This window comes from Gymnoscopelus microlampas (assembly GCF_963454915.1).
Source record: "Gymnoscopelus microlampas genome assembly, chromosome: 11".
Classification (NCBI taxonomy): Eukaryota; Metazoa; Chordata; class Actinopteri; order Myctophiformes; family Myctophidae; genus Gymnoscopelus; species Gymnoscopelus microlampas.
Window position 1 is genome coordinate 49,202,073 of NC_139948.1, and position 144,179 is coordinate 49,346,251.

The 144,179-nt window shown below is 42.7% G+C and overlaps 6 protein-coding genes across 8 annotated transcripts; 2 read left to right on the plus strand and 4 right to left on the minus strand.

Moving 5' to 3' along the window:
• Window positions 1–1,526: 1,526 nt before the first annotated feature.
• On the minus strand, window positions 1,527–25,134 carry e4f1 (E4F transcription factor 1). Its single transcript, XM_084071255.1, has 14 exons — window positions 25,012–25,134; window positions 22,143–22,429; window positions 20,040–20,118; window positions 18,769–18,974; window positions 17,810–17,930; window positions 15,820–15,972; window positions 14,463–14,680; window positions 12,645–12,962; window positions 10,807–10,933; window positions 9,089–9,306; window positions 8,235–8,433; window positions 6,687–6,877; window positions 5,315–5,377; window positions 1,527–3,858 (listed from the first exon to the last, which is right to left on the minus strand). The coding sequence occupies exons 1-14, from the start codon at window positions 25,100–25,102 to the stop codon at window positions 3,412–3,414; spliced, it is 2,718 nt and encodes a 905-aa protein (XP_083927381.1). The 5' UTR covers window positions 25,103–25,134; the 3' UTR covers window positions 1,527–3,411.
• Window positions 25,135–26,185: 1,051 nt separating this feature from the next.
• LOC311055297 (uncharacterized protein) lies at window positions 26,186–30,268 on the plus strand. The gene is made up of 4 exons (XM_084071429.1): window positions 26,186–26,467; window positions 27,341–27,745; window positions 28,490–28,723; window positions 29,424–30,268. Exons 1-4 carry the CDS (start codon window positions 26,291–26,293, stop codon window positions 29,730–29,732), a joined length of 1,125 nt encoding a protein of 374 aa, XP_083927555.1. The 5' UTR covers window positions 26,186–26,290; the 3' UTR covers window positions 29,733–30,268.
• A 1,658-nt stretch (window positions 30,269–31,926) lies between these two features.
• On the minus strand, window positions 31,927–48,013 carry narfl (nuclear prelamin A recognition factor-like). 2 transcript variants are annotated; one of them, XR_014601753.1, is made up of 12 exons: window positions 47,947–48,013; window positions 45,651–45,743; window positions 41,530–41,673; window positions 40,761–40,893; window positions 40,047–40,181; window positions 39,734–39,852; window positions 38,366–38,495; window positions 37,630–37,702; window positions 37,354–37,491; window positions 36,206–36,363; window positions 33,722–35,292; window positions 31,927–33,289 (listed from the first exon to the last, which is right to left on the minus strand). XR_014601753.1 is itself a non-coding variant. In XM_084071179.1 (11 exons), the coding sequence occupies exons 1-11, from the start codon at window positions 48,010–48,012 to the stop codon at window positions 35,051–35,053; spliced, it is 1,449 nt and encodes a 482-aa protein (XP_083927305.1). In that variant the 5' UTR covers window position 48,013; the 3' UTR covers window positions 33,487–35,050. The 2 variants fall into 2 exon arrangements, 1 of the variants encoding a protein (XP_083927305.1); XM_084071179.1 differs by lacking the exon at window positions 31,927–33,289 and having other exon boundaries at window positions 33,487–35,292; window positions 40,761–40,911.
• Window positions 48,014–49,695: 1,682 nt separating this feature from the next.
• Window positions 49,696–59,956, minus strand: hagh (hydroxyacylglutathione hydrolase). Its single transcript, XM_084071197.1, has 9 exons — window positions 59,830–59,956; window positions 57,376–57,563; window positions 56,708–56,772; window positions 56,466–56,583; window positions 54,541–54,649; window positions 53,083–53,186; window positions 51,874–51,975; window positions 51,709–51,788; window positions 49,696–50,733 (listed from the first exon to the last, which is right to left on the minus strand). Exons 1-9 carry the CDS (start codon window positions 59,903–59,905, stop codon window positions 50,634–50,636), a joined length of 942 nt encoding a protein of 313 aa, XP_083927323.1. The 5' UTR covers window positions 59,906–59,956; the 3' UTR covers window positions 49,696–50,633.
• Window positions 59,957–61,326: 1,370 nt separating this feature from the next.
• fahd1 (fumarylacetoacetate hydrolase domain containing 1) lies at window positions 61,327–65,552 on the plus strand. Its single transcript, XM_084071210.1, has 3 exons — window positions 61,327–61,661; window positions 62,732–62,797; window positions 64,115–65,552. The coding sequence occupies exons 1-3, from the start codon at window positions 61,413–61,415 to the stop codon at window positions 64,457–64,459; spliced, it is 660 nt and encodes a 219-aa protein (XP_083927336.1). The 5' UTR covers window positions 61,327–61,412; the 3' UTR covers window positions 64,460–65,552.
• A 34,601-nt stretch (window positions 65,553–100,153) lies between these two features.
• Window positions 100,154–137,342, minus strand: LOC311055088 (heparan sulfate glucosamine 3-O-sulfotransferase 6-like). Of its 2 annotated transcripts, XR_014601754.1 has the most exons (4): window positions 136,449–137,342; window positions 133,910–134,226; window positions 100,359–101,353; window positions 100,154–100,310 (listed from the first exon to the last, which is right to left on the minus strand). XR_014601754.1 is itself a non-coding variant. In XM_084071184.1 (3 exons), exons 1-3 carry the CDS (start codon window positions 136,812–136,814, stop codon window positions 100,717–100,719), a joined length of 1,320 nt encoding a protein of 439 aa, XP_083927310.1. In that variant the 5' UTR covers window positions 136,815–137,342; the 3' UTR covers window positions 100,154–100,716. The 2 variants fall into 2 exon arrangements, 1 of the variants encoding a protein (XP_083927310.1); XM_084071184.1 differs by having other exon boundaries at window positions 100,154–101,353.
• Window positions 137,343–144,179: the final 6,837 nt, after the last annotated feature.

Consider the following 144,179-nt stretch of genomic DNA (forward strand, 5'->3'; position numbering starts at 1 on the left):
AATTACAGAGATGCGTTCCCCGGGATTGAATGGGTTAAAAATGAAAACGGCGGTTCAAGACTTTGAAGATAATCTACAGCTCATCCATCTTCACAGTTCATCAGCTCAGTCTCCACGGTGCACGTTTTGTCGTTAAAAGTCATTCCTCATCCTGTGGAGGTATAGGACTGGGCGATAAATCCATACGATTATCGATATCGTGATTAGACCAGATATCGTGTGGGTTTTTGGGGGTAATGGTAATTAGGGACGAGACGACGTGAACATTTCATGTCACGATTATTGTGACCAAAAATAACAGCGATTTACGATATTATCGCGATAATCAAAATATGCTTAAAACTCTTAACACATTGACTACCAGCATCAAAACATCATTTTCCATCCCCATGCCGGCGGGGTTTTTTTTACCTTATATTGGCGATCCACGGTGACCCACGGGTGCCACGGTGTGTACGCAGATCTAAACAAACGGTGTCTGTGGGGTAGGGCTGGTAAATTAATATTCAAATTCCGAATATTCCTTGAATATGGGGGAAATATGTATATTAGAATTTTAAAATTAATATTAGAATTTAAAAAAAAAAATGTTTTTTTCCTTTTTTTTCATATTTATTTGACAGGAACAATACAAAAAACAATGTATTATTGGATCCGAGCACTTGATACATTGTTCCTGTCAAATAAACATAATAATAATAATATTAATAATAATGTTTTTTTAAATAATAATAATCGAATATATTCGAATATCTGCCAATTTTTAAGACCAATATTCGAATATCATCATTTCTGAGGAAAGTTACCAGAAAGTTGTGGGGTGGGGGAGGGTCTCCTCTATCCACCAGAACAAAAATGTTGTAATCGCGATCGGCCATGTTGTTGCTACCGGCCGTTGAATAAGGCTTGTTTTCACCCCCCCCCGCCCAAAAAAAGAAATCCGAGCTACATTACGTTTTCCTACAACTGATAACATAGGAGTGGACGGAAGTGTCATTTTTTTAGAGATGACGTCACATCCGTCTCCATTCCTTCTCTCAAGAGTCAAGGGATCATTCCTAAGTTGTGTTACAGTGCCCTCTTGTGGAAAGGACGTCCTTGGCAGGCAACGTGTTCAAATGACGCTTTTGTTTAAACCACTTTCTTGAACCCCAGCATCCATATGTCTGGAGTGGAACGTTTGCCAAAAGAAAATAGCAGATCTACAAACTCGCGACGCGTTGTGAGCCTGTAGATCGGCTATTTTCGGGAAAGAGATTTAGAGAGTGAAAAAAAAGACTGTATCAAGTACGTTCTTTACAAGTACGTTTTACCAATTCTATAGGGTTTAAGTGGTACCGGATTATGCAGCTCGGCTAAAGGTGAATTGATCCCAGTGTATGACGGAGGACAAATACATTTAACCCATTGAGGCCTAAGGTTCCGATTCTGCAAAATGTCTTCTAAACGGCTTTCTGAAAAACGTATGTTTCTATATCAGTGGTTTTCAAACCTTTTCATGTCAAGGACATCTCAAGTTGTCGAGCGGATGCTAGGTCTCTCCGTCCGATGATAGATTACTATTGGAATCTACTTTCATTTCGTCGTCTTTTGTCTGAGCATTGTGTCAGTTCAACCCAGTGAGTCTGTATCTGGGTAAGAGTCTGTTGGACCCAGAAGAACCCATGCTGCGTTCTGAGCCTCCACCAATCACATCGCAGCACCCAGCCACACTAAAGGAGTTGCAGACAGACACAGGGGCGTTGGATGACATGCCAGCCCTGGAGTTCATCGACGTCTCCAAGGTGAACTGTCACAACAACCAGTTCGCTAGCCGGGAGCTAACCAAACCCACATCTTCGGCAAACACCACTAGTACTATTACCGACACCACTACTGCCACCGATACCATTATTGGACAAGAAGCATCACTACTGCTGTGGACCCATCCTACAGAACCACCATCATCTGGACCCATCCTACAGAACCACCATCATCTCCACCTGATCTAACGCCGACTAAACTCACAGGCCCAGTCTCTGGGCCTTGGTGGTAAGTTTCGCTCTCATCTGGATCTCCCTTGTGTTCCGGTTCTGCTACTAAGGCCTACTCTCCGCTGTGGGCACCCGTTGGTGCCCTCGCGTGTACGTATTGTCCTGAGGGGCTGCAAGGCTCCTGACTGGCACCAGAAGGTGGGACCACATCACCCCCATTTTGGCGTCCCTCCACAAATATAGAGTAGATTTTAAAATTCTATTATTCGCCTATAAAGCCCACCATGGATTGGCTCCTCCCTACATTTGCAAGATGCTTCCTCCCCCCGACAACACTAGGACACTAAGATCAGCGGATCAAGGGCTCCTCAAAGTCCCACACACCCGCCTGAGATCAAAAGGGGGCCGTGCCTTTTCGGCTGCTGCCCCAAAATTATGGAACAATCTACCACCATCCATTAGGGCTGCACCCTCTTTGGACATTTTTTAAAACAGACTAAAAACGCACCTGTTCTCCCAGGCCTTTTAAATAGTAAATTAGTAAATAGTAGAAATTGTTGGACACCTGTCCACGTGCTCCCACTTTTTCTCTTTTATGCTACTTGCCTTTTTGCTATGATTTTTGTATTATTGCTTTTTTGTATATCTTGTTGTTCTTCCTGTTTTGATTTTGTCTTGTGTATTTTTTGCTTGCAGTTGCTTGTGTATGTATTTGATGCTTTTTTGTACAGCACTTTGGTCAGCCTTTGGTTGTTTTTAAATGTGCTTTATAAATAAAATTGACTTGACTTGACTTGAAGGACCCCCCAAAATGATATGAATTTGGCCGCGGACCCCCATCTCAAAATATATTGTTCCAGGGACCCCAAGAAGCAAAGATTTGAGTTAATGTTTGCTTTAAAAGAATATATATATATTCAAAGATTTGCACACATTTTCACGATTTAAAAAAAATAGCAGATCTACAAGCTCGTAGCGCAGCTTGTAGATCTGCTATTTTTGAATAGCCAAAGTGTAAAATAATGCTTTTTATCTCAAATGAAAAAGTGACACAGATGTGTACCAGGTCTTAATGGGTTAAATCTCTGCGATACGATTATTGTGAGCGTTTTTTTGAAATCGCGATAAACGATAATAACGATCATCGTCCCATCCCTAATGGTAACATTGTGATATTAACACATTCACTGCCTGAATTATTTCAGATTTTTTGCAGTTTTATGCCAGAGATTTTTCATAAAAAAAAAAAAAAAAGGAGCCGAGATACAGAATTTTTAAGTTTTAAGTTAACAAGGAAGTGGATAGGAGTCTAGAGATCTTCGAAAAATCATACCTCCTTGGTCTTTGGGTCAAAAAAAAAGAAAAAAGAAAAGTGATGGATTCTAAAAACGAGTTAACTCATTCTAGGCAATCAATGTGTTAAGTGTCGCCCCTCCTTTCATACGACCACGGTGTGAATCTCCACCTCGTCAGGCATCACCACGTACTCCTCCTCCTGATGCTGCTCCTGCTGCACCTCCTCCTCCACTACTACCGACTCCTCCTCCTCGGTAACCACGGTAACCACCCCGCCCTCCATGGTCTCCAGGGTGGTGGTGGTGGTGGCGCCCCCGGTGGTGGCGAGCAGCGTGCCGTCACTGATGGCGGAGGCCAGCGTCAGGGCCACCTGCTCCGTCAGGCTCTCAGGCGTGGCGATGGTGATGGTGTCGCCCATGTCCGAGATGGAGGCCGACGCCCCCGAGTCCTCGTCCGCCGACATGTTGCGCACGATGATCTGAGGGGCGCCCAGCCCCCCGGCGCCGCCCCGCTGCCCCCGCCCACCGGCCCCGCCCCGCCGGGACTGGCTGACGATCTGCTGGACCACCTTCATGATGTGGTTACCCATCTGAAAGAGACACGGGGAGGGGAACGTGCTTGACAGTGTTCATTTTGTCAACTAAAACTATGACGAAAAATGCTTGTTTCACCGACGTCAATCTGGGAACCCATCACCAACTGAAAAGGAAAAACAGCGCCCTCTGCTGTTTGTTACTATCTCAGTTGGCTCTGGGAGGAAGAAGACGTAGCACCCGTGCGCAAGGAAACCGGGGTTTTGGTCCGCCTTCAGCGCATCACTTCCGGTGGTGCGACTATGTTTTCATTCCCACTGACAATATTTCTACACGGAACACTAACACCACTTCTCCCAGAGAACATGGGTCGTTTTGGTTATAAGCCCACTTGTTTCTATGATGAAAGAGTAAGTTAAAATGTGAATATCTTTCTGTGGGTTTGTCTGCTCCGAGGACGCTATTGTTAAATGAGTTTCGGTTTGTTTCGAGTGGGGAAGCATCGGCAGACACGTAAATCCCGGCCACTACATTTGATTGGGTAAAGCGCGGCCTGCTTCCTGATCTGAAGTCACGCCCACTTGTAGGCCAGTGCGTACGCGATATGACGAACCTCCCCGACAGATTCAAACGCAGAGCAGAATCTGTTCTTGAGAGATTACACCGACATAAACTACATAAAAGTAAAACTAGACGAGACTTGACGAAGATCTCCGTCAATGGCAGTTAAGTGTTGGATTTGAAACTAGAAAAAGTGCTCCTCGGGTCTCCGCCAGGTCAAGTTATTATATCACGTTATTGTGGCCTCCTGGTGGCACTGTGAAAAGGGAAAAAACCTGCGTGTTGATCACATGACTATAGAAATACTGTGTACCGATTTGCATGACGTTTGGATAAAATCTGTAGGAGTAAATGGGTTTTGCCAGGCCCGTGTGAAAAATGTGGGGCAGAGGTTCAGAATTGGCATCCAGGGAGTGTGTGTGTGCACAGTTTCACTGCGATCAGGCCAACGGTGCCGGAGATTAGCTGTTCACAGACAGAAGGACGGACGGACGGACGGACGGACAGGGTGCAAAACATACTCTCTCGCCATGCCTTTCGGCCTGGCGGAGACATCTCCATCAATGGCAGGGTGTGTGTTAACAGCCATCACTATCTGATCAGCTGGGTGTAGATGAGACTGAACATGGTTTTATTTTAAACCATTCAAGTGGAGTACAAAGTGAAGAGTAAAAACTTCCAGCGCTGCACACCGTCATCATCATCGCTCATGGAATGACTCCCTGACTCGACCGGAACCAACCAACTGTTGCATAACATTTGCATAACGATCAGACATCTCATGGGGATTTGCAACACAACGCAGCGCTAATGGACTTAAGACTAAAAAGCTCTCGACCTCAATGGTCTTACAGTAGATTTATGTTCTTATTTCATTCCTGTGCGTGTGTGTGTGTGTGTGTGTGTGTGTGTGTGTGTGTGTGTGTGTGTGTGTGTGTGTGTAGCACTGACCTGATTCTGACTGTCTTGGATGAGTGTAACCTCTCCTCCCTCCACAGTCTCCTGTGCTGTAGTCTGGAGGAGACAGAATCAGAACAAAGACAAACATGTTGTTACAATAACTGTAACAGGTGTGTTACTGTTACTGCTCCACCAGCTCTGACTACCAACTAGCCAACACCCACTTTATATTTGAACCCAGATAAGTTAAAGGATCTACACCATGAATTTAAAATAATAATAATAATAATGATAATAATAATATCATACTGTTTATGTCCCTCAAACGTTTTTCAAAAGGTTTGAGCCTAAATCAAGCCTCAGATATACTCATTCCAACTAAGTTCTCTCTGGCTTATAAAGCACTTTCACCTGCAACATTGTCCTGATTTGCATGTGGCGCTATTGAGCCAGTTTGTATACATGTTATCTCCTGGTTCTGAGTGGAAAAAGTAAAAAAAAAAGAGAAGAAAGTTGGAACTGAAAAACGGGAGGGATTGTACCGCTAGTGACGTCACTTTCGGGGCCAAATCAGTTTAGTTTGGTCTGTTTTGAGACCAATTTACATAAAACCCCAGATATGCTGTGAAAGCCTGAGTGCTCAAACTGGAGTAATTTTTGGGATAGAAGAGAGGTAGGGGAGACCAAAAAAGTTAAAATTCATGGTGTAGTCCCTTTAAAGACTTATATATATACACACACACAGTACATGTTGACTTTTCCCTGGTTTCTTTACTACAGTAACGTAATTGTCTGAACTTGCCTGACAGTTCTAGCTGTTCTTATATTTGTGATCACCTACTTGGTAATCTCTCAAGACAGATTCTGCAAACAGCAGAACCTCTGCGGATTCTAATGTATTCCAATAATAATAATATAATATCAGTGGTTCTCAAACTTTTTCCATGTCAAGGACAACCCGAAATGTTATGTATTTGGCCGCGTACCTCCACCTAAAAAAAAAGAACATTTCAACTTTTTTTTTTCAATAAATAGCAGATCTACAAGCTCATGAGCATGTAGATCTGCTATTTTTGAAAAGCCAAAGACATCTAAAGTGACACAGATGCGTTCGCGTATTGAATGGGGTTATGATAACAAAACAGTTTTTGAGTGGTGCCAACCACTCCTATATCTGACTTTGTCCGTGTGTCCGTCCTTATGTATGTATGTATGTATGTACTGTATGTATGTCCAATAAACAAACATTGATGACAACATCAATACGGGGCTCATCAAAGGCACCACTCTCTTCACACAGGGTGTGATTTTTTTTAACCCATTAAGACCTGAGGCGATTCTTTAAAAAAATCTAAAGTGACACAGATGCGTTCCAGGTCTTAATGGGTTATTTAAGCATGAAACAAAGCTTCTACTCTCTCACCCCGATGATGTACTCCTGTGTGTCTGCGACCACGGAGGAGAACTCCACCAGGACGGCGTGGGGGTCCTCGGAGATGATGGTGGCCGTGGCCAGACTGTCCACTGACGTCTGCTCCTCCGTCACCTCCTCTGTCACCTCCACCACCGCCACCTCTGGCTGCTGCTCCACACCGTCGTCCTTATGGCAGCCCCCTGACGCACACACACAAACACACATTTTAACCATTTATTTATGTCCACATAAAGGATAACACATACAGGGACACAAATATTAAAGGTGACGTTAAGGTTACATTCACAAAATCATGGCATACGTTTTCATGATACAATAAGCATGTCACTGGCGACTGCCAATCATAGCAGAGACAGAACTACTTTGCCAGCCTTTTTGCCTCCTTTTTGGGCATCCCAAGTTGTTGAAACCCCCTAACAACCAGTCTGTGGGTATGTCCTAGGCTGCCAAATATAAAAACAAATAGTCTGCACCTATAGCCCAGCTCTAAGATGGTATGAGATGGTATTAATGACCATGGTCATAAAGGCCTCCTCTAGGCTAAGGTCAAAGGTGCATGCTATCTCCAATAAAGACACTTCTCTGTACTCTTCATCAATCACAACATCTGGTGTATTAGCTGTCAAAGATGTAAATATGTCTGGGTTATCACAGAGATGAAACATTAAATGACACGGGAATGTTTGTACATTCTCACTGTAGATGCATGATATTTTGTTATGTCCTTTGCTATGAGTTCCACTATTCTCTTGTGACGTGACGTGCTATGTACATCCCTTTGTGTGCATAGCATCTATTCAAGATGTGTGACAGTGTTTCAGTGATCTGTTCTGTGGTGTGGTGCAAGCAATGAGGAACACACACACAAACACAACCTCATTTACTTCTTGTTTATTTCCTGCAGTGAAATGGCTTTATCTCTGCTAGATATCCGTTCCACCTGCTCTACGGAAAATAAGCCTGATTGAAACGGCCATAGCTCTTGAATGGAGGATCGCGACCAGGCATTTTTTTCCCCTCTACTACAACAACCCTGTGCGTGTAATGAGCCGATCTCCATGAGGACGGCGGTCACAGAGAATATTCCATGATTTATTTATCTTTTCAAAGGCTGTTTTTGCTGGCAGCAGTGGCACACTATTACACTCACTTACTTACTCTGGCAGTCAAAGAGTTAAGACCTGAGATACGATTCTACAAATGTCTTTCTAAATCCTAACAGTTTTCTGAAAAACGAATGTTGCTATATATCAGTGGTGCTCAAACTGTTTGTGTGTCAAGGACCCCCAAAATAAAATGTATTTGGACCCCGATCTCAAAATATTTTGTTCCAGGGACCCCCCAGAAGCAAATATTTGAGATACAAATGTTTGCTTTAAAAAGAAGTTTGTTTGCCTTCTGCAGCGATGCTAGAGGAAACAAAAAATCTACTGGGCCTAAAATATGAGCACCTGATCCATCCCTTTAATATGAAGGTAAAAAAAAATAAAAAAAATAAGCCGTCTATTTTTTTTATATATTTGCAGAAAATCTGACCTTTGGCACGTAAATGGCGGTTGAGGGTGCCGTGCTCGGCGAAGCCGCGGTCACACTTGGGACACTTGAAGGGCTTCTCCCCGGTGTGGTGGCGGATGTGGCGGACCAGCGAGCCCTTCTCCCTGAAGCCTCGGTTGCAGAACTGACACACGTAGGGCTTGTCCTGGCCGTGGGTCCGCTGGTGCACCTGCAAGGCATTCTGGGTAGGGAGGGAGGGGGGGGGGGGTAGAAGAGGCACTCAGTGACAACACCATGACACTTACAGATCGGTGGTTATTTTTCATTTATTCAGCGCGGTGCAGAGTGCCGCACTACGAGCTTGTAGATCTGCAATTTCTTTTAAAAATCGTTCAAATCTTTGGAAAAAATAAATAAAATAAATAATAATAATAATAAATATACAATATTTTTTGTAACTCAAATCTTTGCTTCTGGGGATTCTACAAATATCTTCTAAATCCTAACAGTTATTTTTCTTAAACGTATGTTGCTATAATAATATCAGTGGTTCTCAAACCTTTTTTTTCCCCCTATTATTTTTATCCCTCGATTTTGTAACCCTTTTTTTCACCCAGTGCCAATTTTCTAAGTGATCCTGGGCACTACACTCCCCCTACCAGGTTCTCAAACCTTTTAATGTCAAGGTCAGGACCCCCAAAATGTATTATATAATATTCAAAGATTTGCACAAATTTTCACGATTTGTCAACAAATGACATCTGTTATCAGTTGTTTTTGAATAGCCAAAGTATAAAATAATGGTTAAAGTGGTTACACAGATGCGTTCCCGGTTTGAATGGGTTCAATTGAACACATTTTTTTTTAAAGCCAGCCAGTGGCAGCAGGAAGGTCACCTTGGTCTTGTAAGCCCTGTTGCAGTGGGCACAGTGGTAGGGTCTCTCGTCGGAGTGGGCCCTCATGTGCTCCCGCACGTGGCCGATGGTCTTGTAGAGCTTGCCGCACTCGCCGCACTTGTAGCGCCTCTCGCTGACGTGGATCTCCATGTGCTTCTTCAGCAGGTAGCCCGTTATGAACTCCTTGTGGCACAGCGTGCACTTGAAGGGCTTGTAGCCTGCGTAGAAAAAAAGGCCAGAACACACCAGTGTTGATTTTTAACAGCAAATTTTGATTTAGTTTTAGTCATAGTCTTTTGAATAAAATTCCATATAGTTTTAGTCATATTTTAGTCATCTGAAATGTTTTAGGTTTTGTCTAGTGTTAGTCGACTAAATATCATACGATTTTAGTTGACTAAATCTACAGTTCATTTAGTCGACTAAAATGTATGTTGGAGGTGCCTTGATGGCGTCATAATGGCTGATTTTACACTTGGTTGCATGCTGAAAATAGCAGATCTACAAGCTCACAACGCGTCGCAGTGTGAGCTTGTAGATCTGCTATTTTCAGAGCGCAACACCCGAGCGCAACCAAACATAAAACGATCTCTTCTCCACTAGTCATTTTAGTCTAGTTTTTATTTGTTTCACGAAATTGTCAGTATATTTAGTCTCAGTTTTAGTCATCGTAGCTTCGTTTTATTTCGTTTTTATTTATTTTTCGTCAGTGAAAAAAGGTAGTCGACCAACATTTTTCGTCATTGTTTTTCAAGGTGTGCCCAATCATTCCAGACCCATTTCCTGCGTTTAATTGGAGTTTCAATAGAGTACAGAAGTCCTGACGTCACTCGCTCATACTGGGTCGTAAAGTAATTTCTCTATGGAGAATAACATTGGCTCATCTTAGAATCGTCTCATATAAGAATTGTGTTCCAAAACTAAACTCTCTGCGATATTGTCAGGGAGGTGAGGTGGCTCTGTATCGTTTATGATAGTCAGTCACTCATATTTGATACGTAAAAAAAAAAACGTTTTTGGCAGGCAGAGAGTTAACACATTGAGTGCCAAAAACGGCCCGGACCGTTTTTCATAATGCTAACAAGGTGTGCCAAAAACGGTTATGGCCGTTTTTGGGAAAAAATGTGATTTTTTTTTTTTTTTTTTTTTTTTTTTTCTTCACAGCACCAGGAGATATGATTTTACGAAGATTTAGACTCCAATCCACTTCCTTGTTAAGTTATGACTTCAAAGGCCTATATCTCGGCTCCTGTGTACTTTTTGTTTTTACGATGTATTTTTGACTATTTTCAACTGGCTGCAACTATGGAACGGATTACCGAATGTTTTTAATCTTTTTCCCCGGATTGTACGAGACCTCTATGTGTGTAATGAGGGTATCACCGTGAGGACGGTGATCGCTGAAAATGTTTTGTGACTACTTGAAAAAGGTCCAAAAATGGTTAAAAATCCAGGCACTGGAGGTACCCTGTTTTGAAAAACCCCTGGCACTCAATGTGTTAAAGACGTCTATGGGAATTCAGAATGGGGGGTGGAAAACCGCGACCCAGGTAGGATGCGTAAATTACGTTAGACTTCGGTGCTCTATTGGTTCTTGTTTCTTCATTTGTGATGGTATTAGGGACAGTAAACGGCTTTAACTCTATCCAATGTTCCACTTTTCAGACAGTGGGTGTAATAATAATAATAATAATAATGATCCAGAGATATGACCTCACCCAGGTGGCCTTTGACGTGGAAGCGCAGGTAGTTGAGGGCCTTAAAGGAGCGGTTACAGTGAGGACATTTATGTAGCTTTGGAGACGGAGGGGGATCTTCCTGTCCATCAGATCCAGTGTCCTCCTCCTAGAGAAGAGAAGACAGACGCTACTGAGCCACATGGAAAACAAACTATATCCTATATATCAGGGGTCTTCAACAGGGGGTCCGGGACCCCTAGGGGGTCCTCAGAGTTACTACAAGGGGTCCGCGAAAATCTTTGTTTGATATATATATTTTTTTCCATTAACCACTTGAACCGTAGCATCCCTATTCTGAAGAGAACTTTAGCCAAAAATAGCAGATCTACAAGCTCACAACGCCTCGCGCTGCGAGGCGTTGTGAGCTTGTAGATCTGCTATTTTTGGCAAAGTGGTATAGGTGTGGGATGAGGGAAAAAAGACCAGACCAAGTAAACAAAAAAAAGTGTATTCTGAATCACAATTTCATACAATATAGAGGGGGTCCCTGCTTCATCTCTCTCTCAGCTAGGGGGTCCTTTGGCTGAAAACGTTAAAGACCCCTGCAATATATAATAATCCTTAACAGAATGTCAGTGTGTCTGAAGTGCTTGGTTCTCCTCAGTAGCTGAAGTAATGTCTCAGCACTTACACATAGCCATTGATCATTAGCAAACGCCCACCATGAGGAATCCTGTTTTTCACTTTACCCAAATTACAGCTGTTTATTAGCCTTTTAATGAAACACCGTCTAACTCTACATGCTCCCCCCAGGCTATGGGATTGGGATAAGTGTTGCCACATTTTGCGCCGTTACTGCGTTACTGCCTGCCTGTTGTCATGGTCCCCCAGGCTATGGAATTGGGGGATCAGTGTTGCCACATTTTGCCAGAGGAATAAGTAAGCAGGTCTATGAAAATGATGCTCATATCCCCAAGAGGTATAGACTAGTGATAATGATTTTAATAATAATGACACCTGTTTAGTTAGGTGGTGGATTATTTATCACCGCACATTGGCACATATGTGGATTGGCAGATATTGTATACAAGCTCATAGCGAGGCACCGAGTGCCGCGCTATGAGCTTGTAGAGCTGTTATTTTTGGAAAGAAGCGTTTAAATCTTTGAATATATATATATTTTTTAAAGCGAACATTTTTAACTCAAATCTTTGCTTCTGGGGGATTCTACAAAATGTCTTCTAAATCCTAAGTGTTTTTTGAAAAAACTTATGTTTCTATATCAGTGGTCCTCAAACTTTTTCATGTCAAGGACCCCCAAAATGATATGCATTTGGCCGCGGACCCCCCCCCCCATCTCAAAATATGCTGCTCAAGGGACACCCCAGAAGCAAAGATTGGAGTTAAAAACAATGTTGCTTTAAACAATATATACACATTCAAAGATTTTCTACAAGCTCATAGATGATCTTGTAGCTCATAGATCAGTGGTTTTCAACCTTTTTCATGCCAAGGACCCCTGAATTGATATACATTTGGCCACGGACCACCATTTGAAAATATTTTGTGCCAGGGACCCCCCCAGAAGCAAAGATATCAGTTAATTTTCGCTTTAAAAAATATAAATATTCAAAGATATGCACACTTTTTCAAAAATAGCAGATCTACAAGCTCATAGCGCGGCACTCGGTGCCGCGCTATGAGCTTGTATATCTGCTATTTTTTGAATAGCCAAAGCTAAGTGGTTAAAATGATTGTGACGCCATGTTAACTCATTTTGCTAAGGACCCCCTGGTACCCCCCCAAGGACCACTGATGGTCCCCGGACCACTGTTTGAAAACCACTGTCATAGATGATCAGTCCTGTCGTTTCTCACCTCGGCCTCCATCTCCACGCACTCCTCCGTCACCTGGATCTCCGTCACCCTGCCCTCTGCGTCGGAACACTCGAACACAACCTTGCGGATCTCCTCCGCAGCCTGGGTGCTTTCCTCCTCCTCCTCCTGCTCCTCCTCCACCACCTCCACCACTAGGGGCGCTGTGGGCGCCGTGGCCTCCTCCTCCTCCTCCTCGTGGTGCTGCTGTGTGGTGGTCTTCAGGGCGATGCCAGAGTTGATGATGGCCTGGCAGATGACGCTGTCGCCCGCTGCCGCCGCCGCCGCCAGGGCCTCCACCTGAGACTGCTCTACCATCACCTAGGTTGGCCACAGGGGGGAGCTAGAGTTTAGAACAGCGGTGGGCGACATTGATGCTGGAGAGGGCTAGCCGCGTGATAGTGATATGCAGCGACATTCTGCCAAGACCCGCCCCAGACCCGGAAAAGTCGCGCTGTGATTGGCCAGTGGTCACTTTGAGTGACAGTTGGGGCAAACGCAGTCCCCACAACATCATTTACTATTCTGTGCCTATCGGTACATAACTCGGACGAGGCTGAGTAGGCTCAAAGCGAACTTCGCAACGTTCGGCACGGCAACTCGCGCGCTTTAGCGCGCACGGTGGTGCCTCTCGTGGCTCAAGTTCGCTTGAGACAGCGCCCCTCCGTCGCGGTCCGGTCCAGAACTATACTTTACTTTATTAGCCAAAAAAAAAGTTGTCTGCGGTTGTCGGAAAAAGAGTGCCTCCAGCGGGATTCGATCTCGAGCCTCAGGGTCCGCAGTCTGTCGCCTAGTGAGGCACGCCACGAGACCAGATGGAGTACTAGGGTTTTGGTCTGTATTAGACTGTAAATGCCCCCACCGTCCTTTTCTCGTTTTTGTATTCAGCCAATTGCAGGGCGGCAGGGCGGGGTTTGGTCAATTGTCGCTGTACAACAATATTACGCGGGCTAGCCTGGTTCCAGACCATAGACCCCGCCCACTCTCTGAGTGGACTGCTCCTCTTGGTCTGGTGTCATAATGTGAGCCTATTGGCTTTTCACGGTCGAAGAAAAACCTGTCAAATCAGAGTCGGAGGTGGGAGTGGTCTAACGACAAGCCAATCAGCGAATATCTGCTAAAACAAGCTGCGCGATGACGTCAGATGCAGGCGGATCCGTGGATCTCTTGTGATTGGTTTAGGGAAATTTTAATCCCCTCCCCCTGGTAATCGCGGACACTGCAGCCAATGTCAGACTGAAGCTTCACGCAGCTTCAGGCTGATAATCAGGCTAGGAGAGGGCCACTATATTTCCACACCAGTGTTGATTTTGACAGCAAATTTTGATTCAGTTTTAGTCATAGTCTTTTAAATCAAATTCCATTTAGTTTTAGTCATATTTTAGTCATCTGAAATGTTTTAGTTTTTGTCTAGTTTTAGTCGACTAAATATCATAAGATTATAGTCGACTAAATCTACAGTTGATTTAGTCTGATTAATGGCTGATTTTACCCTTGGTTGTATGCTGAAAATAGCCGATCTACAAGCTCACACGACGCGTTGTGAGCTTGTAGATCTGCTATTTTCAGAGCGCAACCAAACATAAAATGACTCGTCTTTTAGTTCTACTGGATCTCTTCTCCACTAGTCCCTCACTAACATTTTAGTCTAGTTTTTATTTGTTGACGAAATTGTCAATATATTTAGTCTTAGTTTTAGTCATCGTAGCTTAGTTTTTATTTAGTTTTTATTTACTTTTGGTCAGTGAATAAAGGTAGTCGACCAACATTTTTCGCCATAGTTTTTTAGTCGACGAAATCAATACTGCTCCTCCTCCTGACCTGTTGCTCCTGCAGCGTTCCATCCACCTCCATGGTGAAGTGGACCTGATGGATGACCTCCTGGCCCCCCACCGCCTCCACCACGCTGATGACCCCGCCCTCAGACTGCTCCACCTCCACCTCCATGTGATGGTGCTGCTGCCGATGCTCCACCAGCGCCTCCTGGTGCTCCGTCAGTGGAGCTACAGCTGCTGCTGCTGCTGCAGCTGTGTCTACTCCTGCAACAAACACAACAGTGGTGTTAAGTAACTAAGTACTTTTCACTTTACTGGAGTATTTCCGTTTTTCAGTACTTTTACTTCTACTATAATATAGTACTTTTACTCCACTACAATTATTTGAAAACTTTAGGTACTAGTTACATTGCAAGTATAAATTATTATATTATAAAACATACATTAACCCCTTCAGCCCAATTTTATACATACCTGTAGGCTATTTGAAAATAGCCGGTCTACAAGCTCACAACTTGTAGACCGGCTACAAGCGTATTGCATATTTTGATAGCTTTTTTTTTTGGTGAGATCTGACGTTCATAGTGACAGAACACTATGCAACGTGATTGTCTTGAATGCGCCCCACCGGAAGTCTCACTAGACGAGATTTCAATCTCGTCTAGTGAGACTTCCGGTGGGCCGCATTCAAGACAATCAAATCTCACAAAAGAAAAAAAAGCTATCAAAATATGTGATCTAGCACAAGGCCTATTGGCGTGTGTTTTTAGCTGTGGTGGACCCGGGATGGAGTTATGGATTAAAGCAACATTAAATCTCACGACTGAAAATGTCCTAATGTGCGATTTGTGAAACAGTGTGAAAAACACACACTAGCGCCGATTCCTAAACAATGAATACAATATGTAAAATTAGGATGCTTTAGTAATATTTTCCTGCTGTTCTACATACTGCCAACCATGTGAAGAAATCACAGATTCAGGCTTTAACCTTTGCTTTTATATGAAATATCCGAGACGAATAAGATATTATGGAAGATGCTTCTGAACATATTGCTAGTTTGACCACTTCAAATGCTCTAATGTTAAAATAACCGAAAATAGCCTTTCTACAAGCTCTCAATGCGTCGCAGACGCATTGAGAGCTTGTAGATCGGCTATTTTTGCTGCGCAACATGCTTCCATAGGAGACATGCTGGCTTCCATGGAATCCAAATGACTGAAATCAGTCTTGGTGACTGAGAACTTTAATCCATGTGGAGTTATGACATTTTTCTACTGTACCATTCATCCTAGGATATCATAACATCATAGAAAAGGTCAGGAAACCGTGGGGCAAAATTCCCCTTTAAGCTTTTATGTGTATGTATATCCTGTGGGAATGTAGTCAAAAACAACGCTGACCTTTCTGCAGCCCCTCCCTGCTGACCAGGATCTCCTTGTAGGAGTTGAAGCGGATCTTCTCGGTGCAGGGAGTGATGGACTTCAGGTGTCTGGTCAGAGCTCCTGACTCCCTGAAGGAGAGGCCGCACAGCGTGCAGCGGTACGGGCGCTCATCTGGGGGGAGGGAGGGAGGGGGGGCACGCATCGTTACTACAGCCACACCCATACATCAGGTTGGCAGGATGTATTGGGACGTTAACCCATTGAGACCTGAAGCCGATTCTACATGTCTCCTTAATCCCAACAGTTTTCTGAAAAACGTATGTTTCTAAACCGCTCACAAAATGTAAGGAAACTTGAATTTGGGCCATTATATCTCCCCTTTACTAATACCAATCAGTAAAGTGTTATATATCATTTTGATCGTTGATTAGTCTCCTTTACAACGAGGTACAGCTTGTAAGCATCGGGCATTCATGGAATGAGCAACACAAGCAAACGTGTGGGTAACGCCGAGCAAAAATGTGCCAAAATGGCCTGTTAAGACTTTTCTGCTGACATTCAATGTTGTGACATTCATGACATTCAATGGTGTGACATTCATGACATTCAATGGGCTTCAGGTGTGTGCCAGTCACAGGTGTGTGACTGTCTCACAGTTGAGTGACTGGCACCTGAACATGGGTTCTGCAACTTTGTTGAGTTTGTGTATGCTCCAAGCAGCAACACTGCCCCCATGGAAAGATGCCACTTTTGTCAGGATAAGGCCCGTGCAACAGGGCAAGTGAAGCTGGTGTTCCGTTATGCAGAGTGACAGCATTATTTGGTGTTAGCCCTGGTACCATTTCCAAATTTAGGACTAAGTTCTGTGAGACTGGTGAAGTCAACAAGGAAGACAACAACCCAGACCCCTTGCTTCACTGAGGAACCATAGATTTACAGGCAAGATTTGCACAACGGTACCAAAGACAGATGTCAAAGTTGCAGGGCCCATGCTCAGGTGCCAGACACACACCTTTGACTGGCACACACCGGCCTGCAAATGGTACCAGGGCTGACATCAAATAATGCGTAATCTGCGTAACGGAACACCAGCTTCACTTGCCCTACTGCACGGGCCTTATCCTGAAGGGACAAACGTGGCATCTTTCCATGGGGGCAGTGTTGCTGCTTGGAGCATACACAAACTCAACAAAGTTGCAGAACCCATGTTGCAGAACGCAAAGTTGCAGAACCCACCTCTCAGCAGGTGTGTGCTGGCAGGTCGCTCAAAACAAGAGCAATTACCAGCAAAAGCATATTGGGTGATTTTGGCACATTTTTGCTCGGCGCTACCCACACGTTTGCCTGTGTTGCTCATTCCATGAATGCCCGTTGCTTACAAGCTGTACCTTGTTGTAAAGGAAACCAATCAACGATAAAAATGATATATAACACTTTACTGATTGGTATTAGTAAAGGGGAGATATAATGGCCCAAATTCAAGTTTCCTTACATTTTGTGAGCGGTTTATATCAGTGGTGCTCAATCTTTTTAATGTCAAGGACCCCCAAAATGTTATGTATTTGGCCGCGGACCCCCATCAAAATATTTTGTTCCAGGGACCCCCAGAAGCAAAGATTTGAGTTAAAAATGTTCGCTTTAAAAATATATATATATATTCAAAGATTTGCACACATTTTCAAGATTTTTCAAAAATAGCAGATCTACAAGCTCGTAGCGCGGCACTTGGTGCCGCGCTATGAGCTTGTAGATCTGCTATTTTTGAATAGCCCAAAGTGTAAAATAATGTTTTTTTTAGCTCAAATCTAAAAATGACACAGCTCAGGTCTTATAGGGTTAAGAGCATCTGCTAAATGCCTAAACTGTAACTAACATTGGTTATCCGCAATTATACACCATTATCACAATGTTTAACCTTTAAAAGAAAGAATTCAGAAATAGCACTTACAAGCACACAATGTGCTTTGTAGATCTGCTAATTTTTCTTTTAGCAATTTATAACCGTTACCCGTGTGACGACGGCTGTGGCGAATCAGGGAGCCTTTGGTCCGGAAGGAGGTTCCACACAGCTCACAGGAGTACTTCTTCTGTTCACTGTGGGTGTGCATGTGGGTTCTCAGGATGTTAGTCTGGAAGAGAAAATGATACGTGTTAAAAACGTTTTAGTTTAGTGCACAATATATATGGAGAATAGGTAGGCACTGTTAGCCTGGTAAACCCTCCCTCCGGAAATCTCATTTCCATTTGATTCCAGGAGTGAGTCTGGCATGAAGGCTTGTATGGGCGTTTCTAGCGCATTACCAAATAACTGAGCCTATCAGCGTCGTCGCTCATCGTTCTGTGATTGACAGCGACAGTTGGCCAATCAGGTGGCGAGTTCGAGTGAGCCCGAATGGGACCGAGTGGAAATGGAACGATCCGCCATTGTTTTCTGCGGCCAGTTACACTTTTTAATTTCGGTTTTAAAACGCTCTCAAACTTCTTTTTTGAGGCACGGAATTTCCTTTTAAGATATCGTTTGGATAGAATTTAGTTGCTTCATATATGTGGTCAATTAATCATGACAGAGCCTATTTTTAAAAAATAATTTAGAGGAACCGGCAGGGGCGGGTAGTGACACGCATGTATCCGAATAAGGCAACCTATTTTGGGCATGGCCGTCGCCCGTCTCAAAAGTCCCGTTGCGTCACATAGTCTGGAGGTGGTAAAAATGAACTGCTGATTGGCTGAAGGGGAACAACGATCATTGGCTGAAGGGGTTGTCAGTCAACGGTATTACTCCCGCCCAACTCCAGCCCACAGCCAATATTGCAGAATGGGCGATCATGCCAGACTCACTCCTGGAATCAAATGGAAATGAGATTTCCGGAGGGAGGGTTTACCAGGCTAAGGCACTGTCACAATTATTACATAAATCGTCCAATCGCAATTATTTGGGTGACAAAACCAAAATCACGTGAAACTCACAGTTTTGAAAGTCTTTTTGCACGTCAGGCACAAGTAGCGGCCATCTTTGACTTCGTAGTCTCTGTGTTTCTTCGCGTCAACGAGTGCCTCTGTGGGGGGGTCGTCGTCGGACGCCTCCCCCTCCTCCTCCTCGCGCGGGGGGGCCACCCTCACCGAAGCTGCTCTCTTCCTGCGACCTCGGCCCAGCCCCAGCACCCCGGCCTCGTCTGGGGGACAGCACGACATGATGACAAATCAGTGGTGGAAAAAATACTCAAAGTTTTTACTTAACACCCAGTGCCAGGGGTGTTTTAAAACAGGGTACAGTCAGTGCCTGGATTTTTAACCATTTTTTAACCTTTTTCAAGTAGTCACAAAATATTTTCAGTGATCACCGTCCTCACGGTGATCCCCTCATTACACACATAGAGGTCTCGTACAATCGGGGGGGGGGGGGGAATTAAAAACATTCGATAATCCGTTCCATAGTTGCAGCCAGTTGAAAATACGGTAGTCAAAAATAGTAAAAAATACATAGTAAAAAAAAAAAGTACACAGGAGCCGAGATGCAGGCTTTTGAAGTCATACGTTAACCAGGAAGTGGATTGAAGTCTAAATCTTCGAAAAATGATATCTCCTGGTGCTGTGTTTTTTGTTTGTTTTTTCCAAAAAACACCTCGTTTGGATTATGAAAAACGGCCTGGACCGTTTTTGGCACTCAATGTGTTAAGTAGAAGTATCAATACTCCAATGTACTCCGTTACAAGTAAAAGTCCAGATTTCAAAATGTACTTAAAATACCAAAAGTAAAAGTACTCATTATGCTGTCCCATTTCAAGTTTTCAAATGTATGAAGATCTTTTGAAAATAGCAGATCTACAAGCTCACAATGCGTCGCAGCGTGAGCTTGTAGATCTGCTATTTTCAAATGGCCTAAATGTATATTAGGCCCTACATATACTGTAGGGTTGAAGTGCGCAAGGTCATGCAACAAACGCACGACTTTTTAACAACTTACACCGCGTGTACTTTGTTGAGCGGGGTTCCCCAGGGTTCTAAACATGGTCCCCTACTTGTTTTTGTCCTCTACACCAAATCTCTTCGCTGAAAAGTAGCCGATCTACAAGCTCATAACGCGCTACTGTACGTTGCGGCGCATTGTAAGCTTGCAGATCGGCGTCAAGAGTTGTCGGGCCAAACTGGTTGGTCATGTGAACCAAACTAAGCGCTCTCTCCACACGTCAACTGGCTTGGGAAATGGCTTCATTTACTGGAGTGAAATAGAGACTCACCGTTAGTGACAGCTTTCTTCGACTCGTCCGGCAGCAATGCCTCATCTTTCTTCACAGAGTTTCCACTGGCGGCAGAAACCTGTTAAAAAGGTGCAAACATTTGCAGCTGACACACTGTTGTAATACTGTATGTATGCACCAGGCTTGACCCACATCCCAGTATCTGTACATAATGTCACGTGTAAGTGATAGTGTTATTAATATTATTATTATTATTATTACAGCTCTACATTCTGATAGCAATCATTGCTATAGTGTTTGTTCGGTCACAGGGGTCTCCTCCCCATCTCTACAGCTCTTTAGAAAACAGAAAAGAACACTTTTTGTTTTGCTTCTAAATTTTTATCCCACGATTTTGTAACCCTATTTTTTACACCCAGTGCCAATTGTCTATGTAATCCTGGGCACTACCTTCCCTCTTCCAACCTAGGGAGGCCAGGGCCGAGCTCATATCTCCTTCAATGCATGAGAGCCAGCTGACCTTCTTGTCACCTGACGGGGGAGTTTCCCTGGTTGGACGTAGCGCGTGGAAGGAACACGTTATTCCAACCAGTTCCTTTCCCCTCCATCAGGCGGCCCGGCTGGCCAGGGGGAGGCAGTATAGTGACCAGGATTACTGCATGTTTTTGTGAGGGTACCTACCCTAGGAGACACGGGGAGAACATGCAAACTCCACACAGAAAGGCCCTTTCGCCAACCCCACCTAGGGTATGGGCACCTAGGGTATGGGCACTGATGACGCGGAGGAGAGAACACACCCCCAGTGCCCACAGCGTCCCCTGCGGGAATCGAACCCAGGACCTTCTAGCTGTGAGGCGACAGCACTACCGACTGTGCCACCATGCCCCCAGAAAAATAACACATTTTTGACAAAAGAAGAATCACCCATAATGACATCCCAGGTTGCGAGTGGTAGAGCTACACTATACGCGTTACTTTAAGATATGAATAGCACAAGACGAGACGTGCCTTAAGTACGGCAATCCATCTCCCAGGGGACCGATATATCGGTCATTATTCAACTTTATTGAGGCCATGGGGATCAGCAGTTATGCAGCTGATGTGTCCTGATTTCTAACGGCTTTCAATCTTTCCATCCCTGTATTTTTGGCCATTCTTGGTGGAATTATTCAAAAGTTATTTTTTTTATAGCAGATTTATAAGGTAGATCGGCTATTTTTTTTTAAATACATTTTGGAATATATAGAATATAAATTCTAGTTAAATGTTGTTCACATTTAGTCAAATCAAGGTTTTTCGAATGTATTAAAACAAAATACATATTGCACTTTTTCACCAACATATTTTTTAAAGCAAACATTTTTAACTAAAATCTTTGCATCAGGCGGGGTCCCTGGAACAAAGCATTTTCAGATGGGGGTCGGTGGCCAAATACATACAATTGATGCAGGTCCTTGACATGAAAAGGTTTGAGAACCACTGATATAGATACATACGTTTTTCAGAAAACTGTTAGGATTTAGAAGACATTTGTAGAATCTTCCAGAAGCAAAGATTTTAATTAAAAATGTTTGCTTTAAAAATATATACATATTCAAAGATTTGCACAAATCTTCCACGATTTTTCAAAAAATAGCAGATCTACAAGCTCGTAGCGTGGCTCGTATGAGCTTGTACATCTGCTATTTTTGAATAGCCAAAGAAATCTAAAATGACACAGACAGATGCGTTTCCGAATTGAACAGGTGTTAAATTGCTTTAAATTCTGATAGTACTCATTGCTATAGAGCACCGAAGTCTGACGTCACTGCAGCTACAGGGGGCTGTCCCCCTGGGTTGTGGCTTTATTTTTTGTGTTGAAACCCCCATAGGGGAATCTTAGATCACATCATATAAGAACTGTGTTCCAAACATAAACACACCACCCCGGCGATTCTGTCAGTGGGGTGGCTCTGCATCGTTTATGATATTCTTTCATATTTGATACAGCCTGTTTCTAGAGAGAATTGAATGAATTCTGCCTTAAAAGTCTTACAAACTACACTTCCGGAGTCTGAAATCACTGTCCCTACAGCAGCCGCGTTCATGGGAAATGTAGTCTTTGGGTCGATTGACTCCAGCTCTTGATTAAACGGTACTCACAAACTCAACGCTGATACTTGTGGGTGCCTGGGTGATGCCACCATGATCCTCCTGGATGATGATGGTGGCAGTGGCATCTTCTTCTGGTCTGGTGGTGGCACCCTGCTGTGGCGGCGGCGGGGGCCCCCCTCCCGAAACCTCCACGTCGGGCCCCTTGCCGCGGGGGGGCGGTGGGGGTGGTCTGGGTGGTCTGCCGCCGGTGGTGCAGCTCTGCAGCTTGTGTTGGATGAAGCTGTCCAGGGTGAAGAACTCGGCCTGGCAGCGGCCACACTTATGCACGTCCTCATCTGCATCACAACAATGTCCATTAAATCACAACGTTAATAATGAGCACTTATGCACGTCCTCATCTGCATTATAACAATGTTCATTAAATCACAACGTTAATAATAAAGAGCACTTATGCACGTCCTCATCTGCATCACAACAATGTCCATTAAATCACAACGTTAATAATAAAGAGCACTTATGCACGTCCTCATCTGCATCACAACAATGTCCATTAAATCACAACGTTAATAATAAAGAGCACTTATGCACGTCCTCATCTGCATCACAACAATGTTCATTAAATCACAACGTTAATAAAGAGCACTTATGCACGTCCTCATCTGCATTACAACAATGTTCATTAAATCACAACGTTAATAATGAGCACTTATGCACGTCCTCATCTGCATTACAACAATGTTCATTAAATCACAACGTTAATAATAAAGAGCACTTATGCACGTCCTCATCTGCATTACAACAATGTTCATTAAATCACAGTGTTAATAATTAGCACTTATGCATCTTTGCTTCTGGCCAAGTTCTGGGGATTCTACAAATGTCTTCTAAATCTTAACAGGTTTTTGAAAAAGCTTGTGTTTGATTGATTGATTGAATTTTTTATTAGGCAAAAGAATGTAAAACAACACAGTTACATTTATAATACTTTTGTCTAAAAGGTCCGGCCAAAAAACTCCTTGCGGACTTGTTTCCGTTGGGGTCCTCATTAATTTCATAGACATATATAGTAGCAACCAAACAGTTCAAAAACAACAAAAAAATACAGGAGAAAAAAATAATATATATATAAATATATATATATATGTGTATATATATATATATATATATATATATATATATATATATATATATATATATATATACACACACATACATACATACATACACACACCACTATGTACAACAAAAAAAAGCATGACAAAATAAAAAATATATAGCCTACAAAAAAAAAGGGGGAGGGGGGTCGTCTGTCTACAGGGAAACTGGTACTAGCTCCTCTTTTGGCCTCCAGAAAGATGAGTTTTTAGGGCTGTTTTGAATGAGCCCAGCGAACTGCATTTTTTGAGGGATGGGGTTAGACTATTCCATTAAAAAAACAAATAAGGCACATCCTCCGTTCTTTTGGTGCTGAGCTTTAACTGTAAAAACAGTAACAATGAGAAAAAGATGAGGCTCGCAACTCACTTTTGTGCTCCAGGTTTTATTCAAACAAAACAGCTCATGATACGACGTTTCGACCCTTTCGGTCTTTTTCAAGTATGACATACTTACGTACATACTTGAAAAAGACCGAAAGGGTCGAAACGTCGTATCATGAGCTGTTTTGTTTGAATAAAACCTGGAGCACAAAAGTGAGTTGCGAGCCTCATCTTTTTCTCGTTAGGCTATTCCATACCTTGGTGGCTGTGCTGTAGAAGGAGAATTTGCCCAAGTTTGTTTTATGGGTGGGTGGTACCAGATTGTTGTTTACGCTTCATCTAGTTTTGTGACTGTGGGTGTCACTAACCTTTTCAAGGTATTTATACAGATATGCGGGTATAGGGTATAGTGTTGCTATAATATCAGTGGTTCTCAAACTTTTTTCATGTCAAGGACCCCCAAAATGATATGTATTTGGCCACGGACCCCCATACAACAAGCTCAGACATGGAGCTGGAACCAAAGGACTACAAATTAGACTACATGAAAAGCAGTGGTGTAAAGTAACTAAGTACATTTACTCAAGTACTGCACTTAAGTGCAATTTTGAGGTACTTTTACTTTACTGGAGAATTTCCAATACTTTCAATTTTCAATTCTTTCACTTCTACTCCACTACATCTCAGAGGCAAACATTTTACTTTTACTCCACTACAATTATTTGAAAACTTGAGTTACTAATTACTTTGCAGAAATAAATTATTACATTATAAAACATACATTAACCACCTCAGCCCTATTTTATACCTAAGTGTAACATAGTGGTTCACTATCTCAGCCTGATGGCCTGAAAGTCTAATATCTCCCCCAGGCAATGGGGATATCCCTGGCGTTACATAGGCTATTTGAAAATAGCAGATCTATAAGCTCACAACAGATCGGCTATTTTAAAACATCCTAGTAATTTCACTTTTGGTATATTTTGAAGCCAATACCTTTGTACTTTCACTCAAGTAACATTTTGAACACAGGCCTTTTACTTAAAAGAGTAATAAAGTGTTTATACAGTGTGGTGGGGCTACTTTTACTTAAGGACTACAAATTAGATCAGGAACTGGAACTAAAGGACTACAACTACTTACCACTAACTAGAACTGGAACTAAAGGACTACAACTACTAACTACTACCTAGAACTGGGACTAAAGGACTACAACTAACTGCTAACCAGAACTGGAACTAAAGGACTACAAATTAGGCTTCGTTAAAAAAGTCACTTGGTTATAGCAGCTATAGTGGCTAAGATGTTAGCCAGCACAGTGGCTAAAACGTTAGCCCACACACACACATGATGGAGGTTATAGGCCCCGAAAACACAGCAAAGCTCAACATAAACACTGTGAAACGTGAATGTTTTGGAGGCTGAACATTCGGCCAGACCTTCGTCTCCCAGCGTGGTGTGGATGCTGCTGATGGTGATGTTGCTGCTGCCGTGAGTTTCTGCCGTATGATGATTATTCTCTACATTCATTGTCGTTTAGAGTTCTCCGTCTCTGTCGCAACGACGCCGCGAAACCAACACACACGCACACACACACACAGGACAGCGGAGAGAGGAAAACATGGCGGATTTACGACCGGGTCGTCATGACAACCAAAGAGGCGTGCTGCTGTAGCCCTGAAAAATGACTGTCTGTCATATCATGACAGTCATGGCGCTACTTGTTCCTGTTTTTTAAAATGTTTACATTTACAACCCGTACATCTACATAAACGTTCGGATTTCAAATATAAAGTACTTTCCCTACGGCCACGGATGTAACAAGTTAAAACTCTTGGGTCTAAGTACCTGTATACTCGGTATTATTCAATAAAAAGCATTTTAATCCAATTGGTGGCCATTTTCTTTGAATTGTCTCCATATGCTTTCAACTACGCGCCCCTATCGGTTAGGGGGTGTATTGCACTCTGATACATTATACAAAACAAAACAAAAAGACCGCCAATCGGATTAAAATGCTTTTCATTGAACAATATGGAAGATACGGGTACTTAGACCCAGGCGATTTACTGTGTTACATCTGTGGCCGTAGGGTAAGTACTTTATTGCAGGATTAACCTCATTATTATGAACCCCAACAACACATGTGGAAAGAAAGCGTAATGTAGGAGCTAAATGGGGTTTCATATGTGTGCAGTGGACTGGGTCAGATGGCTAATATTGGCTGATCGATGTATTGAGGGTTCACTATCGGGTCCGCTCTAGAGCCCGCCTACCGTATCCGGTAATTTCCACCTATCCACACATGCACACAATTCAATTGTGTGCATGTGTGCATCAATTGTGTGCACGGCCTGTTTCCGTATCCGTTCTAGACCGGATATGAGAACTGCAAAGTGAATCTTTGAGGAGCAAAGAGACGTGAGGAGGCGGGGCTTTCCTAGACTGCGGTCGACCAACCAACCACCCCAGTCTGGGAAAGCCCGCCTCCTCAAAGAGCTCCATGGATGCCATTGGCTCACAGGCTACAGGACTTCAGTTCAGTCCAATAAGAATAAAGAGGAACAGTCTCTCTTCCCTTCAGCCAATCACTATTTAGCAACTCGCCTCGGCTCGGAGCTGATGTTTTGTTTTCAAGTCAAACAAAAACACTGAAGTTATTTCTTCTTGTTCAGCCTAGAGAAAAGCCATTATTATAGCCAAACTATAGGTTTACCGATGAATCTTCACCTGAAAGCCCCGGAGAGGCTGAGCCTGACGGGGGGGGACGTGGAGAGCCACTGGCGGAGCTTCAAGCAGCGGTTCCTGCTCTACCTGCAGGCCGTGGGGGGGCACGACGCGGCCCACAACGACCACTGGAAGGTTTGGAAGCTGCTGAAGATAGCAGGACCACAGGTACAAACATATGAATTATTACTGCTAGCTGTAGAATACAACTCTCGTAGACGTATTTACGATTCTGACGTTTTCAATCTACGAGAGTTGTAGGGTTCACCCCTCATGGACACAGGGACTTTTAGCACTATACCCCGTAGACACTCCAAACATGTACAAATTGAAAATAAAGGTGGTTACCCCCGCCAACACTTGTTAACTCTCACTACGCGGTAGTAGTTTAATGTAATAATCCATATCTTTCAATCAATAAGTGTTTTAATGCCGTCTGTGGCCGAACGACATTTTTTCACCCTCGTTTACTTCCTGTTTACATTGAGTGTAATTCCGGGTTTCACCAGACGGGGCGCGTCACTACCGCCCATTGGGAACTTCGGACAGAATCGGCCACAGACGGCATTAAAACACTTCTTTATTGAAAGATATGGATTATTACATTAAACTACTACCCCGTAGCGGTAGCGATAGTTAACATTTTGGACATATGAGGTTTCCACCCAATGGATTGATTGAATATTTTATTAGGCAAAAAATGTAAACAGCACAATTACATTTATAATACTATAATGTCTAAAAGGTCCGTCCAAAAAAGTCCTTGCAGTCTTGTTTCTATTGGGGTCCTTGGTATTCAATTCATAGACATATATATATATATTATATATATAGTAGCAACCAAACAGTTCAAATATCAACACAAAATATCAGAGACGATATCTGCCCTGTGCAATTTGTTTTTACCAAGCCTAAAAGGCAAAAGAAAATGCTTTTGTTTTGTATTGGTATATTCCAGTGTTCTATGCCATAAACACAATCAGATCATTCATCGCAACTTGTATTTCTAACACATTCGGTGCCCCCCCCCCCCCCATGCAGGCCAAGGTGGTGTACGACACCTTCACGTTCGATCGCCCAGACGACAGGAAGTCGATTGACGTGGTCCTGGACAAGTTCGACTTCCACTGCTCCCAGCGGGGGAACGAGGCGTACTGGAGGTACGTGTTCCGCTCTCGTAGGCAGGGGCCGGGCGAGGCCTTCGACAGCTTCCTGGCCGACCTGCGGCACAAGGCGCAGACGTGCAACTACCCCGACGGCGCCGGCGTGAGGGACTCCATGGTGCGGGACCAGGTGGTGTTCGGCGTGGCCGACCAGGACGTCAGAGAGACGCTGCTGAGGGCGGAGGGGCTGACGCTGGAAGGAGCCGTGAGGATCTGTCGCCAGGAGGAGGAGGAGGAGGAGGAGTGGCGGCGGTGGCAGCAGCAGCAGTCGGCCCCAACGCAGGTGAACACTGGGGGGGTGGATTTCATGGATTAACTCATTCACTGCCAGAGTAAATACATAAATAAATCACCCACTGCCAGGAACAATATTACTAAAACATCGTAATGTTACATATTGTGTGAATTGTTTAGGAATCAGCGCTAGTGTGTGGGGGTGGGGGGGTCCTTTCTACACTGTTTTTACAAATCGCACATTAGGACCCGGCTAGAGTCTTGGAATTAGAGCGTTGCGTCACCTCGGGGGCAGAAAACAGCGGCGGTGTTTCATGTAAAACTCGAAATAGTGACAAACGCTCATAGACTCCAGTTTTACACTTTGGCTATTCAAAAATAGCAGATCTACAAGCTCATAGCGCGGCACCGAGTGCCGCGCTATGAGCTTGTAGATCTGCTATTTTTGAAAACTTGTGAAAATGTGTGCAAATCTTTGAATATATATTCCTTTAAAGCGAACATTTTTAACTCAAATCTTTGCTTCTGGGGGGGGGGGTCCCTGGAACAAAATGTTTTGAGATGGGGGTCCGCGGTCAAATTCATATCGTTTTGGGGGTCCTTGACATGAAAAGGTTTGAGCACCACTGACATAAAAACATACGTTTTTCAGAATACTGTTGGGATTTAGAAGACATTTGTAGAATCGGCTTCAAGGTCTTAAAGGGTTAAATGGCTCTGGCTGGACCTGGCGGCCATACAAACATTTTTTTTCAGACATACGATTTGTTTTTGTTTTTTAACCCATGTGAAGGCGGAGGAGGATCAAACCCTGCAGGAGGTGAACCCGACTAAAAGAGAGAAAGCGGTGGCCAAGTTGAAAAGAAGAAAGCTGCGTAGGTGCCAGAACAAGGCGGCGCAGCGGGCGGCGAATGGCGCCTGCGACTCCGCCGATGGCGACTCGCTACGCCGATGTCCCGCCTCCAACGAGCACGAGCTGTGCGCGGAATGCAACGACTACCACCACCCCGCCACACTCTGCTCCTCGGTAAGGCCCGTCAACATTATTACATCATCGCCTTGTTTGGGATAATCACAATCATTGTTGCATAATCGCCATAACCGTTTACCACGTTGAGAAATGTTCATACCTTTTCAACAATAGTGGAAACAGCCGATCTACAAGCTCAGCAACACGACTCATTGGGAGCTTGTACCTGTGGTGGAAAAAGTGCTCAAATATATATATATTTTTAAAGATTTAAGTATCAATACTGCGATACTGTAACAAGTAAACGTTCGGAATGCAACATTTTCTAGAGTAAAAGTACAAAAGTATTGGTATCAAAATGCACTTAAAGTACCAAAAGTAAAAGTACTCATTATGCAGAATGTCCCATCTCACAAGTTTTCAAATGTATAAAAATGTATAAATATCTTTTGATTATAGCAGATCTACAAGCTCACAATGTGTCGCATCACGAAATGTATACATCGGCTATGTCCACTATTAATGTTTTTTTTAAAGTATTAAGTTATTACATATGTCAGTCATTTCTTTGTATATTTAGGTCATTTGTCATATAATCTGCCCTGTGGAACTTCAAAGCGCAAACGGCAAACAGAAATGTATTTTTTATTCACATGTTCCAGCGTTGTTCAAACGACAGGAAACACAATGAAATCGTCGATCGCAAATTTATTTGTGTGACAATTAATCGTCATGTAAACTTTCATAATCGTGACAGCCCTGCTCCAAGAGACGGAGGATGCAGGGATCTGTGGACGTGAAGGAGGAGGAGGAGGACGCCGACCACGATGAGAGTGATGACAGAAGAACGGCGGTGGCCCGCGATGGTGCAACAACAACGCCGTGTCACGACGTCCCTCCTCGTCGCCTACCCGGGTGGAACGGCCGAAACCATCAGGGCGAGAACGTCGCACGTGACGACGAACACAGAGAAACCTGGTACATGGACACCATGCCAGATAACTTATGTCACACCACTCTTCCAGCACCGTTAACGTTTAGACGTCACCCCAAAAGTGCCTATTGATTCCTCCCCACACACTAGGGCTGTCAACTTTCCTCAGAGATGATATTCGAATATTGGTCTTAAAAATGTGCAGATATAGAAAAAAAAATATATATATATTTGTTTTTTACAGAAACAGTACAAAAAACAATGTATCGAGTGCCAATAAAACATATATTTTGTTTGTTTTTATAACTTCATACATTGTTTTTTGTATTGTCCCTGTCAAAAAAAGAAAATTAACTTTTTTTTCTAATTCGAAAATTATTTTTTATATTCGAATATACATATTTTCCCAATATTCTAATAATATTCGAATATCGAATATTCGTTTGACAGCCCTAGTGTTGTCTCTGCTGTTGTATCCTGCACTGTACCGGCTCACCTGACAGTGAGGAGCCCCCACCAGGAGGACGTTGACTAGAGCCTTCGACCTACTCCTTCCTCCCACCCAACACTCCCCAAATGATATGTATTTGGCCCATGTTCCAGGGACCCCCCAGAAACGAAGATTTGAGTCACAAATGTTCGCTTTAGAAAATATACATATTCAAAGATTTGCCCACATTTTCAAGATTTTTCAAAAATAGCAGATCTACAAGCTCGTGGCGCGGCACTCGGTGCGGTGCCACGAGCTTGTATATCTGCTATTTTTGAATAGCCCAAAGAAATCTAAAAATGACACAGATGCGTTCCCGGTCTTAAAGGGTTAATGGTACCAGTGTTGCCGATCGGTATAAATGGCCGATCTACGTGCTCACAACGTGTTGTGCTGAGACCCGTTGTGAGCTTGTAGATCGGTTATTTTGGGAGCACGACACCCATAATAAAAATGACTTGTCTTTTAGTTCTGCTGGTTTCTCTTCTCCACTAGATCCCTCCCTAAGATGTTCTTCAAATTTTTATTTGTCGACAAAATTGACAATATATTTAGTCATCGTTTTGATCATCGTAGCTTAGTTTTTTTTTGTTTGTTTTAGTCGGTGAAAAAAAGTAGTTGACAAACATTTTCCTCAGTTTTGATATTCAGGTTTCTGACAGACATGGGTTGAGGTTAATGTATTTTTTTATTTTTATAAAACGTTTATGCGGACTACTGTGATACTGAATTATACTTTCAAAAGAGAGAGAGACTGAAATAGTTGCGCTTACGTGGCACCTATGATTTGTTTACCTAACTTTACAGTATTTGTCTCAAAGAAGGGGAGATAATGATAGATGGTATTATTACCTCTGGCCACAAGGTGGCAGCTGCATCTTTAAAGACGAGCAACATGATGAGAAGGAACTGCTAAGGTGTGAATCGTGGTTAATAAAGAAAACCTGGATTTGAAGAGCACTGTTTATCGTCATTCTTTTAGGGAACAGAACTGGCCTGGGGGGCCGTGTATCATCAAGAAATGTATAAATTAGCCAAATGTGTCAATAGTTCATTGCCAAGGTTATTGATCAAGTTCATCTGTGCAATTATCTGTATAACTTAAAGCAGGGGTCTTCAACGTTTTCAGGCCAAGGACCCCCCTAGCTGAGGGAGAGATGAAGCAGGGACCCCCTCAAACTTGTGTTTCAGATTAAAACATTTTTTTTTTACTTGGTCTGCTCTTTTTTCCCTCTACACTTACTGTATATCTCTTTGCCAAAAATAGCAGATCTACAAGCTCTCAACGCCTCGCAGTGCGAGACGTTGAGAGCTTGTAGATCGGCTATTTTTTGGCTAAAGTTCTCCTCAGAAAAAGGATGCTAGGGTTCAAGTGGTTAAGGTAAAAAAAAAAAATCACACACAGATTTGGCGGACCCCCTGTTGAAGACCCCTGACTTAAAGGTTAGCCTGTTGGTATTTGAATGCCATAACATTTTCATTAAACATGTTTGTTGGCTGTTAAGCTATGCCATCATGTTTATATGTATATTTATGCTGGTCTGTACTTTGCGAAAATAGCAGAACAAGCCCACAATGTGTTGCGAGATTGTAGATCTGCTATTTGGCAAAGAGATTTGGTGTGTCGCGACGCATTGTGTGAGCTTGTAGATCGGCTATTTTCAAATAGCCAAAATGTATGTAGGGTTGAAGTGGTTAATGTATGTTTTGTAATAATAATCAGAATCAACAAAGTAACTAAAGTTTTCAAATAGATGTAGTGGAGTAAAAGTACAAATACCTAAGTACAATTAGGTAACAAAGTAATATTCAACAATAAAACAAGTCTTGCTCCATATCAAACCCTCACAGGACATCACAAGGTTGATTTCACCGAAAACTGTCCACAACGAAGTGACATGAAAATACATGTAATAATTTATTTCATAAATAACACTGGAATGATCATATCTCTTATGTTAAAAAATGTCCATGTGAAACGCCGTACACATGGATTCTATTAACATTTCAGTGCATTTTTCATAAACTTGCTACTGCACTCTATTCATAACTGACAAGCACAGTGAGCATTGTAATCACAACCATAGGTCAGTATGGTTTACATTGTGCGTATAGAAGCATGTAAAACTGATATAAATGATAAAGAATATTGCATTTCTTTTGGCAACTTGTGTTCCACTTGATTGGACAAGGTCCGTCCGTGGAAAAGGCTGCTGACACACAAGGTCTCTCAGGACAGACCGTCTCTCTCCACAATCTGTGAATGAATGAATGCTACAGAGTCTGTAATACAGGGGTGATGCAACTTTGATGATGGAGAGGGCCACTATATTTCCACACTCACTCCAGAGGGCCACATTGCATATACTGTCGGGCAGACACCTCTTATCTCTGTATTTTAACTTTTTTTTCGTAAATGAATGCGGTACTTCACCATTCTGTCACACAAAAGTAGCAAAAATAGGCAATCTACAAGCTCAAAACGCGTCGCAGCGCGATGCGTTTTGAGCTTGTAGATCGGCTACTTTTGCTTTTTTTGAATTGGAATCCTGAAATCCCGATGTCCAAATACATTGGACATAAAAAAGACAATAGAATTGTAATTCTAGTCATTAAGCTACTAATATAGAGTGAAGTAATTAAAGCCGGTCATGTTTGCATGTTTGGAATTGTAACAGCTGAAATCAATGATATATCAGTATTCTGATATTAACCTGCGGGCCGCATTAAGTGAAGGTAGGGGGCCGCATGTGGCCCCCGGGCCGCCAGTTGCCCATGTATGCTGTAATATACATCACCCTGGAAAAACATCCGTCTCTTCAGACAGGAGTATTCCACCTATCTGTGTTCATGAAACTTTGATTTTTAACATATATAAATATTTATTTTGAATTTCCATTTCTGCTAGCTAGCCAGACTTAGACTAAGTTGATTTTCTAGTAGGAACTATTTCCGAAATGAAAGTAAGGAAATGATGTGGGGGCATCCTCTTTTATTTTCTACTCTTTTCAGAGCGTCCAAAGTATACAGACCGTTAGGCGAAAGCATTTGAATGTTGTGGGAGCCAACAGTCTGTCTTGAGAGACTAATATATCACACAATTGGAAATCTGTGACCTAACGAGGTACTCAACCCGATCTCATACAACACGGTGAAATAGCACGGATTGACATTCCGTACATAGACTAGAACATTGGTTCTCAAAGTGGGGTCCGGGGACCCCCAGGGGTACTTGAGGGGGTTCCAGAGGGTCCCCAGCTAAATGATGGATAGAAACCGAATGGACCCTTATGGGTCTGTAACTCTGAGAGTGTACAAATGGAACCAAATGGACCCTAACGGGTCCATTTGGTTCCATTTGGACACTCTCAGAGTTAAATTAACATTGATTTTACAATATGAATTGGGGTCCCAGAGATATAAATGCCATTAAATGGGGGTCTGTAGCCTAATGCATGTCAAACTGGGGGTCCTGGAAATTAAAATGGTTGAGAATCACTGCTAGAGCCGTAAAAATCGTCTCTTATGGGGGTCCCTGGCATATCTTTTCAAATGGGGGTCAGCGGGCTAATAAGTGTCAATTTGGGGGTCCTTGACATGAAAAAGTTTGAGAAGCACTGGACTAGAAAACCCGAAAAGCCGGCGAATCCCCTCCATTGACTTGTTACGTTTTGGACCCTGACGGAGGCGCGCAGTCTCAAGCGAACAGGAGCCACGAGAGGGACACCAAGCGAGTTGCTTGCAACGTTCGCTTGAGCCTACTCTCAGCGATGTCCGAGTTATGTACCGATGGGCACAGAATGGTAAATCATGTTGTGGGGGATCACTCTGCTTCCGGGTTGCAACCCGTGTTATGTCACCGTGGGATTCACGGCTCCTATGCACACATTTTCGGGTTTTCTAGTCGTATATTTACGGAATTGTCAATCCGTGCTATTTCGCCGCGTTCTGCGAGATCCAGGCTGAGGTACTAAACAGACGTTCTCAGTTCTCACCTCTGAAAAGAAACAACTCTCTCTCACGTTCTCTCAAACCATCTCGTCAGAGAGAAATCATTTGGACGGTTTTGTAGTCAAACAAAAAAATATATATAAATATAAATCTACGGTATATACTGTATATTTTCTTCAGTGTTTTGAACATGAACGCTCCATGTTGAATAAAGCAGTGGCTCTCAAAGTGGGCTCCGGGGGTCCATGGGAGGGGGTGTTTTGATTCACTACTGAAATCAAATACAAATGAGGTTTCCAGAGGGGGGGGTTTACTAGCCTGGTAAACCCTCCCTCCGGAAATCTAATTTCCATTTGATTTCAGGAGTGAGTCTGGCCTGATCGCCCATTCTGCAATATTGGCTGTGGGCTGGAGTTGGGCGGGAGTAATACCGTTGACTGACAACCCCTTCAGCCAATGATCGTTTTTCCCCTTCAGCCAATCAGCAGTTCACCAGACTAATGTGACGCAACGGGACTTTTGAGACGGCCATGCCCAAAATAGGTTGCCTTATTCGGATGCATGCGTGTCACTGCCCGCCCCGGCCGGTTCTCTGAATTTTTATTTTTAAATAGGCTCTGTCATGATTAATTGACCACATATATGAAGTTAAACAACTAAATTCTATCCAAACGATATCTTATAAGTAAATTCCGTGCCTCAAAATAGAAGTTTGAGAGCTTTTTGAAGTAAAAAAATAGCGGACAGAAAAGATGGCTGCCGTTCGTGTTTTGTCGGCTGCATTCAGGCTGCACTCGGTGCCATTCGGGCTCACTCGAACTCGCCACCTGATTGGCCAACTGTCGCTGTCAATCACAGCGACGACGCTGATAGGCTCGTCCGTTTGGTGTACACAGCCAATATCGCAGAATGGGCGATCAGGCCAGACTCACTCCTGAAATCAAATGGAAATGAGATTTCCGGAGGGAGGGTTTACCAGGCTAGGGGTTTACCAGGCTACTCCTCTTCTCTACCACTTGGCGGTGAGCCCGTTGGTCATCTTCTCCACGGCGTGGTAGCGCGTGTGCAGCAGAGCTCTGGCCTTCTCCTCGCCCACGCCGTGGAGCCACGAGTCGTACAGCTCGGCCACGCGCGCGTCCGCCTCGGGCGCCAGGGGGCGCTCCGCCCGGTACAGACGCTCCACTTCCTGGGTCAGGTCCTTGCTGTTCTGATTGGCCGACGGCTTCACCTGTCCGCCGCCGTTCACCATGCCTGATAAAAAGACGTGTAGATTATAGGAGCGTAACGATACATGTTAACAGCGATACGATACGCATCACGAATCACGATACATAGTTGACGATACGATGCATGGGCGATATTGGTTAATTCATGGAGATACGATACGATACGATTCAATGATTTAAAATTCGATACAGTAACTATTTAGCAAAAAAATGTTATCTGTGTGAAACGTGTGGAGAGTGCAGGTTTTTTAAGGGAAACATTTATTATTATGGATATGAATAAGTAAACACAGTGATTCTCTGGCAAATACATGGACATTGTATTTGAACACATGTGGACAAATCCACACCTTGACATGAACACAGAGAATACACACATTTATCAATAATCCAAGTGTAGCGATATGGAATGGAAAAGTAATTAAACCCCTCTTTCTCTTTTTTCTTCTTAATGTGCCATTGACGTGTTTCACGTGTTTTACCGCTATGGCGCAACGTGCCAATGACGTGTTTGACGTGTTTTTGAAAAAATTGTAAAAAATAAAAATCCCCTCCTTGTTTAACTTATAACTGAAAAAGGCTGTATCTCGCTTCCTAAGCACTTTTTTTTTACTTTGAAAAAATCTCTGGCACTGGGACAACATGTATATAGGGCTGAAGTGGTTAATGTATGTTTTGTAATGATAATCAAAATCTACAAAGTAACTAGTAACTAACGTTTTCAAATAATTTTGTGGATTAAAAGAACAATATTTGACCCTGAGATGTAGTGGAATAGACAATTGGAAATACTCCAGTAAAGTAAAAATACCTCAAAATTGTACTTAAGTACAGTACTTGAGTAGTTACTTTCCACCACTGTGATTGACCAATCAGAATCAAGCAGAATCAAGCATTCAACCAATCCGTGTAATAAGCCCATGCTTCGTTCTCCTCACCTGAGGGACAGGCCATGACCTCTACAAAGTGGTAGGGCGACTTGCCCCTCTTCAGCTTGAGCACCAGGTTCTGGATGTTACGGAAGCCGTACGCCGCCGCAAAGCGCAGCACCACTTCTCCGTCTCGCTCCAGAGTCACCTCCTGGAAGTCTTTGTTCCTGTGGGACGAGGGAAATGAGGCAATGTCTCCATTACTCGTATACATGTACATAGCACATTCATGGCTTAAACAACCACTAGCGTCCCTGTTTTTTATTCTGCGAAAATAGCCGATCTACAAGCTCAATGTGGGGCGACCAAGGGCCCAGCATTGGCCTTTGAAATTGAGTCTATATAGGAAGTGAGTTCAAGTGACAGTTCATATGAATAGCCTGTAGTTTAGCTGTTTTACCCCTGCTGGTGTCGGAAAGAATTTCTCCCAATGCAAGCGGATGGGTTTTTGACGAACTTTAGACTTGATTTTCTTACCTTTTATAAACATTGTCATAAAGTCGCTAGTTTAAAGTCTTCTTTCAATCATCATGATATGTGTTTTAGTTAATGATGGTCCCATTTATTCTAAAATTGGCGATAAAGTAGGTTATGCTCCAGGAGGGGCGGGATGATTTGATTGATAAGCTACACAACCAATAGCATTCATTCCCCACCCCCGCTCTTGATTGACCCAACCAATATCGGTCTGGTTGCATTGCGCAGGATATGACGCGATATGGAAAGACGGCGGATTTGAAATTCCTGAACAATCGGCTTCATTTACGGTCTGTAGAAACCAATAGCTTTCTACAACCAAAATGTAGAACCCTATTATAGGATAATTCCTTTTAACAGGTCGTTCATGAAAGTCCTTGCGGTCTTGTTTCCAATGAGAACCTGTGAGCAATTAGGGGTTAAGAGTCTTGCTCAGGGACAAATTTCATTTCATCGACATATGCTTCCCTGGCCTGGAATCGAACCTGGGGCAACCAGGGCCTCTGGCTCCCTAGGCGGGCTCACTAACCACTCAGCTATGGCCGCCCCCTTTATTTTTAACTCTATGCTACTTTTGCCTAAGATTTGATGTAGAGGGAAAAGGGGCGGGGCTAATCTAGACCCCTGGGTGACCCTCATCAACTAAGAATGGTCAGTTGGTGTGTGTGGACAGGACTTACTTGATGGTCTTGTAGGTGAGCTCTGTGACCTCCACTCCAAACAGCTCCTTGGCGGCGTGGGTGAAGACGTGGTGGAGGTAGCCCCCCGAACTGCTGCCCGCGTGGCTCAGCAGCTCATCACCACACATGTTACTGAAGCTGGAGGAACAGGAGGACAGCAATGGTTACATGTTAGCCCCCCCCCCCCGTACCCACCCAAGATATTGGCAGGCCGTCTGATTACTGTAATAATAATTGTAATAATAATAATAATAAAAAGTGTATCACATCACTTACATCTCATCAAGCGGCGCTGGCTCCACGTCTATAAGAGACATTTTCTTCTCCTCCAGTAACGTTACAACCTCACCTATGAGAGGACACAGGAAGATTGGGGGGGGGGGGGGGGGGACAGTGGTTGGATTTTGAACGTCCAATAGTTTGGGTTGAAATCAGATATATTTTTTTTTTTTTTTTCTAAATTTTTTATCCTACGATTTTGTAACCCTATTTTTTACACCCAGTGCCAATTGTCTATGTAATCCTGGGCACTACCTTCCCTCTGCCAACCTAGGGAGGCCAGGGCCGAGCTCATGCCTCCTTCAATGCATGAGAGCCAACTGACCTTCTTGTCACCTGACAGGGGGGAGTTTCCCTGGTTGGACGTAGCGCGTGGAAGGAACACGTTATTCCAACCAGTTCCTTTCCCCTCCATCAGGCGCCCCGGCTGACCAGGGGGAGGCAGTATAGTGACCAGGATTACTGCATGTTTTTGTGAGGGTACCTACCCTAGGAGACACGGGGAGAAAATGCAAACTCCACACAGAAAGGCCCTTTCGCCAACCTAGGGTATGGGCACTGATGACGCGGAGGAGAGAACACGCCCCCAGCACCCACAGCGTCCCCTGTGGGAATCGAACCCAGGACCTTCTAGCTGTGAGGCGACAGCGCTACCGACTGTGCCACCGTGCCCCAGGTCATTTTTTTAGGGTCTCTGCTTGATACAACGCCGATTGCCCTCCTCTTGTCTTACCTGAGGTGATGACACAGTCCACCTCACGCGTCTCCTCTTCCTCCAGGGAGAAGTCCGGCCTGGAGGCTTCCAGCTTCTTGTCGTAGCAGGGCATCACTGTCACATGGTAGATCTGATCCGGATTCAACCCCTGGGACAACAAACACAAGGTAAAAAGCTCCTCCTCTCATCCTAGAGTGACTTGTACTAGCTGCCTGGTCGCAGCTACAAAATAAAATACCATATATTCTCTGATGGAATACTCTTTCGAATATGCAGTAGTAGTACTCTGTACCACTTGTATACGAGTCACACTTTAGACATTCTAACTCATATGCAAACTACGTCAATATGGGTCCCGACTAGGGATGGGTATCGCTAGGATTTTTACGAGTCCGGTTCCGGTTCCGGTTCTGCTTATCGGATCCGGTTCCTATCGGTTCCATATTTCAGTTCCAAAATGGTAAAAAAATAAGAGGTCAAATGTGTATTTAATAGAGATGCACCGAATGGAAAATTCTTGGCCGAAACCGAATACCGAATACAGGAAACACTTGGCCGAAAACCGAATAGCCAGAAATTATTAATTTAAAAAATATATATATACATTTTCTTTAAAGTTTATTTGTACCATTGCTGCCATGGCTGTGCCTCTGTTGTAGAGCTATGATTATGGCAAAACGTATCATAACTATAATGGGTCCATATTGAGATCAGTTATTTAAAACATATTTATTTATTGTGTAGAATTATTGATTTACTATTGTGTAGTAATAAAATACAATATGCCTCAAAACATTACCCTGCCACACACACACACACACACACAATCAAACAGAAGCGTTCACAGCTGGTGTTAATTATTTTTCCCTGCGCGAGTTCTTAACTAGCGCTGGTTTTCCAACTAATGTTACACCCTCTGACATGTGGATTCTAGTATTCAAGATGACAACAGCAAATCTTGGTTACAAAGTTTGCAGGGCAGGCTGTTCCTTCCCTTACTACTTCAGTTCAGACAGTGGTGAGTGAGGGGAGAGGGCGAGGGGCGGTGCGGGGAGGAATGAGGCTGGGCTGAGTGCGCTCGGAGAGAAGCAACAGCTGTACTCCTCCATACGGAGAGACGCTACTGATGTATACTTCTCCATACAGCGGTGTTTTACCGGATTTGTGATTTTTGCTCAGATTGTGCTGTTTGTCTAGGACTTCTAAACGCCTTTGTTTGAACGGCTTTTAGCGCATCTAGGAACCGATATGCAGAACCGAAATTACATATTTTTTATGGGTACCCGGTACCGACCATTTCTTTATCGGTTCCTACTTGGAACCGTATTTCGGTACCCAACCCTAGTCCCGACATCTCAAATCAACATCTTTCACGTGGTTTCCTACCTGCTGTTTAGCGAAATAGTCTTTAACCAGAGAGCCCATCATCTGCTGTGGGGAGCGGGTGGAGCTGATGTACGGAAGGATGAAGTCACCGTGGGTCTTCTCAGCATAGCAGATCCATCCTGAACACACACACACACACACACACACACACACAGTTTCCATTTTACATTCTTCTTTGAACAAGTTTCAACAACACATGCTCTACAGTTGTTTGTTATATAAAAGTCTGGCCACTGATAAAGTGATAATGTCCTTTATCTGTGAGAACTGACTAGTTTAACAAGGATGACATATGAGCGTCCATGTGGAGTACCTGGGCAGGCAGAGGTCAACATGGGCAGGGCCTTCTTGTCCTGCTCCTTGCTGTGGAAGCGCTGGATGAACTCCCTCTGGCTCTCCAGCAGGCTGAACGTGCGGCTGAACCCTGTGTCAAACACGTGGTGAACCCCTGGAACAGGAGCGTCCCGTTAAACTGGTGTACTTACTTATCTCCTTACAACAAAGCATCCAAAGCATTTCCAGTATGTGACGTTCACTAGTTCAAAACCATTTGAAAACGCTTTTTTTTTTGACAGAGAAATGTTTTCTCTAAGCAAAATGTTGTACTAGTTGGGTTAAGGGGGTACTTGGCTTGTATTCATAAATGATGGAAAATGGGGTACTGAAACAAACAATGTTGAGAACTACTGCTGTATTATACATTATAGACCATACCCGTCGGGGGATATGAGCATGGTCCGCTTGTTTCACGGATGTGGCAACACCGGCGCTTGTTTCACCCGCATGATTTGGCAACCCGGGAGCCAGCGGACACAAACAAAACGCTAATAAGCAGCTGACATTTGGGGAAAGCGACGGGAAAAACGGGCTTCGGTGTTCCGTGCACATGGCAATGGTCAATGGCTGTGTGCAAATACAGTTCAATTGCTCAAGCCACTGAGGAGAACCGGGCAGAAGAGATTTTGGGCTCACACAGACGCACAGACAGAGCTTTGTAGAATTAAAGGATGATGATATTTGCACTCACCCAGGCCTTTGAGGCAGGAAGCCAGCCTCCTGCCCGTCTCACTGCTGCTCAGGCCGTAGTGCGCGGCCAGGGAGGCTCTGGACTGTGGAGACAGAGACACTACCACCACCTTCTGGTCGGAGGCCTCGGCCAGCTGCTCGGCCAATGCTTGCTTGTAACGACATGCATGAAATAGGGACACAAGGTTTAAAGGTAGGATAAGTGATTTCCAAAATGAAGCTGATAAATGGTTACTCTCTCCTTATTGGCTGACATTTCTAAACCCACCCTGAACATATATTTTCTGTTTATTTAAGAGCTGGAGAGATGGGTGGACCCGTTACTGAACAAACACTCCATAGCAATGATTACCATCAGAATATAGAGCTTTAACCTTTTAACAAAATACTTACCACAATATCACTTACCCTGCCTTTAACCCATTTAGACCTGAGGCCAATTCTAAAAGCGCCTTCTAAATCCTGACCTAAGGTTTCTGAAAAACTTCAAATATTATATATATTATATATGTTGCTATATACTGTACATAGCAACAACAACAACTCCAAAAAGAGGTTCCCGTCCTGAAAGGTATAGTTACAAATAGGGGTTCCCGCCCAAAATGGGTTAAAGTGATAAAAGAAAGCATAACTGCTGATACAGTCAACTACTGTATCTACGCTAGAGCACATACCTGTGGAGGCGCATGTTGACAATGTTTACATGTTGTGTAGTATATCTACCTTGTTGTTGAGCAGCTCAATGTTTACATGTTGTGTAGTATATCTACCTTGTTGTTGAGCAGCACTTTGAGGATTTCCTCGTGGCTCTGCTGGGCGATGAGCACGCTCTCAGCGGAGGTCACACAGCCGCTGCAGGCCAGGCAGTCGTTCAGGGTGATCTTTGCTTTCTCCAGCTTCTGCTTGGTGCCGTCCTACACACAGCAACATGAGTCACACTTACTGGAGCTTCAATCCACATGGATGTTACTTACTGCCAATGGAATTACATGTCCCACTGTGTACCACCACCAGGGGGCAGTTCGCCAAAACATATATAACGGTGTTTCACTATGGAATGCCCATTTCCATCTAGTAGCTACCAGCTACCACATCCTCTAGGGCTGTCAAAAAAAATCGATTCATGAATAAATCGCGATTCTTAATGCCACGATTTTAAAAATCGAATCAAACTAGACGCGTCGCAATTCCGGGGAAATTGCAGAGTGTGGTTGCGCCGACGCGGGTCGCGGGTCGCGGCCGCCGGGACTCGAGGAATACGCCGGGAGGAATAACGTCGGAGGCTGCGCCAATTACATCGTGTCGTCACTCCTGAGATCGCTTGCGTTTCATTTTGAGAGGATTGATCCCCCCAAAAATCATGTTTTTGCATCGAACGGTTACATTTTGCGCATTTGTGGCTCCCCCTATGGGTCAAAGTGGAAATGCTTTTGGGGATTTGTTGAGTAAACCACCCTCGACATGCGATTGAAATCTGGGATCGATTGGACGTTTCGTTCGTGATTTTTGGCATTCTTTGTGAAACGGGCCCCTCCCGCTAACTTTGGAAGCCAATTACGGACGAACGGTAAGGACTATCAAAATGACGTTTGGATACCTTTATCGCATGGGTCCATAGATCACGTGTACCGATTTTTGTGAGATTTGGAAAATAATTGTAGGAAAAGGAGCAAAAAGTGTGTTTTGAAGAAAATTCAAAATGGCGGAAAATCTATCCTGACGCAAATGGGCGTGGCCTATATGGGGAGATGCGTTGTGACCCAAGGAATCCAGGTGAAAAGAAATTTTGATTTTAGGACCTATGGTTCAAGAGTTACAGGCCAAAACGTAAAGGGGGCTGTTATAGCGCCACCATGAGGCCGAATGGTGTGATATTTTTTTAAATAATTTCGGAGAAAATTATGAACCTCCCCTCCAAATGTGGTAACTGTAGCTCTTACGGTTTCTGAGAAAAAAATACTTGAATTTGATTTTTTTCACTTTTCCATTAAAGCGGATGGGGGAAATTTAATGCACTAATAAATTAATATCAATTAAACTATTTAACCAATCTCTTAGCCCTATACACACGATTCCCGATTTAGACGGTCATTTTGACATATGGCACGAGTGGGTGCTGGCAAAACTGTGGGAGGAGTTAAGGTCTAAAGTTTAACATTGATCAGGAACAATGTTAACACTAGACGCGTCGCAATTCCGGGGAAATTGCAAAGTGTGGTTGCGCCGACGCCGGTCGGACTATCATAATGTCGTTCGGACAGGTTTATCGCAGGGGTCCATAGATCACGTGTACCGATTTGTGTGAGATTTGGAGAGAAATTGTAGGAAAAGGAGCAAAAAGTGTGTTTTGAAGAAAATTCAAAATGGCGGAAAATCTATCCTGACGCAAATGGGCGTGGCCTATATGGGGAGCTGCGTAATGACCCAAGGAATCTAGGGAAAAATAAATTTTGATTTTACGACCTACGGTTCAAGAGTTATAGGCCAAAAGGTAAAGTGGGCTGTTATAGCGCCACCATGTGGCCGACTGGTGTGATTCTTTTCATAATAATTTCGCAAAAAACTATTAACCTCCCCTCCAAATCTTGTAACTGTAGCCCTTACGGTTTCCGAGAAAAAAATACTTGAATGGGAGTTTTTGCAATTCCCATTAAAGTGGATGGGGAAATTTAATGCAGAAATAAATCAATATCAAAAAATCTATCCTGACGCAAATGGGCGTGGCCTATATGGGGAGATGCGTAGTGACCCAAGGAATCCAGGTGAAAAGAAATTTTGATTTTCGGACCTACGGTTCAAGAGTTACGGGCCAAAACGTAAAGGGGGCTGTTATAGCGCCACCATGAGGCCGAATGGTGTGATATTTTTTTCAATAATTTCGGACAATATTATGAATTATCCCTCCAAATCTGATAACTCTAGCTCTTACGGTTTCTGAGAAAAAAATACTTGCATTTGAGTTTTTTCACTTTTACATTAAAGTGGATGGGGACATTTAATGCACTAATAAATCAATATCAATTAAACTATTTAACCAATCTCTTAGCAAAATACAAGCGCACGATTCCCGATTTAGACGGTCATTTTGATATATGGCACAACATTAGGGGATAAAAACTGTGGGAGGAGATGCGGTTCGAAATATTGTTTATCTTGAAGTGGAAGAAAGCTATAGAGTACTATAGTCTGGTTGCCCTGTTGGGCAACCACACTAAATATTAAAATCGATTTTTTTAATTTTTTTTTTATTTTTTTTTATTTTTTTTTTTTTTTTTTTTTTTTTTTTATAAAATCGCAATAAATCGCAGAATCGAATATCAATTAATCGCAGAATCGCAATTTTAATCGAATCGGCACCCTAGAAAATCGCAATAAATCGCAGAATCGCAATTTTAATCGAATCGGCACCCTAGAAAATCGCAATAAATCGCAGAATCGAATCGAATATCAATTAATCGCAGAATCGCAATTTTAATCGAATCGGCACCCTAGGAATCGATTTTGAATCGAATCGTGAGGTAAGTGAATCGTGACACCCCTAACATCCTCCCTATCTACCTACAGAAGAAGCCTAATATGTCAATTGAATACCCGAGTGGGTAACTAGATGATAGGCATCCACAATATTTGTCACGTATGGATTTTCTAAATTTCCTCAGTTTCATTTTTTACTTCTTATTTCACATGACTATCTATATCCCATTGAGACCTGAAGCCGATTCTACATGTCTCCTAAATCTCAACAGTATTCTGAAAAACGTATGTTTCTATAGCAGTGGTGCTCAATCTTTTTCATGTCCAGGACCCCCAAAATTGTATGTATTTGGCTGCGGACCCCCATCAAAATATTTTGTTCCAGGGACCCCCCAGAAGCAAAGATTTGAGTTAAAAATGTTTGCTTTAAAAATATATATATTCAAAGATTTGCACACATTTTCACGGTTTTTCAAAAATAGCAGATATACAAGCTCATAGCGCGGCACCGAGTGCCGCGCTACGAGCTTGTAGATCTGCTATTTTTGAATAGCCCAAAGTGTAAAATAATGCTTTTTAGCTCAAATCAAAAAATGACACAGTTCCAGGTCTTAATGGGATATAGTAGCATCATGTCTTTGCTTTGCCCAAAACATTTGTTTTTGTCTTTTCTGCTCAGTATGTACTTTTATATTATTTCCTTTGTCCTACTTTCTTTATCATATGTTTTTATGTCTTTTTTTGTTTTTTGTTCATTTTTTGTTTTAAATATTAAATCATTCTAATTGTACGTAATGTCAAACGGTGAGGTTCTCGCATGAGCCCCCCCTAGGGTTTCTTACCTCACCGGCACAATTAACTGTCAACTTTCCCAGGGAAAGAACTAACATATCATGCATATGTATATATAAAATGTTGTGCAAATCAAATAGAGCAAATGATTTATTTTTGTCGAGTGACTCAACACAGTCTATGGAAGCCAGTGAGTAAAAATAACTACTCCTCGCAATTGTGTCTTTATATCGCATAATTCAGAAGGTCTTTTTTCTTTAAACTGTGACTTTTTTTCTACACAATTCCCTAAGTCACAATTGTAAGAAACTTCTAAAGTAAGGTATAAAGAATTGAATTGCAATAATTCAATTTAAGCCTTTTCATTTCTACTCTGTGGTGGAAATGATCATCCACAGAACATACATTAGGTTCAACTACTTATTCTATTCTAAGTTTACGCTATTCGAAAATAGCCGATTTACGAGCTCACAATGCCCTTTGCAAGCTTGTAGAACAGCTATTGCAAAAAATATATTGAACAATGTTTGAAACATTGTTAAAATAAGATAATTTTCCTTAGTGAAATCAATGATTCTTAGGTAGCTCAAATAAACACGTTAAAGACCTCGGCTCACACACTCACCTGTTCGACTTGGAAGTAGTTTCCATCTTCTATCTGAATCTTGGCCACAGATTTTCCAGCTTTCTTCTCTAGTTTAACGGGTTTAACGCATTCCTACAAGGAAGACACAGAGAGCACAAACTTCAATGGCATTTAAGGTTTGGCCATAGATTCATGGTTTTACAGATGTTTCACTGATCATGACCTAAGGCCTAACGTTATCACCATAGATTCATGGTTTTACAGATGTTTCACTGATCAGTACATTACAGTCATTTAGCAGACGCTTTTATCCAAAGCGACTTACAATAAGTGCATTCAACATAGGTAGGGAACAAAACTACTAATCACCAGAAGTCCTAAGTGCATTTTCTGCAAAAACAAGCAACTAAGAGTATACCTAGTGCTAAGGTAAAAGTGCAATATATCAGCTACCTACTTTCTTAAACAGATGAGACATAATAGCTAAATCAAATGAGCAAGAGCTAAAACAAATAAGTGTACACAAGATCCAAACAAGACACTTAACTAATCAAGATCATCACCTCCTAAGGCCTAACGTTATCACCATAGATTCATGGTTTTACAGATGTTTCACTGATCATGACCTAAGGCTATCTTTATGTCTTTGGCTATGTCTTTGGCTATTCAAAAATAGCAGATCTGCAAGCTCATAGTGCGGCACTCGGTGCCGCGCTATGAGCTTGTATATCTGCTATTTTTGAACGGCCAAAGAAATCTTAAAATGACACAGATACTTTCCTGGTCTAAATGGGTTAAATAAGTGCAATGAAATCACAAGGTTACATCAGTTCAAGCCAAGGATTCAGGATAGACACAACAAAGTCCTATAACTTATTTCCTTTGTGGTTCCTCTCACAAGCAACAATGAATAAGTTAAAAACACTTTACAAGACAACATTATCAATAAAAGGGGTTCTTGGGATGGGTCCCCCGTCCCCTGCCAAATGAGGAACGGTTCATATTTGTTTCGGCTATTTTCGAAAAATATAGACAAATCTTCTCTTATGGGGGTCCCACCCTGGCACGGATAACATCTTTACAAAATAGACGATCTACAAGCTCACAATGTGAGCTTGTAGATCTGCTATTTTCAAATGGCAGAAATGTGTATAGGGCTGAAGTGAATAAATAATAATAATAATTATTATTATTATTTGTAATCAAAATCTACAAAGTAACTAGTAACTAAAGTTTTCAAATAATTGTAGTGGAGTAAAAAGTACAATATTTGCCTCTGAGATGTAGTGGAGTAGAAGTAAAAGTATTTTACTTTCAAAATTCAAATTGGAAATACTCCAATAAAGTAAAACATACCTAAACATTGTACTTAAAGGTTAAAGTACTATATTGTGATAGTAATCATTGCTACAGAGCGTTTGTTGGGTCACAGGGGTCTCTCCAGCTCTTTACTAAACACAATATAGTACATTTTCAGGTAGGTGACAATATTTAAGCCAATCAGGAGAGGGCACTGAAAATGCATTTTCTGTTTAATAAAGAGCTGGAGAGACCTGGAGACTCCTTTTACATAACAAACACTCTATAGCAGGGGTCTTCAACAGGGGGTCCGGGACCCCTAGGGGGTCCGCCAAATCTTTGTGTGATAGGATTTTTTTTTACCTTAACCACTTGAACCCTAGCATCCCTTTTTCTGAGGAGCACTTTAGCCAAAAATAGCAGATCTACAAGCTCACAGCCTCGTGCTGCGAGGTGTTGTGAGCTTGTAGATCTGCTATTTTTGGCAAAGAGGTATAGGTGGAAAAAAGAGCAGACCAAGTAAACAAAAAAAAAGTTTAATTCTGAAACACAATTTTATACAATATAGAGGGGGTCCCTCCCCTCGGCTAGGGTTAGGGTTAGGGTTAGGGGGTCCTTGGCCTGAAAAGGTTGAAGACCCCTGCTCTATAGCAATGAGTACAATATATAGAGCTATTTAACACTGTTCTCATGTCTTACTAAATAAAGTACATCAATCAATCAATCAATTTATTTTAACCAAAGTAAATCACTTACCCTACTTAAGTACAGCACGTGCTTGAGTAACGTACTTAATTACTTTACACCACTGGTCCTTAACAATAACATGTACTACAGCACTAATAAATAATATATAACTGCGACATTTAAATGTTACTCAACGGTCAAGCTGACGGCAGCTAGAAGAGAAGTTAGATAGATCTGTAACCTTACTGAAAAGAGATGAATTGAGATGCTAATGTCTCTGAGAGAAGACTGATGTGTTAATAAACGTGATAAAACGCATAAAGAGTTATTATTAGATGTAATCTATTACCTGAGAGGGGGTGATGAAATCATCCAGGTCGGTCAGTTGTAACACACTGCTGAAATGCGACGCCATGTTCAGCAGCACTGCCGTAAAGTGTCGTGTAATTGTTTTGTTTACACTTGTGTCGTGAAACCATAGAGCTGCTGCTGCAAATGTGTGCCGCAAAGTTAAGAGCCAAACCATGACAGTCACTGAGACAGTCATGGATGAACTTCAACATAGTGTTTGCATTTTCTTTTTGATCCGTACATCTACAATAAAGTTCAAATGTTACATATAAAGTGCTGACCCCATGGCCACGGATGTAACAATTGTGCACGGGTCCTCATAAGTACCCGGGTATTCTGTATTGTTCAATAAAAAGCATTCTAATCAGATTGGTGGCTATTTTCTCCACGCTTTCAGCTAAGGGACCCTACTGGTTGGGGAGGTGTACTGCACTCTGATACAATACACATCTACGAGAAAATGGCCACCGATCGGATTAAAATGCTTTTTTATTGAACAATACGGAAGATACGGGCACTTCTGAGGGCCCGAACATAATTTTAATACTTTTAACAAGAAATAATAAAATAAATGTTTGAAGTTGTAAATCCTTGTCTTTAGACAAGGGTGTTTTCAGAGTGCAAGTTTAGATGTAAAAACAAAAAGGAAACCAGGGGAAAACATTGTATAATGTAATTAATATATATATAAATCCTTTAAGAATATATTTTCACCAAACTTTTATTTATTTTTATTTGTGTGTTAACAAACAATAATTTGAAATGTTTTGGTAGAAATGGTTTGTCCCAATTCTCAAGAATGGGTATAAAAGCGAACATAACTAGGATCTTTGCTTCTGGAGGTCCCTGGAAAGAAATATTTTGAGATGGGGGTCCACAGCCAAAGACATAATTTTGGGGGTCCTTGACATGAACCAGTTTGAGAACCACTGATGAACATACGTTTTTCAGAAAACTGTTAGGATTTAGAAAGACATTTTTAGAATCGGCCTCAGGTCTTAATGGGTTAATATCATCCAAATTGAACCCATTAAAACCAGGGTAGCGTCTCAAAAATAGCAGATCTACAAGCTCACTCAATGCCTCTCAATGTGAGCCCACCTCCAAATACAAATCAATTTGTGGGTCCTTGGCATGAAAATGTTTGATTACCACCAATAGTAAACAGAGCGTGCCAAAAATATATCCATACAGGCTACTACGGTTAAAATGGATTATAATAATGCTGAGTAATGTTTAAAGGTTGGTATCAATTGCAAAATTGTGCAGTTATGACATAATGTGCCATTATGCTACTGATCCAAAAGGTATGCTATCACATTTTCATCAATGAAAAAGACTGGCATGAAAAACATCCCTAATGAGTGCAAAAGAGCATCCAAGACATCCAGTAAAGGGCTGTTAGAAAACCCATCATAATCCTTATCTAGTTTTAGCTATTTCCTGTAAATTAAATCTACTCGTCTTTAAGACAAACATTTAAAACAAAAAAGATTCAGACATACACAGTGTTTCGGCAGTAAATTGTGCTTACATTTGTAGAGCCCCTTTCAGGACACTAAAGGATGCTTTACATGGCTTTATATTATGTTAAAATAGACTAAATTGATGAATCTTAGATTAACCACTTAAGCTGTATTTTACATACTTTTGTCACGCAAGTGTCACACACACAGCTAATGTACAAGCTCACAATGCATTGCCATTGTGAGCTTGTAGATCAGACAAACACAGACAATGTAATTACCCACACTGAATAACTTTATTTGACACACTTGTTTTATTGTTTCTTGAAGAGCATCATGTAAGATCAACTGTAAGAACTACGTTTCACAACATAAGATACTGAACCAAAGTTATAACGTAAAATGTCTGCTTTACTCAGAATGTGATTGCCTTAAAGTTATTCCAAGTCGCTCTGGATAAGAGTCTTCAAAAAAGCCTGAATTGTAAATTGCAGAATGCTTTTGAATAATAAGTGAACTGAGCACTGAATGAAATGCACTGCGAATTACTCAACAGGTGCTGAATTGTAATAATTGCGACTGCAATCAAAAAGCTTCAAAACAGCCAAGAAATGCAACGTTAATGTTTCACGTCAAAATTAAACATTTTCATAGGAAAGCTTTGTTAACTAGACACAACAGAAAATAGGATTATATTATATTTTTTTACAGAAATGATACTACTATATTATGTTTTACGAAAAGGGTCTTCCTGCCGTGTTCGTCTCCAACACGTTTCACAAAATGTCAACCTTGATTTAAATATTTTGTACAACAATATATTACATGTTATGAACACTCACCTGGGCTTCACTCTAGATCTGCAAGCTATGATCTGCAAGCTATGAGCAGATCTGCAAGCTATGAGCTTGTAGATCTGCTATTTTTGAATAGCCAAAGTATAAGATAATGGTTAAAGTGGTTACAATCTAAAATGACACAGATGCGTTCCAGGTCTTAATGGGTTAAGCCTGGAGTCGCTATTTTGGGCATGTAATTATAGGCAAATATTTTCAAGATGAAAAAATAAAATAAAAAAATCTGTCAACATTTTCGAATAGCCAAAGTATTAAAATGGGGCTCAAGGGTCCATTTGTACACCATCAAGAGTTAGATTAAAACTCAGGATTGGACTGTGTAGGATAGCATTTAGTGCATTGGCTGGGTGGGTGGTGTGATGTCACTCTTTGGGGACCTTGAAACTGTCCTTCTCTTTCCGGAGGCTTCTCATGGTTTCAACAGGGCTGGTCTGTTTCACGTGGTCCTGCACCGTCTTCTCTCTGAAAGTCAACAGAAAAATCAATCACAAACTATTTTTAATACATTAAGACCGGTAACGCATCAGTGTCATTTTTAAAGATTTCTTTGGCTATTCAAAAATAGCAGATATACAAGCAGTACGAGCTTGTAGATCAGCAATTTTCTTTTTTATCTTGAAAATTCGTGCAAATCTTTGAATATATATTTATTAAAGTGAACATTTGTAACTCAAATATTTGCTTTTGGGGGTCCCTGGAACTAAATATTTTACAAATGTGTCAAAAAATATATTTTTTTCACACATTTTCACGATAAAAATAAAAAAAAGCAGATCTACAAGCTCATAGTGCGGCACTCTGAAATGAGCATTACTAACAAAACCACATTACAAGCACTATAACTAACTATATTTCCATCAAATTGCAAAAAGCCAGGTCAGTCCCTTGGTCTTGGTCCAACTTTATTTATGCCATGTGTGGCGCTAGAATGCACACAATACCTATGTCTCTATCGCCACCTACTGGTGGATTACCATACACTATTCTCACCTGACCAACCTAGGCAAAGAGAGCCAGGTTGGATGTTAAGCCATGTTTTTTTTTAATGTATCGGTTTTTATGCTGCTACCCTATTTTTTACTACTTATTCGGTACCTGTTCTCAACCCTTATTAATGTTTTACCCTTACTGCCAGGGACCCCCAGAAGAGAAGATTTGTGTAAAAAATAAATAAAAAAACGATTGAACATTTTCAAACACAAGATGTTTCTAAAATGTTCAAAAATAGCAGATGTACAAGCTACGCAGGTGTGCGGCACGGAATGACGCACTGTGAGCTTGTAGATCTGCTATTTCTTTTGAATAGCCAACGCTAAAATCTAAAATGACTTGGATACTTTCCCGGTTTACCATTACAGTTTGTGACAAAGACGTCTTTGAACAAGATAGATACTATGCTGTTGAAATAATAACATCATCAACATGTACTGTACGTACTTTACTCTCATGAAAGGGTTAAATGCGAACTCATCTGCCAGCGTGGAGGGGATGGTAGGTTCTTCATTGTCGACTTTCTCCTGCAGGATCAATAAATCAGTGTTCACATGGGAATTCTATAAAGCCAACGATAGCTTGCATTAACATGATGTGTTAAATGAATACCTTTGCCCATGCCAGTTTCTTCTGAACCACCTCGTTGTCAGGTTCAACGTGACGTGCAAACTTCAGGTTGCTGACCGTGTATTCGTGACCACAGAAGACACGCTAAAACAAAAAAAAAACACCATTGTTCATTAACATAAACAAGTCAGTGCATATTGGCATAATGTATTAGCCTGGGATTTTTTTTCTCACTTTGCTTATCAGTCTGGCCAGCCTCCTATTTAGGTTCTACACAAACCTAAATAATTGCGCAGCATGCCAGTCGCGTAGTTCTACGCGAAGTGGTCTTTTTTTTTTCCTCGCAGGTTCACATTTCATTGTAGGCCTCCCTCGCAGTGACACATTTCATTGTAGGCCTCTCTCGCAGTGACACATTTCATTGTAGGCCTCTCTCGCAGTGACACATTTCACTGTAGGCCTCTCTCGCAGTGCCACATTTCATTGTAGGCCTCTCTCGCAGTGACACATTTCATTGTAGGCCTCTCTCGCAGTGACACATTTCACTGTAGGCCTCTCTCGCAGTGCCACATTTCATTGTAGGCCTCTCTCGCAGTGCCACATTTCATTGTAGGCCTCTCTCGCAGTGCCACATTTCATTGTAGGCCTCTCTCGCAGTGACACATTTCACTGTAGGCCTCTCTCGCAGTGACACATTTCATTGTAGGCCTCTCTCGCAGTGCCACATTTCATTGTAGGCCTCTCTCGCAGTGCCACATTTCATTGTAGGCCTCTCTCGCAGTGCCACATTTCATTGTAGGCCTCTCTCGCAGTGACACATTTCACTGTAGGCCTCTCTCGCAGTGACACATTTCACTGTAGCACACCTGGATATGGAAATATCCGTATCCGGAGATTTTCGTTCCCATCCGCCGTCGCTCTAAATCTTCCCCTAATCCGTCATTATCTCGGAGTTGTTTTTCTCTTCACTGAACGCTGTTTAACAAAAAAACGCGACTACTGCAAAATGGAATGTCGCCGATTGAAACGGTCTTCTCTGGGCCACTCACACAGCTACCCTGTGTGTCTACAAACAGTTTAACGCACGAACTTAAGGTATTTAGCGAGGTCTGTGGCGACGTGAAAAAAACAAAAAAACAACAATAAATCGCTGGCACTGGTGAGTACATTATGATATTAAACTCTGGCGTGGAATGTGTTAATGATGTAGGAAAGTCAGGAAGTGACTTGAGTTTTACGTTGTGTATTTACCGTTTCGGGGGGCAGAGATCCCAGGATGTCGATCAAGGCTCTGTACATCTGCTCCGCTGTTCCCTCAAAGAATTTCCCACAACCCGCCACAAACAGCGTGTCTCCTGCACAGAGATGTGAAAGAACAACATCAACCATCTGGTCACAATCTACATGTTAGTTCTGTATAGTTGCACTGTCATAAATGATACAAGATGATGCCTTCCCATAGCAATTATTCCTATAGAGTGTTTGTTCAGTAACAGGGGTCTCCCTGTCTCTCCAGCTCTTTTAGTAAACAGAAAATGCATTTTCAGGTTGGGGATACCAATTTTTATCCAATCAGGAGACAGAACTAATTCATTAGCTTCTATTTTTAGTGTTCCAGTTCCAATTTTGTTTCATCACCAGCATTATGAGTTCTCTAGCGCATTGGTTCTCAAAGTGGGGTCCGGGGACCCCCAGGGGTACTTGAGGGGATACCAGGGGGTCCCCAGCTAAATGATTTATAGGAACCAAATGGACCCTTATGGGTCTGTAACTCTGAGAGTGTACAAATGGAACCAAATGGACCTGTTAGGGTCCATTTGGTTCCATTTGTACACTCTCAGAGTTACATAACATTGATTTTACAATATGAATTGAGGTCCCAGAGATAGAAATGCCATTAAATGGGGGTCCGTAGCCCTAATGCATGTCAAACTGGGGGTCCTTAAATTACAATGATTGAGAATCACTGCCAGAGCCGTAAAAAGTCTTCTCTTATCGGGGGGTCCCTGGCTTATCTTTTCAAATGGGGGTCCGCGGGCTAATAAGTGTCAATTTGGGGGTCCCTGACATGAAAAAGTTTGAGAACCACTGCTCTAGCACAACTGAGCGGTGCCAGACCAAATCAGCCGAGGGCAATACGTTTTTTTACGTTCAATGGCAGATTTGTCTGGTTTCCAGGCTATGAGTTCTCTCTCTCCCGATTGGATATAATTGGTATCCCTACCTGAAAATCTATTTTCTGTTTACCGAAGAGGCAGAGACATGAGGAGACCCCTGTCACTGGACAAACACTCTAATTTAAAGCGAACATTTTTTTTTAACTCAAATCTTTGCTTCTGGGGGGTCCCTGGAACAAAATATTTTTAGATGGGGTGTCGGTGGCCAAATACATATCATTTTGGGGGGTCCTTGACATGAAAAAAGAGAGAACCACTGATTAAAGCAACATACGTTTTCTTTTTCTTTTTTCAACTGTTAGGATTTAGAAGACATTTGTAGAATCCCCAGAAGCAAATATTTAGTAAAAAAGTTTTTAAAAAAGCGCTTTAAAAAAGAATATTCATATGTAGATCTGCTATTTTTGAATAGCCTGAAGAAATCTAAAAAATGACACAGATGCATTCCCTGCCTTAATGGATTAAAACACGCATTTAAAAAGGAATAGAAACACAGGTCAGTACACATTCAGCCAACCTGATTAGAGGGTACCTGTGAAGACAGCCGGGGGCTCCGTGCTCTTGTCTTTGGTCACATAGTAGCAGATGTGACCCGTGGTGTGACACGGAGTGAACAGACATTTGACGTTGAGTGAGCCGATCTACGCCAGAAAAACAAACACCGTACCAGTGAGTTCACACTATCAGCCAAATCCCAACTGTCCTGCAGAAACCACTCATCTCCATACTATAACTTTTTGTGTGTTTTTGTAAATTAACCCCCTACTTCAGGGGTCTTCAACAGGGGGTCCGGGACCCCTAGGGGGTCCTCAGAGTTACTACAGGGGGTCTGCCAAATCTTCGTGTTATGATTTTTTTTACCTTAACACTTGAACCCTAATATCCTTTTTCTGAGGAGAACTTTAGCCAAAAATAGCAGATCTACAAGATCTACAAGCTTGTAGATCTGCTATTTTTGGCAAAGAGGCGAAGAGGGGAAAAAGAGCAGACCAAGAGAACAAAAAAAAGTTTAATCTGAAACACAATTGTATACAATATAGAGGGGGTCCCTGCTTCATCTCTCTCTCAGCTAGGGGGTCCTTGGCCTGAAAACGTTGAAGACCCCTGCCCTACTTGATCATACTACAGCTGCGATCAAGGTTTTTGCGATCCGATCGGATTCCGATCAGGCAGCATCAAAACAGATCAGATTCCGATTCATTCTGATCCGATACGGCACATAATAGTCTCTATAATACTATATATATAATACTGGGGCTCCGCACACCGCTCAGAAAAAAAGGGGAAAAAAGTATTTTGCTGCGTGTCTGAAATCTCTGAATCACTTTCTCTTTTATCCCAAATGCGTCACCCATCAGTGTAAAGAGCCTCGATGGACAGCTAGGCCTACTATGTTGCAAAAGACACCATCTAAGTTCCCCTTTTATGTAGGCATTGTCTTTTTTTAATAAGACGGACAATAATAAATCCGGTGGGTTAATGATTAATCACCAGGTTCGAGAGAGCAGTGGTGGAAAATAATAGCAGATCTACAAGCTCACAAGCATTGTGAGCTTGTAGGTCTGCCATTTTCAAATGGATGAAATGTATATAGGGCTGCAGTGGTTACTGTATGTACTTTACACCACTGCGAGAGAGAGGCTCGCGTCGCGTCGCGTCGCAAAAGCGAGTGTTGATATTCAGACAAAATCTGTCACTTCTGTGTTCCAAATGGTATTGTTTGATCGGCTGGTGATATAACTTAACAGTCACAAGGCATTTATAAACATACTTGTGTGGATGACGGTGACGGAGGATTGTAATGAAGTCTTTCAGGACGCGCCACGCACTTCTGTGTTGCTTGCACGGACAATGTGTCAGTCAGCCCGTACAACATGTGGCGCGCGGCCGCGACCGCGGTCCACGCTCCGCGCTTTTTATCTTTACTTTTTATTACTGATGTTATGTTAAAACTAAATGTTAAAAAATGATAGATCATGTGATATTACTCAAACAGAGAACATAAACTCTCCAGAATCTTTGTCAACAAAGTTTCACAGTGTGCTGGGTAGAACTGCTGGAGTGGAGTACTGGAATGGAGTGTTTTGATCGGAGCGTCTGATCGGTCATTTTCGCTGCGATCCGATTCGATCCAATCTCCATTTTTAGCTGATATCGGGCCGATATTCGATCTGTTAATCGGATCGCGGCATCTCTAACTACAGCGTCACACAAAAGCATCAAAAGTAGCAGAAGCGAAGCGACACGTTTTGAGCTTGTGGATCTGCTTGTAGATCTGCTCTAAGTAGCTTGAGAAAAGGGGCCGCCGTCTTGCAGCGGTTGGGCTACAGAGGTCCCAGATGGAAGTAGGTTGTGAAACAAAATGTGTGAAGCAAGCTTCTTCCATCTGGCGGAGGGAGTCGGGTTACCATAAGTTAACGGCAACACTCAATGACATCAACGAGCACAGTAACACACTTTGAACGTGTTGGAGTGGGTGACTTTCTTGGTGAGGGCGTCCACTCTGTCGTCTCCTCCAATGACCTTCAGCCCCGGCATCAACCTCAACATCTTCTCATTCCCACCGGCATGATCCCTGCACGCACACGCACACACACACACACACACACACACACACACAGTGTTTCTCATGAACAACTGAGTCAGAAATGATATACAGCGAACATTGAAATGCAAGTTTAATGATGATAAAGTCGTACCAGTGATGGTGGGTGGTGAGGACTGTTGTGAGTCTTACACCGTGTTTTCTGACTGCCTCCAAAACCTGTGAATGAAGAGCACAACCAACTAGTTTAATAAAATAAAAATGGAAAATGGCGGTAGGGTAAGTGATATTCCTTTGTTAAAAGAAGTGTTACATAGCTCTATATTCTGATAGTAATAATTGCTATAGAGTGTTCGTTCAGTAACAGGGATCTGTCTCCCTGTCTCATGTTTTTATCCAATCAGGAGAAATAACTCATACAGGATAAGCAGCATGGAGCGTTGGACTTTGGGAGCGCTCGTTGTAAATCACTCAACGGTCCTGCGTACCACCTGTTTCTAAATGTCACTTAATGCAGGAGGCAGCAGGACTTTGAGTTATTGAAAACGAAAAATAATCACCTGCACGGAATTTATTGACATTTCTATGGTGGATTTTTATGAAACAAAAACGTTGCAGATAGAAAGAGAATAATTCCAGCTTTGAGTACAGCTGCCATGTTGGTGAGTTTAACATTGTTAATACAATCAGATAGGACTTTTCTGTTTGGATGTATGGGCTGTGAAGGCCAGAAAGTAGTTTTTTGCCACTCAGTAGGCGTTCCTGCATAACTTCCGGGTACGATGATGTCACACGCATAGCCTCTATAAGAAAAAGACACACCTTCACTGGCTCCACGGGGTCGACCACGGCTGCCTCCTTGGAGTCCACGTCGATCAGGAGGTACATGTAGTTGTCGCTGAGCGCCGGCAGGAGTTCTATCTTCATGTCTGCTTGTTCCACCAGCAAACTCTTCCTCAGCGGCGGGGTGTGGAGGAGGGCGGCCGATGCTGCTTGGAGTCTTGCAGGCGCTACGCGGAAAATAAATAACACAACATTTGACACGGATAGTATATACACACAACTGTATTAGTGAAACTATGACTCCACCTATGTACAGTAGCCGGACAAGATCTAACAGCAACACGGAAATGAAGGAAATATTTGTCAACCGTATTAGTCACACTAATGACTCACTCCACCTGTGAGGCAACTAATGCCATGTCTGCTTATTATAAGCGACTTTGCTTTTCTCTAAAGTTGCTTGTAAATATTGGTACCGTAGTTTGCGGTTGCTGATTATTGTTTAAACCACGACCAAATGAATATGTACAGTATTTGTCTGCAGACCTCCATCTGAAATTATTTTGTACCAGGGACCCCCTTTACCAGATTTGTACCACATTTTGGATTTTTTTCCCCCCAAGAAAATAGCAGATCTACAAGCTCAAAACTGCGACGCGTTGTGAGCTTGTAGATCGTCTATTTTCAAAAACACTGCATGAACTGTAGCCCTGTAGGCTACTTCCTGTATTTGAAGGATCCTCCTAGTCCTGGAATGGAGATAAAACTGTGAACTAGGTTATGAGTTACCAGATAATGTTAGTTACGTACAGTATCTCAGCAAAGACTGCGTTATAGTTTTAGCCTTCAGTATAAGGATAGAATGCAGGACTATGCAGCATAGTTTTGAGTGCAGTTTGCCCATCATCACGTCAGAGTATTCTCAATCTCTATCCATTTATTCAATTATTGTATTCAAGCACTCAATAGCATGTCCTCAACAACATTACCAACTCTATAGGCTCTGGAATAGCCTGCCCTTCACCATTAGAACTAAGTGCCCTGCCTATTGAGGCTTTTAAATCTCTTCTCCTTCTTTTCAATGGCCTTTGATCATACCGGAGGTTATTGTATTTATTTCATTTTAAATGTGTTTTTTTTATGCTATGTGGGTGCACATGCATGATGTTTATTTATGTACAGCACTTTGGTCAATTTCGATTATTTAAATATTATTTTTATTTATTTTAGCTAATGTGCTTTATAAATAAAGCTTGATTTGATTTGATGGAGCTGTCTAATTGGTAGTTTTACCAAGTAAACTTGTAGTGCTACTTATTTTTGAAAGAATGATTTTAGTGTAGCTCAGTTAGTTTAGCAACTCCGTTGTTGCTAAAGTAACTTATAACTATAGCAGATATAGCTACCTTTTTTAAAGTAGATTATTTTCTAGCTCCAATCGGAACCTCACCCTCTGCTGTATAGCTCTGAGCTACATAGCGGAGGGAGAGGTACTAAATGGGGCTAATTATTGTCCAAAACTATTGAGTCAAATTCTGAGTTTAACCAGATAAAGATAACATAAAAGAAGATTGGGTTAGTAGTAATGTTATGGTCAGCATAGCCTTACTTAGTTAGATCAACACTCTCGTATGTATTTGATCGATTTTGACATTTTTATATCTTCGAGTCTTAGCGGCCACCCCCACAGTTTGCCCTGAAATGTCGGGTCCAAAGCCCACACTTCTCCGAACATGTACAAATGAAAGATATACGGTGCTTACCCGCTTGCCCCAAATGTTAACTAGGTGTCCGGAGTATTTTTGCAATGTATTAGTCCATATTTTTCAATAGAGAAGTGTTTTAATCCAGTCTGTGGCCGAATGCCATTTCCCCCCTCGTTTACTTCCTGTTTACATTGTGTGTAATTCCGGCTTTCACCTGATGCGCTCCATCACTACCGTCCATTGGGAACTTGAACAGAATCGTCCACAGACGGGATTAAAACACTTTTTTATTGACAAATATGGCCTAATACATTACACAAACACGCCGGACACCGAGTTAACATTTGGGGCAAGCGGGTAAGCACCTCATATTTTGCATGTGTACATGTTTACTGAAAAATGGAAATACTCCAGTAAAGTAAAAAATACCTAAAAGATTGTACTTAAGTACAGTACTTCAGCACTTTACAACATGCACTGAAGATTACATAAAAGAAGAGTGCGTTACAGTAACGTTATGGTCAGCATGGCCTTGATGAAGACTGTCATATCATCATTAATATGACCGTCTTCATCCAAGGCTATGGTCAGCAGGGAGATGATGCAACATTATGCACGATTGTCATCATCATCATCATCATGTGTTTATTGTTCACTTGACAGCTGTTTCAGCAACACGTTTATTACAGATAAAACCATGCTAAAACTAATCCCACACTATATAGGTATGTAGGCATATCAAATGCAATACATATATACCTCATTATAATGTAACGTTTATACATACCTAGTTTATAAGTGGCTGCGGTTCCCAGAACCCCCAGAGCGCACGCACCCGCCAACAGAGCCCTGTGGAACACCATCTGATGTGCTATGTTGTTGTTTGTTGTTGAACCAGCTTTAGTTCCAGTTCCTTCCGCCCTGCTCTCGACCTTTGACGTCACCCACCGCTCTCAGCCAATCACATGCGGGGGCGGGGCTGAAACGTACAGTAGGGCCGACTGGTTCTCAACCTGTGGGTAGGCGACCCCCAGGGGAGCCCCCGCAGGATATTTTTGGGGGTCCCCTCCACTGATGACAGTAAAAGTACAATTTAAGGACTTTTAAAGACCTTTTTAATACCAAAAATAAAGAAAAAAAGGGGAACATTACTGCACCAATAGTAATAAACAAACTATACAATAAAAACTGGTCAAACATTGGCCAAATTGTCAAATAATATAAGGAGACAAAAAATCTGATCTACACAATATTTATCCATTGACAGCATCATTTATTGTTTTTATTATAGCTGTTGATCACAATAACATATCATATGTTTTATGTTTGTCATACATTAATGCAGTTGTTGTGTGTTTGTTGCAAATTTGGCTACTTGTTCATTGTATTTTTTTTACAATCAAAATGACACTATAATGGTAAATGTATAATCGGTTAAGAACTTTCAAAAATATATAGCCTAATTGATTATATTATACAAAAAAATGTACATTCATTTAAGATAAATTAGTATTATTATTATCAACAAATCAACAACAAATGAATAGTTTAATGTTATTAAACTATTCCAGAATAGCATGTGTAATAATAACATCATCGCCCTAATTTCATTAGTATTTTGATGACTGATTTTAAACATTAATCATTGACTCTTTTGATTTATACAGGCATTATTATGGTGTAACAACTCTGCTATGAGTATATTTCGCCTGTAGATGGCAAAAGAAAAACGTTAAAACCCAGCAATATGTTCTCCATTTATGGCCCGTACATCTATATAAACGTTCACATTTCAAATATAAAGTGCTTACCTCGTGTCCACGGATGTTATAATTATATACGGGCACTCGGAAGTACCTCTATCTTCCGTATTGTTCAATAAAAATAGTTTTAATCCAATCGATGGCCATTTTCTCAGAATCTTCTCCATTTGCCTTTAACTACGCGACCCTATCGGCTGGGAGGTGTATTGCACTCTGATCCTTTATAACTCCATGAGAAAATGGCCGCCAATTGGATTAAAATTATTTTCATTGAACAACACGGAAGACACGGGTACTTTTGAGGGCCCGAATATAATGCTAACATCCGTGGCCATGGGGTCAGTACTTTAAATTTGAAATATGAACGTTTATGTAGATGTACGGGCCGTAAATGAAGAAAGTGCAAACACCAGTCGAGGTTCATCCATGACTGTCATATCATGACCGTCATGTTTCAGGGCAAACGGGTGCTGTTGCTTTTGTTTTTGGTCCCTCTTGGCTCGCCGTACTTTGAGGCTATAGTGGTGATCAAAGGTCGTTTTTTCCACACAGATCTGCTTCAAGGTTTATTATCTGACAACGACCTGACATCATAACTAAAGTCACTATGACCCAGAGGAGCGTGTCCAGGTGGTGGGAGTGGGGCCGGAAGATCGTGTGCGTGGGTCGGAACTACGCGGACCACGCCAAGGAGCTGGGCAACGCGCTGCCCTCGGAGCCGGTGCTGTTCCTGAAGCCCCCCTCCGCCTACCTGAGGGAGGGCTGTCCCATCCTGGTGCCCCGCTATTCGCACAACCTGCACCACGAGGTGGAGCTGGGCGTGGTCATCGGGAAAGGGGGGACCTCCATCCCCCAGGTATACTGTCATGGTCATGGTCATGGTCATCATGACATTTCTTTTAGTGGACCATTAGAAGGTGGAAATGGTCAACATGCATTTGCAGGCTGTGTTTACATTTGGTGTAATTGAGTATAGTGCGACATCTAGTGGTTGAATTTAGCCATTAACGATTCAATTGTGTATTTTGGCTTAGGACAGGGGTCTTCAACAGGGGGTCTGGGACGGACCCCTAGGGGGTCCTCAGAGTTACTACAGGGGGTCCGCCAAATCTTTGTATGATATGATTTGTTTTTACCTTAACCACTGGAACCCTAGCATCCCTTTTTCTGAGGAGCACTTTAGCCAAAAATAGGACATCATTTGGAACATAATGAATAACATAAAACACTTCTGGCCATATACTAGTATGTTATAATTATATCCTTTCTTTAAAAAAAAAAAGTGAAAATAGCCGATCTAAAAGCGTTGTGGCCTTGTAGATCCGCTATTTTCACTCTTAAAATTAAATGAATACAAATGTTCCCCCTTAATGCCCAAATTAGCTATGCCAGTTGCCACGTGGTAATAATGATTAGAAATATGATATTTCATCCAGCTGGTTTTAATACAGATGAATGGAAAGTATTTCCATTCTATCAATCATGCAAAATAATTGCAATTATCTAAACAATAACAGTGTTCAGGTGTTATTATGTAATAATTAGAGGTCCGGGCCCTCACACCTATGTCCCACTGCCAATCCGACTGATATGCTCATATTATGGAGATCTCTATATCGGTCAGTCCATGTCCCTTTTATACCCATGTATGGAGATCCCTGATGTCATCAGTATATGCCCATATAGGGGCATGCCCCCTTTTGTGCCCATATATGGAGCTGACTGATTTGTTTGCGCCCGATGCCATGACGACACATTGAGGTTAGACCATATTCGGGCGTAGCTGCATTGGGAACTCCTTATATGGTTATGGCTGAGTCATGGTGACATGGTGACGTCAGAGGTCCGCCTGCCGACCGGCCGAGCGGCCTTCCCTTCAGCCAATTGTAATATAGGATAGTGACATGATGCCGTCCGTCTCCCCAGGGCTCTGCCATGGACCATGTGGCCGGCTATGCTCTCTGCTTGGACATGACGGCACGGGACATCCAGGTAGGACTGCCTGCAACTATCCATTGTGTGTGTGTGTGTGTGTGTGTGTGTGTGTGTGTGTGTGTGTGTGTGTGTGTGTGTGTGTGTGTGTGTGTGTGTGTGTGTGTGTGTGTGTGTGTGTGTGTGTGTGTTTATATATAAGTTTGACCACTTGTTAATTGAATATAACAACAATTTAACAATTCAGTGTTTCGCCTAAATGACACGCCCAAATTAGAGATTGATTATTAACTGATTCTTTTATTGAATTATCGATTCTTTTTCAGATTTTATAGGTAACAAAAGGCAGCTTCCGCACACTCAAAACTGTGCAAAATCAGATTATTATTTTTTTATATAAAGCAAGCTTTCGGTCATAGAAGGCTCGCTACATCTATTGTTCATTTGGTTTCCTTTTGACTCCAGCACCTCACCCAAGTCTACTCTCTACTGGCAGATGAGCTGTGTTTTTATTTTCCCCACAATTTTGAGAGATTAAATAGATAAAAATCAATTAGTTCAATTAACCGCTGCACCCCTCCCTCCAGTGTTGATTTCGTCGACTAAAACTATGACGCAGAATGTTTGTCGACTACCTTTTTTCACTGATGAAAATAACTGAAAATAGCAGATCTACAAGCTCACAACGCGTCATAGCGCGACGCGTTGTTCAGCATTCAACCAAGTGTAAAGTCAGCCATTACGACGCCATCAAGGCACCGCCAACATACATTTTAGTCGACTAAATCAACTGTAGATTTAGTCGACTAACAGGGACGTGCACAGATAGACTCTAGGTGGTGCTGAAGCACCTGCCCTTTGCCCTCTTGACCAGAAGTGCCCTTTTGAAAAAAAGGGGGAAAAAATGTTTCAGTTTACAGCAGTGGTCTTCAACAGGGGGTCCGGGACCCCTAGGGGGTCCTCAGAGTTACTACAGGGGGTCCGCCAAATCTTTATGTGATATGATTTTTCTTTTTACCATAACCACTCGAAACCTAGCATCCCTTTTCTGAGGAGAACTTTAGCCAAAAATAGCCGATCTACAAGCCCACAACGCCTCGTGCTGCGAGGCGTTGTGGGCTTGTAGATCGGCTATTTTTGGCAAAGAGGTATAGGTGTAGAGGGAAAAAAGAGCAGACCAAGTAAACAAAAAAAAGTATAATTTACTTGAGCACCTGCCCCTCAAAATGTCTGTGCACGCCACTGTCGACTAAAATCTTATGATATTTAGTCGACTAAAACTAGACAAAAACTAAAACATTTCAGATGACTAAAATATGACTAAAACTAAATCAAAATTTGCTGTCAAAATCAACACTGGTCTCCCTCAACGTCCAGGACGAATGCAAGTCCAAGGGCCTCCCGTGGACGCTGGCCAAGGCCTTCAACACGTCCTGTCCCGTCAGCGACTTCATCCCCAAGGAGAAGATCCCCGACCCGGGCGACCTCACCATCTGGCTGAAGGTCAACGACCGGCTGCGGCAGAGGGGCTCCACCAATCAGATGATCTTCTCCGTCCCGTACATCATCAGCTACGTCAGTGACATCATCAGCCTGGAGGAGGGCGACCTCATCCTGACGGGGACGCCCAAGGGCGTCGCCGCCGTGCAGGAGCGCGACCAACTGCAGGCCGGGATCGACGGCGTGGTCACCATGTCCTTCACAGTGGACAGACAGCAGTGACACAGTGTTGCCAGATTCTGTGAGAGAAACAAGCAACCGGGTCTAGGAAAACCAGCCCAAAAGCAGCGACTATGGGCCACACATGAGGACTTTAACATATACATCAGCTATTTGAAAATAGCAGATCTACAAGCTCACAACGCGTCGCGATGCGACGCGTTGTGAGCTTGTAAATCGGCTATTTTTCAAATAAAATCTTGCGGGGAAATTATAATAAGCAAATCTGGCAACCCTGGCCGTGACACTATTAGACCCAAACCTTTTTCAGCATGAGACCCAAAATCAGTGGTGGAAAAAGTACTCGAATGTTTCACTTATGTAAAAGTATCAATACTGCAATGTAGAAGTACTCTGTTACAAGTGAAAGTCTGGAATTCAAAATTTACTTGAGTAAAAGTACAAAAGTATTGGTGTCAAAATGTACTTAAAGTACCAAAAGTTAAAATACTAAAATGTTTGAAAATAGCAGATCTACAAGCTTGTAGATCGGCTATTTTCAAATAGCCTATATATATATAATCTACGGCTAAAGTGGTTAATGTATGTTTTATAATGTAAAGAATTATATCTGCAAAGTAACTAGTAACTAACGTTTTCAGATAATTGTAGTGGAGTAAAAGTACAATATTTTGCCTCTGAGATGTAGTGGAGTAGAAGTAAGAGTATAGACAATTGGAAATACTCCAGTGAAGTAAAAGTATACCTCAAAATTGTACCTAAGTGCAGGACCTGAGTTAATGTATTTAGTTACTTTACACCACTCTAAGAAAGTGAATTTAGGAAGTTCTTCTGTTGCTTTTTTTGACCATCTTGTCTCTATGTGGTATCTGGACCAGCAGGGGGCAGACCTGACCTGCGTCAAGAAAGGATTCTCATTCAGACATTACTAGTGGGACAATGATGCTCTGAATAACTGCCAACTAACAGATGTACTGTGATTGTTGACTGACTGGTCCTTTCATTTGAATCAAACAAATGAAATGTGAAGTTTTATTATGGTGACTGAATGCTAAAGGAGAAAACATGACATTTGACACAATGTGTTGATGGTTTTTATTCCCCCGTTCCAGTCAAAACACTGAGCTCAGTCTCATACAGTTAGTTATATGAAAACAGGCTCCTTGAGTATTTTTTTTTACTTTATCACACTCTAAATCAGGGGTCTTCAACAGGGGGTCCGGGACCCCTAGGGGGTCCTTCAGAGTTACTAGTTATATGAGGACAGGCTCCTTGAGTATTTTTTTTTACTTTATCACCGATGTTGGAAAGTAACTGAAGTAATATGTAACTTAAAGTAATATTATAACTTTTTTCCAGTAACTAGTAAAGTAACTAATTACTTTTGGCAGGGAGTAACCCCCCCCCCCCAAAGGACCCCTGGGGGACCCCACTTTGAGAACCAATGACCTAGACCTACGTAATTTACACAACGCTGATGATGACATAGTCAACTAAGCTATCGATTAAAACGTTTAACCTGCAACACAATTGTATACAATGTAGCGGTGGGGGGTCCCTGCTTCATCTCTTTCTCTCTCTCAGCTAAGGGGTCCATGGCCTGAAAAACGTTGAAGACCCCTGCATGGTAACAAATGCTGTACATTTTCTGCCTCTTCTTGTGTGCACCTCTTCAAAGGCAAAGTGGCCTGCAAGGATATTCCTTATAGTTTTAATGAACACTACTACTGACACTGGATTTGAATGAATTTGTATTTTGAGTATAGGCCTACATGCCACAAAACCTTGGGCATCTCAGTGAAGGGATTTAAGACAGTAAAGCGCCATTAACTCAACTGTCTTTCGGGGAGAGATTTTTTTTGTAGAATTTCCTTTCTCATACAGCATGTCCTCTGTGTTTGTGTGTTACAGCGGGTAGGTTTGTGCAGTGGTCAGGCCTGGAATTTCGTCATTTTAGGGGCAAAAGCCACTTGGCTTTGGTGTTGTCCAGTTTTCTTTAGGGCACAAAGGCCAAATGCTATAGGGCAGGAAGGTCATCAAATAAAACAAGATTTTAGTCCATTGAAAGAATTAATAGAACTAGACCATACCCGGTCGGCGCAGCGCATCCGTGGGGGGATATGCGCACATGATCTGGCAACCCGGGAGGCAGTTCGTCCCATAGCTGGGCAGCCCCGTAACCATGGCGACAGTGTTTGACACAAAAACGCTAATAAGAAGCTGAGATTTGATGAAATTGAAAAACGGGCTTCACAGTTAAGTTCAGATGGTAATGGTCAATGGCTGTGTGCAAAATCAGAGCAATTGCTCCAGCCAGGGTGCCATGTCATTGTTCCGACGGCTTATTGTTCCGACGGCTCATTGTTCCGACGGTTACTATACTAACCCTATACCTAATCCTAACCCTAACCTTAACCGCACGCGGAAGCCACGTAGTCGGAGTCATGGGATGTCGGACTTATGTGCAGTCCCCCCAGCCAGTGAGGAGAACCGGGTAGCTTCACCTACCACTACAGAGAGACAAACAGACAGAGGTTACTAGAATTATAGTAGGATTTAAGGGTTAAGGATGGTTTTAAATATGAATATGTAGACTATCTGCATTGAAATAAATACATTATATGGTATTTACAATCTGATCCATGCTCAGCCCTGCACCAATCAAAGTTACTGGATTGGTTTAAAGATGCATGGGGACATAGGGGCGTTAAGAATTCAGAATCTCAACAAAAGACACTGGTGTCTACATGACAAGAAAGAGACACTGGTGTCTACATGACAAGAAAGAGACACTGGTGTCTACATGACAAGAAAGAGACACTGGTGTCTACATGACAAGAAAGAGACACTGGTGTCTACACGACAAGAAAGAGACACTGGTGTCTACATGACAAGAAAGAGACACTGGTGTCTACATGACAAGAAAGAGACACTGGTGTCTACATGACAAGAAAGAGACACTGGCGTCTACATGACAAGAAAGAGACACTGGCGTCTACATGACAAGAAAGAGACACTGGTGTCTACACGAAAAGAAAGAGACACTGGTGTCTACATGACAAGAAAGAGACACTGGTGTCTACATGACAAGAAAGAGACACTGGTGTCTACACGACAAGAAAGAGACACTGGCGTCTACACGACAAGAAAGAGACACTGGTGTCTACACGACAAGAAAGAGACACTGGTGTCTACATGACAAGAAAGAGACACTGGCGTCTACACGACAAGAAAGAGACACTGGTGTCTACACGACAAGAAAGAGACACTGGCGTCTACACGACAAGAAAGAGACACTGGTGTCTACACGACAAGAAAGAGACACTGGTGTCTACACGACAAGAAAGAGAGACTGGTGTCTACACGACAAGAAAGAGAGACTGGTGTCTACACGACAAGAAAGAGAGACTGGTGTCTACACGACAAGAAAGAGACACTGGTGTCTACACGACAAGAAAGAGACACTGGTGTCTACACGACAAGAAAGAGACACTGGTGTCTACATGTCAAGAAAGAGAGACTGGTGTCTACATGACAAGAAAGAGACACTGGTGTCTACATGACAAGAAAGAGACACTGGTGTCTACATGACAAGAAAGAGACACTGGTGTCTACATGACAAGAAAGAGACACTGGTGTCTACATGACAAGAAAGAGACACAGGTGTCTACATGACAAGAAAGAGACAGAGGAGAAAGTGGTAAAGTCAGTCAGCTGGGGCATTAAGGCCACTGTGCCCTCAGGGCATGCCATCTTTTTGAGGGGCACAAGGCCAAACTGAGGGGTACCATAGATATAGAAACCTAGATACCATTTCCGCGTAGGCAAACGGACACTCAAAGTGACTACTGGCCAATCACAGCGCTCACAGCGCGTTGACTACTGAACAATCACAGTACGTCTTTTCTAAGACCTGTCAGAATCTAGTTGTCCCAGCCCCACCTGCCTCTGATTGGCCTACCGAACGCCCCCTTCTGTGACACACGCGGAAGCTTCAGGGAAGCTTTCCTACGCTAAAATGGCCCCCGTGATACCAATGCCTCAGAGCTGAAGGAGGCGTCTGTCTACCTTTATATGTCTATGGTAACGACGGCCATGGCCTTCGTTGCCTCCCAGAAATTCCTGCCCTGGCAGTGGTTGTTAAAATATTTCAAAAAGCAATACAATCAAAATATTTAAAAAAACAATACAAGTTGTTGCAGATGAAACTTTTATGTTGATTTCATAGCTTGGGCCCCCAGAAGAGAACATTATTCAAAAACATTCAACAATAGCAGATATACAAGCTCGCAGCTGTGAGCTTGTACATCTGCTAGTTTTGAGAACCACTGCTCTAAATCCTATGAGTTTTCAGATAGCTAAAATCAAAAACACAGATGCTTTCCCGGTTTCAATGGGTTACTAACAAACTGATTTTGATGCGATATAAACTCATTTAGCTGGGGACCCCCTGGAACCACCTCAAGGGCCCCGGACATGGTGGGACCCGGGACCCCAGTTTGAGAAGCGCTGGGTTATTGTAACGATCAATCAAGAGTTCTGTCCCCCCAGGTGTGTTTTATATTAGCTCCACATGGACACACAACTCGTCTCCATTTCCCCCACAACTCATTTAGCTCTCAGTCTCAGACAACTCTGATGTGTTTCTCTTCGTTCAGAGGTTGTATTTTTGGCACACAGACAGTGTCATACATGACAAGACATTTCAAACCTACATAGTACATTGTTGTTGCTATCTAGTATAGAGTTATACATGTTTGCTTTAAAAATACATATATATTCAAGATTTGCACAAGTTTTCACAATTTTTGAATAGCCAAAGTATAAAATATGGTTAAAGTGGTTAAAATGATTGTGATGCTATATTAACTCATTTAGCTGGGGACCCCCTGAAAACTAATTTCACCCACTTTTCTACCTCTGTAAACCTGTGATGTGACAATAAACCTGATTCTGAAGAAAGTCGATCTACATGCTCACAACAACACGTTGGCGATGGGATGCGTTGTCAGTTTATATAGATTTTCAAATTGTTTTCACATTTTTTTAAACGTTTTGCCTATAATGGCATCATTGGCACGCCCAAAATAGGGATTGATTATTAATCAGTCATTTTATGGAATTATGGATCATTTCGCACATCCGTTGCTGTCAATAACATGGGATAGAGTGAGGTGATTTACAGTCCCTGTCATCCAGTGTTGATTTCGTCGACTAAGACTATGACAAAAATGTTCGTTGACTACCTTTTTGCACTGACGAAAACGAAATAAAAACGAAATAAAAACTAAAACTAAGACTAAATATATTGACAATTTCGTCAACAAATAAAAACTAGACTAAAATGTTAGTGAGGGACTAGTGGAGAAGAGATCCAGTAGAACTAAAAGACAAGTCATTTTATGGTTGGTTGCGCTCGGGTGTTGCGCTCTGAAAATAGCAGATCTACAAGCATGCAACCAAGTGTAAAATCAGCCATTATGACGCCATCAAGGCACCGCCAACATACATTTTAGTCGACTAAATCAACTGTAGATTTAGTCGACTATAACCTTATGATATTTAGACGACGAAACTAAACTAAAACTAAAACATTTCAGATGATTAAAATGTGACTAAAACTAAATGGAATTTGATTCAAAAGACTATGACTAAAACTGAATCAAAATGTGCTGTCAAAATCAACACTGGGTCCTGTCATCCTCTGCTCTGACATGCTGAAGCTGTGTGGCTGCATGTGGTAAATAAATACAGGCGGCGTGGGTTCCTATACCCGCATGGCTGAACCACATTCTTCCAGGGGTGTTTAACATCTGTTCCAGGTTTCGGTTACATCTCCTCTGTCTCCCACAGGCCTCTCTGTTGCTTTCAGGATCAATCAGGGCCTCCGTGGCCTGTTCCACAGTCCCAGGCCTGTCCCACAGTCCCAGGCCTGTCTCTGTGTAACCTGAGTCTCTCTGTTCAGCATCTTCTATCTATCTCAGGAGCACCCTTCAGGGCATCCATCCATCCATTCAGTGGTGGAAAGTAACTAAGTACATCTACTCAAGTAGCCTACTGTACCTTAAAGCAGTGGTTCTCAAACTTTTTCAAGTGAAGGAAATTGGTATCCCGACCTGAAAATGCATTTTTCTTTTTACTAAAGAGAGTTTGTTACTGAACAAACACTTTATAACTATAGCGATGATTACTATCAGAATAGTTTGGCCCTTGATTATGCGTTCTCTCCCAGGTTATTTAAAGGTAAGTGATATTCTTTAGTTTTTTTGTTAAAAGGTTAAAGCTCTATATTCTGATAGTAATCATTGCTATAGAGTGTTTGTCAGTAACAGGAGTCTCCCTGTCTCTCCAGATCTTTAATAAACAAAAAATATATTTTCAGGTAGGTGACAAAATCTCAACCAATCAGGAGAGAGTACCCATTTATCAGCTTACTTTTTATAGTGTTCCAATTCCAGTTCCATCACTTCCAATTTCACTTGTTTAATCTGTATCCTGACTGACTACTCTATCCTGATTGGATAAAATTGGTATCCCGACCTGAAAATGCATTTTCTGTTTAATAAAGAGGTGGAGAGACATGGAGACTCCTATTACTGAACAAACACTCTATGAGTACTATCAGAATATAGAGCTATTTAACACTTATTTTAACCAACAAAAAATCACTTATCCTACCTTTAAGAGAAGCTTATTTAACACCTATTGTAACAAAACAAAAATCACTTGCTGCACCTTATGACACGGTAGAAGGAGAGAAAAATAAAGTCTGGTGTGTGAATGCTGCAGCTACACTTCCTCCTTAAACCCTAAGTGTAATTGAGGCTGTCATGGCTGTTGGAGGTGATGGACACACTTAACCCCGGGGTCGCCCGGGGGCACCGAGCTGGGGCCCCATGAGTCTGGGAGATAGGATGGGATGGAAGCCCTGAAGGGCCCGAAGGGCCTCAGAGAGAGATGATGTACAGCGAGGCTCGGGTTACATTAGACAGGCCTGGGACCAGACCAGGGCTGGAAGCAGTGTTGATTTTGACAGCACATTGATTTAGTTTTAGTCATAGTCTTTTGATTCAAATTCCATTTAGTTTTAGTCATGTTTTAGTTTTAGTCTAGTTTCAGTCATCTGAAATGTTTAGTTTTAGTCTAGTTTCAGTCATCTGAAATGTTTAGTTTTAGTCTAGTTTTAGTCGAATAAATATAAGATTATAGTCGACTGAATCAGTTGATTTAGTGCCTTGATGGTGTCGTAATGGCTGATTTTACACTTGGTATTTATGATCTTGTGATCTATAAGCACACACCGCGTCGCAGCGCGACGCATTGCGTGCTTGTAGATCCGCTATTTTCAGAGCGCGACACCCGAGCGCAACCAAGCATAAAATGACTTGTCTTTTAGTTCTACTGGATCTCTTCTCCACTAGTCCCTTTTTAAATGTTTTAACCCCCCAAAAAACGTTTTGTTTCAAGGCAGAAATATCACTTACACTACCTTTCAAACGGTGTCAGAGCGGCGGTGTATGTAATATGGCGTGTGTTCACTTCACACAGGTGCTGTCTCTTTACGAGATATGAATCATGCTATTCATGGTCCCCGTGTGAGAGTCGGGTATTACAGCCTCTTAAGGCCTCAACAATGGCTTCAAAGCTGCAGTGCGGTTCTGGTTTAGCATTCAGCGTGGAAGTGTTATGTTGTCATCGACCAGGAGCCTGAGAAAGGTGCACTTTGGTGCTCCTCAGGGCCGGGAGGGGATTATATACCTGTGAGCGACCGCAGTGTTTCAGAAACACACACACACACACACACACACACACACACACACACACACACACACACACACACACACACACACACACACACACACACACACACACACACACACACACAGTCACACACACACACACACACACACACACACACGCCCAAATGATGCCACTTGTTGTTTAACAGAAACAGTGTCAGTTACATTAGCAACAAAAGATTACCACACACACACACACACACACACACACACACACACACACACACACACACACACACACACACACACACACACACACACACACACACACACACACACACACACACACACACACACACACACACACACACACACACACACACACAAAACACAAATCACAAAACACATTAACCATGCACTTCAGCCCTATATGTATTTCGGCCATTTGAAAATAGCCGATCTACAAGCTCACATAGATCGGCTATTTTCAAAAGATTTGTATACATTATGAACTTGTGAAATTGGACATTCTGCACAACGAGTACTTTTACTTTTGATACTTACAAAACATTTTGATGCCGATACTTTTGTACTTTAGGTAAAAGATACGAGCACTTTTTCCACCACTAGAGATAAGACAAGCTGGATATTATGACAGGTACGGGGAGAGGCGAGAGAAGCGTTTGAGTAGTTTGAAGGTTCATTTGACACCCTGCCTCTGTCTCTGTGTGTGTGTGTGTGTGTGTGTGTGTGTGTGTGTGTGTGTGTGTGTGTGTGTGTGTGTGTGTGTGTGTGTGTGTGTGTGTGTGTGTGTGTGTGTGTGTGTGTGTGTGGTGGTGTCTATTCATAGCTGTGAGCAGATGTTCAGGCCTGAATGCAGAGGTGTATCTGTCTGGCTATGATGAGAGCAAAGTTCACAGGTCTTCACACACACAGCTGCTGTTTGTCATAATAACGTTCACAATGAAATGATGACATGAACATAACAATGTGATAAATGTGCTTCTTACACAGTACTTGAAAAACAAACAACAACGACAACAAAACATATTCATCTTTCATGACCTGATAAAGATGTATTGCAGTGGTGGAAAAAGTATTCATATTTTTTTTAAAGTATCAATACTGCAATGTAAAAAATACTTGGTTACAAGTGAAAGTAAGGTTTTCAAAATCTACGTGAGTAAAAGTACAAAAGTATTGGTATAAAAATGCACTTAAAGTACCAAAAGTAAAAGTACTCATTATGCAGAATGTACTGTACCATTTCACAAGTTTTCAAATGTATAAACTTCAGAAATCAGAATCAGAATCAATGCTAAATGATAAAAGTAATTGAAAAAAAAAACAGTCTCCTCACGTATTAGAAGGACAATATCAGTGACCAGAACCAAGGACGGGTGTTTTCAATGAATCTATCATGGTTAAAATGGAGTTACAATGGGTTTGTATAGGAAGGGGGCGTGTCTGTTAAAATGAATATTAATATCTAAATACTGAATCAAGCAACTTAAAAACTGTATGGCGTGCTCAAGGCTTAAGACCTATTTTATACTTCGTTGCACTACAGTGTCGCACAAACATAGCCGATCTTCAACCTCACAATGTGTCGCATCGGCACTTAGTTTCTTTTTTTTTTTACATTTCTGACATTAATTCTTTTACTTTAGATTTTTGGAACGTTTTGGAAGTTTCTTGGGATATTTTTGACAATGTTCTCCTACAATGACATGCCAAAACAGGGACATCAGGTAGAACATGGTTCAAACAGACGAGACAACAGTTCAGTGTTGATTTTGTCGACTAAAACTATGACGAAAAATGTTGGTGTTACCTTTTTTCACTGACGAAAACTACATATAAACTAAATACAAACTAAGCTATGATGACTAAAACTAAGACTAAATATATTGACAATTTTGTCAACAAATAAAAACTAGACTAAAGTGAGGGACTAGTGGAGAAGAGATCCAGTAGAACTAAAAGACAAGTCATTTTATGTTTGGTTGCGCTCGGGTGTTACGCTCTGAAAATAGCCGATCTACAAGCTCACAACGCGTCGCGCTGCGACGCGTTGTGGGGCCGGCTGAAGTCGGGGGCTTTCAATACTGGCTCCTCACAGAGCGCGCTCTTCAAGGTCTGGAACGCGGCCTCCGTCTCGGCCGTCCAGACAATGTGGTTGGGGCGTTTTTGACACGTCAGCTCATACAGTGGGGCTGCAATGGTAGAATAGTTTTTCACAAATTTTTGATAATAAGCCATAAGGCCAAGGAACGATTTTACTTGCTTTTTCGTGACAGGTTGGGGCCATTCCCGAATCCGCTCCACTTTACGCGTCTGGGGCCGCACGCATCCTCGTCCGATCGTAAACCCCAAGTAGTCGGTCTCCGTCAGGCCGATGCGGCACTTTTTTGCATTCGCTGTCAGCCCGGCTCGTCTGAGCGCCCCAAGGATGGCGTGGAGGTGCTGCAGATGGAGGCTCCAGCTCGGGCTGTGGATCACGATGTCGTCTAGGTACGCGGCAGCGTAGTCTCGGTGGGGCCGGAGTACACGGTCCATCAGCCGTTGGAATGTGGCGGGCGCGCCATGGACTCCAAACGGCAGCACCGTGTATTGGAACAGCCCGTCGGGCGTGGAGAAGGCCGTCTTCGCCTTGGCCCGGTCCGTCAGCGGCACCTGCCAGTAGCCCTTGGTCAGGTCCAGCGTGCTGACGAACCGGGCTGGACCCAGGCGCTCGATCAGTTCATCCACTCGGGGCATCGGGTATGCGTCAAAGGCGGAGACGTCATTCAATTTTCGGAAATCGTTGCAGAAGCGCAGCGTCCCGTCTGGCTTCGGTACAATCACGATCGGGCTGGACCATGGACTGTACGACTCCTCGATTACTCCTAACTCGATCATCTTGGCCACCTCTTCTTTGATGGCGATTCGTCTGGCTTCTGGGATGCGATATGGCCGTTGGCGCACTACCTTCCCCGGGTCCGTGCGGATGTCGTGCCGGATCAGCGTGGTTCGGCCGGGGAGTTCGGAGAATATGTCCCGGTTCCGCCCCAGCAGGTCCTTGATGTCCTGGGTCTGGGCTGGGACGAGGTCTTCTCCGATGGGCACCGGGGGCAGCGTCTGCGCGGGCACGGCGGTCATCAGCGCTGGCAGCGGTAGTCGGGGGGCTGAGATCCACTTTTTCAATATGTTCACATGGTAGATCTGATGGCCTTTCCGTCTGCCGGGCTGGCTCACCCGATAGTCCACGGGGCCCACCTTCTCCACGACCTCGTATGGTCCTTGCCATTTTGCGAGGAACTTGCATTCCGAGCTGGGAACCAACACCAGGACCTTCTCTCCCACCTGGAACTCGCGGAGCGTGGCGCCTCGATTGTAGGTCCGGGCCTGGTCTCGCTGGGCTTTCTCCATATGTTCTCGTACCAGGGGCCAGATGGTCTTCGCCCGAGCCTGGAGACGCTCCACGTGTTCCACCACACTGCGGTGGGGAGAAGGCTGGCGCTCCCAGGTCTCTTTGGCGATGTCCAACAAACCACGGGGCCTCCGGCCATACACAAGCTCAAATGGCGAGAACCCCGTGGACGATTGCGGTACTTCCCTGATGGCAAAGAGCACATACGGAATCAACTGGTCCCAGTCTTTCCCGTCCACATCAGTTAGTTTCTTCAACATTTTTTAAAGTCTGGTTAAACCTCTCGACTAAACCATCCGTCTGTGGGTGGTAGACGGAGGTGCGAATGCGCTTCACTTTCAGCCATTTATACAATTGTGACATCACTCGGGACATGAAACAGGTGCCTTGATCCGTTAGTACTTCTTCAGCTATGCCCACCCGGCTAAACAGCATCAATAGTTCGTGGGCCACCGCTTTAGCCGAGGCCGCCCGCAGGGGAATGGCCTCGGGATATCGAGTGGCATAGTCTAGTATCACTAAAATATAGCGGTGACCGCGACTGGATTTTGGCAACGGGCCCACAATGTCCATGGCAAGGCGTGAAAACGGCACTTCAATTATCGGCATTGGTACAAGAGGGTTATGAAACGTGGGCCGCGGAGCGGTCTTTTGACATTCAGAGCAGCCTTTGCAAAAGTCCTCTACTGCCCGTTTAACCCCGGGCCAGTAGAAGCGGGCCAATATGCGCTCGTATGTCTTTTGGCTTCCCAAGTGCGCTCCTAGTTGGTGCGTGTGTCCTAAATATAACACCCGTGACACATATTCTTTTGGCACAAGTAGCTGCTCGACTAGGTCCCCCCCCTTGTCCAACACACCCCGATATAACAAGTCCTTTTTTACAAGGAAGTATGGGTGATTCAATGCACTCACCCCCTCACATTTCTTCCCGTCGATGGCGGCCACGTTCCGGCGCGCCATGTCCAGGTTCGGGTCGGTCCACTGCGCCGTGGCGAACCCCCCAGCCCGGGGTGGCTCGAGAGCTTCGGCGCCGGGGAATTCGGCGAAGGGGTCCGCAACATCAGCGGGGCCCGCGGCCCCCTGGCTTGACGTGGCCTGCATGTCCTCCGCCTCCCGTCTCTGGTCTTTTCCTCTCCTCTCCTTTTCTTTGTCTCTCTCGTCTCTCTCGTCTCTCTCATCTCTCTCGTCTCTCGCGTCTCTCTCGTCTCCCCCATCTCCTGCCGGGGAGCTGTCACTCAAGCCAGCTGGTGTGGTGGCGCGGAACGCAGGGCAGGCGCGGAGCGCGCCTGGAGGCGCCGGGCGCGGGACGCGTCGGCGACGGTGGCGGGCGGTGCCGCGCAGTAGGCCGGGGTCCCAGTACCGGGCGAACAGGACACAATCAGCGCCGATCAGCAACGGCACGGGCAGGTTGGGCACGACCCCGGCTGGTACCACGGCGTCTCCCCGGGGCGTCTGGACGCGGAGCTGGGTCACCGGATAGTGGCGCACATCGCCATGGACACAGGTTACAGGCACGGTGACGGCGCTGAGCTTCCCGGCCAGGTCCGCTCGTACGAGAGTCACCGCGCTGCCGGAATCCAGCAGGGCGTGCGTGTCGGTCCGTCCAATCTTCACGGGCAGGCGCGTCTGGCGGTGCGGGCTGGTGCCGGTGTGCAGGCAGGGCCGCGCGCTGTCGGAGCTGGCTGCGGTCCCCATGGACACGTCGCGCTCTCTCTCGGGGCACGACCAGGAAATATGGTCCGCCTGCCCGCAGACATAACAGCGGCGTTGATGTGGGCCTCGGGTGGGCCCTTCGGCAACGGCGGCCTCAGTCCGGGCGGCGGATGGGTTCGGTGGCGTCGACCTTCGACGATCGCGGCTGGGCTTCTCCTCCCCAGGGCTCTTGGCTGCTTCGGTGCGCGTGGTCCTCATCATGTCCACGCTCACTTGGTGGTTTTCTAAGAGGGCCACGAGTGCCTCCAGTGAGCTTGGACTCACTTGTGAGGCGTATCTCCGGGCGTCAGACGGCAACGAACGTATACATCTGTCGATCACTAAGCGGTCGATGATAGGTGGATCTCCCCCGGTGGTAAGCCAGCTATGGGCGCTGCGCAGAAGAGCCGCTACCTGCGGGCGGGGTGGAAAGGCCGAGTTGTAGGCCCAGCTGTGGTAGCGCTGCGCTCGAGCTGGGAGGCTGTATCCCTGGGTGGCGAGGATGGCGTCCTTCAACTTCCTGTAATCTCTGGCATCGGCGAGGGTTAAATCCCGGCACACACGCTGGGCCTCACCGGTGAGGAACGGGGCCAAGAGCGAGGCCCAGTCTCCGACTGGCCACCTCTCTCTGGCTGCGGTGCGCTCAAACACTTCCAGGTACGCTTCAATATCATCTTCTGGTGTCAATTTGGTGAGTACTTCTCTAGGTGCGCGTGTGCTAGCCACATCACGGCTAATCCTATCAATTAACTTTTGTACCGCTGTCTGCAAATCGGTTTGGCTCCTCAACAGGGCCGTCAGGGCGTTGGCATGCTCCATGGTTTTTTGGGTTTGGCGTGGATCAGTGTACCCGTATTCTCCACCATATGTGGGGAACTGATCAAAGCCAAACACAAAATGCAGGGTACAAGCCCAATTAAGGGTATTTATTCACACCTTTCGTATATGGGACCCGCAGGTCCTTGGTAATACTTTTCAGATAACTTCGAATAATAAAGTTCAAACTCAAAGTTCGCCCCGCGTCGGGGTATTTTCATGCATCACAATGTCTCTTTGTTTGGAATCCATGCGCCTCAGCGTCATCGTCATTTTATCCATGCATTGTGTCGGGTATGTGATTAACTCCCACAGGTTGCCTAGGAGTAAACAGAGAGTATCCTTTACTACTGCAATTCACAAGCATTTATCAATGTGCGGGAATAGTGGAGAATATTGCCTTACCGCCTGTAGCACCCGTCCAGTCACCAGGAGAGCCAATGCCAGACTGAGACAGAGTAGCCATACTTGTAGCCAGGTGCCACACCTAACCTGTCGCCGCAGCTGCGCTGAGTTGGGGCTGATTCATGATGGTGAGTGGCAGGTAACGCCCTTCTATGACGCTGCCCAGGCTGGTGCGCTGCCTGCGCGGTCTCACTCTGTCTCTGTCCCATGGCCTCTCCCTGGTGTGGTGCTTACCTGACAGGCGGTATTGTGGCGATACTCCACAATATATATAGGCTAATGTAATGTAATATAATGCAATGTATCGTATCGTACAGTACCTCACCAGACACCCTGTGGTGTGGTGGCCTCTAAAACGTTGGTTCTCAAAGTGGGGTCCGGGGACCCCCAGGGGTCCTTGGGGGAATTCCAGGGGGTCCCCAGCTAAATGATAGTTAGGAACCAAATGAACCCTTTTGGGTCTGTAACACTGAGTGTACAAATGGAACCAAATGGACCCTTACGGGTCCATTTGGTTCCATTTGTACACTCTCAGAGTTAAATTAACATTGATTTTACAATATAAATTGGGGTCCAAGATATAGAAATGCCATAAAATGGCGGTCCATAGCCCTAATGCATGTCAAACTGGGGATCCTTGAAATTAAAATGGCTAAGAATCACTGCTAGAGCTGTAAAAATCTTATCTCTTTTGGGGGTCCCTGGCATATCTTTTCAAATGGGGGTCCGTGGGCTAATAAGTGTCAATTTGGGGGTCCTTGACATGAAAAAGTTTGAGAACCACTGCTCTAGAAAAAAAAAAAGGCAAAAAGGGCACTCGGCTGGAGCATTGGTAAAGTTCCTGCCCAGCAACCGTGGAGGTTGTGGGTTCGAATTCACCGTGGTGAATCCGGTTTTGTCAAACTTCTGTCACCAGGGACGTGCACAGATAGACTCTAGGTGGTGCTAGAGCACCTGCCCTTTGCCCTCTGGACCAGAAGTGCCCTATTGAATTCATATTTTTTTAGTTTACAGTATGTGGCCCATGACATTGATCAATTCTGGATTAAAGATGTGCCTGTAATAAATCTCACACTACTAGGGCAGCCGGTTGTTCCGCGCGCCGCACAAGGTGCCCTTTTTTTTTACTTGAGCACCTGCCCCTCAAAATGTCTGTGAACGCCACTGTCTGTCACGATTAGTGTAACTGGCGGACCCAAATGCAGAAACAACGCAATAGAGCACCGAAGTCTGACGTCACTGCCGCTATAGAGGGCGCTGTTCCGCTGGTTCGTGGCTTTATTTTTTGTGTTGAAATCCCCATTGGGCAAATCTTAGATCACGTCATATAAGAACTGTGTTCCAAACATAAACACACCACCCCGGCATTTCTGTCAGGGGGGTGGCTCTGCATCGTTTATGATATTCATTCATATTTAATACAGCCTGTTTCTGTCGAAAATGGAATTAATTCTGCCTTAAAAGTCTTAAGAACTACTACTTTGTGAACTACTACGTTCATGGGAAATGTAGTCTTTGGGTCGTTTGACTCGTTTCTAGCGTTTATTGTGTTACTCTATGGGTAAATGTGTACATTTCCACCTTCAGTCGATGTGTGCGTGTGCGTGCGCGTGTGCGCGTGCACGTGCGCATGCATGTGTGCATGTGTTATTGCTGGCCATCTTGGCTCGGTGATCTCCCTCACATATGAAAATCATTATTTTGTGTTCAAGTCAATCCATCATAAAGAATTAATAAGTGGGTGGTTGAGGTTTTATAAAATCATGGAACGAATCAAGGGCCAATTAGTGCCTCTATACAGGCATGTGCCTGGCCATGTGGCTACAGTGGACTGTCAGTGGAGTCTGCCCGGCAACTAGAATGGAAGCATGAATGAACGAGGGCCAGGTGCATGTCATACATACTGATACATACACAGTGGTGTAAAGTAACTAAGTACATTTACTCAAGTACTGTACTGGGGTATTTTTTACTTTACTGGAGTATTTCCAATTTTCTGTACAGTATTTTTACTTCTACTCCACTACCTCTCAGAGGCAAATGTTGTACTTTTACTCTACTACAATTATTTGTAAACTTTAGTTACTAGTTACTTTGTAGATTTAGATTATTATTATAAAACATATATCACTAAAATAATACAATACTCACTTCAGCCCTTTTGGCCATTTGAAAATAGCCGATGCTCGCATTGTGAGCTTGTAGATCTGATCAGATTTTCAAATGATTTTTATACATTTGAAAACTTGTGAAATGGGACATTCTGCATAATGAGTACTTTTACTTTTGGTAAAACCAGTACCAGCAGTAGAAGACAAAGGCATAAGTGCACTATGAAGAAATGTTTTTGACTTTGTATTTATTTATGTATTTTTGGGTCATTATATAGGCTAAAAGATTAATTTAAAATATTTCCCAAAAAATGGCCAAAACTCAACATTTTGTACACATTTTGAAAGGGGTCAACCCTGACCCTGAAACAAATGTTAACACATTTAAAATTACATTGTTTTATGAGCTTGGTAGATTTGGTAAATGTTTTCGCGACGCGGTCATACGACAAAGCATAAACTATAGGGCTTTGAGTGGTTAATGCTTTTATCTTTTATACTTGAGTAATGGGAATTGACATTCTGCTTGAGAAATGAGCGTTCTTTTAATAGGCATATGACAAAAGCTGCTGTAAATCATATTGGGAAGGGGGAAAAAAAATTCACAGTCAGTATATTTGGCCGGTCGGGTCACAGTAGTAGCTCAAGCTCTGCGTAAAATATCACCACCAGCCAGAAGTTTAAACAAATCTATAAATCTATTTTATTGTTATACGTTTTCCAAACGAAGGCCGTAGTAGTAGTAAATTGTATTTTATAATGCTAAATACTAACCAGAAGAGTGGAAGAGGAAAGAAATCCTGAAAAAAAACGAACAAAAAGCTGTAGCTAGTAGGCTACATATAAAATGCTATTGTAAAAAAAAAAAAAGAAACCCCTCAAGTCCTATGATTAAAAAGATGTTCAAAACGGCTTTAGTCACCAATGACAATTTGAGAAGCAGTTGTAAGCCAAATTGCTCTCCCATCAATTATATAAGAGTGGAGTGGAGGATTTAACAAGACCCAGAGGCCCCCAAACCACAGAGACAGAGAGAGAGAAATCCCCAAACATTCTGTCTCTGTCGGGGGAAAAACGCCTAAGTCCCAAAAGTTTTGGGACTTGAAAAAAAATATAAAAACAGAACCGTTTTGGGCCAAAACGGTTCCGTTTTTATATATATATATATATATATTTTTTAAAACAAGCATTTTTTAAATTGTGAAAATAGCCGATCTACGAGCTCAGCTCGTTAGATCTGCTATTTTCACTACTTTTATGTCGACACTCTTGTATAGGTTCTTGGTTTTACCAATATGATCCTATAGATTACTGAGGCACTACACTGTCTCTATGCATTCGATGTACCGTATGTGTTTACCTGGCTTACTGTTACGAGCCAAGATAAAGAAGAGTGTCTGCTAAATGCCTACATTGTATATTGTATGACGACATAATAGGGCATTAATTTATAGATTAAAAAAAAAAAGTTTTAAATATGGAGATACAAGGTTTCTCCTCAACAGGCAGCGACAAAGTATTCTTCCCCTCTCGGAAGGAAGGCAGTGGTGTAGAATAAGTAAGTAAGTACATGTACTCAAGAACTGTACTTAAGTACAATTTTGAGGCATTTCTTTACTTTCTTCAGTATTTACAATTTCAATACTTTTACTTCTACTCCCACTACATCTCAGAAGAAAATATTGTACTTTTACTCCCACTACAATTATATGAAAACTTTAGTTACTTGTTACATTGTAGATTTTGATCTCATTATTACAAAACACACCATTTCATTGTGAGGTTGTAGATCAGCTATTTTCAAAATAGTTTTTTACACATTTTGAACTTGTGAAATGGGACATTCTGCACAATGAGTACTTTTTACTTTTGGTACTTTCAAGTACATTTTGATACCAATACCTTTGTACTTTTACTCAAGTAAATTTAGAAATTCCGGAACTTGTAGTTGGAGTATTTTTTTGTATATTTCTACATTGCAGTATATGGATACTTTTCTTTAAAGTAAAGAATGTGTGTACTTTTTTTTTTACCACCACTGCCGGAAGGAGACTGTGGTGGTATACTGTATGATGGGGTGAATGGAGAGAATGTGTGTGGAAGTGGAGTCTCTTCTCCTCCTCCTTCTCCTCCTCGCCACCGCGTAGGGAGCGTCTTCATTTGTGGTTGCGCTCTCAGAGAAAACCACTTTTAAAACGCTGTAATCCCACGTTTTATCTGCCTTAGTGCGTACAAATCAGCCCCGGTTCTCTCTCTCACACACACCCACACACACACACACACACACACACACACACACACACACACACACACACACACACACACACAAACAAACATTTGTATGACTATACTTGTGAGGACATCAACTCTTTAGGACAGCCATGTTATGAATGCCATTTAAAAATAATAATTGCCATTTTAACCGTAAACCTGAAGCCGACGAACAGCAGATCTACAAGCTCTCTGCGACGCGTTGTGAGCTTATAGATCAGCTGTTTTTCGGTGCATGACACTGGCGCGCAACTAAGTATAAATCATGTTGAACTCTAATTCCAATCCCTAAACCTAACCTCTAAAAGGCACCTAAATGTCTAATCCTGACCTGAATGTTTTTCTAATTGTAAAGTATCTCTAACTATAACTATAAAACAACCATTTGTCTTGTGAGGACCAGGAAAAAGCGGTCCTCACAATGTATATTTCTGCAAATTCTACTATACTTGGTCCTCGCAAGTATAGTAATACAAACACGCACGCGCACACGCGCACACACACACACACACACACACACACACACACACACACACACACACACACACACACACACACACACACACACACACACACACACACACACACACACACACACACACACACACACACACACACACACACACACACACACACACACACACACACACAGGCCTCAAAGTGGTCCTTCCATCTCTCCCTCCCTCCTCCATATCGTCTCTGTCGGCTGGGAAACCTCATAAGTCCAAAACTACTGTTACTTTTCACGGTTCAAATATAAAAATAGCAAAAAATAGCAGATCTACAAGCTCGAAGCGCATTGGCCTGCCATGTGCGCTCTCTTCCCCACATAGGAGGATGGCGCCACGGCAAAATGTGTGTCCAAAACCATTCCTTTTTGTATATTTTATTTTTAAAACATTTTTTAAATAGTGAAAAATGGCCGATCTACAAGCTCACAACGTGTTGTGCGTGGCGACGCGTTGTGAGCTTGTAGATCGGCAATTTTTGCTACTTTTGTATGACGTGGTAGGTAGTAAGATGACGAAGTATAGGGCTTTAATTTACGGGAGATAATAAAAAAAAAAAAAACGTTTTAAATATGGAGATACAAGGTTTCTACCCGACGACCGCAACCATATACACACCCCTCCTCATCATGCTATAGGCTAATCTCATGCACTTACAGGGGCCTGTAACCCAATACCAACACAGCAATTGTCATTCAAGCGAGCCAATCAAGCACAGAGCAGAGGAATTAATGGCATGCATGCAGCTAAACTGTGGTGCAGTTGAAATCCTTTTAGAAACATAGGGTTCTCAGACTAGGGCCCGTGGCCCATAGGAGGGCCCTGAGGATATTGCAAGTTGCGGGTCCCCAAATAACTGGCAAAACAGTACGATTTATCAATTATCCTGCACTAGACCATACCTGTGGGGGGATATGCGCACATGCTTTGGCAACCCGAGAGCCAGTGAACACAAAAACGCCAATAAACAGCTGCCATTTGGGGAAAGTGAAAAATGGGCTTTGCTGTTCCCTAAACATGGTAATTAATGGTCAATGGCTGTGAGCAAAACCTGCAATACAAATGCAATGCATGTACACAGTGCATAACCCAAAGTCTACAAATACTTTGCGTGTGCATATCCTCAGGAGGGGTATGGATTAGTAATGATAATTTAACATTTAGATTTTAAAACATGAATGTGTGTAGTGGTGCATGGTTAGAGCATATACGCCTTTCATGCGTAATGTCGCGGCCACGGGGTCAAACCCTGGGACCCCCCTGGGTCATGTCAGCACGGGCATGCGATTGCAACGGCTTCTATCCTAGTGTACTTTCTGTTTTCGGTCTACATTAAATATTTTCGCTGAAAATAGCCGACGACTCACGATGCGCAGCGTTGATGATCCAGAAAAGGTTGAGAAGTGAACCGCTGCTTTATAAGCGGCAGCAGCAAGCCGTCTCTGGGCTAAACAAATGGTTTTCCTATACCCACCGTGGTGGTGGGTAGAGAGGATGTGGCCTTTCATGATCCTGTAATTTAACTTGTTTTCCAGTTGTGTGTGTTCTGAATAAATGTGTTCCCCGTCCTTTTGTAATTCAAACAAAACTACATTTTAGTACAGAGGCCATTGTCCTTTTTTACGGTCTCTGTATGTGATGTTTACATACATACGTTTCAGTGCAAGAACCGTTGTATGTATAGATGCAAACTGTCCCCTCAGGGCTGGTGCTGGATGGAGGAGAGGACAATGGACCATGACATTCTATATGTGGCTTTTCACTGGAGATGTTTATTCATCAAATAAAATATCTGGGTGCCAGAGTGAGTGCCAGTATTGATTTCGTCGACTAAAACTATGACGAAAAATGCTCATCGAGTACCTTTTTTCACTGACGAAGATCCAGTAGAATTAAAAGACAAGTTATTCTATGCTTCGTAGCCGTTTGGTGTTGCGCTCTGAAAATAGCAGATCTACAAGCTCACAATGTGTCGCAGCGCGACGCATTGTGAGCTTGTAGATCGGCTATTTTCAGCATGCAACCAAGTGTAAAATCAGCCATTATGACGCCATCAAGACACCGCCAACATACACTTTAGTCGACTAAATCAACTGTAGATTTATTTCTGTCACATCAGTATGTGATGATCATTCAGGGGTCTTCAATGTGTCCGTACACAGACAAATGTGTCTGTGGCTAGACTTGGCCTTGTTTTTTTTTTTGTTTTTTTACATTATTTTGATCATAACACTCAATTACTGAATGTCTCAGTCTCCAGGTTTTCCTCAGCATATGCATGTCACTTATTTACTACTGTATGTATGACACATTAGGAGTCCACTGGTACAGTGGTTCTCTAACTTTTTATTTTCAAGGACCCCCATAACTCAGAGTGCACAAATGGCACCATTTGTGCACTCTGAGTTGTGCCGGTTTGTGTGTTTCTGGTAATATAATTTCCCACACATTTTCATGTCCATGGAAAAGATAGAATTTTGACAAAAATGTCCACCACAAGCCAGCATGGCAATGACCCCTGTGATCATTAGACTCAGCAATAACCCACCTGTCTCCCAGACTCCCTACCCCGTTGGTTCTCAAAGTGGGGTCCGGGGACCCCCAGGGGTCCTTGGGGGAATTCCAGGGGGTCCCCAGCTAAATGATAGTTAGGAACCAAATGGACCCTTTTGGGTCTGTAACACTGAGAGTGTACAAATGGAACCAAATGGACCCTTACGGGTCCATTTGGTTCCATTTGTACACTCTCAGAGTTAAATTAACATTGATTTTACAATATAAATTGGGGTCCAAGATATAGAAATGCCATAAAATCTTATCTCTTATGGGGGTCCCTGGCATATCTTTTCAAATGGGGGTCCGTGGGCTAATAAGTGTCAATTTGGGGGTCCTTGACATGAAAAAGTTTGAGAACCACTGCCCTACCCAGTCTGAATTCAGAGTTAGAATGAATATAGAATTATTGCATACAGATGTGAGGAAACTTAATTTAATTGACTACATTTTTTAAATTATTCTATTTTAAAAGAGATCCTCTCTCTCACACTCATGCTATCTTCCAAATGATGGATTTGAACCAACAATCTTCACAGTCTCTGCTCTTCGGGTTCTGTACCGCCGTGGTTCCTGCTAAATCAGTTCTCTTGCACTGACTCAAAACTATATTAGACTGTGTGCAAATTATTAGAAAATAAGTTACCCTATACGGTCATCTGGTCAATTACAGGTCACACAAAAATAAACAAATACAAAAATATTATACAAAATCTACAATGACATGAATTGTTTTATTTATTACATCCTAAAGACGGCATGACAGTATCAACAGTATTCATGACCAAAAATACAAATATATCACTATGTTATGACATGATTGAAAATATATATACAAAATGTATCCATACATGTGATTTGATTTAGTTTGAACTGAGTGAAATGTGATACCGTTATAATTAATTATAATTATATTAATGTACAGGGATTTAGAGCAATAAAGAACAATAAATAGAATTAGTATATAATGCTTTGGGTAGTGAGGAAGAAGTTATATGGCTGCTTGTATCTAATCATAATATTATACCATCACTTATAATACTTCTACAATACTTTATGATATTTGACAGCTTGTAAGAGCCTAGATGTGTCCACTAGGCCTAATAGCTATTGTTTTGGTACAGCCTATCTTGTTATGGTTCAGTTTGTCCTTGAAGCAGCTACAGTATAACTATGATCTCTGCCCTGTGCTCCAGGCAGAACTACCGTACCACTGACATGAGTGTTAATGTACTTCTGACCATGATATATCATGTACATAAAGCAAAACCACCTCCACCTAGAATATTGTCTCAACAACAACAATGTTTTGAGATGGGGGTCCGCGGCCAAATACATATAATTCTGGGGGTCCTTGCCATGAAAAAGTTTGAGAACCACTGATATATAACATACAAGACATTTGTAGAATCCCCAGAAGCAAAGATTTGAGTTTAAAATGTTCGCTTTAAAAAAGTATATATATTCAAAAGATTTGCACAAACTTTCACGATTTTTAAAACAAATTGTAGATGTGTAAGCTTGTAGATCTGCTAATTTTGAATAGCCCAAAGAAATCTGAAAAATGACACAGATTCTTTCCCCGGTCTAAATGGGTTAAAACAAAACTACATTCTAGTACAGAGGCCATTGTCTTTTTTACGGTCTCTGTATGTGATGTTTACATACACGTTTCAGTGGGTAAATTATATTAAAACGCAGGTTTTAATATAATTTAATAAATCCGCTCTCATTGTCTAGAGCAGGCGTTGGCAACCTTTTTGACATGAAGAGTCATGTTTTATTTTATTTTATTGATAGTCAGTGCCAGATCATAAATGTAATTATGCATGTCAAACAGATCTTGATTGTCCTATACATAACCTATGTTTTTGAATTATGTCACATCAGTATGTAATGATCATTACACTCAGAGCAATAACCCACCTATCTCCCAGACTCCCTCCCCAGTCTGAATTCAGTGTCAGAATGAATGTAGAATTATTGCATACAATAATTGGAGGAAACTTAATTTAATCGACTACATTTTTTGTATTATTCTATTTTAAAAGAGATCCTCTCTCTCACACTCATGCTATCTTACAAATGATGGATTTGAACCAACAATCTTCACAGTCTCTGCTCTTTAAGTTCTGTACCACCATGGTTCCTGCTAAATCAGTTCTCTTGCACTGACTCAAAACTATATTAGACTGTGTGCAAATTATTAGAAAATGAGTTACCCTATACGGTCATCTGGTCAATTACAGGTCACACAAAAATAAACAAATAAAGAAATATTATACAAAATCTACAATGACATGAATTGTTTTATTTATTACATCCTAAAGACGGCATGACAGTATCAACATTATTCATTAAAAAATGTATCCATACATGTGATTTGATATAGTTTGAACTGAGTGAAATGTGATACAGTTACAGTATAATTAATTATAGTTATATTAATTTACAGGGTTTTAGAGCAATAAAGAACAAGAAATAGAATTAGTATATAAGGCTTTGGGTAGGGAAATAGTGGAAATGTGTGAAATTATGCTCAATACGAGACATATCTTGGCTCGGCTATTTCTGGTGAACATTTCCCCACTGACCCAGAATAGAGGGCTCTAGGGTTCAGGATTATTATTATTAATTAATTAATTTTGATAATTTATCCATCCTACAGCTCATCGTACCATGGAGTTTGGACCCTGAGTCCCGGACCTCTGGCACCTGGTGGTGGCCTTGAGTAATATTCAGTCACACCCCTTCCATGGTGGTGTACAGGTCAAAGTATGCCTCTTGGAGAAAAACATTTTCTTTTCCTCAAGTATGAACCGAGCTTGGAAACCTGGACAGATGGTCACACCAGAGTTATAATCGTAGACATCATAATCTGGTATGTCCTCCAAGTCAGTGCGGCTTTCCTTGGCCAAATTAATCACCCACTGGAAAGCTTTGTAGTCAGACGTATCCCGTGATTGAGAGGAATAGATGCCAATCCAGTGGTAATAAAACTTTTTCTTCCAGTCAGTGAAAGACTTTTCGACGTATAAGCGGACACAGGCCTTGCCATCCTTGACATACAACTGGAGACTTGCACCATTATAGTCTTTTATGTTGACGGGCAACTGACCGTTACCATCATGAAACTCTGGTCCCCTCACTAGTTCCTCCCCAACAGTAGGGCTGCTGAATGGCCAAAACCCTCTACCTGATTTAGAATGCAGGCGGACCTGAAGGCCGGCTTTCAGGGCGACTGACGTGTCGACACTCCCCGAGGGTCTCTGGCCAATGTCCCCGAAGCTGAGTTGAGTCGTTGAGTCGTTGTTCTCGAAAAGCACCACCATCACACTCTTCAGGAGTCTGTTTGGAATGCCGCTCCAGCAAATACTGGCCGTCCCCTTGGAGGAAGCAGTCACCTTCAGTTTGATCTGCAACAAATCATCATCATCATCTGCATTGTGCCCTTGACTCGTTGCAGAAGCTCCTTTCGATAAGAGGAAAGGAAGTGATAGAATGCGCGCATTGCTAGGGGACAGGACAATGAACAACAGCAGACCAAGACTAAGAGATGCTAAATCCCGCAGCCAGCATGTTTGGAGTGCATACCAATCATTCTGGTTGATTTCACAACCAAATTGTTGCCGTATTTCCCAAGGGCTGATGTTGCTGATGCCCAGGCCCCGGATCTCTCTCAGCAGGTTGGTGGTGATGTGGTAGGTGTTGGCTGGATCATAGTGTGAGCTACCTCGAGGGTGCTGCGTAATGTAGACCTGGTCAATGGTTCTGCCCCACCGGTTGTTCATCAAGATGATCCTATCCCTGTTGTTGTCTATGTTTCCCTGTGAGTTGTAGAAGCTTCGGGTCACATAGCGTGGAAGAGCCCTGGCGTTGTTGTGAATGTGGTTACGGTTACGATTAGGATTGACATTTCCCAAAGTGTAGTAGTTGTTTATTCCAGCATCAGGCAGCAGGGGTCTGTTATTGCTATCAGGGATTCTAGAGTTTCCGTAATAGTGGATTCCATAATCTCCTCTGTTTGGCTCAAAGTTCGGTATAATATTGTTGTTGTTGTCGATGTCAATGTTGTTGGCTAACCAATGCAGCAGAAAGAGTCCGTGTCGCGGGAAGCCGTGGCCAAAGTCAGCTTTTTCCTCAACGAGATCTTTGATGGAGTCCAGCTCTTTAATTGCCGTCACGAAACCGAGGAAGAAAATTGAAATGAAACAGCATTTGTATGCTTTGTCCGCCATGCTGAACATGTAGGCAAAGAGTTTGAATAATGTGAGAAACTAGAGCACAGGGGCATATAAAGCCTATTTATTACAGGTGTAGCAATTCTTCACCTGCAATAAAAAAGGCTTTAACTGCCCATGTGATGACGTGCCAAATATTGTTATCTATTGTTACATGTCCAGCTACCGTGCCCCTAGAATTTTAATAAACACCAGAAGAAGAGATCACACTAGTCCAGTCCTGTCAACACTACACTGGCTATCTCTTTTAGAATTGATTTTAAAGCACTTTTATTTGTTTACAAAGCCCTTAATAAATTTAAGGGTACAACAAATATATATATATATATATATATATATATATATATATATATATATATATATATATATATATATATAACAAAAAGGGGACTCCTGCACATCCCAAAAACCCTGTTGGAGGTGCAAGTCTAGTCAGCAGGTATATAAAATATAAAAAAGGGGATGAACCTTCAAAGAAGGGACTGCACACTCCAGGGAACAGAGATGGACAACTTACTATTGCATAAGTATTTTATTAGCACTGCACTTTATTAGCAGTGCTAATAAAATACTTATGCAATAGTAAGTTGTCCATCTCTGTTCCCTGGAGTGTGCAGTCCCTTCTTTGAAGGTTCATCCCCTTTTTTATATATATATATATATATATATATATATATATATATATATATATATATATATATATATATATATATTTAACTCGACTCCACTTAATTAATAGTAATTCATATTTACCATTTGAGTACTATACTGTACCTGCATTACATCCGTATGTATTCAAATGTTTTGTTTATAATGTAACCGTGAAACAGTCAACCTTGATTCCATATTTATAACATAATGCAATGTGTTTGATCAGTAACCTAGGGAGTGCTGCATATCAGATAAGATACTGTATACATTTATAGGCTCATTTAAAAGTTGATACGGCATTGACGTGGATTGTTTTATGCAAGTAATCTTTTTTATTGTAAGGCCAGAGTACACCAGAGTGATACAGTACAGTACAGCTGTAAAATGAAATTAACGGAACAATTTTCAGTAACAACATTTTGTAACTGAAAATTCTTGTTGTGAAAGCAAGTACCTTATTGTTATTGCCAAATACATATAATTTTGGCGGTCCTTGACATGAAAAAGTTTGAGAACCATTGATATTATAACATACTAGACATTTGTAGAATCAACAGAAGGAAAGATTTGAGTAAAAAATCTTTGCTTTAAAAAATGATACATTATTCAAAAGATTTGCACTAACTTTCACGATTTAAATTTTTTTTTTGCAGATCTGCAAGCTTGTAATGATCATTAAACTCAGAGCAATAACCCACCTATCTCCCAGACTCCCTCCCCAGTCAGAATTCAGAGTTTGAATGAATGTAGAATTATGCGCAGGATGTAATCCGCATACAGATTTGAAGAAACTTAATTTAATTGACTACATTTTAAGTATTTGAAAAGAGATCCACTCTCTCACACTCATGCCAGTGGCCTCCCCTGTGCCAATGTTGGCACCCGTCAACATGCCTAAGGCTGCCTTCTCCTGGTCTAGAGGCTATTGTCACGGCATGATGTTGTTAGAACCCAAATGCAGGCATGGATGAAGCTTAACGAAACTTTACTTAACAAAGTACAAAGTAACATTCACAACCGTTTCATCAGACACTCAACAATACACTCTAGAACAGTGGTTCTCAAAGTGGGGTCCGGGGACCCCCAGGGGTCCTTGAGGGAGTTCCAGGGGGTCCCCAGCTAAATGGTAGATAGTCTTAGGAACCAAATGGACCCTTATGGGCCTGTAATTCAGAGTGTACAAATGGAACCAAATGGACCTTTACAGATCCATTTGGTTCCATTTGTACACTCTCAGAGTTAAATTAACATAGAATAAATTGGGGTCCTAGAGCTAGAAATGCCATTAAAAGGGGGTCCATAGCCTAATGCATGTCAAACGGGGGGTCCTTGAAATTAAAATGGTTGGGAATCACTGCTAGAGCCGTAAAAAATCTTCTCTTATGGGGGTCCCCTGGCATATCTTTTCAATTTGGGGGTCCTTGACTTGAAAGAGTTTGAGAACCACTGCTCTAGAACATATAAACAACAGCAAACAGAGAACAAAGTTTACATACCAGCACAGTCTTTGTAGTCTCCTGGGCTCGTCAGCGAGACCAGGCTCAGCTGGCAACCACAGGTGAGTCCATCCAGAGCATTACAGGGAGAGGAGAGAAGCACAGCAGCCACATTGGAATTAAATTGGACCTCTTCCTTACTTCATTGCTACCATTGGTTCTAATGAAGGCTCTGTTCCATTTAGTGTAGCACGGTTGTCAAACTTTTTTTATTTCAAGGACAAACTCAGATAGTGTACAAATGTAAACAAATGGACCCTTATGGGTCCATTTGGTTCTATTTGTACGCTCTCAGAGTTACACACACATACTGTAAGGGAGGGCATTTGGAACCCCCTCAAGGAACCATGAGGGTCCCTGGACCACACTTTGAGACCCACTGGACTGTAGCAGAGTGTTTCCAGTGAGCCGACTAGCACAAAAACCATATAGAATTTAGCATTTTCTGTCAGAAATTATTATACATGTTATGCACTGTCTGTCTGTCTGTCTGTCTGTCTGTCTGTCTGTCTGTCTGTCCGTCTGTCTCTCTCCCCCCCCCTCTCTCTCTCTCTCTCTCTCTCTCTCTCTCTCTCTTCCCCCCTCCCCCCCCTCTCTCTCTCTCTCTCTTCATATTGCATACCATATCTAAACATTGATATTGCTAATTTGCAAGTATTGATAAGAAGAGTCAAGAGAAGTGATTGCATGGCCGGTACAGTGTCAACACATTTCCATGCAGTCCAGGCGGCGTTGCGTCGGGTGTTTGACCGTTGGTGAACTCAAGGCGTGTGCAAACACACAGAAACCAAGAAGCAATAATGTAAGACTTGTTTGCCCACAGAGAGAGAGTGAGTAGCATGCAGCTACACTTATACAATGTATAGTGGAACGCAGTGAGCTGGGATTGAAACCGAGGCTCCCACTCGCCAGTCCGACGTGTTACCAGTCATGCCAATAGGGCTAAGCCCGATTGGCAGGTCTGTTGCACGCCCGTTCTGGCTAATTTGACTGTGGGGGCAACAATCACCCCCCCGATCTTTGGAGCGCGTCCTACGTCCTACGAATACTTTCCAATGCTAAAAGATTATTATTAATTTTTTTCCAAAAATAGCAGATGTACAAGCTCACAGCGCGGCCCTCTTCTGTTTTCGCTCTACGTGAAATGCTCTTTGTGGGAAATAACCGATGTGAGCTTGTAGATCTGCTAATATTTTCTCCAAATGTTCGCCCCGAAGAATAGGGACACCAGGGTATTACGCGGTTTAATGAAAAACTGTAGCCTCACTGTAGCATACAGTAAATGTCCTGCTGATTTAACGAAAAAGACTTTGGCCAAAGCGCTGTGCGTGTGACACACACACACACACACACACACACACACACACACACACACACACACACACACACACACACACACACACACACACACACACACACACACACACACACACACACACACACACACACACCGGTGTTAATGTCTTTCCCAGGTGGCAGTTATGGGAAATCAGTTATCTTTTAGTAGTATAGTGCCCACTGCAGTGCCGGCCCTGGCACGGAGTGCAGCCAGCCAGCTATCAGCACGCCGGCTAAATAGAAAGTAATAAAATGTGGCGTGGATGAAGAGAGCCAAGGACATTTTAAGCGGCAGTGAGGCCCGCTAATATACACATTGTGGCCAGACAGCGGAGCGGGGGGGGTACGTGACAGCGGTGGGCTGCCCGGTGGGAGGGAGTAGAGAAGGAAGATGGAAGAAAGGTGGGATGGAGAGTGTGCCAAGCAAGGCTATTATTATAGTTGACTCAAGCTAATGAAATAACTGAACTAAAGTGGAATTGAAAGAAACTTAACATTTTACTTAAAAAAAAGCCCCAGATAATCTCACCTATGGCCGGCCTCTCCCTTAGAGATGTAAGGTGAGAAGTTCAGTCATCCGCGAGAGACTCGGAGTAGACTGCTCCTTCACTTGGAAAGGAGCCAGCTTAGGCGTTTCGGGCATCTAGTACGGATGCCTCCCGAACGTCCCCCTATAGGGAGGTCCTCGCTGCACGTTCCACTGGGAGGAGGAGACCACTAGCAGACCAAGGACCAGATGCCACTACATTCACTTGAGGGCCGCGAAGTCTGCAAGTGAGCTGGCATGTAGATCTGCTATTTGTGCTATTTTTGAATCTTGCCCCTACAGTGTAACTACTAAATAAAAAAAACAGTATCACTCTAAAACTAATAATAAACCAAACTAAAACTAAGCAACACATGTATAAATAAGTTTTAAAAAAAGAAAAGAAAAGAAAAACAAATGAAAAATGCAAAACGTTAATAACCTTGATGCCAAGGCCTCTGGGTATTACAAGCCTTCATGTATACTGCATCTGCACGCATTCTCTCACACGCACGCACGCGCACACACACACACACACACACACGCACACGCACGCACACGCACACGCACACGCACACACACGCGCACACACACACACACACACACACACAGCGCAAACATACTCACACACAACCATCCCCAAACGCACATATTTATTTACATACCCAGTGTGTGTGTGTGTGTGTGTGTGTGTGTGTGTGTGTGTGTGTGTGTGGGGGGGGGGGGGGGGGGGGGGGTGTATAAGCCTTCATACTGTATACTCGTACATGAGCACAGGAATCCATGCGATCCGTGAGCTGCAATCCTGTGGCTTTTTAAACAAACAAACTCTGAAGCTCCAAATGATTGACTGAATGATCTGCCTGATCATCCAAACATCTTGGTCCAACATGTCTCTGCACTGTGATGACAAGCCCTGTGTGTGTGTGTCAGTGGTGTAAAGAAACTAAGTACATTTACTCAAGTACTGTAGCCTACTTAAGTACAATTTTGAGCTATTTTTTTTTACTTTACTGGAGTATTTCCAGTTTTCAGTACTTCTTCTTTACTTCTACTCCACTACATCTCAGAGGCAAATATTGCACTTTTACTCCACTACAATTATTTGAAAACTTTAGTTATTAGTTACTTTGTTTTTGTTTTTATTATTACAAAACATAGTCTAATAATGTTTTGTAACAACCCCTATATTCATTTTGGCCATTTGAAAATACAAGCTCAAACTAAATAGGTTAGGATCAGGATGAGACATTTGGAGGTTATAGGTTTAAGGGTTGGAATTAGAGTTAAACATGATTTATACTTAGTTGCGTGCCATTGTCATTGCAGCGAAAAATAGCTGATCTATAAGATCACAACACGTCGCAGCGTGACGCGTTGTGTGCTTGTAGATCTGCCATTTTTCTTTAAAGGACGACTTCACCCATTTTCAACCTATCTTCATAGAATAGGTCCTCACTAATACTCATGATAAAATGGTAAAAAAAAAAATCTACTCGGTCTGTGTCTCAGAGGAGGGCTGTGGACAGACCAGAAACCCGTCTACCAGTGACATCATCGTTAGGCAGGATTTTTATCATGAGCATTAGTAAGGCCCAATTATATGAAGATAGGTTGAAAATGGGTGAAGTCGTCCTTTAAGGCTTCATTCAGCCTTATGGTCAAGAATGGCAATCTCCTGATTCCAGGGGAGTTCCAAGCACAAAGCATGACATCACAATCATTTTAATCACTTTAACCCCCATAAATACAATACATCTGCTATTTGAAAATAGTCAATCTACAAGCTTGCAGATCGATCTGCTATTACAACATAATAATATTGATCTTGAAAGAAACATTTTAACTAACAACACACATCTCGTCCGGATCCGGTCCGTGTGGCCAAATACACATTCATTTTTTTTTTACATGAAAAGAGAGAGAGAGAGAGAGAAAGAGAGAGAAAGAGAGAGAGAGAGAAACATCTGCTCTGGTGGAACCTAAAATCCTTTTTTGGTTGCTCTCTCTCTCTCACACACACACACACACACACACACACACACACACACACACACACACACACACACACACACACACACACACACACACACACACACACACACACACACACACAATGAAAGAGTGTGTTAATTGTGAGCCCATGGAGAGGAAGGAGGAAGGCAGGGGGGAGGGGGGGCTCTCTCTAAAGCCAGCTGACATATTTCATAATTAAAGGCTAACAATACACACACAGACCTCACACTGTACATGTGGTCTTTAGCATGAGGAAGAGGAGAGGGAGGGTGTGAGAGACCGTGGGAGAGAGAGAGAGAGAGAGAGAGAGAGAGAGAGAGAGAGAGAGAGAGAGAGAGAGTGTGTGTACTTAAGTAAAAGTACCGATACTGCAATATAGAACTACTCTGTTACAAGTAAACATCCAGAATTCAAACCCCAAACCCTAACCCAAGCACAAAAGTATTGGTATCAAAATGTACTTAAAGTACCAAAAGTGAAAGTACTCATTATGCAGAAATTGTCCCATTTCAAGTTTTAAAATGTATACAATTATTTTGAAAATAGCCGATCTACAAGCTCACAATGCGTCACATCATTGTCAAAATGTATATAGGGCTGATTGAAGTGGTTAATGTATGTTTTGTAATAATAAACAAAATCTACAAAGTAACTACTAAATAAAGTTTTCAAATAAATGTAGTGGAGTAAAAGTACAATATTTGGATCCGAGATGTAGTGGAGAAGAAGTAAAAGTATTGGACAGATACTCAAGTAAAGTACAAATACCTCAAAATTGTACTCAAGTACAGTACTTAAGTAAACATACTTAGTTACTTTCCACCACTGCAGAGAGACTGAGTTAGAGGCACAAGGATTAGTGTAGGTGTGGGTTGGTACTAAATTTACGACATTCAGAGAGCTCTGGTGGGTACATATATATGTATATATAGTCTGTATATTGCATGTCGGACTTCAGTGATGGATTCTGAAAAAAAAGAGCACCACACACCAGAAGAACAACGCACCAGATTGTCAAATAAAACTTTACTTAGTACTTCTCAGTGCGAGTACCAGAGTCAGACACAGAATAATAAAACACCTTAGTACACATTTAGTATGCTTTTTACTTTAAGCCACAGATCCAACATGGTCCAATATATTCACAGATCAAAAGAACAATTTATTTTTGAGTGGTGCCAACCACTCCTACATTTGACTTTGTCCGTGTGTCCGTATGTCCGTCCGTCCGTATGTTTGAGCACGGCTGATTGGTCAAGCTTCACGTGACACGTGACAATATGTTGTCACGTGTCACGTGACAACATATTGTTGCTGATTGTTGCGGATGCAATCAGTTACACTTTCAAAGGCACCACTCTCTTCACACTGGGTGTGATTTTTTTTTACATTATTAACAATTTGCCATCTCCATTCAGAACATCTAAACGTACTCGGTCAGTTGGTAAAGATGATGGTGGTCAACGTTTTTTAACCCATTAAGCCCATTACACATTTGTGTGTCGTTTTTAGATTTCTTTGGCTATTCAAAAATAGCAGATATACAAGCTCATATATAGCGCGGCACCAAGCTTGTATATCGAGCTATTTTTTTGAAAAAAATTGAACATTTGAGCAAATCTTTGAATACATATACTTTTAAAGCGAACATTTGTAAATCAAATCTTTGCTTCTGGGGGGTCCCTGAAACAACATATTTTGAGATGCGGGTCTGCGGCCAAATACATATCATTTTGGGTGGTCCTTGACATGAAAACGTTTGAGAACCACTGATGTAGCAACATAGTTTTTTTTTCAAAAAACTGTTGAGATTTAGTAGACATTTGTAGAATCCCCCAGAAGCAAAGATTTGAGTTACAAATGTTCACTTTTAAAAAATATGTATATCCAAAGATTTGCACGCATTTTAAAGATTTTTCCAAAAAAATTGCAGATCTACAAGCTCATAGCGCGGCACCGAGTGCCGCGCTATGAGCTTGTAATCTGCTATTTTTGAATAGCCAAAGAAATCTAAAAATGACACACAGATGTGTTCCCGGTCTTAATGGGTTGCAGAGCAAAATACAGTATGTACAATTATTCCATGAACGGATCCCATATGTGAGTGCTTTCAGACAACGGTTCATTATTTGAGATGAGGTATCACTGGCATATATGCATCATATCAACTGTCAGTTCCAAGCAAATTGCCTGCAACGTGTGATATGGGAGTTAAATATTGAATTACGTAATCACTTGTGCTCATGTATTTTATACTTTGTCGTATGATGGCTAAATAGCAGTGGTGGAAAGTAACTAAGTACATTTACTCAAGTACTGTACTTAAGTAACATTTTTGGGGTCTTTTTTTTACTTTATTGGAGTATTTCCAGATTTTCAGTACTTTCACTTCTACTCCACTACACCTCGGAGCCAAATATTGTACTTTTACTCCACTACAATTATTTGAAAAACTATAAATTGTTACATTATAAAACATGCATTAACCACTTTAGCCCCAATTTATACGTAGGCTATTTGAACATAGCCTATCTACAAGCTCACAAGCTTGTAGATCTGCTATTTTCAAACATTTTAGTACTTTTACTTCTGGCACTTTTAAGTACATTTTGATACCAATACTTTTGTACTTTTAAATTTTGAATTCCGGACTTTTACTTATAACAGAGTACTTCTACATTGCAGTATTTATACTTTTACTTAAGTAAAACATTTAAGTACTTTTTCCACCACTGTGTTGAGTTCAGCTCAAGCAGTGAAACGAGGCACGGTTCAGGTTCATGGTGAAAAAAATATATAAACGCAGTCAAAGTAACAAAAAACGGCTCAACGTCAAAACTAGATAGTGGTTCATGTTGGAAATGTCACATTGTCACCTCCAATAACCCCATACTGTGTCTTGATGTTTCTCTGTCGTATAATAAATATTTCCACATTATAAAAAAAAAATCTGTTGCATCTTAAATCAAAATCAAAATATAAATATCAGCTTATACCATTAACAAAAAAAAGTGGACGTCAAAAGTGTCAGGCAGGTGTAATGTTCCTGCACACAAACTTCTCCATGTCGCTTAATTTCCATAGAAGTGTGTGGGTCTCCATCCGTTTGCTATCCGTTTCTTTAATTTTTTTATTGTCATATATTTTATGTAGAGCCCGACCAATACATCGGTTTAGGCCAGGGGGTTTTCAACCAGTGGTCCGGGGACCACCAATGGTCCTTGGGGGGAGTACCAGGCGGTCCCCCGGCGAAATTAGCTAACATAGCCTCACAATCATTTTAACCACTTAGCTTTGGCTATTCAGAAATAGCAGATATACAAGCTTTTTGAAAAAATCATAAAAATGGGGTCCTTGGCATGAAAAGAAAACCGCTGGTTTAGGCCATTAGTAGATTTTTTGAACGACATTGCTATTGATTTTTAACATATTTTTGAAGATTTGGTCAAATTGATCAAGTGGCTAAATAAAAGAAGAACAGTTTACGTCTCACGTAGAAACGTTAAATATAAAAAATAAAAAAAATATGTTTTTCAAATAGAAGATTTTGGATCTTTTTTTACCCAATATCGTTTAAAAAAAAAGTTGTCTGGGACTCTCCAAAATCTGGATCAGCATCAGAGCCAAACATCTGTGCATCGGCCGGGGCTCTACCTTTATGTACAATAATAAAAAAAAACAAGACAAACGGTTGGATTTAGCATAATAAGTGAGTCATGTCCCGGTCGTACTGTATAGCAGTGAGAAGCCGTCAGCCACACTGCCTCACATTGAAGCACGCTCCCATTGACAGTCAGTCAGTCCTTCCATGCTGTGCCTTCTGTTGATTGAGGCAGAACGTTAGCTCCCTCTCTTCCCCTCTCATTCCTTTAGCCCCCCCCTCCCCTCCCCTCCCCTCCCTGAGTATATAATATATATGTCAGCCCTGCGAATCATTATACCGAGTCTCTCCAGAAACAAGACGTCACTGTCCGGTGGTCCGTGGTCGCTGGAAACCTGGCATGTCCAAAGCGGTTACTTTTCAGCAAATGGAGAAAAAAAAAGAGAACGTACGCTGTGGAACGCACTGCTGGTGCAGCTGAGGTTAGCAGCACCATCCGTGCCTCCGTTTAAATCACTTCTGACCTCTACACTAATTGTTTTTATATGACTGTATAGCCTACACTGTAATGTTGTTTTTCTCATTTCATGTTTTGCTTTGCTGTCTGTTGTTTTAATCTTGCTCTGTGCAGCACTTTGGAACTTTGTTTGGAAAGGTGCTATACAAAATTCATTATCATTATCATCATAACAATTAGTTTTTCTAAAATAGCAAAAAGAATTGCAGATCTACAAGTTTACAACGCGTTGTGAGCTTGTAGATCGGTTATTGTCGCTACTTTTTGCGCGACACTCTTCTACGACGAAGTGCAGCATTAATTTACTCAAGTTGAAATATGGACATACAAGGTTTCTGCCCGACAACAGCGCGGATGACTCGAGTTATGACAGGAACCCGGCCCCATTCCTTTCCTTCCTTCCCTTCAGTCCCAGCCAAAGTCATGGCCGCTCATCTGGTAGAAGCGGAGGTTGTGGGGCCGGTAGAAGTCCCTGAGCCTCTGCAGGACCTGGGCGGGGATCCGGGGATGGGGTCGGCCCTTGGACTTGCCCAGGCAGCGGGGCCTGCTGCTCCCCTCCGGCTTCTTCAGGCAAGGGAACCCTTTGGTCTGGTTGAAGTAGAAGTGCTTGTCCGAGACCACCCTCTTCAGGCCCAGGAAGTCCTGCACGCGGCCCATCTCGCCCGCCGGGTCCGACACCAGCCGCTCGCCGCTGATGAACAGGAAGCGCGACGGCGGGAAGTGCCGGAGCCAGTTCTCCAGGTGCTTGGCGTACAGGCCGATGCGCACCGCGCTCCACGCGCTGTCGATCGGGCGGTCGTCGTCGTCCGTCACCGAGGAGGAGTTTTTCAGAGCCAGACTCTGGAAGGACGGCAGGCCCGGGTTCTTGGAGAGGGTCTGGGTGTAGTCGGACACGGCCCTCGTCACGGGGTCCCGGACCACCACGATCAGCTTGGTGTGGGGGTTCAGGGCGGACACGCGCTGAGGGGTCTCCTTGGTGACGAAGTAGCTGGGCGTCTTCTCCATGGTGATCTGGCCGTCCAGGGTGCGAGGCATCAGGTTCCTGCGAGAAGAAGAATGAGTCAGTCATCTTGTGAGAATGACCGGCTTAGCGGTTGGAATTAGTACAGAGGCATTGTATATAGAGTTCAACCAGACGGTGTATTTATTCACCAAACCAATACACATAACATTCAATCATTGTCACCACATTGACATGGTGGTGTCCAGCTTTCCACCTCTCTCCTCCCTGAGAACTGGCATCTTTTTATACCAGCTGCAGCTAATGAGCCTGGACTGCTCCATTCCAAGGGGTGTATTATACATCTAAAACATTATGAATACATGAATACCTATACAGTTAATCCACATAAAAATATATCACAAACTCTTAAGAACTACAACAATCATGATTCTTTATCACACTATACTACAACATAAATATCAATAGCAAAAGCACATCACAACCCCCCTCTGACCTCCTGACTAATGGTCCAGCCCAATCTACTGAAACACACCAGGTACTAGTGATGCGCGGGTTGACCCGTTACCCGCGGGTCAACCCGCGGCGCGGGTGGTCGAGTCAGAATTTCAGAGGTAATTATGCGGGCTGTGGGTGAGCGGGTCAGTCGCTCTCACACGCAAAAAATAAATAAAAATCACATGCTCTTGTTTTGTCTTTATTCCTAATAAGAATAAGAATAATAACAATAAAACAGTTTGAATACACTTGGGGTGTATACTTGAAGATTATTTTCTAACCTTGATTTTACAGAATTATAGGTATGACCCGCGGGGCGGGTTGAGCCATAGATTTATATATGGGTTCGTGGGGCGGGTTGAGGCGGGTTGGGTTCCGTGGCGGGGCGGGTCATGAAAAAACCCGACCCGCGCATCACTATCAGGTACAGTTAAGCATTCAATCAAACACTGAATTGGGCTTCAAACAGTTTAATCTCATCACGTGTCTTTGGTCTGAACTATAGGCTTTATTGAATACAGGCATGTAAGAATACTATGGTTGTGACAGTTCCATGGATATCCACCATAAACTGTAAAAAATGTGGATGAAGGGAGCTGTGATATCGCCCATTGGTCTTGACAAACCCATTTTGAAGCCACTATTTCTGCCGGACAGCAGAGATATCCACCTGGATTTGAACCCGGGTCTCCTGCATAGAAAACCAAACCCTGTACCGCTCCTGCAAAGGGGAACCCCACATTTGTCCGAGGGAGATATCAGGCATCTGGTGTTCAGGCAGAGCTACTCACCAAAGCCACAGACTACACTCAGCATTAGGTTCCAGTGTAAAATCCTAATCACGGCCTTGAGCCCGTTGTATAAAGTACGTCAGGAGACATAAACATGTCAGAGTGTGTGCGGCGTACGTAGAAAACATCCCACCCCACAACACGTATGATTAAAGCGCCATACAGACCACTTTATGAAGCATGGGCCCCATAAGGCACGGCCCATCCCAGTGCTGTTGCTATGGCCATCGTTGATGTCGGGTTGGGAAACCTCACATGTTCAAAAAACATCTACAAGTTCAAAACGTGACGCGAACACGACACGTTTTGAGCTTGTAGATCTGCTACTTTTGGTCCTTTTGTGCAGTGTTGATTTCGGCGACTAAAACTATGACGAAAAATGTTCGCCGACTACCTGTTTTCACTGACGAAAACTAAATAAAAACCCAGCTGTGATGACTAAAACTAAGACTACAATTTCGTCAACAAATAAAAACTAGACTAAAATGTCTGTTGTGTGAGGGACTAGTGGAGAAGAGATCCAGTAGAACTAAAAGACAAGTCATTTTATGGTTGGTTGCGCTCGGGTGTTGCGCTCTGAAAATAGCCTCGCGCTGCGACGCGTTGTGAGCTTGTAGATCTGCTATTTTCAGCATGCAACCACATGTAAAATCAGCCATTACGACGCCACAAAGGCACCGCCAACATACATTTTTGTGGACTAAATCAACTGTACATTTAGTCGACTATAATCTTATGATATTTAGTCGACTAAAACTAAACAAAAACTAAAACATTTCAGATGACTAAAATATGACTAAAACTAAATGGAATTTTATTCAAAAGACTATGACTAAAACTAAATATACAAATTTGCTGTCAAAATAAACACTGCTTTTGTGTGACACTGTAGTATGACAAAAGTATAGGCTGTTCATTTATGGAAGAAAACGTGACATGGAGATAAGAGGTCTCTGCCTTAACAGGAACAGCAGCAACTGAATGCCATGCAGAATGGAAGGCCATCTACTCAGAGCACGGCTGATGAGTCAAAGAACCACAAAGCCACGAGAACCACTTAACAGCAATTTCCTTAAACCTTCCACCCCCCCCTCTCTCTCTCTTCCAGGACTCTTTCCTGAAGGAGTGGTGTGTGCCCCCCCCCCCCCCCCCCTCCCCCCCAGGGAGGCTCCAAGAAGGACCATACCAGACCAAACCAGACCAGACCAAGTAAAACCAAAGTCTACATGCTAAACACACCAACACTGCTGAGCTCAGCTGAAGCCCATAAACATATTAGCAAGCAACGGTTGCTACGTATGTATACAGTACAGTAGTAGATACTGTAGCTCTCTACCCTGGAAGTCTGCTGAATCATGTGCAGTTACAATTTAGACAATTTAGGCATTAAGCAGACGCTCTTCATCCAGAGCGACTTACAGTAAGCAATACATACAGTACATCAAATGCAGAGAGACAGTAGTGCCTCAGTCAGTAAACTAGGATCACAGGTAAACCAAGAACCTACATAGCATCAGTCGAAAGTTTAGACTGCAAAGCACCTGTTCTCCATATTGTCTTTGAGTAAAAGTCTTGACACGATGGTTCGATTTAACAGCATGATGTGTGTGTGTGTGTGTGTGTGTGTGTGTGTGTGTGTGTGTGTGTGTGTGTGTGTGTGTGTGTGTGTGTGTGTGTGTGTGTGTGTGTGTGTGTGTGTGTGTGTGTGTGTGTGTGTGTGTGTGTGTGTGTGTGTGTGTGTGTGTGTGTCTGTCCCTCCTGACTATAGAACACACTGAAGCTGCAGGCTCATTCCTCCTCACCACCAGCTGCCAAAGAGGCCAGCTTTGTGGGCATTGAGGGTAGAGTGTGTGGTATAGCTGTCCTATCCGGCGCCAGCTCATATGTCTTCTTCTGACATCCCCCCCAACCCAAAAAAAAGGGTTTCAGGCTATATTGTGGCCAATATGGATCTGAGGGAACAAATTGTTTGACTTCAAAAAGAGGGATGATGGTGAGTAATGGTCAAAACAGTAAACGACTTTAGAAGAGCACTTTACTGTGGCTTTGCCATAAAACAAACAAGTAATGGAGCCTGAACGCTTTTATTTGTTTCCGATTAAAAAGTCACTGTGACGTCCAAGTCTTACATGGAAATGACAGGAGTCTTCTTCACTAAGCGTCCCTTAAGAACGCCAATCACTGCTACGGTACATTGTCATACATGAGTTGCGCATAATTCAGCGGGGAAAAAAAGAAGAAGAATATGCCCCGGCATGGAGGCAGTTCAAAGACCCCGGGTCCAAAAACAAAACACAGCTTGATCTCGCCAGTTATTCCAGCGGAGTTTCTCTCTCTCTGCGGTTTCTCCCTGAATCCACTTTGATGATTGTTTCAAGACGCCTGTTGGATAAAGGAACGGTTCATTAGTTTCCCCTCTTGTTTCCTCGCCAGACTTGACATGGCACCGAAACAACAACGGCAACCCAAAAAACTGCTCGGGTTTTAGGCAAAAAAAAAAGAAGAAAAAAAAAACCCCGACCAATAAGCGACAGGCCATGGAATCGATTTCAAACAAATCAAGTCAATAAAATAACTGCGTCCTGTATGCACTGTCCTTTTAAGAATTGGGTAATGCACACACAGAAGGCTCTTTGAAGGTTCTTATAGTGCATTGCTTTGTTGAGTAACAGTGTTAAATAGCTCTACATCCTGATAGTAATCATTGCTACAGCGTGTTTGTTCAGTAACAGTGTTAAATAGCCCTACATCCTGATAGTAATCATTGCTACAGCGTGTTTGTTCAGTAACAGTGTTAAATAGCCCTACATCCTGATAGTAATCATTGCTACAGCGTGTTTGTTCAGTAACAGGGGTCTCTCCCTGTCTCTCCAACTCTTTAGTAAACAAACAGAATATAGGCCTACATGTTCAGGTCAGCGTACCAATTTTATCCAATCAGGAGGGAGAACACTTACAGGTTACAGGATAAACAAGTGAAATTGGAAGGGATGAAAGATACACAAAAAGAAAAGAGCAGACAAAATTTGTAAACGGAACACCATAAAAGTTATGCTGATATATAGAGAATATGGAGCTTCACATTTTTAACAAAAACTTCTCCATGTTACAAAAACATAATTGCATACACTCCTTTTAAATAACAGAGCTGTAGTTCGATACTTTAATGTAGCAACACTTCCTACACTTAAGCACTTAAACCCTGTATTATATACTTCATAGACCGGGGTCCCCAAGGGCTCTATACTTGGCCCTCTCATGTTTTCCCCCCGCTACATCAAATCTCTTTGCTGAAGAATTGCTGATCTACAAGCTCACAGCGGGTCAAGTTGTGAGGCGCTGTTAGCTCGTAGATCTATTTTCCCACAAATTTTCACCCCGTTATAGTAGGGACGCTAGGGTTCATGTGGTTCATTTCGCCCCCAAACACCACAAACACAAACATATTTATGACAGAGTATCTGTTATTGATTCACTAATAGTGAGACAGAATGTGACCGGGGCGGAGGGGGTACAGACCCCGAGCATTGTGGGTGAGAAGCCACCGCACACACCATCAACTATTCATGAGTCTGGGAAGACGACTCATGGTCAATTAGTGAAGTGACAAACATCACTTATGGAGGGAAGGAAGGACAACAGACACCTCCAAGACTGATGCAGTTTCAACACGCTAAACAACACCTCCAGCGTAACATATCTGTTACATCGTACAGACATGCATTCATACATGCACTAACACACGCACGCACACACACACACACACACACACACACACACACACACACACACACACACACACACACACACACACACACACACACACACACACACACACACACACACACACACACACACACACACACACACACACACACACACACGCGTGCACGCATACATACACGCACACACCCACACACACACACACACACACACACACACGTGCGCTGTAGAGACAGACCTATCGATCATATAGAGGACAGACAGACAGACAGACAGGGAGGGAGGAGGCCATTTGTGGTGTAACGATAATCAATTAATGGCATTTTCTGATGAGGATCAATTCATGCATGGGACGGGGCTTAACTATAATTAAAGGAGACTCTCCAAAACTTGAGCAAGAAGCTGAGATCTGAGAAGAATGGTCTGCTTTCTAAGAATTCTGTTGAAGAATCAAATTGTGGTTTTTACAATCCATGTGGGCACAAACAGGCATCCATGTTATGTTATTATGTGCACTTCTCTAATTACCAGTGGTGGAAAAAGTACTCAAATGTTTTACTTCAGTAAAAGTATCAATACTGCAATGTAGAAGCTATCTGTTACAAGTAAAAGTCCGGAATTCTAAATTCACTTGACTAAAAGTACAAAAGTATTGGTATCAAAATGTAGCCTACTTAAAGTACCAAAAGTAAAAGTACTAAAATGTTTGAAAATAGCAGATCTACAAGCTCACAACGCGTCGCGACGCGTTGTGAGCTTGTAGATCTGCTATTTTCAAATAGCCTAGGTATAAAATAGGGCTAAAGTGGTTAATGTAATTTTTATAATGTCATAATTTATATCTGCAAAGTAACTAGTAACTAAAGTTTTCAAAAAAAATTAGTGGAGTAAAAGTACAATATTTGCCTCTGAGATGGAGTGGAGTAGAAGTAAAAGTATTGGAAAATGGAAATACTCAAGTACAAATACCTCAAAATTGTACTTAAGTACAGTATTTTAGTACATGTACTTGCTAACTACAGGCATTTTTTTTCTCCGTAGGATTTACCTCTAATTACTAAAAAAAAACTTGACTACAGTGTTGGACTGCACTGACTGACTGCACTGAAGCTCTCTGCTCTGATCACAGAAGTGCTCTCCCGCTACACTTTGAACCATCGTCAACCAGTGCTTATAGCTTAAGGCTAATAGAGGGTCAGTTACCACAACACCTTCTTTCGTTGGCCCACACATTGAGGCTCTGCTGAACACGAGGAGCCCCTCTCAGCCCTCTCAGCCTGAATCTTAAAGGGGATTAAAGGAAAGATGTAAGGGATACTTCATGCAGCGGGACATGGCCTCAAAGCATACGTAGTTACGTTACGTACTACTAGGAACCTTCAGAAAGCCAGAGACAGCGCAGCGGCCTTTCTGTGTGCATGCATTACCCAATTCTTAAAGCAGTGGCTCTCAAACATTTTCGTGTCAAGGACCCCCAAATTGAGACTCATTTGGCTGCGGAACCCCCTCCCCCCCCCCCCCCCCCCCCATCTCAGAAATAGTTTGTGCCAGGGACTTCCAGAAGGAAAGATTTGAGTTAAAAATGTTTGCTTAAGAATATATATATATTCAATGATTTGCACAAATGTTCACGACTTTTCACAAATAGCAGATCTACAAGCTCATAGTGTTTTGAATAGCCAACTAATTAAGCTGGGGACCCCATGGTACCCCCCAACCAGCAGGGGGGGGGGGGGGGTGGTACGTTGAGAACCAAACACTCTGTAGCAATGCTTACTATGAGGATGTAGAGCTATTTAACACTGTTACTGAACAAACACTCTGTAGCAATGATTACTATGAGAGGATGTAGAGCTATTTAACACTGTTACTGAACAAACACTCTGCATGTAGCAATGATTACTATCGGGATATAGAGCTATTTAACACTGTTACTGAACAAACACTCTGTCGCAATGATTACTATCAGGATGTAGAGCTATTTAACACTTCTTTTAACAAAAGTAACATTAGCTTCCAGTCTGCAAACTTAACGTATAGGCAAACAAAAGCCAGCCTACTGTATGCTAGACGTTCCTGCTTCTAGAACATTGGTTCTCAAAGTGGGGTCCGGGGACCCCCAGGGGTCCTTGAGGGAGTTCCAGGGGGTCCCCAGCTAAATGATAGATTAGGCACCAAATGGACCCTTATGGTCTGTAACTCTGAGAGTGTACAAATGGAACCAAATGGACCCTAACGGGTCCATTTGGTTCCATTTGTACACTCTCAGAGTTAAATTAACATTGATTTTACAATATAAATTGCGGTCCCAGAGATAGAAATGCCATTAAATGGGGGTCCGTAGCCCTAATGCATGTCAAACTGGGGGTCCTTGAAATTAAAATGGTTGAGAATCACTGCTAGAGCCGTAAAAATCTTCTCTTGTGGGGGTCCCTGGCATACATTTTTCAAATGGGGGTCCGCGGGCTAATAAGTGTCAATTTGGGGGTCCTTGACATGAAAAAGTTTGAGAACCACTGTTCTAGAACACATGCAGAGAGAGTAACTGGGGCCACGGAGATGTTTTCTATTTAGCCGTGATGCTTTGGAAAGCCTTGCTGACTCGTCACATTATAAATTCCCAGGTCCCTGCTGTTTTAAAAGGAAGTGGCTCTCTCCCTCCCCGATGTGATATGGCGCTGATTATACGACTAATATGCGCTGGGCTGTCTGGATCAGGACATTATAATGGGCTTACAAAACAACAAGGATGTGGCCGAGGTTTCCTGCCCTTAAAGAGCAGAGCTCGCTCTGTCGGAGAACGAGTTGCACCTCCATCCCCTGTAGTGCACGACGACAACAAAAAAAGTGTTCTAAAGAATATCGTTGCCATCGGTGACAGAAACCTTGTATCTCCATATTTCAACTTGTTGTTTTTATCTTTTTGAACCCACTTCATCGTACAGGAGTGTCACACAAAAGTAGTGAAAATAGCAGATCTCCCAATGCCTTAGATAGGCTATTTTCACTATTTAAATTAAGTTTTTTGACTAATTATAAAAAGGAAAATTTTTTGCACATTTTTAAACCCAAAATATGTGAACGTCTGGCACAAAATGCTTTCCATTAAAACAGTGTTGATTTTGACAGAAATGTTACATTTTACACTTTTTACACTTGGTTGCATGCTGAAAATAGTCGATCTACAAGCTCACAACGCGTCGCAGCGCGACAAGTTGTGAGCTTGTAGATCGGCTATTTTCACCCACGCACAACCAAGCTCAAAATGACTTGTCTTTAAGTTCTACTGGATCTCTTCTCCACTAGTCCCTCACTAACATTTTAGTCTAGTTTTTATTTGTTGACAAAATTGTCAATATATTTAGATTTGAGTTACAAGTGTTTGTTTAAAAAATATATATATTCAAAGATGTGCACAAATTTTCAAGATTTTTCAAAAATAGCAGATCTACAAGCTCATAGCCGCGCTATAAGCTCAAGTATATCTGCTATTTTTGAGTAGCCAAATAAATCTAAAATGACAGAGACGCGTCGACCGGATTGAATGGGTTAAATCAATGTACAGGACCGTCTAAACATGAACTTGTTATGAAGGGAAGGGGGAGACCTTCATTAATCCCATGAAGGGGGATTCAGCTTCAGCCAGCTGATGGCTGCTCAGATGGTCATGATCAAAGTGTCTTGCTAAGCTATGGGACACTTAGGACATGGGCGTAGCGGGCTGGGACGGGCCAGGGACGTGAACCGGCCGTGACCTTACGAGTACCAGATGGCCTCTCTCTCTCTCTCTCTCTCCCTCTACTATACCCACTAAGCTACGACCTCGACCGCCCCCCCAGCTGTGGAGCGCTTGTGCCTTGGCGGGCGGTCAACTTGTTTGTTTGGTAAGGATTCAATTAAAGAAAGTTAAACTGAATATCAGCACTGTAGAAAAAAAGGAGTGAGTAAGAGGGAGAGAGAGAGTGTGTAAAAAAACGGTGGGTGTGTGGTTCACTGCTACGCTATGGATTCTAAGGCAAAAAAAAAGAAAGATAGCTGAGGAAAACAGAGGATTTAACAGTTGATGGACAGGCATTTGCTTTCATTGCCACTTCAGATGGATTTCCTGAATGTTTGCTCTGCAATGAAAAGTTATCATGTAAATCCTGTGGTGAGCGCTGATCCTGCTCAGTGTTGCCACGTCTGATTACTAAGGGTGTCACCATACTCAATACGTATCGAAAGCCGTATCGCGATTCAAAGGTTAATAAAAAAAAAAATACTCCCGCGCATGCACACATCCGATTGCACGTCCGGGTGAAGACACGCTCGAGCCTCTGTTGTGTTTTTCCCATGGTTTTTCCGTAGCATCGGGCATGCGTGCTTGCGACGGGGGAGAAAGAAAAGACGACAGGACCAACCCACACACACCACAGAGGAGTTTGGAGGAGACAGAGACCGGCCGCTGTAGCGTTGCGTCTGTACTAACTACTTTACATTTCACCATGGCCACTGCTGAAGCCAGCGATGATAATGATGATACACAAACGGAAGAATTGGAAAACCCTCCCGCTTCCTTTAAGTCAAAAGTCTGGCAATATTTTGACTTCCCAGTGAATTATGAGGGCACCCGACGCGTTGTTGACAAAACAGCTACCGTTTGTCCATTATGCTCCACATTGATAGTTGCTCCGTCTTCTCTTTTTCCCCTCTACACCTATACCTTCTACAAGCTCAAGCACCTATACCATCTACAAGCTCACAACGCCTCCCAGCGCGAGGCGTTGTGAGCTTGTAGATCTGCTATTTTTGGCTAAAGTTCACCTCAGAAAAGGGATGGGGTTAAGGTAAAAAACTAAAAAAAAAACTGTTGAAAGCCCCTGGCTTAGCTTATTATTCACACTTCTTGTTTGTTGAAGCTCTTACCTGTTCAAACAATGTGAACATACTTTAAGATGTTTAAGAACATGTTGCCAAATAACAGTTGTCTTTGGATCATTTTTAGCGGCGCTAGCCGCTCTATACCTTTAGGTATAGAGCGGATATTAGCCCTCTATGCCTGGCTTTTGCGTCAACGTTCTGATTGGTCAGGTGCGCCAACGTTCTGATTGGTCAGGTGCGTCAACGTTCTGATTGGTCAGGTGCGTCAACGTTCTGATTGGTCAGGTGCGCCAAAGTTGTGATTGGTCACTATTCATGACATCACTATGATGTCATGAATATAGAATTCGATGTCTATATAAACGATGACAATGACTTCATCTTATTATTCATTTGGCTAAAGTCTCCGTCTAGGTAAGTTATTTAAAGTTAATATGACGAATAGAAAGAGAAAGATACAAGAACAGATGAAGGGTGAATGTATAGAAAGTCTGAGTTCGGGTCATCCGTTATGACAGAATGGTTTGATAGAGACGATCGAGAATCCAAGAGTCCGTTAAGGTTCTGATTGGTCAGGCCCGTCAAGGTTCTGATTGGTCAGGCCCGTCAAGGTTGTGATTTGTCAGGCAAGGGGACTATTCATGACATCACTATGATGTCAAGGTTTATTTTTTATTTCCTCATGTTTTTTTTTGTATATATTTTTATTTGGCTAAAGTCTCCTTCTAGGTAAGTTATTTAAAGTTAGATCCTCAATTTAACTTTATCTGTCGTCGACGCTCTGATTGGTCAGACCCGTCAACAAAGTGATTGGTCAAGCTTCACATGACACATGGCTATAAACACATTATAAACACATATCGATGACATAATGTATTCAAAGGCGCCGCTACCTTCACACAGGGTGTGATTTTTTCTTACATGTTCAGCTTTGTATTTAGATTTTATTTAGTTATAGAGCTTCACAAGAATGTTGTTGTTAACTCATCTTAAAGAAGAATCTGAAAATGACAGTTGTTAGGGCATAAAAAGGGCATAAAACCCTTTTTGTTATTCTCATTCTCATTTGATATTATTCAAATAAAAGGGACTTATTGAGAAACATGTGTTTTTCTTTACAAATCAAGACAATAGCCTAAATTAATAATCATATAGCCCTCAAAGCAGAAAAAAAGGATGTTTTAAAAATATATAATCGAATCGAATCATGACCTTAACCCATTAAGACCTGGAACTGTGTCATTTTTAGATTTTAGCTAAAAAGCATTATTTTACACTTTGGGCTATTCAAAAATAGCAGATCTACAAGCTCATAGCGCGGCACCGAGTGCCGCGCTATGAGCTTGTAGATCTGCTATTTTTGAAAAATCGTGAAAATGTTTTTTTTTTTCTATATGCTCTCCATCACCACAAGTTTAATTTTGGACGGGGAGCCACGTCATCAAGATGGCAGAAGGCGGACATCTTGGATTTCAAAGATGGCCACCATGTAATATCTATAAGTGCCAATATCTTGGTTTCCAAGCCACTTAGAAGGTCAATCTTGGTGTCAAAATATATGTTTTTGGGGTCAAGGAATTCAATAAAGCTATTGGGAATATCAACAAGTGACTATTTCTGCCACGATTTGGAGATTTGGTTCATTCTGGCAATATATCTTATCTTAAAGTGTCATTTACTTGACTAATTAGTACATGATGATAAACACACAAAATGCGAAACACATGGCGTGGCTTCGATGTGGATCTCTGCCGTCATGGTGATGATGTCATATTGATGACATCACTCTTGCCCAATTATGGAGGGGGTGGCATCCTGCACACATCGGTGTTGCCAGGCATGCATGGTGTAACGGTTTAGCTACAATGGCAACCGATTATGTTGTGAGTGAGGTCAGACCAAAGCTCTGCTCAGATATATGAGGTGTGAAGTTACTTTAGACTTCCACTTCTAGACCAGAAGATGGTGTGTCCACACGTGTTGTGAGAGAAAGGAATACAGAACTTTGGTAGACAAAGAATACAGGGAGATAGAGAGGGCACATTTTCCAGCCTCAACACAACTCTGTTCCCATCACAGTCCATGTACAGCAGCAGCGCTGACCATGAACCGCCACTACTGGGAGGAGTGGCGTCCGAATCCTCCCAGACAAAGCTCTCCTCTTCTGAGTGTACCTTCACGTCTCATCCGACCCACGACGACCTCAACCGCCAAACGCTGAGGCATGGACATATCTGCTCAGAGGCCCGTCAGCAAATAGTCAGCTCTGTAACCAGCCGGAAACAAGGAGACACAGACCCACCAAAACCTAAAAGTCATCAACGGTTTACCGAGGTTTTAACTCAACCAGGAGATGTAAAGAAAAATCAGACGATTTACAAAGGAAAGAAAACTCACATCTGTAAACAGTGTCACAAAAGTTTCAGTGATTCAGGTAGCCTGAACAGACACCAGAGTGTCCACACCGGAGAAAAACCTTTCCACTGTAAACTATGTGACAAGAGTTTCAGTTTCTTAGGTAGTCTGAGGAACCACCAGCGTATTCACACTGGAGAAAAGCCTTTCCACTGTAAACAGTGTGACAAGAGTTGCAGTGTGTTAGATAATCTGAGGAAACACCAGCGTGTTCACACTGGAGAAAAGCCTTTCCACTGTAAACAGTGTGACAAGAGTTTCAATCAGATAAGTCACCTGAAGAAACACCAGCGTGTCCACACCGGAGAAAAACCTTTCCACTGTAAAGTATGTGACAATAGTTTCAGTGTCTTTGATAGTCTTAAGAACCACCAGCGTATTCACACTGGAGAAAGACCTTTCCTCTGTAAACTATGTGACAAGAGTTTCAATCGGATAAGTACCCTGAAGACACACCAGCGTGTCCACACCGGAGAAAGGCCTTTCCACTGTAAACTATGTGACAAGTGTTTCAGTGCCTTCGATTATCTTAAGAAACACCAGCGTATTCACACTGGAGAAAAACCTTTCCACTGTAAACTATGTGACAAGAGTTTCAGATTCTTAGATAGTCTTAAGAAACACCAGCGTATCCACACTGGACAAAAACCTTTCCACTGTAAACTATGTGACAAGAGTTTCAGTGTCTCAGGTAATCTGACGACACACCAGCGTATCCACACTGGAGAAAAACCTTTCCACTGTAAACTATGTGACAAGAGTTTCAGTGCCTCAGGTAATCTGAAGAAACACCAGCGTCTCCACAGAGGTAAAATCTGAAGACACACCTGCGTGTGCACACTGAAGAAAAACCTTTCTACTGTAAACAGTGTGGCAAAAGTTTCAGTAGGTCAGATAGACACTTAAGACACACCGGCATTTGTGAAACATGTATGATGATGATCCATAATGATCTCACAGAGCATTCCTATCCACGCTGGAGGCTAATATAACCCAATCAGGCTGTTACTGCATGCTTACAGAGAGAGAGGAGCAACGATCCGGTGGGAGGTTACCATAATGCTTCATGTATGCACGTACCGCATGCTGCAGACAGAAATACAAAGTTATCCAGTTTTAAAGGTGTCCTACCACTAACAAAGATGAAAATGATGTAAATATGCATTGCTAGAATGAACATATTTATTTGATCTTGGTACAAACAAAAATCAAGTGGTATTCTCAATAGCTTAAAATGCATTCCTTGACACCAAGATTAACCTAAGTGGCTTGGAAGCCGAGATATTGGCACTTATAGCCACAGATATAGAAACCTAGATACCTCACTGGCCTCTGCAGTTCATTGTAGCGACTGGTATCTCAATACAAGGCTCTTCCGCAGGGCTGTTTGACTACTGATCAATCACATCGCGTTAACTACTGGCCAATCACAGCGCGTCTAACTGACTAGTTGCTGCGCGGCTGCCTCTTAAGAAAAGACCCGCCCCACCTGCCTCTGATTGGCCTACTGAACGCCCCTTTCTGTGACGCACACAGAAGTTTCCAGCTTGCCCAAGCCTTATATGGGCTAGCCCTGCGGAACAAGGAAGCACGCCCGAGATACGAACGCTTCAGAGCCGAAGGAGGCGTCTACCTTTATATGTCTATGCTTATAGCTAGTACATGGTGGCCATCTTTGAAATCCAAGATGGCCGCATTCCACCATCTTGATGATGTGGCTCCTACCAAATATTTTTTTTATATATATTTTTTTATCCCACGATTTTGTAGCCCTTATTTTTCAACCGGTGCCAAATTTCTAAGTGATCCTGGGCACTACACTCCCCTCACCAGCCTAGGGAGGCCAGGGCCGAGCTCATGCCTCCTTCAATGCATGAGAGCCAACTGACCTTCTTGTCACCTGACAGGGGGGAGTTTACCCGGTAGGATGTAGTGTGTGGAAGGAACATGTTATTCCAACCAGTTCCCTTCCCCTCCATCAGGCGCCCCGGCTGTCATGGGGGAGGCGTTATAGTGACCAGGATTACTATATGTTTTTGTGAGGGTATTAACTACCCTGAGAGACACGGGGAGAACATGCAAACTCCACACAGAGTGGGCCCTTTCGCCAACCCCACCTAGGGTATGGGCGCTGATGACGCGGAGGAGGACACACGCCCCCAGCGCCCACAGCGTCCCCGGCAGGAATCGACCTGACTAATTGCCAGAATTAACCAAATATTGGCTATTTCCTAACCACTTTCGGAAAATCTTTAAAGTGAATTTTTAAAAAAAAATTGATTTTTTTAACCCCTTTTCTTGGGGTCCCTGGTACAAAACATTTTCAGATGGGGGGGGGGGTCCACGGCCAAATATATATCAATTTGCCAGTGCCACGCTATGAGCTTGTAGATCTGCAATTTTTTTGAAAAATCGTGAAAATGTCTGCACATATATATATATGAATATATATATATATATATATATATATATATATATATATATATATATATATATATATATATATATATATATATATATATATATATATATATACTTTTTTAAAGCGGGAGTTTTTAACTCAAATCTTTGCTTCTGGGGATTTTACAAATGTCTTCTAGATCAGTTTTTTTTCTCATTTTTTTTTATTTTTTTTTTATACTTATGTTGCAATATTATCAATGTTTTTTCAAACTCCCTTTAAAGTGGTTAAAGGTTCTATGACATTCATTTTCACTTTTTTTTATTTTTTATGGGGGGTTTTATGACCTCAATTACACCCCCAGTCAAAACACATAAACCGGATGTGACGTCTTCGACAATCTCTGATCGGCCTTAAAACGATGTGATACACGACGACGATGACTGATCGTCACCCGGACCAAAGAAAATAGAAGTGGAGCTATCCGTTTGTATTTTATACCGTGTGAAAAAAACGCAAAATATGCGCTAATGGCCGCATTAGCGCATATTTCAAGCTAAAACCGGAAACGGAAATCGCTGAAATTGCTTCCGGGTGAAGCGGAAGTGAATGGGAAGCGAAAATGAGCTCGGAATGTAAATAAAACAGCGCGATCGTCTATTAACTAAATTAAACATTAGGACGCAGATCTGCGTCCTAGATTACTCTGGCAGCCCACGGTTTTATCTAATAGGAGATCTGCGTCCATGGCAGCTTATGTGTTAATACCCTCACAAAAACATGTAGTAATCCTGGTCTCTATACCGCCTCCCCCATGACAGCCGGGGCGCCTGATGGAGGGGAAGGGAACTGGTTGGAATAACTGGTTGGTTCCTTCCACACGCTACGTCAGCTTTAAAGTGAATTTTAAAAAATGATTTAGAATTGATTTAACCCCTTTTCTGGGGGTCCCTGGTACAAAACATTTTCAGATGGGGGGGGTCCACGGCCAAATATATATCAATTTGGGGGTCTTTGGCACAGAAAAGTCTGAGAACTACTAATTTAGAAGGCGCTTTTAAAATAATAATAAAAAAGGAAGGGTTTTGGGCACATACGAGGTTACCATCCGACAGCACCTTATTTATAGCCAGGGATCCAGCCTGATTCGCTACGTTCGGCGGACTTTTCTCTCTCTCTCCGTCTGGAATGCACCCCATTGACTCGTTTTGCAGAACTACACTGGAACTACATATGTTACGTTAGGCAACGTCGTTGCTGATTGGATGTTGCTCAAACGAATGACGAATCACAACGATCACACTGTTTTTTTTGTCCCGCCCCGCACCACAGACCAATCAGAAGCCACGGCACGATTCGAAACGTTTGGCATGTCCCGCCTCCCTTGGAGATAGGAGGCATTCCAGACTGAGAAGCGAAGAGAGAGAAAAAAGTCCGCCGAACGAAACGAAGCAGGCTGGATACCAGGCTACCTTATTTACGCCTCTCTCTCCAACCGTCACCAACATATGTTGTTGTTCTCAGACTTTAAAAAGGGTGGGGGGGGGGGGGGTTATAAAACAAATCACATATTTGATGAGAACGTGTGCATTATTCACACATTCTCCTTTGTAAACATGGAATCCGTGGGCGCGGGTGTGAAATTAAATTAACCCATTAAAACCCGGAAAAGCATCCACGTCATTTTAGATTTTTTTTATTTTTTATTTTAACAACTTCAACCATTATTTTATACTTTGGCTATTCAAAAATAGCAGATCTACAAGCGAGCCACTTCGTGCCGGCACACTATGAGCTTGTAGATCTGGTAGTTTTGGGGGTTTTTTTATCGTGAAAATTTGTGCAAATCATTGAACATATATATTATGTATTTAAAGCGGACGTTTGTAACTCAAATCCTTGCTTCTGGGGGGTCCCTGGAACAAAACATGTTGAGATGGGGGGTGGGGGGTGGGGGGGGGGTCCACGGCCCAAAAACATGTGATTTTACATGCAGAGCACCACTGATTTTCAGAGGTTTGTCAGAAAAATGTTTAGATTTAGAAGACATATTGTAGAATCGGCCTCGTCGGGGTATTAATGGGTTAACCCACAACTGTTGTTGTGATCAGTGAGCTCGGGGGTGTGTGTGTGTGTGTGTGTGTGTGTGTGTGTGTGTGTGTGTGTGTGTGTGTGTGTGTGTGTGTGTGTGTGTGTGTGTGTGTGTTGTGGAAGAAGACAGCTTAGAACAGGACAGACTTCGTGCGGTATCGACATCCCGCTGCTGCGTTCGCACCATCACCACCACCATGGCGTGCAACGAAGACAAGCTACAGAATGTCCCCCCCCCCCCCCCCCCCCCGTGTAATTGTGGAAACGCACAGACAGTCACGCTACTTATAGTATGTCAGTAGTGGTGATCTGAACAACTGTGTTTTTTAGAGAGCACTGGAACCGCTAGCACAGGGGTGATGCAACTTTGATGATGGAGACAGAGGGCCACTATATTTCCACACTCACTCCAGAGGGCCACATTGCATAATATATAGCCTACTGTCAGGTTATTCTGTGTCACACAAAAGTAGCAAAAATAGCCGATCTACAAGCTCAAAACGCGTTTTGAGCTTGTAGATCGGCTATTTTTGCTACTTTTGAATTGGAATCCTGTTTGTTTGTTTTTTTTGCTATTTTTTAAATTGGAATCGATGTGGCAATCATTGTGGTAAAAAAAACAGAACGCTCTGCACACACACACACACACACACACACACACACACACACACACACACACACACACACACACATGGTGGAGGGTTGTTGTCATTCCTTCCATCGTCGGCGCGGGACAATGGAAGGTTGCATGTCTCGGCCATGCTGTCTCCATTGTGTCTGTCTCTCTGTAACTGGTATAGGACGACAGTGAAGGCTAGCCTGGGACCAGACGAATCTGCGAGTGCAAAAAAAAAATTGCACTCTGTGATTTGGGTCTGGCACCCCGCTCCGTAGAGAATCCATTTCCTGCTCCAGAAGACGTGGGTGACCAATCAGGGCCCAGGATTCAAATATGGGAGACTGTAATTGGTAGTTGGTTGTAGGTCTAACCAATTGCGTCGAGGGCCATTGTTTTGATCCCGCCCCTTGGGGAAAAAAAACGTCCTCATGGAGGCACCATGGACTCATATCCACGATATAGTCTGGCTACGCCAGGCTATAAGTGAAGGCCTGGGGATGGGCTAAGGAGAGACAACTTCATAAATAACACTCCAACCCGCTGTGGAGAAGAGACCAGAGCCACAGATCTGAGGCTATAGGAGACGTTTACACACACATCATCATCATATACCAGATGTATACACCAATCCATCATGACGTTTACCGATGGATACGAGTGTGAGTTCACACTAGAGACGTACCCATAAAAAACATCCTTACCCGATATCGATATAGCCATGCGTATTGGTCGATACCGACAGGGACGTGCACAGATAGACTCTAGGTGGTGCTGGAGCACCTGCCCTTTGCCTTCTTGACCAGAAGTGCCCTTTTGAAAAAAAAATAAAAAAAGTTTTTTTTTTCAGTTTACAGCAGGGGTCTTCAACAGGGGGTCCGGGACCCCTAGGGGGTCCTCAGAGTTACTACAGGGGGTCCGCCAAATCTTTATGTGTTATGATTTTTCTTTTTACCATAACCACTCGAAACCTAGCATCCCTTTTCTGAGGAGAACTTTAGCCAAAAATAGCAGATCTACAAGCTCACAACGCCTCGCGCTGCGAGGCGTTGTGAGCTTGTAGATCGGCTATTTTTGGCAAAGAGCTATAGGTGTAGAGGGAAAAAAGAGCAGATCAAGTAAACAAAAAAAAGTATAATTTACTTGAGCACCTGCCCCTCAAAATGTCTGTGCACGCCACTGGATACCGAGTACCGTTCCGAACACGCAACTCACGCACACAAACAGCCTGCAGGTGAATTCATCCACTATGGGGTTTGCTCTATGTACACCCTCTGCACGCACGCACGCACGCACACACGCACACACAGGAGGACCACCAGTACCTCCCACCACCAGCGGGTGTGTAATCCATCCATTCCAGATGAGTTTTTATATCTATGAATAATGACACACTTTACTTCTCCAGTCACTTCTCTGCAGGGGGTTTGAGCTGCGGCACTGAGTTCCCGTAAAAAACACTCTGCACTGTGTGCGTGTGCGTGTGCGTGTGTGTGTGTGTGTGTGTGTGCGTGTGTGTGTGTGTGTACGTGTGCGTGTGTGAGTATGTATGTATGTATGTATGTATGTATGTATGTATGTATGTATGTATGTATGTATGTATGTATGTATGTGTGCGCGTGCGCGTGCGCGTGCGCGTGCGTGCGTGCGTGCGTGTGTACATGCAATCATTCCCATAAGTGTGGGAGGCTCTCTTTATAGCGATCATAACCACATGAACCTTAGCGTACGGTACCTGAACATTGGGGTGAACATTCGGTGGAAATAGCAGATCTACAAGCTCACAATGTGTCACAAAAAGACGTACTGTGAGCTTGTGAATCGGCAAAGAGCTATGTGGCGTACAGGGAGATACTATAGCCGACCTAGAACAGAGCCATGGGGGACCCCACCGGTCAACTAAGTACAGGGTTTAAAGCAGAACTGACAACATTACACAGTGACAAATCAGGAGATTTGGGGCACGCCCCCTGTATGTATTGGTCAGTGACTAATTTAGTGACTATAGTGTTTCAAGTGGACAATTATGCCTGATCAGATGGCAGCTTTGCTCTGCAGGGGGTCCGGGGGGGGGTCCGGGGGGGGGTCCGGGGGGGTCCGGGGGTTGGTTGGTGTGGGCTGAACATACGGTACTACGTGCACATGGAAGCATAGCAGTCAGTGTGGCAGTAGCTGTAATAAACTGTACCACTGATGTTGCTGTAACTCTGGTAAACAAAACATTATGTCAGAGAGTGTGTTCTGCCTCCAAACCATTCACTGCAGTTCCATAGCGTAGCGTAGCAGAAACCCCCAAGATTCCTTCATCGTTTTCCATTTATAGACCTTGAATTTATTTTAAAAAAAACGTTTAATAGATGATTATTTACGATTAACCGATTGGCATTTTGATTTCCTCGAGGGCATAATTTCCTCCCGTGCTTCCATTGGATAACCCACCCCCTCTCTGTGCGTTGGCCAACCTAACGCTTTTTCTTTGTGGGGATGGCAGCGCAACCGAGCATGACTACCAAGAATCCCAAACATTTAATTTTGGCTGGATGAAGGAAAGCCGTTTCTATTTTTTTCTCTCTTTTCTTCTTCACACTAGACGTTCTTCCGGGCGTTGCCATGTCCGCTTATTATAAGCGACTTTGGGTTTCTTTTTCTGTGAAGTTGTGCTTGTAAATATTGGTAGGCCTAGTTGTGTTTTTTTGAAAGGCCTATAGTTGCATATTTTGGGCTTCCTTCTTTATGTTGTTTAAATCCGTTCTCAAACGTATTTATTCACACTGTATTTAAAGAATATTCCGAATATTTCATATTATATATATATATATAGTTTTTTTCAAGATTTTTTTAAAATAGCAGATGAACTGTTAAAGTGGTTAAACTGATTTTGATGCTAAATTACTCATTTTGCTGGGGACCCCCCTGTGTGTGTATGATCATGCAACCTAGTCACTTATTTTGGGCTTGTTTTCGTATAGACCTGTCACAAGCTTGTTTCTCTCACAACATATGGCAACACTGGTTTCTTCCCTCCCTGCTATAGCTATAGCGCTGGCACTACGGCGCTAAAACGACAGGACTGAAATCACACCAAGACTTTTACAAGGCTCTCTACGCCGGACCACAACGCACCTCAAATGATCTTAATTCCCACCATATGGGGCGTGAGTATTGGACCCCCAAAACTCTGGCCTAAAAGTACCCACCCGCGCAGCGGGCCCAACACCATTATAACACATGCACAAGTCAACACCATATTAGAAAGCCACTTCCTGGTCTGTTAGACCAATCAGACGTTGCTTGCTCTCTTATACGAGCACTTATCGGTAATGACTTTGGGGCGGTTGGACGCACCGAACGAGGTGTCAGGAAAAAATCACCTTCCACTCTGGAAAATCTGCCTCTTGCATTGTCAAATCCTCAGTGTTCATTTTAAAGGGATTGTTCACCCAAACTATTACTTAATTTTCTATCAATTACACATCCCATGAAGTCTTGAATTCATTTTTTTTGCTTTTATCGCATCCCTAAGCCCATAATTTGATGACCGGCGGAAAGATAATGTCTCAAAGTTATTGTCATCAAACTATTGGCTTAGGAATGCGACAAAAACAAAAAAGATGTATTGCAAGGTATGGCAGGTGCCATAATGGAAGAAAAGAAAAAAGAAAATTAAGAAGAAAAATAAAAATAAAAGAAAAATAAAAGAAAAAAAGATTGTGAATATTAGTAGCCTAATGCAGGTGTAAGACCATTGTTTTTTTTATCCCACAATTTTATAACCCATTTTTTCACCCAGTGCCAATTGTGTAATCCTGGGCTCTACACTCCCTTTGCCAGCCTAGGGAGAGCCTAGAGCTGAGCTCATTCAATGCATGAGAGCTAGCAAGCCGCTTCTTATCACCTGACAGGGGGGGGGGGGGTTCCCCGGTAGGACGTAATGTGTGGAAGGAACACTTTATTCAAACCAGTTCCTTTCCCCTCCATCAGGCGCCCCGGCTGACCAGGGGGAGGCAGTACAGAGAGCAGGAGACCATTGTTTTTGTATTGCATAATGCATAGTTTTCTGTTTTCTTTTCTGTAACCAAATGGACCGGTCAAGGGTCCATTTGGTTCCATCTGGTACTCTCTCGGAACACTAGTCACAGCTCACGTTTGTCATTTCTGCTGTTTAGAATCCACGGTCGGTGATATGGCAGGAATGTGAAACGTGCCTATATACCAGCAGTATACTGATAAAAAAAACTAAAATACAGACATTCTGAGAGATAAGCCAATATTGAGCAATGAATTATGAGCTATATGAGCTGAAGTGGGCCTACGTTAACCCTCGCTTATGAGCTGAGCTGACATTTACAAAGAAAAAAAATCTATTCTTGGACCAAAAAGGTGTAGGCTGAAGCCACGTAGCTTATAATGCCTACCCTTTATTATATTCAAAAAACAAACAATAACAAAACATCAGTCAATACTCAAAACGAAAACAAAGACAACATTTGTCTTCTCACCTATAAAAAAAATAACATTTTATGGTTTATAATATTTTTTTACATTTACCTACTATATTATCTTTAAACATTTCCTTGAATTTATAGATATAACTGCACTTTTTTAGGTCGTTATCACAACTATTCCATATTTCTCTTACCATAACCGATGTGCTGTACATCTCTTTGTTCTAGCTGTACTAATTCCGAACATAAGTATACCTCTCAGCTCAGCTCATACTGATTTTCTTTCATTTGAAACAGATTCTGAATGCAGCTTGGAAGCATATAACCTTTAGGATCATTTAAATTATACTGATTACTTTCCTTTTCCCAAAGCACACAATCCAATTAATAAACCTATGTTTTAGAATCGATGGATAGGAGAAGAATGGATCATTTGTCATGCCAAATCCAATTGTCCTTTACAGTTATTAATATTTATTATGACCGAACATAAATTAGAATAAGAATATTAGGATTAATTGCTAAATGACTTAGTTAATATGTTCCCTACTCTACTCTTTCTGTAACTGTAAATGTTGTGCGCTCACACAAAAACAGAATTTCGCCCACTCGTTTGCACCTGCAATTATGTGACGAAGTAGATTCTGGTTCTGATTCAGAAGGGACAACAGACACTTTGGTTATAAAGGCATAGAGAGAAACCTTTTCTAAATTGGACTGGGCCACTAATCAAGTTTTAAAAATGCTAATCACTAACCCGTGCTTATTCTATTGTGAAAGCAGTGGTGGAAGGAGTACTCAAGATATTATGTAAAGATATTAAGTAAAAGCATCAATACCACAATGTAGAAATACTCTGTTACAAGTAAAAGGCCTGTGTTCAAAATGTTACTTGAGTAAAAGTACAAACGTATTAGCATCAACAGATACTTAAAGTACCAAAAGTAAAAGTACTAAAATGTTTGAAAATAGAAGATCTACTGTATAAGCTCACAACGCGTCGCATCTCGACACGTTGTGCGCTTGTAGATCTGCTATTTTCAAATAGCCTATATGTATAAAACAGGGCTAAAGTGGTTAATGCATATTTTATAATTTAAACATGTATATCTGCAAAGTATCTAGTAACTAAAGTTTTCAAATAATTGTAGTGGAATAAAAGTACAATATTTGCCTCTGAGATGTAGTGTAGAAGTAAAAGTGGACTTGGAAATACTCCAGTAAAGTAAAAGTACCTCAGAATTGTACTTAAGTACGGTACTTGAGTAAATGTACTTACTGTAGTTGCTTTCCACCACTGTGTGAAAGTAAACATTCTTTGACATAACCTTGATAAAGAGAATGAAGGAGAAGAACGAGACATAATGAAAAGTATAGTCCACCCACCCCCCCCCCCCACCTTTGCCCTTCTTGCTTTTAAAGGATTTATGCTAGATTTCTTTTAATTGCAATCCAATGGGACGGGGCCTTGGATGTCAGGGGGTATTAGGTCAGCCCATTGACAAGCTGTCAAAATATTGACGAACAGCAGCGGCGGACTGGAGTTTTTCCTCCAACAGAAAATGCGCTAATGATCTGTATCATAAATCACAGCTTTGATCTACGGCGCTGTCATACATATTCATTCAACGTGTGTTCGTTGCCTTCCTCGACTTCCTGAACGTCAATCAGCCTGCGCTGTAAGAGATTGTTAACACATCAGACATACCATGGCCATAGTCCGGGATCGAACTGGGAACCTCACGGTTGCCATCCGGCCGCTCTACCGGGCCACTCTACCCCTGAGCCACTGCCGTCGGGATTCTATCATACAAAGATTTAGCGGCCCCCCTGTAGTAACTCAGGGGACCCTCTAGGGGTCCCGGACCCCCTGTTGAAGACCCCAAATATGTTAACATTTTGTTAGACGGGATGTTTTTCGGGAGAACCAAAACAAACAGTGAAAACATCACTTTCTGCAGGTAAACACCACCACACTACTCCAGTGTGTTTCAGCAGGTAAACACCACCACACTACTCCAGTGTGTTTCTGCAGGTAAACACCACCACACTACTCCAGTGTGTTTCTGCAGGTAAACACCACCACACTACTCCAGTGTGTTTCTGCAGGTAAACACCACCACACTACTCCAGTGTGTTTCTGCAGGTAAACACCACCACACTACTCCAGTGTGTTTCTGCAGGTAAACACCACCACACTACTCCAGTGTGTTTCTGCAGGTAAACACCACCACACTACTCCAGTGGCTGATGGCTGCTGGTATCGAGGGAAATGATTGGCAATAGAGCACCGAAGTCTGACGTAATGTACACATCCTACCTGTGTCGCGGTTCGCTCCCCCCATTCTGAATCCCCATAGAAGTGTTTAATATTGCGTCAAATAAGAACTGTGTTCCAAAAATAAACAAATGACCCCGGCGGTTTGACTCTTATGGATATGAACTGAAGCATCAACTGACGGTGAGAAAACGCTAATGTTATTTCCGCCGAATTAGTACAATTTTCGCCAGAAACAGACTGTATCAAGTGACTGACTATCATAAACGATACAGAACCTCCTCCCTGACAATATCGCCGAGACAGTTTCGTTATTTTTGGACCAATATTCTTATATGAGACGATTCTAAGATGACCCAATGTTATTCTCCATAGAGAAATTAACTTTACGACCCAGGGGATGGACTAGTGACGTCAGGAGGACTTCTGTACTCTATGATTGGTATTTATTGTTTTGTTGTGTAAACACTGGGCAAAGTTGCATACAATGCCTTTAAATACAGTACTCAAGTAAAAGTACTTGGTTACTGTAGTGTCCACCAACACAGACATCACACTGTACGATGACAATGCCTTCCTCTCCAGCCAGAACCATTATGCTTACAAAACAACAGAAACGTGTATACGGTCATTCTAAGAACTATTGAGTTACAAAGCAGCAGTAACAAGCACGGTCATCCTAGCATTACCATCAAGGCCCTGCATTGTACCAACAAAAAAAAGCACAACAAACACGCCAGTCATTCATTCCACCGGCCCCGCTGTTTGGTGACAAATTCATGACAATCAGGGACAATCGTGCCATGGAACGTTGAGGTTTGTTCAGCGTTCTGCGGTGGCTCTCAAGTCTCCATATGAAACCCATCACCCCGAAGTTCCCTTAACCCACTAAAACCGGGAACGCATCTGTGTGTGTCATTTTAAGATTCATTCGGGGCATTAAAAAAATAGCAAATCTACAAGCTCATAGCTATGAGCTTGTAGATTTGCCATCTTTGGAGGAAAAAAATGTGAAAATGTTTGCAAATCCTTGAATATATATGTACTTTTTTTTACTGAAATCTTTGCTTCTAGGGGTCCCGGGAACAAAATATTTTGAGATGGAGGGGGACAAATACATATCATTTTTGGGGGTCCTTGACATGAAAAAAGTTTGACCATTATAGCCTCATAAGTTCTTTTCCAAAACAACTGTTAGGATTTAGAAGACATTTGTAGAATCCCCCCAGAGGCAAAGACTTGAGTTACAAATGTTCGCTTAAATTAAAAAAAAAAAAATTGTATTCAAAGATTTGCACACATTTTTTACAGTTTTCAAAAACAGCAGATCTACAAGCTTGTATATCTGCTATTTTCCCCAAAGGAATCTAAACATGGCACACAGATGCCGTTCCCGGTCGTAATGTGTTAAAGCCATAAAAACAACACAGAAAATCATTAAACTGTTCGGGGCTAGCTTGTGAATGCGGCTATTTGCGGCTTTTTTCCCCCCGCATTCCAATAATGGGCTCGAATGTGTATGATGCAAAACCAGAGAGAGACAGAGAGACAGAGAGAGAGATGGAGAGATGGAGAGGGAGCAGATGGGATTGACATGGAAGAGGGGATGAAAAGAGGCAGAAATTAAAACCGGACCGGTGGCTCTGGCCTCTCTCTCGGAAAGAAGACTGGGATGAAAGCGATGGAAAACAGAGATGTGCGTTTTGTTACAGAAGACAATGGATTTACAAGAACAGGCACGGGATGGAGGGAGGGAGGGAGAGAGGGAGAGAGGGAGCGAGGGAGGGAGGAAGGGAGGGAGAGAGGGAGAGAGGGAGCGAGGGACCGCGCCTACTTTTCTGAACACCCTCTAGTGTATATAGGGCTGCACGGGCGATGTGGACTAAACAAAACATTTCACCACATGGATTTCGAAAGAAAATGAAACATTTTCCAAAGCGCAAACTTTTGATGCGATGCGTTGTGAGCTTGTAGATCTTTTTTTTTTTTTTTTTACACATTTTTGAACATTTTAGAAAGTAAAGTATAGTGCTGAACTGATTAAAAGAAACACAGGCACACACTTATGCCATATCACGTTATTGCAATATATTAAATAACGTATATGAAAAAAGCTTTATAATATCAGTGGTTCTCAAACTGGTTTGTCCACGTCAAAATATGTTGTTCCAGGGACTTTAACCCATTAAGATATTTGAGATATACAAGCTCAGATATACAAGCTCAGATATACAAGCTCATGGTGCCGCGCCATGAGCTTGTAGATCTGCTATTTTTTTGAAACATCATGAAAAAAATGTTTTTATATTTTTTTCCAAAATGTTAGGATTTAGAAAACATTTTTTAGAATCGGCCTCAGGTCTTAACGGGTTAAATATGGAGATACAAGTTTTCTTCGTCCTGACCATGACAGTGACGACATGTATACGTTTGAACTGTGAGCCCTGAACCGCTGTCAGCTCTGAGACCTAAACAACTTCCACCAGGCCGGAACGCCAGAGCTTTATAGATCCTGTCACACATCACATGCAAATGCGTGTGTGTGTGTGTGTGTGTGTGTGTGTGTGTGTGTGTGTGTGTGTGTGTGTGTGTGTGTGTGTGTGTGTGTGTGTGTGTGTGTGTGTGTGTGTCTGTGCGGGTGCGTGTGTGTGTGTGTGTGTGTATGCATGCATACGTGTGCATCCAGATGTGACAGTGTTGCTGTGAACCCGGGTTGGTAACGGAGCCAGAGGTGCCACTACTGCGGGCTCTATTTTTCATGCCCAGCGTCACCCCTCTCGATCACCCAGGTGAGAAGGATCCACTGGGTTCCGGATGGATGGATTCTCTCTCTCTCTCGCTCTCTCTCTTTCTCTCTCTGACTCTCTCTACTGTCTCTCTCTCTCTGTATTTCCTGCCAAACCCCCCCCATCCTCCCCCCGTCCTGCCATCTCTTTCCACCCCGCCCGTCCCTCCGCGGGTCACATGCGAACGACTTGATGCAAAGCAGATCCTCCTCTCTTCTTGTTGTGATATCGGGTGACAGTGACAGCACGCAGGTGACTTCACCGCTTTGCCAGGGGGGGGGGGGGGGGGGGGGGAGAGTCGTCTTTCCCTGATCTCAGTGACAGGAGAAGCCCTGAGAAATATCGCGTTGCTCCCCCCCGCGCTATTGTTTTCTTAATCCGCCGTCGTCAGCTTCCCGGTACGGTTAGCCTCAAACCCCCCCCCCCCAACAACAACACACGACACAGACCTCCCGTTCTCACACCTCCAGCCTCTTAACAGCATTGACGGCACCGACAGGCGTCTTCTATGTGGAGGAGTTCTTCTTCTCTTTTTGTATAAAAGGTGTCATCTTCCCTTTGGGGGTGACATCATGTCTGAGTGGCGCTGCACCGGCCTCATCACTGATAGGTGGAATCGAACGGTTCCCGGTTGGCTTAACCTTTGAGCTTTTGATTTTTTTCCGTAAATTAACGCCCCCTTCTTGATCATACTACACGAGTCACACACACAAGCATCTAAAGTAGCAGATCTACAAGCTCAAAACGTGACGCGAATTTGAATCCAGAAAAGTTTTGGACATATAGCTCAATAAGCTCATATGTCCAAAACTGTTACTTTTCAGGATTCAAATTAAAATTCCACCCGACAGCAGAGTCAATATACAGTATACTGTTAGCTCGAATGTAAAATGACACAGATGGGTTAATGTCAAAGTGTTCTTGAACAAGACACTGAACACTAACATGTGCCGGTCCGGGCGGACCTAGGCCTGCTGCTGCGCTACAGCGCTAACGGTGCTAACTAACAACACTAGACTGAGGGGGGTGTGGTGGGGGGCAATTAAAAGAACACATGCAACACACACACACACACACCCACACTAGCGCACACACACTGCAGCCTCCTGGAAAACGCAGTGTGTGCCGACGGCGTTTCCACATAAACACTATCCTTAAAACCGCTTTAAAAAACACACGGAGGAGGAAGAAGTGTGAGGATATGGAAGGGAGAACGAGAGAGAGACACACAGAGAGAGGGAGAGAGAGAGAGAGAGAGAGAGAGAGAGACAGAGAGAGAGAGAGAGACAGAGAGAGAGAGAGAGACAGAGAGAGAGAGAGAGCGAGCGTGGTGAGAGAAAGAAGGTGAGAGAACAGAAAGATGTGTGAAGGAAGGAAGGTGGAATAAAGAGCAGGCAGGCAGAAGGGAGAGGAAGAAGAAGGCCAAGATCAGAGCAGTGTGAGAGAGAGAGAGAGAGAGAGAGAGAGAGAGAGAGAGAGAGAGAGAGCAGACCTAGCAGCATGCTAAAATTATCGGTGGCAAAAGTGTTTCCATGTGTCTCCCAGTAGAAACGTTGCTAAGGGGGGGTTAAAAAAAAAGAGGCATTAAAAAGATGAAATTACATTCGAGCGTTTTTCGCGCTCTGCTCTGCCTGAACGTTCTCTTCCCTTCTGCTATCACAACCTCTGGTTTTATACATTATCAGTGGTCCTGTAAGAAGTCTGCACGTCCTTCAGTAATCTCACCGTTTCCCCCGCGGAGGGAGAGAGTGATGGAAGCCTCGCCGTTTTTAACGCGCGCGGATCCAAATCGCACGCTACATAGTCTGACAAGTGGACCACTCAGAAGTCTCTCATGCTCAGCTGGGACCTTGTCCAGGAGCCTGCTGGAACATCTGGAGATGATCAGGAGGACCAGCTTGGTCCAGTCCCGTACCCTCTTTAACCCATTAAGACCGGGAACGCATCTGTTTAAACACTTAAACTATTATTTTGCTATTTTTACTATTTTTTTTTAACATTTGTGCAAAATATATTTTTAAAGGAAACATTTGTAACTCAAATCTTTGCTTCTGGGGGTCCCTGGAACTCAATATTTTCCGATGGGGGTCTGCAGCCAAATACATATCATTATGGCGGTCCTTAACATGAAAACGTTTGATATCCACTGATATAGCAACAATAGTTTTTTCCCGAAAAATGAAGACATTTGTTGAGACATTTCACAGTTACAAACGTTCGCTTTGAAAATATATTCAAAGATTTGCACAAATTTTCACGATTTTTCAAAAACAGCAGATCTACAAGCTCACAGCGCGGCACTCGGTGCCGCGCTGTGAGCTTGTTTATCTGCTATTTTTGAATAGCCGAAGCGATCTAAAAATAACACAGATGCGTCCCCGGATTGAATGGTTTAAGGGGCCTTAAACTGCACCCAAATTACAGCTCTGCTCTCAGCTACAGGTCACTTCAGATCAACTGCTATCAACATGGCAGTGGTAGTCAGAGGAGATTTAATGTGCCCTCCTCCATGGGAACTTAAACCACCGTCATTTTGTCAAAGTAATAACGTGTGCCAGCGCTTCTCAAGCGTTTACATGTCAAGGACCCCCAAAATTGATGTGTATTTGGCTGCCCGACCCCCACATGAAACGACTCCGTGGGCCATATAAAGAGAAGATTTGCGTTGTTGAACATTTTTCCAAAACTATTCCATATTGTTCCACACATTTTCAAGATTATTTTGAAAAAAGCCTGCATACTGTACATAAAATAAAATAAAGGGTTACAATTATTAAACTGTTCCTCGTTTTACTCCCTGAACCTCACTTTGAGAACCACGAGCCCTATACGCCAGGGGTCTTCAACAGGGGGCCCGGGACCCCTAGGGGGTCCTCAGAGTTACTACAGGGCGTCCGCCAAATCTTTGTGTGGTGGGGACCATTAGCTGAAAATAGCAGATCTACAGTACAAGCTCACAACGCCTCGCGGCGCGAGGCGTTGTGAGCTTGTAGATCGGCTATTTTCTGAGAGTCGGTGTAGAGGGGAAAAAGAGCAGACCAAGTACAGTCAAGTTGACTAAATATTGAGGGTTTAAGGTTTAACTATCTTAAAATACACATTAACATGAATCCAATCATTTATGAAATGTATGAAAAAAGTTAAATCTGCAACATCATTTTATACAGTATTTAGTGGGGGGCGTCCCTGCTTCATCTCTCTCTCAGCTAGGGGGTCCTTGGCCTGAAAACGTTCAAGACCCCTGCTATACGCTATACTGCCCCATTCCCAAAAGCCCATCACACATTCAAACATACTACAGCAGCACACGATAACAGAAGAACGGGCCGTATCTCTACGCTCAGCTCCACACATCTTGACACGCTTGCGTCGCAGAGCTATGGATTCACCATTGGAATGTTAATGGAGGGTGTCATTCTGAAGTGTATAAATGCTGTTTAAATGAACGAATGCCATGATGACAAACAGCTCCTCCTCCCCAGAGACCTTCAGAAGCTGCTGCATCTACATGAGAGCGTATACGTATACAAGGGCCATATTGGCTGTATTGCAGTGGTGGAAAAAGTACTCACTTTTTTTTTTACTAAAGTAGGCTAAAAGTATCAATGCTGTGTGAAGTGAAAGTCCGGAATTCAAAATTTACTTGAGTAAAAGTACAAAAGTGTTGGTATCAAAATGTACTTAAATTATCAAAAGTAGAAAGTACTCGTTATGCAGAAAGTTCCATTTCACCAGTTTTCAAATGTATAAAACTCTTTTGAAAATAGACGATCTACAAGCTCACAATGTGTTGCAAGCTTGTAGATCGGCTATTTTCAATTGGCCGAAATGTATATAGAGCTGAAGTGGTCACTATATGTTTTGCAATAATAATTAAAATCTACAAAATCAACTAGTAACTAACTAAAGTTGTCAAATAATTGTGGTGGAGTACAAGTATAATATTTGCCTCTGAGATGTAGTGGAGTAGAAGTAAAAGTACAGAACATTGGAAACACTCCACTCAAAATTGTACTTAAGTACAGTACTTGAGTAAATGTACTTGGTTACTTTACACCGCCGCTATACTGTGAGTGGTGGAGGACATGTGAATATATTTCAGAGAGTTCAGCCATACATGCAGCGTATTGACAGCAGCCATCAGCAGGTCTCCACAGGTGAGTGGCTGCATCCAGGGACAACACTGCTGCTCATCTGACCCTGCTGCAGCCTGTCTCCATGCATCGTTGTCACAATACACACCCAGGCCATCAAGGCACCGCCAAAATACATTTTAGTCGACTAAATCAACTGTAGTTTTAGTCGACAAAAATCTTTTGATATTTAGTCGACTGAAACTAGAAAAAAACGAAAACATTTCAGATGACTAAAATATGACTAAAACTAAATGGAATGTTATTCAAAAGACTATGACTAAAACTAAATAAATAATTTGCTGTCAAAATCAACACCGACTGCCTATGACAGTTTGGGACGGCGCAGGGTAGAAGACAGGGTTAAGCAAATATCAATGGGTTTGGTATTTAAGACACTCAGAGGGACAGTGCCCACATATACCTGTCTAACTCATAGACTGTAAAAATGAATGGACAAAGCTAAGCCATTGGTTTCTACAGACCGTAAATGAAGCCGATTTGTCAGATAATTTCAAGTCCGCCATCTTTCTATGTCGCGTCATATCGTGTCATAGCTAATGCGACCGGAAATGAACACTATTGTGAACATGTTGCAAAGTGAACTAGATCTGCTATTTATTTACTTAGGGCTTATCGGCTGTTAAACGATGATTATGACAAAGTCCCTGGGGTTTCAGTTTAGGCAACATTATGAAACACTGGTTCTCAAAGTGAGGTCCAGGGACCGTCAGGGGGTCCCAAATAGGACCCATACAGGTCTGTAACTCTGAGAGTGTGCACATGGAACCCTTATATAGGATCCATTTGGTCACCTGTACCACTCCATTCCTTTATCATAGAAGCTTTTTTTAAATACCTGTACCACTCCATCCTGTATCGTAAAAGATTTTTTTTTTCACCAGTTTACAAGCTGGTAGTAGAGACTGACCTACTAGTCGTCCATGTGTTCGACATATTCTCGACATGTTTTCAATCATTGGCTATCCTTTAAGCCAATGGGGATACTTTCCCATACTCTGAACGGGCGGTCTCTTCCTCCCAAGCTATGGTACTAGACACGCCTCTCGCCTCGATGGCTACTATACACGCCTGCCGTCGGTTCAAATCACCGTAACACAGAGTAATATATAGGACAAAATGTAAGTAAAGTACTTGAATAAATGTGCTTAGTTACTTTGCACCTCTGCATACGAGCTGCGTAGCGTACCGTTCTGGCCTAGCAGTGTTGCCAGATTCTGCGAGAGAAATAAGCTACAGGTCTAAGCCAATGGGGAGCCACTAGCAGTGTTGCCAGATTCTGCAAGACAAATCAGAAACCAGGTCTATTTGAAAACAAGCCGTGCATACACGGGGAGGCATGCGTTAATCCGACAGACCTTTTCTCCGACTATGTGGCATCCACGTGCGGTTAGGGTTAGGGTGCGGGTTTGGTTCGGGTTTAGTATTGGAAACGTCGGAGCGCTGCGCTGTCGGAGGAATGCGCTGTCGGACTAACGTACTGCACCCGCATACACGACACACACACACACACACACACACACAGAAAAAAGAACGCAAGCTGGTGTATACATGACTGAGTCATGTCTTGTTTAAATACCTGTACCACTCCAGTCCTTTATCATAGAAGCGGTCAAAGAAGTGCGGCTCGGCGCCCACGGCCCTGACGTCGGGGTGGATCCTCAGGAACTCCAGCAGAGCGCGCGTCCCTCCCTTCTTCACGCCGATGATGATGGCCTGGGGGAACTTCTTGGTCCCGAACGTGTTGGCCACGGGCATGCTGCTGCTGGTGCTGGGGGGTCCCTGGCCCTCTGACCCCTGCTGCTGACCCTCTGACCCCTGCTGCTGGCCCTCTGACCCCTGCTGCTGGTCCGCCTGATGTCCGGCACCATCACCACCGGCCACCGCTGCATCCACCTGCGTGCAGTGGTGTGTAAAGTAACTGAGTACATTTACTCAAGTACTGTACTTGAGTACACTTTTGAGGATTTTTTTTTGTTTTACTTTACTGGAGTGTTTCCTTTTTTCTATACTTTTACTTCTATACTCATCTACTACATCTCAGAGGCAAATATTGTACTATTTACTCCCACTACAATTATTTGAAAACTTTAGTTACTAGTTACATTGTTGTTACAAAACATACTGATGCAGTAGGGTTTTATTTTTATCCAAACATCTTCCACCAACAGTTCCAGTACATCATTAATACATAGTGCAGGCCTTAGATAACAAATCTAAATACGACTTTACAAACATACGGAAAATGAAAGCACTTGACTGCAAACTAAACTAAAGAAAACAACAGAGGAACTTAAGAAACTGTTACACATGGTGACACCATTACACACGGGCCTTGGCAGCTCACAGCCCCTAGGTGCTCACAGCTTGTTGCTCCAAGTCTGACTGAATCTCTGCCCCAACAGTCTCCCTCTTATATAGGGAGTGGATCCTACTACCTGGCAAGAATCAATCAACAGTCATTAACCCAGCAACACATTCCCATATAGCCTATGACTGGATCTAAACATTCCAACCGAGGTTGTACAATTCTCACCCGCCATCACTATATTCAAAAGACCATTCAATTATTGCTCTTGAATACAGACAGACCAGAGACCACCCACCCCTCCTCCTCTACACCCACCCCTCCTCCTCTACTTGGAACCCTCTAATCTAGGACTGCCAGAACTGTTGAGTTGACCACGCGTCCACGCCCATGATTAGCACCACTATCAATGATTCAATAAACAGACAAATTCACACATTAACCCATTAAGACCTGGAACTCAAAATAGCAGATATACAAGCTCATAAATAGCTCTAAGATAGATCTGCTATTTTTTTTTATCTTGAAAATGTGTGCATATCTTTGAATATATACATATTTTTCACAGCGAACATTTTTAACTCTAATCATTGCTTCTAGGGGTCCCTGGCAATTGTGGCAAAAAATGGGATTTTTCAGATGGGGGTCCGCGGCTAAATGTATATCAATTTAGGGGTCAATTGGCATGACAAAGGTTGAAAACCACTGGACTAAAGTAAAACATGTCAGTACTTTTTTCCCACCACTGACCGCACCTGCGTGTCCGCTGAAGAGGAGAGCGCATCGGCCACATCGCTCTGCGTAACGGCGACCGTTTCGTTCCAATGGACGATACGTGACATAACGTGGTTACATTAACCACTTCAGGCCTATATGTAAACTTTGGCTATTTTCGAAAGCCTTAATACACATTTTAGACGGGACATATTCTGCATAGCTATACTTTCAACTTTTGGTATAGGCTACTTTAAGTACATTATGATGCCAATATTTTTGTAGGCTACTTTTTACTCCAGTACATTTTTAATTCCGGACTTTTACTTGTAACAGCTAGCCTCAAAATATGACTGTCATATATTGTAGGCTACATATTTCTTGTATTTCATGCAGTAATCTGTTTTATGTCTGTTTTCTTATATGTCATCATGACTGTTTTCTTAAATGTCATCATGATTTGAGTGCATGCGGGATCTCATTTTAAATAAGCCATTATTGTGCTTTTATGAGCAATCCAGTTTAGAGGACCTTGTATTGTGAATTATAGCCTACTTCCATATACTGTTTCCATGTCTTTTCTAAATAAACTATTCAATCAATCAATCAATCAATCAATCAATCAATCAATCAATCAATCAAAGACAGACGAGCGTCATGTGAACCCCCCACATCTCAGAGTCAAATACTTTTACTCCACTACAATTATTTGAAAACTTATAGTTACTAGTTACTTTGCAGATATAAATTATTACATTATAAAACATACATTAACCACTTTAGCCTCATTTTATACATAGGCTATTTGAAAATAGCAGATCTACAACCTCACAAGGCGTCATCATCGCGACGCATTGTGAGCTTGTAGATCGCTATTTTCAAACATTTCAGTAGCCTACTTTTACTTTTGGTACTTTTTGATACCAATACTTTTGTACTTTTACTCAAGTAGCCTACATTTTTAATTCGGGACTTTTACATGCGAGTAGCCTATAGGCTACTTCTACATTGCAGTATTGTCTTGATACTTTTACTTAAGTAAGAAGACATTTGCGTACTTTTTCCACATATGAACGTCATCATGTGAACCATATACCTGCGTGTCCGCTGAAGAGGAGCTCTGCTGCGTAACGGCGAGCGTTTGGTTCCAATAACGCACGTTTTGCCGCGCTGATCGGAGACGCGGGGAAGACGCCGCGCGCGGCAGCAGGCTGTCCAACAACAACACGCGTCTGTTGTTGTTGTTGATGTTATTCACCACCACGGGGGGGTCACCACCATCATCATAGTAGTCTCTGTCTAACGGTTTCGTGTCGCTGCTGCTGCTGCTGCTGTACAGGGTCCTGGGAGCCGAGTCACACAGCCCGGCGAGGCAGTAGAAGAAGTACGTGCCGATCAGGAGCATGGTGCAGACCAGCGACACCCTGGACTGTTTGAACAGTAGTAATCCACTACATCCCATGAGTGGATCTCCAGGAGGATCTCCTCCTGCTCGGAGTGCAGGAGGGTCAGGAGGATCGACTCCTGCAGCCGGTCGACGGTGACAGCACGGCAGCAGAGGAGCAGCAGCGATGGTGAAGACAACAGCATGCTGTTCTTCTGTCCTCACGTTGAGATGAAGTCCATGCACACAGACAGGGATGTTCCTCCAAAAGAAAGCTTGTAATCCTTTAGTTCTTCTTCTGAGAACCTGTTGCGTTTCTCCTCCTCAAAGTACTAGGAACGTTCCATGTGGAGACAGACCTGCAGCAGCAGCAGTGATGGAATGTAATGATGAAGGGTTAATTGGTTCAGTGTGTCAGAACGTCTTCATCGTTGTAGTAATTATAGTTTCCCCACAATGTTCGGATGAGAGAGAGGATGAAACATGATGCGGAATCAATTAGGACAATGAATTCACTATTTTCTCTGCTGAGATATGATGTGGTCATTTAGCCTACAGTTAGACAAGTCAAGTCAGTCAGATATTATACATTCAACACCTCGCTGTCTGCTGGCTGGTGGGGTGTAATCTCTCATTCAAGAATTCTCTCTCTCTCTCTCTGCTTCTCTCTCTGCTTCTCTCTCTCTCTCTCTCTCTCTCTCTCTCTCTCTCTCTCTCTCTCTCTCTCTCTCTCTCTCTCTCTTTTTTTTTTTTTTTTTTTACTAGTCTCCACCCTTCCCTCTATAAGCTATAGGGCAAACATACCTCGTGAGAATATAAAACTGTCTGTATGGGAATATATATATATATATGGTTAAATAATTCATTTCCGTGAGTAAAAATAATTCCCATTCATTTATGGCCTGCCCTTTATAGCTTTATACATTATATATCAATGTGTTTTTGTCCCATTATTTGAGATGAATTTGAGATGAATTCATGCAAACTATAGGCTATAAGTCACACAACTTGTTAGCCTTTGAGAGACTTGATATTAACAGTTAATATCTAAATTGCATCATATCATGTATATGTCATCTACATTCAGGATATTAAATGCTTCCATACCACAAAAACAACTCGATTGCCATATGGAAAAAATGTAAGAAATGGATGCTTTCTTTTACGTTTGTTTGTTTGATGTATTGATGATTGAATTAATATGGTTTTATTTCAGTCTTATAAGCCATTTACAGAGTTAACTTATACGTACATAAAACTGAAACCATGGCAAACCATTGTTAGAGACAGAAAGAAAGACATATAGAAATATATAATCCATAGACATTCATACATAACCATAACATAACATACTAGACAAGTAAAAATAGCAAAGAACAACATGGCTACAGAAAGGAACCGGTGGTTACAACTCAGCTAATTGTTGGTTAGGTCCGGCTGCTATAAAATGCAGTTACATTATCACTGCAGGATTTTACAACTACTCACATGTTTTACTTAAGTAAAAGTATCAATACTGCAACGTAGATATACTCTGTTATTCAAAATGTACTTGAGTAAAAGTACAAAAGTATCAGCATCAGAATATACTTAAAGGGGAAGACTCAGCCAAAAGTACACCCTGCTATGTCACTGATCACATGACCTCAATCAATTATCCAGTTCTAGGCAACATAGAAGGGGGAGGCACTTTTTTCTTATTTCCAGCAACAGCTCTAAGGCGTATTAAAGACATAGTTCAATGTTGAAAATGAGTGAAATGAGTAATGAGTAAAAGTATACTCATTGTGTAGAATGTCCCATTTAACAAGTTCAAAATGTATACAAAATATGTTTTAAATAGCTGACCTACAAGCTCACAATGCGTCACGATCGCATTGTGAGGTTGTAGATCTGCTATTTTCAAATGTCCGAAATAATTTATATACAGGGCTGAAGTGGTTTAATATATATGTTTTGTAATAATAATCAAAATCTACAAAGCAACTGTAACTAAAGTTTTCATATAATTGTAGTGGAGTAAACATACAATATTTTCCTCTGAAAAGTGGGGTAGAAGTAAAAGCATTGAAAATTGTAAATGCTGTAGATTAGAAAGTAAAAATACCTCAATACTTTACTTAAGTACAGTATACTTGAGTACATGTACTTGTACTTTACACCAGCGGTTCTCAAACTTTTTCATGTCAAGGACCCCCAGAATGATATGTATTTGGCTGCGGACCCCCATCTCAAAATATTTAGTTCCAGGCACCCCCCAGAAGCAAATATTTGAGTTACAAATGTTCGCTTTAAAAAATATTTGTGGAAATAAGAAAAAAGTTCATGATTTTTCAAAATAGCAGATCTACAAGCTCATAGCGCGGCACTCGGTGCCGCGCTATGAGCTTGTTGATCTGCTATTTTTGAATAGCCAAAGTATAAAAGGTTAAAGTGGTTACAATTATTGTGATGCTATATTAACACATTTTTGCTGGGGACCCCCTGGAACCCACCTCAAGGACCCCTGGGGGTCCCCGGACCCCACTTTGAGAACCAATGCTTTTACACCACTGAACACACAGAACGCACAGTCATCATCATCATCATCATCCTAACTTTCTCCAAAACGTAAGTCGACCCCCACCGCGGCGGGGCGGCGGCGAACCCTGCCTGGCCCTTTGAACCTTTCCAGTGATAGATGAGTGCTTCAGCCCCCTGAAAGAGACAAGAAGCCCCCAGGACGTCTACTCTACTCCTCTAAACCCTCCTCCTTGTACTCTGCCTGCACCCTGAGACCCAATCCTGTATGTACCAGCGTTGCCATGTCAGTTCATTATAAGCGACTTTGGTGCTTCTTTTTCTGTAAAGTTGCTTGTAAATATTGTTGGTTTGCGGGTTGCAGGTTTTAAAGTATATAGTCGCTTATTTGGGCTTGCAATAATTATTATTTAAAGTAGTGGTTCTCAATTATATTATATGTCATGGACCCCCAACTTAATGTGTATTTAATTTGTCCCTATGACCCCCTTTCTGAAAATGTTTTGTGACATGGAGCCCGCCGTACTAGATTTGTGTCGTTATGTTTCAAAAAATCTTCCAAATATTCCACATTTTATTTCAAGTTTTTTTTAAATAGCCGATCTCCTATACTAGACTGTCACCTGGTTGCTTATTTCTCACACAAAATCTGGCAACGCTGGTATGTACCGCCCCGCCCCCCTCTCCCCCACACACACCAATGTATGACAGGAGTGACAAGTCTCCTGACACAAGCCTCCAACAATGAGCCTGAAGAGAGAGACGACCCCTCGCCCACCTCACCCCCCCCCTCACCACCCCCCTCAAAAAAGAGAGAAAAATACAGTATGATGTTGTTGTATGTGTCCTTAGGGCCCCCCCTCCCCCCTCCTCCCCCATCACACTTTAAAGCTGTACAATGTATAGAGTTTCTCTTTGACAGGGAGAAGGGCTTTCACAATAAAATACTGAGCGCCAAAAGTAGCATACCAGCCTATTTGACACGACTCTCTTACTTTGATAGGATGTCATTCCTCAAAACTATGTTGTTGTTGTTTTGCCTTTATAGAGATATATCAGCTTTATACGTGATTGTTATTGAAGTCTGATGCGTGTCTCAAAATATATCTTAATCACCTCAAAATTGCAAAAAAACAAAAACCTATTCTGATGTACCGATTTGTCCAAACCTCACCGATTTGCGTGAGGTTTGGACAAATTCTGTAGGAGTGATATCCAAAAATGGATTTTTGCACAAATTGGCCTCCTGGTGGCGCTATACCAGGCCAATCTGAAAAATTCGGGGCAGAGGTACGGCTTTGACATCCAGGGAGTGTGTGCGCACAGTTTCGCAGCGGCCGGGCTAACGGTGCCGGAGATTAGCTGTTCACAGACAGACACACTCACAGGATGGACACACGGACGGACACACGGACGGACGGACAGGGTGCAAAACATACAGTACTCTCGCCATGCCTTTCGGCCTGGCGGAGACAAATATGTTGTTCCAGGGACCTCCCCAGATGCAAAGATTTCAGTTACAAAATGTTTGCTGTTCGCTGTCGCCTCACAGCTAGAAGGTCCTGGGTTCGATTCCCGCCGGGGACGCTGTAGGCGCTGGGGGCGTGTCTTCTCCTCCGCGTCATCAGCGCCCATACCCTAGGTGGGGTTGGCGAAAGGGCCTACTCTGTGTGGAGTTTGCATGTTCTCCCCGTGTCTCTCAGGGTAGTAAATATCCTCACAAAACATGTAGTAATCCTGGTCACTATAACGCCTCCCCCATGACAGCCGGGGCGCCTGATGGAGGGGAAAGGAACCCTAACCCTAGGCTGGTGGGGGGAGTGTAGTGCCCAGGATCACTTAGAAAATTGGCACTTAGAAAAATAAGGGTTACAAAGTTGTGGGATAAAAAATAAATAAAAAAAGTTTGCTTTAAAAATACATTCAAAGATTTGCACACATTTTGAATAGCTAAAAAAATCTCAAAATGACACAAATGCGTTCCCGGTCTTGATGGTTTAAAAGAGGTTCAATATTCTGAACCAAATATTACAAAGACTGAGACTCTTAAAATGCCACCTGCTGGAAATATATAAATGGAACAAGTTGTACAAAATAGTATTCAAATAACAATCTGTGTGGATGGATGGATACAATGGCACGGCCCGGGCAAAATATAGAATAATGATATGTTTTGAAGCAACAAACAGCCATTGTAAATCTATCTAGAGAGAGAGAGACTCGCCCGGCGCTGAGGAATTCAGCGCTCTGGAACGCGGCTCGTCTACGACGCTCCCGCCAGAAAAGTACTCCCATGTTTTACCTAGTAAGTAAAAGTATCAATACTGCAAAGTATAAATACTCTGTTACAAGTAAAAGGTCTGTGTTCAAAATGTTACTTGAGTAGAAGTACAAAACTATTTGTATCAAAATGTACTTCAAGTACCAAAAGTAAAACTACAAAAATGTTTGAAAATAGCAGATCTACAAGCTCACAACGCGTCGCGATGCGACGCGTTGTGAGCTTGTAGATCGGCTATTCTCAAACAGCCTATGTATAAAATAGGGCTGAAGTGGTTAATGTATGTTTTATAATAGAATAATGTATAACTGCAAAGTAACTACTAACTAAAGTTTTCAAATAATTCTAGTGGAGTAAAAGTACAATATTTGCCTCTGAGATGTAGTGGAGTAGAAGTAAAAGTACTGAAAATTGGAAATACTCCATTAAAGGAGTAGCAGTACTGTACTCAAGTAAATGTACTTAGTTACTTTACACCACTGCAGACGCAGGCAGGCACACAGTAGAGTCAAAGTGAGGTCAGAGAACGCCGGTCTCTCTTTCATCAGACATTTTATTTGCTTTTCTCTCGTTGCTAATTGCTCTATTTGGACTCATACTGACAGCTCTGGACCCAGACATATAAACGGCCTGTTTAAAGCAACAAACAAACTGAAATAAAAACAAAATGTATGCTGTGAAATACTATGTCTGTATTTAGAATGTATAGGATTGGGTTTTTGAATGGTGTGTGAGTGCCTGCACGTGCGTGTGCATGAGCATGGCATGTGTGTGTCTGAGTACATGTTTTGTTTGTCTTTGTGTAGCATCCGTGTGTAGCATCCGTGTGTGTGTGTGTGTGTGTGTGTGTGTGTGTGTGTGTGTGTGTGTGTGTGTGTGTGTGTGTGTGCGCGTGCGTGCGTGTGACCGCACGTACGTGTGTGCACGCGCATGTGTCTACATCCAAAAATGTTTGATACTAGTACACGTGCATGCAGGTATGTACAATCAGTTTGCGTGCGTCTTTGTGTAGTAAACTTGTGTGTGCGTGCAACGTGCATGCATGCGTGCGTGTTTGTTTGTGTGTGTGTGTTATACAGTACCAATACATTTCCATAGCTGGAGGCTTGCAGATGGCGTGTCCATGTGTCTGTGTGTGTGTGTGTGTGTGTGTGTGTGTGTGTGTGTGTGTGTGTGTGTGTGTGTGTGTGTGTGTGTGTGTACGTGTGTGCGTCCATGTGTCAGCCATTATGGCAAATTACAAATCCTTCCCACCAAAAGGAAGATTGTTCCACTGGCATTGTGTCATTTCCAGTACAAGGAGAGAAGCTCCCGGCCATTTGTAATCGCCGCAAGACACGCAGCGGAATCCTTAGACCTCATTATGACAGATGTAGGAAACCGCCGGCACAGAGAGATGTCCGCTTAGCACGCCCAAACCGGGGAAGCATCTGCGTCATTTTTTGCGTCATCACAATCTTTCAACCACTTTTAGCATTGTTTTATTCTCTGGCTATTCAAAACACAATAGCAGATCTACAAGCTCATAGCGCGTCACTTTGTGCCGTGCTATGAGCTTGTATATCTGCTATTTAAAAACAAATTGTGTTATATATATTTATTTTTTATTACATTTTTATCCCACGATTTTTGTAAAACATTTTTTTTCACCCAGTGCCAATTATCTAAGTAATCCTGGGCGCTACACCCCCTCTGCCAGCCTAGGGAGAACCTAGAGCCGAGCTCATGCCTCCTTCAATGCATGAGAGCTAGCAATCCGCTTCTTATCACCTCTTCTTCCCATCATTTTTTTCCTTTTTCACTCAAATCTATGCTTTTAGGGGTCCCTGGAACAACATATTGAGATGGGGGGGGGGGTCAGCGGCCAAATACATAATCATTTTGGGTGGTCCTTGACATGAAAAAGTTCGAGAAACACTGATATTATAGCAACATAAGTTTTTCATAAAACTGTGTTGTAAAAAACATTTTTAGAAGACAGGTCAGGTCTTAAAGGGTTAACGGGTCCAAACACCCAGGCCAGAGGAACCTGATGCTTTTATTACATCTTAGAGAACGAATACCAAATGAGATATTCTCTAATAATGACTTCCAGATCCGCGGATGGATGTACAATCGGCATATTTTCCTACTGTTCTGGATTCGATCATCTCCTGTTTATGATTATGGGGTTTCATCGAGTTAGCCTTTGATGAAGTGCAAAAAAAACTATATATATATATATATATATATATACATACAGTATATATAAATATAAAAAGAAAATCCATATTTCATTTTGTGTTCTATGGTCGTTATTATGGTTGTTCGACTTAGATGCCCCCTGTCCCCCCGTCCGCAGTTCACTTTAACTTTAGCAGTTAAACCCTATATACTTTGTCGTTCGCCGAATAGTGAAAACAGCTGATATATACGATGCGCTGTGAACTAGCAGATCTGATATTTTCACTACTTTTCTTTTCCGACAGAGAGAGAGAGTGTGAGAGAGAGAGAGAGAGAGAGAGAGAGAGAGAGAGAGAGAGAGAGAGAGAGAGAGAGAATGAGAATGAGAGAGAGAGAGAGAGAGATAGAATGAGAGAATGAGAGACAGAGAGAGAGAAAGAAGGCGGACAGCACGGGAATGACCCAAAGCAAACAGTCTG

Excerpts from the sequence above, each read along its gene's own strand:
- e4f1 (XM_084071255.1), bottom strand. The coding sequence starts at position 25,102 with ATGAATGTAGAGAATAATCATCATACGGCAGAAACTCACGGCAGCAGC. Across the intron at positions 10,934-12,644 it reads GCGTGGAGATGGAGGCCGAG|GAGGAGGACACTGGATCTGA; the intron begins GTGAGAAACGAC and ends TCTCTTCTCTAG. Across the intron at positions 8,434-9,088 it reads ACAGGGCTTACAAGACCAAG|AATGCCTTGCAGGTGCACCA; the intron begins GTGACCTTCCTG and ends CTCCCTACCCAG.
- LOC311055297 (XM_084071429.1), top strand. The coding sequence starts at position 26,291 with ATGAATCTTCACCTGAAAGCCCCGGAGAGGCTGAGCCTGACGGGGGGG. Across the intron at positions 26,468-27,340 it reads TGAAGATAGCAGGACCACAG|GCCAAGGTGGTGTACGACAC; the intron begins GTACAAACATAT and ends CCCCCCATGCAG. Across the intron at positions 28,724-29,423 it reads CCGCCACACTCTGCTCCTCG|CCCTGCTCCAAGAGACGGAG; the intron begins GTAAGGCCCGTC and ends TAATCGTGACAG.
- narfl (XM_084071179.1), bottom strand. The coding sequence starts at position 48,012 with ATGGCGTCGCATTTCAGCAGTGTGTTACAACTGACCGACCTGGATGAT. Across the intron at positions 39,853-40,046 it reads GTTGACCTCTGCCTGCCCAG|GATGGATCTGCTATGCTGAG; the intron begins GTACTCCACATG and ends GTGTGTGTTCAG. Across the intron at positions 37,703-38,365 it reads GGACTGTGTCATCACCTCAG|GTGAGGTTGTAACGTTACTG; the intron begins GTAAGACAAGAG and ends GTCCTCTCATAG.
- hagh (XM_084071197.1), bottom strand. The coding sequence starts at position 59,905 with ATGGTGTTCCACAGGGCTCTGTTGGCGGGTGCGTGCGCTCTGGGGGTT. Across the intron at positions 57,564-59,829 it reads CGCAGCCACTTATAAACTAG|CGCCTGCAAGACTCCAAGCA; the intron begins GTATGTATAAAC and ends TTTTCCGCGTAG. Across the intron at positions 51,789-51,873 it reads AGAAACTGGCATGGGCAAAG|GAGAAAGTCGACAATGAAGA; the intron begins GTATTCATTTAA and ends TTGATCCTGCAG.
- fahd1 (XM_084071210.1), top strand. The coding sequence starts at position 61,413 with ATGACCCAGAGGAGCGTGTCCAGGTGGTGGGAGTGGGGCCGGAAGATC. Across the intron at positions 61,662-62,731 it reads GGGGGACCTCCATCCCCCAG|GGCTCTGCCATGGACCATGT; the intron begins GTATACTGTCAT and ends CCGTCTCCCCAG. Across the intron at positions 62,798-64,114 it reads TGACGGCACGGGACATCCAG|GACGAATGCAAGTCCAAGGG; the intron begins GTAGGACTGCCT and ends CTCAACGTCCAG.
- LOC311055088 (XM_084071184.1), bottom strand. The coding sequence starts at position 136,814 with ATGGGATGTAGTGGATTACTACTGTTCAAACAGTCCAGGGTGTCGCTG. Across the intron at positions 134,227-136,448 it reads CCTCTTCAGCGGACACGCAG|GTGGATGCAGCGGTGGCCGG; the intron begins GTATATGGTTCA and ends CACTGCACGCAG. Across the intron at positions 101,354-133,909 it reads AAAGGACTGGAGTGGTACAG|GAACCTGATGCCTCGCACCC; the intron begins GTATTTAAACAA and ends TTCTTCTCGCAG.